The sequence below is a fragment of the Bos indicus genome, chromosome 8 (genome assembly GCF_029378745.1).
Source record: "Bos indicus isolate NIAB-ARS_2022 breed Sahiwal x Tharparkar chromosome 8, NIAB-ARS_B.indTharparkar_mat_pri_1.0, whole genome shotgun sequence".
NCBI lineage: Eukaryota > Metazoa > Chordata > Mammalia > Artiodactyla > Bovidae > Bos > Bos indicus.
Window position 1 is genome coordinate 110,418,092 of NC_091767.1, and position 121,896 is coordinate 110,539,987.

Sequence of the window (121,896 nt, forward strand, 5' to 3'; positions counted from 1 at the left end):
CAGCCATTTTGCTTTTTTGCATTTCTTTTCCATGGGGATGGTCTTGATCCCTGTCCTGTGTACAATGTCATGAACCTGCATCCATAGTTCATCAGGCACTCTATCTATCAGATCTAGTCCCTTAAATCTATTTCTCACTTCCACTGTATAATCATAAGGAATTTGATTTAGGTCATACCTGAATGGTCTAGTGGTTTTCCCTACTTTCTTCAATTTCAGTCTGAATTTGGCAATAAGGAGTTCATGATCTGAGCCACAGTCAGCTCCCAATCTTGTTTTTGCTGACTATATAGAGCTTCTCCCTCTTTGGCTGCAAAGAATATAATCAATTTGATTTCTGTGTTGACCATCTGGTGATGTCCATCTGGTGATGTCCATGTGACATCTTGTGTTGTTGGAAGAGGGTGTTTGCTATGACCAGTGGATTCTCTTGGCAAAACTCTATTAGCCTTTGCCCTGCTTCATTCTGTATTCCAAGGCTAAATTTGCCTGTTACTCCAGGTGTTTCTTGACTTCCTACTTTTGCATTCCAGTCCCCTATAATGAAAAGGACATCTTTTTTGAGTGTTAGTTCTAAAAGGTCTTGGAGGTCTTCATAGAACCGTTCAACTTCAGCTTCTTCAGTGTTACTGGTTGGGGCATAGACTTGGATTACTGTGATATTGAATGGTTTGCCTTGGAAACGAACAGAGATCATTCTGTCATTTTTGATATTGTGTCCAAGTACTGCATTTCAGACTCTTTTGTTGACCATGATGACTACTCCATTTCTTCTGAGGGATTCCTGCCCACAGTAGTAGATATAGTGGTCACCCGAGTTAAATTCACCCATTCCAGTCCATTTTAGTTCACTGATTCCTAGAATGTCGACATTCACTCTTGCCATCTCCTGTTTGACCACTTCCAATTTGCCTTGATTCATGGACCTAACAATCCAGGTTCCTATGCAATATTGCTCTTTACAGCATCCGACCTTGTTTCTATCACCAGTCACATTCCAACTGGGTATTGTTTTTGCTTTGGCTCCATCCCTTCATTCTTTCTGGAGTTATTTCTCCACTGATCTCCAGTAGCATATTGGGCACCTACCGACCTGGGGAGTTCCTCTTTCAGCATCCTATCATTTTGCCTTTTCATACTGTTCATAGGGTTCTCAAGGCTAGAATACTGAAGTGGTTTGCCATTCCCTTCTCCAGTGGACCACATTCTGTCAGATGTGACCCATCAGTGACCAGGATATGGGCAAGGAAACTGTGAAGCTATTGTTTTCCTCAAGGCTGCATTCAATTACCTATACAGATTCATCCTGAACTACAAGTTTTCAGTAGTTGCTTCTTCACTTGTCTGTTTTCCCTTCTAGATTACAGCTGTATGATGACAGGTACTGAGTCTAACATATACAATAGGGATACACACAGAACTTTTCACAGCACCTAAAAGGTACTTAGCTACTTAACAAACTGCTGCTAAACGAATGAACAAATAAACACACCATCAGGTGTGTCCAAAGAAGATGATGCTGAAAGGGCAGTTGAGGGCCGGATTGTATATGGCCATGAATGTCACAGTAAGGTGGGTAGAATGGAAATTAAGCACATTTCGAACTTGCTGCTCTGACACGGAAGATGTAGCCATCTTTTTTTGATGTACTAATATTCTTTATAGGCTTCCTTGGTGGCTCAGACAGTAAAGCGTCTGCCTGCAATGCAGGAGACCCGAGTTCGATCCCTGGGTTGGGAAGATCCCCTGGAGAAGGAAATGGCAACCCACCCCAGTATTCTGGCCTGGAAAACCCCATGGACAGAGGGGCCTGGTAGGCTACAGTCCAAGGTGTCGCAGAGAGTTGGACACGACTGAGCAACTACACTTGGACTTTCAAGTATTCTTTATTTTATGAAAAGAATAGACAGGTAGTACATGCTACACAAAGAATTAAGAAGATTGTTCTCTAAGGTAAAACACAAGCAGAAACTATTGACAGTGTGAGGTGTCAAACATTAATCCACAACAGCAACTTTAAAAAATGATCTACCATAAAAGCATAAGTTTGATAGTGTTTGTTAAGTAGGAACCTCATTGCTGTAAAGTGAGACTTCATTTTGTTGGTAATTGTAATAATAATGGAATTGTATGAGTAGTGAAAGGACATTCTCATGGAATTGATGCCACTGACATGTATGCTGTTGCAAGACCATCTTCTAAACTGCGACCAGTAGGCTAATATTTGAACCACTGAGGTCTGAACCATATCAAGCAGGAACAATGATAAGACAATTACTAAGCAAAAGTATACTAAAAAGATTTAATGTAAAAAGATTTTTAGATTGCAACTGGTGCAACTGATAAGTCTGGCATCAATTCAGTCCAGAACATTTTCATACCGAGAGTCAGAAAAACTCTCAGCTCTGGTGAGAGTGACTGTAGCTGTGTTTTAATTTTTGGCCATTTCGTTCTGTAACTGAAGCCATGCAAAGGGAAAAACATTTTATTTCAAGGTCATATTTAATATATGCCAACTCTTCTCACACAAGCTTCAAAACTTTGATCACAAGAAGACAATGTGTTTTTCTTGTTTTGTATGCAGGCCCATGCATGGACTTAAACTATAACTAAGAAAAAACAAAGACAGTGACACAGACATGGAGCCAAAAGAGCTTCTGATCAAATTTCATACCGTTTTCAGTTCTATTTACACAGTACTGAAATAGGCCACAAACATTTGTCATTCCCTAATACTGAGGAGGGAGATTCCCCTCCTCCCCACTTGTGACAAATAAACAAAACTATGATAATAACAATGAACAAAAAAATGATAACAACTGAGGTTATCTCAAACTTCCTCAATCATAGCACTACTGACATCTGAGGCTGAATTACGTATTGTAGTGGTTGCCCTGTGCATTGCAGGCTATTTAGCAGCATGCCTGATACCATTAGGTGTCAGTAGAACCTTCCCAGTCATGAAACAAAATGTCCCAGACATTAACAATGTCCCGTGGGCAAAATAACCCTTGGTTGAGAATCAGTGGGTTGCTGCTGTATGGTTTAGCATTTAAAGGGAGAATGAGGAAAATACTTACTTAGGCTCCTATCAAAGATATAGACTTTAGCAGGCTCTTCACTTGAGCTATTTGACTATTTTAAGTTAACACTGCAAACTGTAATTCCCTCGACTTCCCTCATAAAGCTATTACCTCAAATACCATCTCTCTAATGATGACTTCGGAGAAGGCAATGGCATCCCACTCCAGTACTCTTGCCTGGAAAATCCCATGGACAGAGGAGCCTGATAGGCTGCGGTACATGGGGTCACTAGAAGTCGGACACGACTGAGCGACTTCACTTTCACTTTTCACTTTCATGCATTGGAGAAGGAAATGGCAACCCACTCCAGTGTTCTTGCCTGGAGAATACCAGGGATGGGGGAGCCTGGTGGGCTGCCGTCTCTGAGATCGCACACAGTTGGATATGACTGAAGTGACTTAGCAGCAGCAGCAGCAGCAGCAATGATGACTTCCAAATTGATATCTCCAGTGAGAAACTCTCCTTCTAAATGTTGGTTTGCTCCAGGGTTCTGGTCTTTTTAAAAATCTTTTTCTACATACATTTACTGGCAGGCAATCTCATTTAATGGCATGGATTTCAATACCATCTCTGTATACCAATACATCTAAATTTCACTCCCTGGAGCTCTCTTCTACCTGTCTTACTCAAAACCTCCACTTGAATATCTACTGCCTCACTTAAAATCTCTACTTGGCAATCTAATTAGCATCTTAAATTTAATACATCCCAACTCCGACTCAATGGACATGCGTTTGAGTGAACTACGGGAGTTGGTGATGGACAGGGAGGCCTGGCGTGCTGTGATTCATGGGGTCGCAAAGAATCGGACACGACTGAGCGACTGAACTGAACTGAACTGAACTTCTAAAGATCTCCTCCACCACAACAGAGCAAACAATGAAAAGTTGTCAGATGTCTGAAAAAAGCCTCTAACGTAAATTTGTTAACATAAACTTTCCCCCTAAAATTAAGGAGGGGAAAATCTTGGAGGACATATAGCTTATACAAAGTGAAGAAGACTATTACCCTTTCCACAAAACAAACAAACAAGACGCAACGTTCTTGTAAAGATATATTACATCCATGCAGCAAGAATAGGATACTATTAAAAGGAACATTCAGAAACAAAATGAGCTCTCGGATATGAAAAACATGACAGCATAAGCAGAAAACTTTGGAAGATAAAGTAGAGTAAATCTTCAAAGAAAAAATTAAAGCAAAAAGACAAAGGGATGGAGGATAAGATGATTAGAGGACCAGCATGAATAATGGGAGCTCCAGAAAGAGGGGACAGAAAAGAATGGAGGGAACTTTCATCAATGAAATAATAAGAAAAAAATTTAACAACAGAAGGACATAGTTATTAGATTAGAAAAACCTTCCAAGTGCCAAGCAAAAAGATGAATATATATTGACACCAAAGCATGTCATTTGAAACTTTTGAGACACTAAGAACAGAAAAATAGATCCTACTAGTTTCCAGAGAGAGAAGGAAAGAGGTGACATATAAAGGAGTAGGAGTCGAAAGGATTAGGAGTTAGAATGGAGAAAGATTTGGGCTTTTCAGCATGGGAAGAAGACAACGAAGAAGTAATATCTTCAAAGTTCTAAAGGAAAATTATTTCTAATGTAGAACTCTATATACAACCAAATTACCCATCAACTGTAACAACAAAGACATTTTTTTAAATGCAAGATTTAGAAAAAAGTTTTTTCCTTCTGTAACCCTATGCAAATGTGTCACTACCAAAGAGTGGTAGAGAAAAAAACCAACAGAATAGAGATACGGGATACATGTAATAGAAGATCCAATGCAAGAGGGAGGCAAAAGGATTTCTCAATAGGATAATGAAGGGAAAATCCTTGATGACAGCAGTACGCAAGATTTACAGGAAAACCCAAACACTTGGAGCAGCTGGGACTCAAAGGACCTAGATTTATGTTGCTCTTCTATCATTTTTCTAACTTGAGGTAAGAATGCCCACGTGAGTCTGATCTAGGTTCCTATTTGTATTGGCTGGTTGTAATCACATTCTCTGGAGAAGGGCATGGCAACCCACTCCAGTATTCTTGCCTGGAAAATCCCATGGACAGAGGAGCCTGGTGGGCTACAGTCCATAGGGGTCGCAAGAGTTGGACATGACTCAGCAACTACACCACCACCACCACCACCAATCACATTCTGTTGAAATTCCTGCTTTTTGCTCCTGACCCACACTACTTCCTATCAGAAGCCTAGTTGCCATGATTTCTGTTCTTACTCACTATGTGACCATGTACACTGACATCCTAAGAAGCAGTTCCTGTATACTCTCAAGAGATAAAACAAGGTTGTGATCCAGAAAATAATCACCTATCTACTTTAGGGATCCTAATAATGGCAATCTTGACCTTTCCTTAAGTAGACTTTCTACTTTTGGCTTTCTACTTAGTTATTCAAAGCTAAATATTATATTTGTTGTTGTTGTTAAGTCAGTATGTCATGTCTGACTCTTTTGCGACCCCATGGACTGTAGCTTGCCAGCCAGGCTCTTCTGTCCATGGGATTTCCCAGGCAAGAATACTGGAGTGGATTGCCATTTCCTTCTACAGGGGATCTTCTTGACCCAAGGACTGAACACACATCTCCTGCATTGGCAGGCAGATTCTTTACCATTCAACCGCCAGGGAAGTCCAAACATTATATTAATTAAGGACAAATATATACTTGAAAAAACTATAGAGAAAAGCAAGAAGATTATTAAAATAAAATTCAGAATTTTTAATATAAGAGTCATTTTCCTTTGGGAAAAAGGGTGGGAAATGATACAGGGGATGGGTACATTAGGGTTACAAAGAGAGCATTTGTTTCTTAATGTGGGTGGTAGATATGCAAGTATTCATTATGTTATTATTCTTTAAGCTGTATTTAAATTTTTATAACCTCTTCTATATATGTGATAAATAATAAATGCCATGTAAAAGATTAAATAACACATTTTAAGAGTGATGAGTACTTTTTACAAAAAAATCAAACCTAAGTGGAAGGTAAACACAATATATTCTACAAATATTTATGTGCTCTCCTTTCTTTTGTCAGCTTCTTTAATAAAGTTAAATTATATAAGGTAATAATAACAAATTACTGGGTGTGTTAGTAACATATATGCAGGTTGTAAGTACTATAATAATAGCACAAAAATGGGGAAAGAGGAAATAAAGCTATTTCTGTGGAGTAGCATTTTTATGTTTAACTGGCATTAGATTAGTACAAATATGAAGGAGACTTGTATAAGTTAAGGTATATATGGTAAGCCATAGAGTAATCATTAAAAAAAGTTTTTTTTAAGTTAATTAAAATACTAAAACTAGAAAATTCTTAGTCAAAATATTTATTTAAAGTAAAAGAAAGCTGAAGGAGGAATAAAGAAAAAAAGAAATGAAACATAAAAAAAAATAAAATGGCAGCTATAAATCAAGGTATATAAATTATAACAATAAAAGAATAAATTAAATTGTACAATTAAAAGCTAGAAACTTTCAGGCAAATAAAAAATAAGATTCAACTACATGCTATCTACAGAATATACAGTTTTGGTTCAAAGATAAAAATAGGTTGAAAGTAAAAGGACAGGAAAAGATATATCATGCAAACAGCAACTATTAATATAAGAAAAGAGGAGTGGCTATACTATGTTAGACAAAACAGACTTTGAAATTTTAAAAATTGCTAGAGATAAAGAGGGATTTTTATAAGAACAGAAGAGTCAACCCATCAGGAGGATATAACAATTATAAACATATATACTTGCCACCAGAGCTCCAAAATATGTGAAGCAAAAATGGACAGTTGAAGGGAGAAACAGAAAATTTCAACAATAATCGTTTCAGTTATGGATAGAACAGATATGTAAAAGATCAACAAGGAAAAAGACTAGAACAACACCACAAATCAACTAGACCTGGTAGACAAACGTTTTATTCTGAAAGAACAGAATATACATTTTTCTCAAGTGCACGTGAAGCATTATCCAGGACAGATCATATGCTAGGCTATAAAACAAGCCTCAATTAGTATAAAAGGACTGAAAAAACATATTTTTCTGATCACAATTGAGCAAAATTAAATATTAATGACAAAATAAATTTGAGGAACTTCCAAATCTGTGAAAATTAAACAAAGCATTCATTAAAAACAAAAAAACAATGAGTCTAAGAAGAAATTACAAGGGAAATTAGAAAACAGTTTTAGAAGAATGACAATGAAACATACAACACACCAAAACAAAAGGGATACAGCTAAAGCAGCACTTAGCAGAAAATCTTTTGCTATAAATGCCTACATTATAAAGGAAAAAAGATCTCAAATCAAAAACCTAATCTCCACTTTAAGACAGTGAAAAGAGTAAACCAATACAAAGCAAGCAGAAGGAAATAAATGATAAGGATTAGCGTGGAAATTAATGAAATAAAGAGTAGAGCAACTCCCTTGGAGTCAGTGGTTAATACTCCATGCTTCCACTGCAGGGGGTGTGGATTGGATCCCTGGTCGGGGAACTAAGATCCTGCGTGCCAATTGGCAAAAAAAAAAAAAAAAAGAAGAAGAAGAAGAAGAAAGAAAAGAAAATTTATTGAACTGAATAAAAATGAACATGCAGCATATCAACTTGAATTATAACAAAAGAGTAGAAAAACAATAGAGAAAATCAACCTAACCAAAGCTGGTTCTTTGAAAAGAGCAACAAAATTAACAAAGTTTTAGTTAAGCTCTTTCCAAAAAAGAGAAGTCTCAAATTGCTAAAATCACAAATGAAACAGGAGACATTACTTCCAACATTCAATAAGTGGACGGGAATACTAAGGGATCATCTCCTAAGATTCAGTTTGGTCTCTCACTTTATCCTTAAACCTACCAGCCAGAACCTAAGTGTCACTCTAAGTGAAGGCCATCAAAGGCCTAATTACTAAGGAGGTCTTCAGAAATCATTATGAGAGAGAATTAGGAATTCAAGCTCCTGCATTGAGTTACAGAGTCGCTCAGTCATGTCTGACTCTTTGTGACCCATGGACTGCAGCACACCAGGCTTCCCTGTCTGTCACAAACTCCCAGAGCTTGCTCAAACTCATGTCCATTGAGTCAGTGATGCTATCCAACCATCTCATCCTCTGTCGTCCCCTTCTCCTCCTGCCTTCAACTTTTCCCAACATCAGGGTCTTTTCCAATGAGTCAGTTCTTCGAATCAGGTGGCCAAAGTATTGCAGGTTCAGCTTCAGCCTCAGTCCTTCCAGTGAATATTCAGGACTGATTTCCTTTAGGATTGACTGGTTTGATCTCCTTGCAGTCCAAGGGACTTTTAAGAGTCTTCTCCAACACCACAGTTCAAAAGCATCAATTCTTCAGCACTCAGTTTTCTTTATGGTCCAACTCTCACATCCATACATGAATACTAGAAAAACTATAGCTTTGACTAGACAGACCTTTGTCAGCAAAGTAATGTCTCTGCTTTTTAATATACTGTCTAGGTTGGTCATAGCTTTTCTTCCAAGGAGCAAGTGTTTTTTAATTTCATGATTGCAGTCACCACCTGCAGTGATTTTGGAGCCCAAGAAAATAAAGTCTCTCACTGTTTCTATTGTTTCTCCATATACTTGCCACGATGGGACCAGAAGCCACGATCTTAGTTGTTTGTTTGTTAAGTTTTAAGCCAGCTTGTTCACTCTCCTCTTTCACTTTCATCAAGAGGCTCTTTAGTTCTTCTTTACTTTCTGCCATAAGGGTGGTGTCATCTGCATATCTGAGGTTATTGTTATTTCTCCTGGCAATCTTGATTCCAGTTTGTGCTTCATCCAGCCCGGCATTTTGCATGATGCACTTTGCATATAAGTTAAACAAGCAGGGTGACAATATAAAGCCTTGATGTACTCCTTTCCCAATTTGGAACCAGTCCATGTCTGGTTCTAACTGTTGCTTCTTGACCTGCATACAGATTTCTCAGGAGGCAGGAAAGATGGTCTGGTATTCCCGTCTCTTGAAGAATTTCCCACAGTTTGTAATGATCCACACAGTCAAGGGCTTTAGCATAGCCAATGAAGCAGATGTTTTTCTGGAACTCTCTTGCTTTTTCCATGATCCAGTGGATGTTGGCAATTTGTTCTCTGGTTCCTCTGACTTTATAAATCCAGCTTGAACATCTAGAAGTTCTCAGTTCACATACTGTTGAAGCCTGGCTTGGAGAATTTTGAGCATTACTTTGCCAGCATGTGAGATGAGTGCAATTGTGTGATAGTTTGAACTTTCTTTGGGATTGGAATGAAAACTGACCTTTTCCAGACCTGTGGCCACTGCTGAGTTTTCCAAATTTGCTGGCATATTGAGTGCAACACTTTCACAGCATCATCTTTTAGGATTTGAAATAGTTCAACTGGAATTCTATCACCTCCACTAGCTTTGTTTGTAGTGATGCTTCCTAAGGCCCACTTGACTTCATATTCCAGGATGTCTGGCTCTAGGTGAGTGATCATACCACTATGGTTATCTGGGTCATGAAGATCTTTTTTGTATAGTTCTTCTGTGTATTCTTGCTACCTCTTGTTAATATCTTCTGCTTCTGTTAGGTCCATACCATTTCTGTCTTTCATTGAGCCCATCTTTGCATGAAATGTTCCCTTGGTATCTCTAATTTTCTTGAAGAGATTTTTAGTCTTTCCCATTTTATTGTTTTCCTTTATTTCTTTGCACTGATCACTGAGGAAGGCTTTCTTATCTCTCCTTGTGATTCTTTGGAACTATGCATTCAGATGGGTATATCTTTCTTTTTCTCCTTTGCCTTTTGTTTCTCTTCTTTTTTCATCTATTTGTAAGGCCTCCTCAGACAACCATTTTGCCTTTCTGCATTTCTTTTTGGGGGGGATGGTCTTGATTACCGCCTCCTGTACAACGTCATGAACCTCCACCCATAGTTCTTTAGGCACTCTGTTTATCAGATCTAATCCCTTGAATCTATTTGTCACTCTGGGATTTGATTTAGGTCATACTTGAATGATCTAGTGATGGTGATTGCAGCCATGAAATTAAAAGACGCTTGCTCCTTGGAAGGAAAGTTATGACCAACCTAGACAGCATATTAAAAAGCAGAGCCATTATTTTGCCAACAAAGGTCTATCTAGTCAAGGCTATGGTTTTTCCAGTAGTCATGTATGGATGTGAGAGTTGGACTATAAAGAAAGCTGAGTGCAGAAGAATTGATGGTTTTGAACTGTGGTGTTGGAGAAGACTCTTGAGAGTCCCTTGGACTGCAAGGAGATCCAACCAGTCCATCCTAAAGGAGATCAGTCCTGGGTGTTCATTGGAAGGACTGATGTTGAAGCTGAAACTCCAATATTTTGGCCACCTGATGCAAAGAACTGACTCATTTGAAAAGACCCTGATGCTGGGAAAGACTGAAGGCAGGAGGAGAAGGGGACAACAGAGAATGAGATGGTTGGATGGCATCACTGACTCAATGGACATGAGTTTGAGTAAACTCTGGGAGTTGGTGATGGACAGGGAGGCATGGTGTGCTACAGTCCAAGGGGTCACAAAGAGTCAGACATGACTGAGCAACTGAATTGACTGAGTGACCAGTCTAAGGATTTTGTGTATATTTTCGACAGCTACTTATTAGATTGATAATGAACTATACCAGCATACCATGTTTTGATAATGGATCCTACCTGAATATCATTACAGACTTTAAGGGGTATAGCAGTGAGGTGACACAATAAATCTAATTCTCTGTGGGAAAAGAGAAGAAAAAAAAACAACCACCAAGTGTCAGAACAAAACAACAAAAAATAATAGAACTGAAAGTCAGCAATGTACACATTCCAAACTAATAAATATCATCTGAGCTTAGAATTTTTTTTAAGAAAGGATAGATCGTCCTTTCAATTTAAAATGTGGGGCTTTTCATGAATTTTGACTTTTCTAGAGCTCAAAGGGTCTCGTGCTGCTGCTAAGTCGCTTCAGTCGTGTCCAACTCTGTGGGACCCCATAGACTGCAGCCCACTAGGCTCCTCAGGCCCTGGGATTCTCCAGGCAAGAACACTGGAGTGGGTTGCCATTTCCTTCTCCAATGCATGAAAGTGCAAAGTGAAAGAGAAGTCGCTCAGTCGTGTCCGACTCTTAGCGACCCCATGGACTGCAGCCCACCAGGCTCCTCCGTCCATGGGATTTTCCAGGCTACAGTACTGGAGTGGGGTGACATTGCCTTCGCTGCAAAGGGTCTCCTGTGTTGCTTAAATACTAGTTGGGGAGAGAGAAGCATTCACTTAAATGTGAACGTGAAAGGCGCCCCCTGTTGAAAACTACCCGAACTTCTGATTCCTGAATCCATCTCTGCCTTTGAGAAAAATTACAAGTGCTTAAGATGGTTCAAGGGCAACCCACTCCAGTACTCTTGCCTTGAAAATCCCATGGGCGGAGGAGCCTGGTAGGCTGCAGTACAGGGGGTTTCGAAGAGTCGGACACGGCTGAGCGACTTCACTTTCACTCTTCAGTTTCATGCATTGGAGAAGGAAATGGCAACCCACTCCAGTATTCTTGCCTGGAGAATCCCAGGGACGCGGGAGCCTAGTGGGAAGCCATCTTGGGGTCGCACAGAGTCGGACACGACTGAAGTGACTTAGCAGCAGAGCAGCAGCAAGATGGTTCATAATAAGGCCTCTCTTCTTGCTTTAGCTTCTGCACGCCAGATTTTTGGCTGCCATCCTGATTTATTTAACATCAGCTCACTGTCAAGCTCCTTCTCCCCATTCCTCCTGGGGTTTGCACAAGTTGCTCCCTTTGCCAAGCAGATTTTTCCCCACTCCCATACTCCCTTGACTAAGTTCTTTGGTTCTTATAAGACTTAAGGAAGGATGAGGCGTCATTAGGCAAAGGTCATTTGCCTAATGACCTTTGCCTAATACTGTCCAGGGTACCAGCTGGAAAATGGGAAGCTGGAATGGAGGACCGGTGTCCTTAGAGACCACGTTTTTAAAAAGAATTCACCGTATTTCCCTAGTATTCAGCACAGTAAGTGCTAAATTCTCTTAAACTATGTGTTAAAAATATGTGGTGAAATGCAGCCCTTTCAGGCAGGCCACAGCCGAAGTTTCTTCAGCTGCTTTGGCTTTCCTGTCACAACCTGAGGACTATTCTCAGCCAGGACTCCCAGGCTGCTCTCATTCCCGTAACCTCGGGTGCATGTGAAGCCTAAACTGCGTTCCCTCAGAGGTTCATCTACGTCTGACCTGTCTGGCCCCTGAAGAAGAGAATTCGCCTCAGAAACGGGCCGTGCGAAGGAGGAGCGTGCGAGGCACACTAGTTCAAAGCCAGACGGCCAGCAATGGAAATGCCGGGGCTTGGTGACAGCTACATGGGTCTCTCAGGTCGTCCTCAGGCCCAGCCCACGCGGAGTGTGTCAAGGCCTGAGCATGAGGAGTCGGCCGCTTCGCCTCAGAGAAAAGAGCAGGGCCTCTCGCCGCCGGCAGCGGGAAATCTCGCCTCGCGCGGGCTCCTGCGGGCTCCCACGCGCCTTTGCGCGCCCGCGGCCCTGGCCGACTAAGAGGCGGGAAGCCTGGTCCCGCCCCCAAGCTCCGGGGAGGGGCGTGACCGCTGCAGGCTCCGCCCACGCGGCGCGCACGGCCCCACGGCAACCGGCACAACACAACAAAATGGCTGCTGCGCCGCTGGGCGCCTGAGGGGAACTGCCGGCACCTCTCCGCCCGGCCTCGTCCGGCGGGCTTGCTCGGCCTCGCTGTTTCGTGGTGAGTGCCAGGCCTGGTCTAGGCCGTTCTCCGGCCTCCAGGCGGAGCGGGTGGGGACCAGCGGCGAAGGCGGGAAGGCCTGGACCCAGCGAGGGATGGATTCGGGGCGGGGGCGTGTGCCTGGGAGTTGGGATTGGATGGGAAGGAGGGAGGGCCCGGAACCGGCGTGGGGCGGGGGAGGAGGATGGAGGGAGGTTTGGATTAGAAGTGAGGAGGTCACGGGGTGGGGGCTTTGGGATGAAGGGCCGGAGTGTGGGGAGGTGTGGACGCGGGGGTTCGGCGAGTGAAAGGTAGGGTCCCGCTGCCGAGCGGAGCGGGGTGGAGGTGTGCCAGGTGTCTGCGGGGAATGGCTGGGATACAGGATGGTGTGGGTACCCTGACGGGCGTCCTGAAATCGACCGGAACACAGTACATGGAGAAAAAAGAGAGTTGGGATATGGGGAAGAAAAAGAAGGGGAAGAGCAAATACTTTGTCGTATAACGGTTAAGGGACAGGTGCATTTTCAAGTCAAAGCTTGGCTTCACGTCTTGATTCTGCTACTGTGCTACTGACCGTCTGTGAGATTTGGGCTTGCTAATGTTTTCTCGTTTGTGAAAATGCTCGCTGACTGCTTTTGAGTGTACCTTGTGTGCCAGATTCGGTTCTACATCCTTTAGTCCTTCCCATTAACTGATTTAGAATTTAAAATAACTTGAACGAGGTCATCATTCCCATCTTAAAAGTGATGAAACTGGATCAGAGAAGTTAAATAATTTGTCTATGTCACACAGAAAGTGGAAAATTAACCTTTGAACTCAGACTTAATTGTAGAACCCAAGCTCTTAGTTCTTAAGGATACATTGTCACTTATAAATGAGGTTAATAATTATCATAATATACATTATCTGCAAGAATTTGTTTGGTAATGTCTTTAGAGTGCTTAGCACAGGCCTTTCTTCACTCATTCAACAAATATTTATTGTGCACCAAATCATACAGCCTCTACTGTATTGTAGCCTAAACTCTAGAAGGAGAAACAAGCAATAATCAAGTTGTTTCACAAATAATCATTTAATTCTACTTGTAAGGTGTTGGGAAGGATGCTATTTGGGGCAGAGACCTGATCCTCTTGTGTGTTTTGAGTGTGGAAGTCCTGCCTTCCCAGCCCTGTATTCTTAGAGCCTCACAGTTCTTGGTGCCTTAAAGTTGTGGAATAGAATTGAATGACTGAAAAAAAATAAACTAATGAAAAGGTTTGGGAAGCTTTTTTTCTCCCATACTTGAGTAGCATGGAGAGAGATGTGAGAGGAGAGCTCCGGATGTTAATAGGATACGGAGGGACACAGATGTCAGGGTGTTAGAAGAGAGAGGCACGTAGATAGCCAGTTGGGTTGAGATGAAGTGGAATGGATGGAGACTGGAGTGTTTTGTTTGAAGAGGGGATAATTAGAAGCCAGAGTATTTGAATGAATTAGGATGTCAGAATATTTGCTGTGATGAGCAGTTTGGGAAATCAGGATGAATACAGAAATGTGGAGGCAGGGCACTGGAGAGAATTGTAGAGAAATGGAGAAGACTAGTACAGTGTTAGGGAAGAGACTTTGTGGGAGAACTTGGCAGTCAGAATGGGATGAAGGGTGGGAGGCAAAGGTTGATGAGCACAGGATGGGAGAATTGCCCTTGGTGAGAAATAGGAGTCAGGGTATTTGAAAGGACTAGTTGGAGAAAAAGAGTGTTTAAATGTGTCAGAGGGTATGGGATGAAGTCGAATTATAGGGAAAGTACTGAGATGTGATTAAAGGGCTAAGGGGTGCCATGGAGAGGGATATGGAGGTCAAGAAATGGGGATGGATATTTGCTTATTGGAGTAGCTGGGAAGAGAGATGGAAGGTTTGGGAATTATAGAGATCTGCTTCATTTGGATGGAGAAGGCAATGGTATGCCGCTCCAGTACTCTTGCCTGGAAAATCCCATGGATGGAGGAGCCTGGTAGGCTGCAGTCCATGGGGTTGCAGAGTTGGACATGACTGAGCAACTTCACTTTCACTTTTCACTCTCATGCATTGGAGAAGGAAATGGCAACCCACTCCAGTGTTCTTGCCTGGAGAATCCCAGGGACGGGGGAGCCTGGCAGGCTGCTGTCTTTGGGGTCGCACAGAGTCAGACACCACTGAAGTGACTTAGCAGCAGCAGCAGCCTAATTTGGAAAAGATAAGAGATGATGGAATCTTAGAAAGGCTGGATAGAGGTGAAGGTGTAGACTCTACTAAGCTGTGGTGGAGGGGATTGTTAGATCAAGGCCAGTTTCTGAATCTGAGGACAGGATGCTCAATCATATGACTTTGATTATCACATCATTCCAGTGGCTTTCTTTTATTCTGCAGACTTACCTTCTGGGTTTTCAAAATGTATCTCCAGCTCTGGACTTGTTTTGATTTCAGTTTATCCTGCCCCTTCACACACACCAGCCCTGCCTCTCGTCTCTGTCTTCTCTTTTCTATTGCTCGGCCTTTCTGTTGTTTATGTAATTGCAGACCGCAGCCTTGGTCAAGCAGCATCGCTTGCTCTCTCTCTTAAACTCGTGGTTCAAGGTTTTACTGCTGCCAGGTGTCCTTCCTCAAGTATAGTAAATCCTTAAGCCCATATTACTGAGTTAGCTCTTCTGTGAGATCGTATGTCCAGGCTTTACAGGGGCTATGGCGACCCAGGGAGGAGGTCTGGGAATGCACTGTGACTTCAAAGCCATCATTTAATCTTTCAGGTTACAATTCATTAAAGGAAGGAGTTGATTTTGATTTCTGGAATCCATTCTAATATATTTATTTAACTCTATTATTGAGTAGGGCAGAGTTTTTCTAATCAAGAGAGATCTCATGATATTCTAGTGAGGCCCAAAGAGTCTTGGTCATTAGGATGTTGTGAGAGGAATTTGGGATGGTTCAATATTTTAAGAAGTTAGAGATAAGACTAAAGTGCAGGGTATAAAATAATTGTGTTGCATAAAAATGTAGGATGTACATGCATTTTTAAACCAAGAAACTAAAAATGTGTATAAAGCATATCTCTGGAGCATGTAGCATGCTGTCATTCTAATCTTATCATTTTCTGTCATGCTATGAGATAGAGAAGGACATACAGAAGTGGGAACTGGGCGCTGTACCACTCCTCTTTTATTTTTTAAGTCCTTTGCCCTTATGAAAATTGTATTTAACTCAGGAATGAATAAAATTGTGTTATTAAAGCACATGCCTCTTAGCTCTTTCAAGCTTGAGTATATCATTATTTAGAAAGAGAGCACCAGTACAATCTAACACAGAATGAGGCGTATTACAAAGAGACTTTTTGCCTTGGCAGAATGTTAAGATAGAAATTGTTTGCCACACTTGTGAAATTAGGTCCTAAAGCTTTGTGGTTAAGACATCAATAGCAGTTGTGTGAATTGAGGGAAGCTTTTCTGACCTTTGTGGATGATTTGACATGAAAAAAACTAAAGAGAAAGTAAAGACATAGATTTGCAGTTTAAAGTGATCTAGATTGTAGAACAAGGCAGTTGTCCTTGTTGTACTATATACCTGTGAAACAATAATCACTTTTTAAAAAAATTTAGCAGGTTTTTGCTACCCTCAAACTAGTCTCCAAGACGCTAGATCGTGAGTTCAGTGGTGCTTTCGTTGTATTAAATTTTCTGTTTTTCCTTCAAAAAAATTAAAATGTTTTAAAAAGCTACCATTTATTTTTATTTATTTTCCTTCCTTCCTGTTTTTATTTTATTATTTCTTTTGGCCATGCCTCACACAGCCTGTGGGGCTTAGTTCCCTGACCAGGGATCGAACCCACAGCCCCTGAATTGGAAGCATGGAAACTTAACCACTGGACAGCTGGGAAAGTCCCTGGCATTAGGATTTGAGCTATCCAAAAACTTTGGGTTGCAGATTACTTTTCTAAAAATAGTTTGTGTTTTGTCTCCACACTTTAGGGCTTCCCTGGTGGCTCGGTAGAGAGTCTGCCTGCAGTGCAGGAGACCCAGGTTCAACCCCTGAGTCGGGAAGACCCTCTGGACGAGGGAATGGCTACCCACTCCGGTATTCTTGCCTGGAGAATCCCATGGACAGAGGAGGCTGGTGGGCTGCAGTCCATGGGATTGCAAAGAGTTGGACCCAACTGGGTGACTAACATCTACACATACACACACTGCATTTTCAGTAGTGAGGGTATGGGAGATTATGGATACTGAGCAAAGTAGAAGCATTGTTAATGCAGCTTGTTCAAGACCTATACATCTTATAACATTTTTTGGTCTAAAAGTTTGGCAGATTTATAATTTTTGCAGTGTGCTTATAAGAGCAGTTGTATATCATGAAAATCTTTTTTGCATAAACCTGACTTGTAAGTTAGGACTCTTGGTATTGAGGACTGATACTGCTCATGAAGATAGCCTTTTGTTGAAGTATTGAATAGCATTTTATTGTTTCTAGGTTCTTTATGAATAATGCATTCTATAAATAGTAATTATCTGCCATCTTCTAAGCTCTGTTCTTGGCCTGGAATACATCAGTGAATAATATCGCTACTTTCATGGAACTTAAATTCTACTAGATTAATTGTGTGATTTGACTTACAAGTTAATTTGAGAGAAGAACTGATTCTCATCATTACTCCAGCTAGCGTTCTATCTGAGTTTGGACTTTTACCTAATACCACTGGATTTGGCAGTGATTTCTTGGATATGAAATCAAAGGCACAGGCGGCAAAAGGAAAAATAGACCAGTTGGATTTCTTTAAAAATTTTAAATGAGTATCAAATGACAATATCTCAGGGACCTCCCTGGTGGCTCAGAGGTAAAGAATCGCCTGCCAGTGCAGGAGACACGGGTCTGATCCCTAGGCCAGGAAGATCCCACATGCCACAGAGCAGCCAAGCCTGTGTGCCACAACTACTGAGCCTGTGCTCTAGAGCAGAGGAGCCCCGGTGAGTGAAGCCGGCGCACCCTAGAGCCCATGCTTCGCAACAAGAGAAGCCGCCACAAGAAGAAGTCCCCGCACTGCAACTAGAGAAAAGCCCAGGCAGCAGCGGAAGACCCAGCACACTAAAATAAACAGTTTTATTTTTTAAGACAGTATCAATTAGTAGAAAGGAAACCACAGGGTGGGAGAAAACTTTTACAAATGATTTATTTGACTAAAGTTAATATGCAGACTATATAGTGAGAACTCCTGAAAAGGTTAAAAAAAAGAAAGACCAAAGGCAAGCATTTGCACCAGAAATTAGATATAGAGGGCAGTGCGGCTCCAGCCCACAGAGTCTGGGAAAGTAGTGACAGATGTGAGGCTAGAGAGACAGGGCCACATCCCGCGGGCTCTCATAGATCGTGATAAATATTTCATTTATTACAGACCCATAGATTAACCTTTTAAATAGATCACTCTGGCCACAATGTAGTGATGGAAGAGGAAGGGAAGAGAGCTTATAGACAAATCAGCTAGAAGCTGTTATAGTAGTCTGATGAGTGTGTGAATTAGAGTAGACGAGAGGGGAGATGGAAAGAAGGGGACTAATTTGAGGGATACTTAGGAAGTAGAATTGACAAAACTTGGTGACTGATTGGTTTTGGGAAGAAGGAAGTGACTCCCAGTTTCTGGCTTATTCCCAAGAGCACTGTCCACTAGTAAGGGAACGCTGGGGGAGGAACAGGATGGGAAGAAAATGAGGGCGGGATGAGGGAAATGATACGTTCAGTCTGGACATGTTGATTCAGGATGCCAATGAGATGTCAGGTAGACAGTTGAGAATAGGTGTCTGGACTCAGAAGAGTTGGATTGGAAATATAAACATCAGTAAAAAGGTGGCATTGGGAATCATGGGTGTACATTAGGTTGTCTCAATTAAGTTTAGAGAGAGATCAGAGGAGACCTGAGGAGCTCTGACATTTAAAGAGTGAATGGACGCGCCTTGGCCAGGAAAGGAGGCTGAGGAGTGGCCAGGGAGACGGGAGGAGAGTGTGGTGTCCCAGAAGCCAGAGGAAGAAACTGTTGCAGGAACGAGAGAGCACTGATCAGCGTGAAATGCTGCTGGTTGTCAAGTATTTCCAGCTTTATGCACTCTAGAACTCTTTGTAAGTAGAAGAGGCACTGTGACTAGTTTGGTCCCATAAACTGAGAACGAAAGTGACAGATGAGGCTTCTGGCTGGAGTACATGTCAGTACAAGACCTTCTGGAGGTCTCTCTTCCCTCTGGTAAGGTAATCAGCAGTGTCTGAAATGATGTCTGCTTCCATCAGCTTGGAGTAGTGTGGGTTCTAGCATCTATAACTTCTGAATTTAAAATTTTGTAGGCTTGAAAATTTTAGAAATAGACTAATAGTTTTGATAGCTCTAAAAATTAACATTGTTAAATATACTGGAAACTCTTACAGGTTTTGATGGATACCTGGCTTTATTCTTGCAATGAAGAAAGGTGCTCAGCAAAAAATTTCCAAAACAAAGATGCCATCATCATCTCACTCTCCTAGTCCATCATCTCTTACGTCCAATATGAGATCTAGGTCACTTTCACCTTTAAACGGATCTGAGACTCTGCCTTTTCATTCTGGAAGACAGTGGTATGAGCAAGTCGAGATTATAGGTGAAAACACTATGCTTTTGGACCACCATGACCAGAAAGGTAATGCTTTTTAATCTACAAATTTCACCAAATACTCTTCTAAGTACAGATGGAAAATATTGAACTTACATTTTTGGTCCAACTATAACATGTATCCATCCTACTAGTAACTTGACCCATTGTTTTTGACAGAAATTGTCTAAGGACAGTGGAGGATGGAGGCTTCCGGTTGAGGGCGAAGGGTTAGAAGAAGGGTTTCCGGAAAGAGGAAGCTTTATCTCCTGTGGCAGGAGAGTACTTTAAAGTTCATGTGCCAGTTTACCATCGTCCTTGGTTGAGGGGAAGGCATATCTGCTCACTTCAGAATGGAGTGCCTTAATTCAGTATAAACATGTTGTCCACCCCTGGGCTGTTCCAGGCTGCTTATCGGCAAGCTACCAATCTGTGAATGGACTGATTCTCACATCAGGGACACATATGAATGTTCACCAAGGTTTTTATGTTTTTCTTAAAAGCATTCTGTCAGTCTAGGAATCTGTTTTCAAAAATGGGTTCTTTTCTTAAGAAATTTACTTACTGTGATTAAATACAAAGAAAACTTTTTTGTGATTTCTTTGCTATGTCATGAAATCATGGTCATCAAATTCTATTGATGAATACTGCTGCTGCTGCTGCTAAGTTGTTAGTTTAAAAAACTAACATTAAAATACTGCTAAAAACCTCAGTGCTGCCCATACTTAAAAGTATAAATTTTAGATTCATCTGCTAGGTTCAAGTCCTAGATTTGCACATTTTTAGCTGTAAGAGTTGAACAAATTGTTTTTCTAATTTTTTTTATAAAGGAGAATAGTAATTTCTATCCCAAAGGTTTGTTGTACAAATTGCATTTTTTAATGTAAAGCATTTAATACAAAGCTTACACACAGTTAATATTTATGAAGTATAACTTATTGTCATCATTATGAAATGCTACATAAAGTAAAATATTAGTTAAATATTCCAGTTAGAACTAGCCAGCTGTTTTTACAATTGCGTGGTCTAAATTTTTGTTGTTGTTGTTTAACATTAAGACAGTTTGTTTCTCAAAGTATTCATGTCTTCCTCTTTTGATAATGATCTGTTTGCATAACTTCAGAAGCTGATTCACATGCAGGAGTTCGATATATTACAGAAGCCCTTGTTAAAAAACTTACTAAACAGGAAAATTTGGCCTTGGTAAAATCTCTGAACCTTTCACTTTCCAAAGATGGTGGCAAGAAATTTAAGGTAGGTTACCAACATTTCTGAATACAGACATTATTTTAATTTTTGTGCTTTAAAATGAAAAAATAAATATATATGGGATTTACAGTACTATTTCATCCTAATGTCGCTGGATTTGTTGCAGATCTTTTACTGTTTCTAGTGACAGTTCTCCATCAGAAGTGTGAAGTGTGACTTCTTCAAATTCATAACCTCCTGTTATTCTACATGTTAGTGATTCTCTCTAGAAAGCGTCAGCAAACTACAGTCTAAATGCCAGGTTAGGCCTACTGCTTGTTTTTGTTAATAAAGCTTTATTGGAGCACAGCTACACTCATTTATTTCCATATTGCCTGTGGCTGTTTTTGTGTTACAATATCAGAAGTAAGTGATTGTCAAAGAAACTATATATGCCTCACAAAGCCAAAAAATATTTACTACCTGGCCTTTTGCAGAAAAAGATTACTGATCTCTGCTCCAAACTGTTTACTACTTTATTCTATTCATAAACTATACACCATGAGTACACTGGAATTTAATTTTTATTTTTTTAATAAAAATAATTTCTTATTTATTTTATTATTATTTTATTATTTTGTTTATTATTTTTTTTATTATTTATAACTTAATATTTTTGGTTGGAAAAATATGAACTTAGATGCCTCCAGTCACAAAAATTAATTCCAGGAGATTGACAATCTTAATGAAAACAAAACAAAAATCAACCAACAAAAGCGCTATCAAAGTATTAGGAAAGAGTGTGTTTTTAATCTTAGAGTTGGGAAGGCCCTCTAATCGAACACTAACCCTAGTACCACAAAGAAAAATACTGACAGATTTAGCTTACATAAAGATTAAAAAGTGGTGTTTAACGAATTATTATCTTTTAAAAAGTTAAAGAAAAACAACAAGCTGGCAGGTAGTGTCTTCAGCATGTGTAACAGTATCCGCATAATATAAAGAGCACCTGTGATTCAATAGAAAGAGACACCAAATGGTAAATGTGCAGAGGATAAGTCTGTTCACAAAAGTATTATAAATGGCTGTTAACATGAAAGTATATTCAGTTTCATTACTGTCAAAGAGATGAGAAATAGAACAGTGGTTTGATGCCATTTCTCATCTTGTATGTCTAATAGATAAGAATTAAAAAGATTATTTCAGCATTCAGAAAGATGTGAGAAATGGATCTTCTCATTTGGTCTTAGTGGATGTATAGATGGGTACAGCATTTTAGGAAAACAGTTTGATAGTATTTATCAAAATTTCAAATGTACTTATTTGATCCAGCAATTAAGTTTATACTTACTGAGTTTATACTCACCAACATAGCAGTTCTATTTCTTGATGTCTGTTAATATTTACACATGTATCCAAAAGTATCTGAAAAGTAATGTTTATTAGGCATTATTTAAAATAGAAAAATTGGAAATAACCAGTTGTCTGTCAGTAGGGAATTGCTTAAAAATTATAGTGCAGTATACCATGAAATGGGCTTCTCTGGTGGCTCAGTGGTTAAGAATCCATCTGCAGTGCAGGAGTTGCAGGAGACATAGGTTTAATCCCTGGTCAGGAAGATCCCCTGAAGGAGGGCATGGCAGCCCACTCTAGTATTCTTGCCTGGAGAATCCCATGGACAGAGGAGCCTGGTGGGCTATAGTCCATAGGGTCACAAAGAGTTGGATACAACTGAAGTGACTTAGCATGCACGCACACCATGAAAAACTTTCAAGTGTCTTGGAAAACAAGAACAGAAACAAACTCCCAGAACTCTTACGTATTAATGTGGGGAATGGTCCAGTATATTTAATGGAAAAAACAAATTCTGAAGTATTTTTAGTAAGGTCTCAAAATACTTTTTTAATTCATTAAAAATACTTTTTTAATATATTAAAAATGCTTTTTTAATGAATAGAAAGGTCTGTGTGTATATACGTTGGTCTGTTAACAAGGGTTACCTTTGAGCAGTGAGATTTTTTGGTGGGGAAGCTGAACTGGAGACCTGATGAAGAGAGCTTTTTATGTTTTGTTTTAAATTTTAATTAGAATATATTTATGTTTTATGTAATTAAATAGGAAAAAAGGAGACATCCTGGAGTTTAAAGATTGTAAAAATAAAATATCAAGTTAGTAAATCCTTACTGTGTGGTTTCTATATACGCCAGGTATTACATTAGGCTGTAGGAATAAATATAGAAGTGAATAAGCTTAGTTTCTGATTTTGGGAACTTAGTGTGAAAAATGCCTATTCTGATTTTGGGAACTTAGTGTGGAAAATGCCTAGAATTAAGAGGAGAAATATTGAGGAGGAGTCAAAGGAAGTGAGTGGGTCTGGGAGAGACAGACCCAGTGAAAAAGTCTGAAGGCGCTGTTGGAATAGAAGATCCAAGAGTGTGATGGATGGAGACCAGAGGAGGAAGAACTTAGGAGAAACATATGTGCTGTAAAATGTCAGAGCAACATCTAACAGCATGAAAACTGGGAAAAAGTTGTTTGATTTGGCAGTGTAAAAAGCCATCTCCATTCTTGAAGCCCACCAGCTTCATTCTTTTAGGGTCTTTGCTGTTTGTTTTTTTTTTCTGCCTGGTATTCTCTGTCTCAAGAGAAGACTCTACACATGGACATCACCAGATGGTCAACACAGAAATCAGATTGATTATATTCTTTGCAGCCAAAGACGGAGGAGCTCTATACAGTCAACAAAAATAAGACCAGGAGCTGACTGTGGCTCAGATCATGAACTCCTTATTGCCAAATTCAGACTGAAATTGAAGAAAGTAGGGAAAACCACTAGACCATTCAGGTATGACCTAAATCAAATTCCTTATTATACAGTGGAAGTGAGAAATAGATTTAAGGGACTAGATCTGATAGAGTGCCTGATGAACTATGGACGGAGGTTCGTGATATTGTACAGGAGACAGGAATCAAGACCATCCCCATGGAAAAGAAATGCAAAAAAGCAAAATGGCTCTCTGGGAAGGCCTTACAAATAGCTGTGAAAGAAGACAAGCGAAAAGCAAAGGAGAAAAGGAAAGATATAAGCATCTGAATATAGAATTCCAAAGAATGGCAAGGAGAGATAAGAAAGCCTTCCTCAGCGATCAATGCAAAGAAATAAGATGAAAACAACGGAAGGGGAAAGGCTAGAGATCTCTTCAAGAAAATTAGAGATACCAAGGGAACTTTTCATGCAAAGATGGGCTCGATAAAGGACAGAAATGGTATGGACCTAACAGAAGCAGAAGATATTAAGAAGAGGTGGCAAGAATGCACAGAAGAACAGTACAAAAATGATCTTCACGACCAAGATAATCATGATGGTGTGATCACTCACCTAGAGCCAGACATCCTGGAATGTGAAGTCAAGTGGGCCTTAGAAAGCATCACTATGAACAAAGCTAGTGGAGGTGATGGAATTCCAGTTGAGCTATTTCAAATCCTGAAAGATGATGCTGTGAAAGTGCTTCACTCAATATGCCAGCAAATTTGGAAAACTCAGCAGTGGCCACAGGACTGCAAAAGGTCAGTTTTCATTCCAATTCCAAAGAAAGGCAATGCCAAAGAATGCTCAAACTACCGCACAATTGCACTCATCTCACACACTAGTAAAGTAATGCTCAAAATTCTCCAAGCCAGGCTTCAGCAATACGTGAACCGTGAACTTCCAGTTGTTCAAGCTGGTTTTAGAAAAGGCAGAGGAACCAGAGACCAAATTGCCAACATCCGCTGGATCATGGAAAAAGCAAGAGAGTTCCAGAAAAACATCTATTTCTGCTTTATTGACTATGCCAAAGCCTTTGACTCTGTGGATCACAATAAACTGTGGAAAATTCTGAAAGAGATGGGGATACCAGACCACCTGACCTGCCTCTTGAGAAATTTGTATGCAGGTCAGGAAGCAACAGTTAGAACTGGACATGGAACAACAGACTGGTTCCAAATAGGAAAAGGAGTACGTCAAGGCTGTGTATTGTCACCCTGTTTATTTAACTTATATGCAGAGTGCATTATGAGAAATGCTGGGCTGGAAGAAGCACAAGCTGGAATCAAGATTGCCAGGAGAAATATCAATAACCTCAGATATGCAGATGACACCACCCTATGGCAGAAAGTGAAGAGGAACTAAAAAGCCTCTTGATGAAGGTGAAAGAGGAGAGTGAAAAAGTTGGCTTAAAGCTCAACATTCAGAAATCGAAGATCATGGCATCCGGTCCCATCACTTCATGGGAAATAGATGGGGAAACAGTGGAAACAGTGTCAGACTTTATTTTTTGGGGCTCCAAAATCACTGCAGATGGTGACTGCAGCCATGAAATTACAAGATGCTTACTCCTTGGAAGAAAAGTTATGACCAACCTAGATAGCATATTGAAAAGCAGAGACATTACTTTGCCAACAAAGGTCCGTGTAGCCAAGGCTATGGTTTTTCCAGTGGTCATGTATGGATGTGAGAGTCGGACTGTGAAGAAAGCTGAACTCCGAAGAATTGATGCTTTTGAAGTGTGGTGTTGGAGAAGATTCTTGAGAGTCCCTTGGACTGCAGGGAGATCCAACCAGTCCATTCTGAAGGAGATCAGCCCTGGGATTTCTTTGGAAGGACTGATGCTAAAGCTGAAACTCCAGTATTTTGGCCACCTCATGCAAAGAGTTGGCTGACTGGAAAATACTCTGATGCTGGGAGGGATTGGGGGCAGGAGGAGAAGGGGACGACAGAGGATGAGATGGCTGGATGGCATCACGGACTCGATGGACGTGAGTTTGGGTGAACTCTGGGAGTTGGTGATGGACAGGGAGGCCTGGCGTGCTGCGATTCATGGGGTTACAAAGAGTTGGACACAACTGAGCGACTGAACTGAACTGAGTGGCAAATAAGGGTGGTAACGTGAAAGCTGAGTAGGAAACAGGTGTTGTGTGAGGTGATTTGTATCATATAAAGGAGACTGAGCTTGTTTCCAATGGAAACAATGAAAACAGTGACAGACTTTAATTTCCTGGGCTCCAGAATCACTGCAGATGGTGACTGGAGTCATGAAATTAAAAGACGCTTGCTCCTTGGAAGAAAAGCTATGACCAACCTAGACAGCATATTAAAAAGCAGAGATATCACCTTGCCAACAAAGCCCCGTCTAGTTAAGGCTATGGTTTTTCCAGTAGTCATGTATGGATGTGAGAGTTGGACTATAAAAAAGCTGAGCGCTGAAGAATTGATGCTTTTGAACTGTGGTGTTGGAGAAGACTCTTGAGAGTTCCTTGGACTGCAAGGAAATCCAGCCAGTCCATTCTAAAGAGATCAACACTGAATATTCATTGGAAGGACTGATGCTAAAGCTGAAACTCCAATACTTTGGCCACCTGATGTGAAGAACTGATTCATCTGAAAAGACCGTGATTCTGAGAAAGATTGAGGGCAGGAGGAGAAGGGGACAACAGAGGATGAGGTGGTTGGATGGCATCACCAACTTGATGGACATGAGTTTGAGCAAGCTCCGGGAGTTGGTGATGGACAGGGAAGCCTGGCGTGCTGTGGTCCATGGGGTTGCGAAGAGTTGGACACACTGAGCGACTGAACTGAACTGAGTGTGTTGAACGTAGATTCCAGTGGCAGGGAAACTGGTGCACTGGTATGTTGCCATTGCCTGGTGCCACATCTGGCATGTAGCAAGTGTGTAGTGAATATCTGTTGAATCGTGACTGTTTTTATTCTTTTTTTTTTTTATCTTTTGGCCATACCACACGTGGCATGTGGGATCTTAGTTCCCCAACCAGGGATCAAACCCATGCCCATTGCATTGGCAGCTCGGAGTCCTAACTGCTGGACCATCAGGGAAGTTCCAAATAGTGACTGTTTCTAAACTTGAGGGAAGACCCAGGAGAGAGAAAGGTTGAGGATCCAAGAACACAAGGAGAGGAGATGGGGAACATTATGGCAGAGCATGAGTACCTTAGCTGAACTTTGAAGAAAGGAAGGGAGAGAGGGAGAGGCATAGAAAAGTGGAGAAGGAGGAAAGGACTGATGGAGAAATTTCTCGCTGAACAGTCTTCAGTTTCTTAGTATGGAGGAAGTGGCATCTCCTGTAGGGCAAGAAAAGTTTGGCAGGTTGGGGAGAGTGGCCCCTCCTGACCAAAGAGAGCCACACCAGGGTACTGTCCAGGGGAGCAGTAATGGCTTAATCTCCGGTGACTGATCAGAACAGCCCCTGATGCATATGCTTATATGTCGAGCTTATGTCAAGGCATCTGTTGTATAAAGCATTTATTCATTTGTTTCCAATTAGTATATCGAAAATTTGGAAAAATGTACTAAGCTTGAAATACTGAATCTCAGCCATAATCTAATAGGGAAGATTGAGAAGGTGGACAAGCTGTTAAAGTTACGTGAACTCAACCTATCATATAACAAAATCTGGTGAGTAAAGCCTCCTCCGGGTGGCACTGCACGGTCTTTGTCTTTGGTAATGAGGTGGGTCCACACTGCCCGTGTTACTGCAAGAAGCCTTTGGAAGAGCCAGCACTTTGGTTACTCACTTGTAGTCTAGCCCTTCACGTAGGATAATTGTCATGTTTTGGCATTTCTAAAGTACAGAATAATACCTAGTATTACCAAAGAAGGAGCTACACTTTTTGATTACCAAATTTTATCTTTGTTCCATTTTTGACAGGAAGTTTTCCCAGCTGCAGTCTGTGATGAACTGCCTTATTCATTAATAAAGTTGGCATGAAGCAGAGTGTTTTAACCCTGTCATTTTGATCCTAAAGATATTTTGACCTGTTTTGAGCCTATGCATTTTATCCTGATGTTCTTTGCTCATTTCTGTAGTAAATATGCCTTCAGTCTTGTTTCTACTTCATAATATATATTACTCTGAGAAATAAACATAATAAAACTGACAGAGGCTAAAAGTACACATAGAAAACTCGTTTTAGGCAAAATGATACAATTATCAAGTGTTGAAAATCTTTACATCTGTATATTTTCCCTCCACATAAGACTTGGTATATATAATGGCCAAAGAACAAAACAGCCTAACTGTAGCAGAAGCTCTAATATGGAAAAAATGAAATGGTGGGAAAATATGATTAATGGATTAAATCCTTAATGTAAAGTTTGTATAAAAAAAAATTGATCCTGATGAAAATATTTTCAACAAAACAAAACTGTAAGTAAGTTTGCCCAGTATAGAGAATTGACAAACGAATTAAATTGCAATCAACTCAGGAAAATATTTCATCAATGAAAATTCACCAATGCAGGTGATAAATGTTTTCTTAAATATTGACTAAAACATCTTTATTCATAAATACAGTACATTCTGGGGTTCCACCCGCTCACAATGGCAGCCGTATCTCATGGCTGGCATAGCTGATCTTTGGTGGTGACTTAAGGTCGTAGTTGAGGACCTCTTCTCGAGTGCAGGGCTGTGGAAGCCTGTAGAAGGCTGCATAGCAGGGTGTGCTGCTGAGCTTCCTGGCTCTCCCCTTGCTGTCCACTGGCAGTCTTCACAGTGTTTGGGGAGACTTTCCCAGGCGGCCTCTTCTTTTCTGTGTTGTGGGACACTAAAGTCCAATAGGTAAGATAGTTGGGATTCCTGGGCAGGAAAGTAATGAAGAGTTTACTGGAGCTGTTCTGCTAAATTTGTTTTTAGCCAGTATTTTAAAATTCTCATTTGTAAATTATAGTTATGAAAAGCAACTCCACATAAAACCAAGCCTGTTTATTTTTAAAATACAATGAAGGGACACTATCATTGTACTTACTAAGTTTGATTTTACCCTTTGGTTTCTAGCAAAATTGAAGGCATAGAAAATCTGCACAATCTACAAAAGCTGAACCTTGCAGGAAATGAAATTGAGCATATTCCAGCGTGGTTAGGGAAGAAGTTAAAATGTTTGCGAGTCCTCAATCTGAAAGCCAACAAGATATCATCAGTAAGTTGTTCAAAGTAGCAAGAATATTTACATTTTTTGGACTTGTTGAGGTAAAAAGATTAAAATCTAAGTGTTTTTTTTTTTTAATGGGACTTCTTCTGATGTCCTTGACCAAATATCAAATATAACTTAGTATTCTCTATGGTAATTAAATATACACAGACCTGGTTTTGCATGATTACATGGTAACTGGGAGTTGATCCCATAGCATTTTCCCATCTTTCATTTCACTTGAGCCTCTGAGTACTTTTCTTACAGAGACAGTGCAAGGGTTATTTTTATAATTCTGTGAATTAGGCACCATTTTTTTATTCCCATTTTTAAGTAAAGTCTTGGAGAGGTTAACTCTCAAGTTAACCCAAAGTCTTTCAGCTTGTGCCGGAATCCATGTCACTGAATGCCTGGAGCAGAGTTCTTTTTTTTTTTTAATTTATGAGTTAATCTGAATTAACCTTGATTATAGTATTAAGTGTTACAGGAATTGTTAATCACTAGCTTTTTGTAGTAAAGCAACTTTATCACGGTTCATATAAGCTGATGGTGACATGTATTTTTCTCTGTCATAAAATATATGAGTATATTTTATAATTTTCTTTTAACATTTATACAGTTAGATATTCAATAAACATTGCAAAGTGAAAGCATTAATTTATTTAAATCTGTATTAAAATGGAAACAATCCTCCTGTAATTTAAAGAACTTAAGCCTTAGAATAGAAAATAAAAGAGGTGACTTCTAGTATGGGTCTAGATTTGCCTTCTGTGATCTTTGGATAAATTTTCATCTGTCTAAAACTCACTGTTTAAATTGGAAAAAAATAGTTTCTCCCCTGCCTTCTTTATGGAAGTGGTATAGGGCTCAGATGGAATGATAAAATGTGAAAATAAAAACTTTAAGGAATATAGCCTCAGAGTTATTTAGTATTTTACACTTTTACCGGCATAAGGTAGTAATAATAAGTAACTTTTGTTTAAGGCTGTGCAGTGTCTCTGCTTTCCTGTTTCATCTTTATGAAGGTCTGATAAGGTGACTCTGCCATTTCACTGTGGCAGCCCAAAAGACTCAGACCTGAGCTCCATGCCACGTTACACGGCATCACCGTGGAGATCTCGCAGTTTAGCGGGTGATGGGAGGAGGTAGCCAGGAATTCATCTAACATGGCCACACACGTTCCTAAAGTAGTTGATCCCTAGATAGTACTGTTAGCTATCAGGAAGCTCATTCAGTAAATGCTTATCTATTATTATGTCTAGTTTTGTCCACTCTCTCGTCTGTTCGTGTTTGAATTGGCTTCAACGAGAGCCTCCGTTCAGGGAGATTTGTCTGCACGGGCTATTAGTAGTAGTATTCTCAACCTTTTAAAATCCCTCTCTGGATAAATGTAAAACCTCACTTCAGAACTGTGAATGTTTCTATGTATCCTTATTTCTTTTAAATCAACTATAACAGTTATCTGAAGATTTACAAAACTTCTTTTTTATAGCCATTTATGTTTTTGATTTGTTCATTCAGTGTAATGAAAAGATAATAGGATTAGAGTTACCCAGTCTTGAATTCAAATCCTATTTCATTCACATATGCTCTTTGAGCTTTGAGCAAGTCACCTAAACTCTTTGAACCTCAGTTTCATGATCTATAAAATTCAGATGCTATGTCATAGGTTTCTGTGAGGAGTCACAGATGACATGGCATGTGGAAAATGCCAAATATTGCTCTTGATACATTCTAGATCCTCACATATTCCTTTATGTTCTCCCTTCAAACTACCATTGGATAATGGGTGTTATGAATAGGTTCCTTGTCATGATAATAGCAATTTCCTTGACTTATTACTTTCCTTATGTATGTTTATGATGTTTAAATTCAATTATGCCAATAATATTATTAATATCATTTTAGCTCCAAGATGTAAGCAAGTTGAAACCACTTCAAGATTTGACTTCTCTGATCCTAGCTGAAAATCCAGTTGTGACCCTTCCCCATTACCTTCAGTTCACCATTTTTCACCTCCGATCACTGGAAAGTTTGGAAGGTCGGCCAGTAACCACTCAGGACAGGCAAGAAGCTTTTGAGAGATTCAGTTTAGGTAAAGTGACATATTTTTTAAAAAACTAAATTCGGATGGGAGAGGAATTTATTTTCAGAAATGATCCAGAAAAGATATATTTGTTATTAACTTTATAATGCTATTAAAATTTGCATAGAAAATGGCACCACAGATCAGTGAACTCAGCGAATACTCATCAGGCGTGTGCTGTGAGCCAGGCTCTGTATGTGGCACTAAAGATAGGGCTAGCAAGATGTAAGGCACTGGCCTTCAGGCAGCTTCTGTTTCAGTGGAGAAGACAGACAAAAGACAACTAAACCCAGATAAAGTAACAGAGCTGAACCCCTTTTATGGAAAGTGGTGTAAAGGAATGGCTGTCTGAGGAAATGACATATAAGCTGAAGGCAAAGGCGGGAGAGGATGAGGGAGAGGGAAAAGCTTGTACTTTGCCATTGGGAAGATGCTGGTGAGTTAAGAGACAGAAAGAAGATCAGTCTGACAGGAGGATAGCGCAAGTTGATGGAGAGATGGGGGCGAGATGACACGGGGCCTGGGCTTTGGGTGTGTTCCAGGCGCTGCAGAAAGTACTGACAGCATTTAAGCAGGTGTTATATGTTAAGATTATTTCTGATGCAGGATGGAGAATGACTTAAAGCAGGGCAAAATGGTGATAAAGGGGCATGTTGGAAGGCTATTGGCTTAGGAATGTTGGTGGCCTGTATTTAGATGATAGATGTGGAACAGACAGATCCACTTTGGAAGTGGAGTCAGCAACACTTTCTAATGGATTAGATAATCCTCAGGCTTCTGGCTTAAGTAAGTAGTTTGCTGGTAATATTGTTTTGAAAAATGGGAGAACTTAGAACTCTGAGTTTGAATGTCTGTGAGGCAGTCAAGAAGAGAATCAGAAATGTGTGTCTGGGGTTCAAAGAGATCTGTCCTAGAGATGTAAATTTGGGAGTCGTCAGCATAAAAATGATACTTAATTCCATCTGAATCAACTAGCTCTCTCGGGCAGGGCAGCCGTTGGGGAGAGCAAAAAGGGGAGCCAGCTTAGAAAACAGAAAGAGAGGCCATCAAGGGAGGACAAAACCAGGAAGTAGTGGGTTGCAAAAGTCTGAAGTTTTCAGAAGAGGAAGTGGTCAACTATGTTGAATGTCACTGAGACGAGAAGAAGAAAGATGAGCGCAGAGAAGGGCTTTAGACTGGCAACATAATGATGAGCTCAACAAAAGCAGTTAAGTAGTGGTTGGAACAAATGCTAGATTATAGATTGAAGAATGAATTGGGAGGAAGACATTTAGATAAAGATTTGAAATTTCCTCCCACAGTTTCTCTCCCCTAGTACCTAATAAATGAGTTTTAAAAAGTTTAAAAAATTTTCGCCAATCACTTCCACACCAGGAAATTGTCAGAAGCATCAGAGCTGGTAATCAAAGACACAGAACATTCGAGAGCGAAGTGGAGAGAGAGATCGTGGCTTAGTTTCTTTGGTCCTTGGGAGGCCAAGGAGATGAGACCAGAGGAGAAGCATAAAGACTGTCTCTTGATAAGTGCAGTGGGACACTTTCTCCATCAGAAGGAAGAGAAGATGTGTGTAGGTGTTAGTTTTGTTGCTTTGGTGGTAAGAAAATGAGGAGTTTCTTCTGGTGGGGTCTGTCTAAAGTATGAGATCATCAACTGAAAAAAGAAAATAGAAGTATGGGAGTTTAGAAGGGAAGAGGAGGTATGAAATAGCCTAACACAATAGTTATGTAATAGTTACAGGCTATGAACCTATATGTTCAACCACTTGAAACTGACATTAGTCCTTGTTTATTGATAAAAACAGCAGTTTCATGTGGTTTGATCCAACACTTGAGAAATGTGGTAAACTTTGATTAGTTTGGGATCCCCCTAACTCAACATTTGTTTCCCAGAAGGTGATGTTTTGGAATCATTAAAAAACATAAATGATGCAAAGGGAAGTCATGTTGGGGGAAGTGTTTAAAGTACTTATGATTCATTCTCAACTCTGAATGTTAATTAGGAGCTTTTAGTGATGCTGAGCTCTTGGGATCCAGTGGTAACACAGACAGATGCAGTTTCTGCTTTCATAAAACTATAGTGGGCAAGGCAGACACCAACTCCCCCTGTGACGAGGGCCACGGCAGAGGTGCAGGGTGGCATCATAGCATTCCTGAGAAGCATCTTATCTGGGGAGGGTAGAGTCGGGGCTGGGTTCTCATAGTGTTTTATTTTAAAAAACCAAACCTAGAAGATGCAAAAGAGGCCAGTAGGAGATGGAGGAAGACAGTTCCAGGCAGAAGGTGTAGATGAGAACAGGCATCAGAAAACTGAAGAAGTGGAATCATTTCAGAAATGTGTGCTTGAAAACAGGACTGGAGAGGGGATTTGGGACCAAATCATGAAAAGCCTTGTCAGTTCTTGATGTAAACCTTTTGGATCCTATCCCAAGCATCATAGGAAGCCTTAGAAGGATTCTTAAGATGTCTTCCCTGGTAGCTCAGCTGGTAAAGAATCCACCTGTCATGAAGGATAACATGGTATTTTATTTTGTAAGCATGCTTGCAGCATCCTTTAAAGTGTAATCACTAATATCAAATAAAATTTTGCATGTTTTTTTCTAAGAGACTTGAAAAAAGCCGCCTCATTTATCAACACTAGTTAAATGCTAGGAATTAAAATGTTATCTTTTAAAATCGTTATCCAGATGATTACGCCTTCCTTCCTCTTAGTATAAACCACTTTCTAGCTCAAAATAGTCTTTTTTTTCCTAAACCATAGTGAATAATTTAAAAAGTAGAATTGTATTTTTACTGTTCTAAGACTTCTTTTGCTGTTATTTAAGAAATAGTCCTGCCTTTCTTCAAGTAGAAAATATAATGATTCATAAACTATTCAATTTGTACTGGTAGAAGAGGTAGAAAGACTGGAAAGAGACCTGGAGAAGAAGATGATGGAAACTGAAGAGCTTAAAAGCAAACAAGCACAGTTCCTTGAAGAAATTAAAAATCAAGATAAATTGAACAGATCATTAAAAGAGGAGGCTATGCTACAAAAGCAGAGCTGTGAGGAGCTCGAGAGTAACCTTACCACGAAAAATGAACTGGTACGTCCGTGTTTTACATTGCTGTGACTGTATTCTCTTGAAATAGAAAATTCTCTGTTCTTAGGGCTGAAAACACAACTTCCTGGCCGTAGAATGGGGAGGATGTGGTTTAACGGAAACAGCGTGCTGCAGTCCTGACGCGTCGCAGTTGGCTGCGCGCTGCGTGGTACGGCTGCCCAGAAGACGCGTGCTGTCTGCGACTGTGCCCGGAGCCTGGTAGTCAAAGGGCTGTTTCATGGAAGAGGGGCTGGAGTTACTGATGAAGCTCCCACGAGATAAAATTAAATGGCAAATAGTATTATAGGGAAGCAGGTTTTCATTTGGTAACGAAGAGGAAATCTAATAGCTGTCTTGAGATAAAATGTGATGACTCTGGATTGTGTTCCTCTCATTGAAACAGACATGTACTCAGGGTTTAGGAAAAAGATTAAAAAAAAAGTTAGGGAGATGACTAAAATCACCTTACAAGACTTTTTCAACCTAGAGAATCTGATCCTGTAAAATTATTAGGCTACTTTCCTTGAAGGAAAAAATAGCTGATGGTACTCTTTTTTCTTTTTTTTTCATTTGACAGTTCTTTCTCTGATCTAAGCATAACTTTAGAGAACTATATTTCTCATATAATTAATAGAATCCTTTATACAGTTAATTTTTTTTTTTTTTTTGGCATCCCTCTTTCAAAATTAGCATTCTGGCTTAATTACTTGGTTTGTTGACAAGAATTCTGCCTAAACACTTGTATTTTTAAACAAGGGGGCGGAAAAAGCATTCCCTTCTCTGTGTGGAGAGAGAAACTGTTGCTTGAAGTCTACACACCTCTTTCTTGAGCGCTTCTTTATCAGTGGGGACATGGTAAAAATCAGGACAGCTTCCCCAGCTCTGTTAGCCAAACATTCATAACGTTTGTGGCTTTCTTCACATGCCTTTTATTCGAAGGTAGTTTCAGGTATGCCTACCGTATTCTGAAGGCACATTATATATGATGTTAATAATTCAGTGATTGTCAATGGTCTTATACATACATCTGTTGCACTCCTTTCCAGAATAGAATGGATTGATAATTAAGTCGTTGAAGACGTATTACAGTCAGTTTTATTTTAGCAGTGAACTCTTTGTGCCGTCACTTAATGTTTGTATTTAAAATACAAAAAACAGTACTTACTGTGGTAAGGTTTTGATATCACATTACATTGGTGAACATTTAATGAATTTTCCTGAGTTACTGATCTTTTTTGGTAATATAAAATTCACTTTTATTACTAAGATAAAGGAAGATTTTAATTTCCATATGCTGAGATTTTCCATGCATGTTAGTCAACCTGTTGGAAACCTTGGCAAAGTATTGTATGTATTTATTTATTTGTTTTTAATTGAAGGATAATTGCTTTCCATGCTGTGTTGGTCTCTGCCAAGCATCAACATGAGCCAGCCACGGGTCTACCCATGTCCCTCCCGTTTGTGCTCTGTATCTGTGTGCTATCCCAAATTATGAGTTCTTGCACTTACCTAGTTTTCTCTTTTGTTTGTTTATAATGTTGCTATGTTTGTGCTGTAAATAAATGTTTTGTAAGTCATCAACAGTTTTTGCTGTTTCTTTTCTGTAACTGTTTTTGGTTAGAAGGCAGACTGTGCTGTTCTTTAAGTCTTTATGTTATTTTTATCATTAACTATTTAAAATACATTATACACAAAGTTAATATGTTTATTATAACAAATTCAGACAACACAAATGTATACAGTGGAAAATGAAGATTTCATTCTTTCCTATCCCATTCTTTGGAGGTGAATATATATCCATTTTGTTTTCTATGCTTATGCAATATATATTAATTATACATGTAATTGAATATATATACACATATATATATATATACCTTTGATGTTTTCTGATTTAAAAAGGATCTTACTGTATATTTTTTAAAATTCTGCCTCTTATTTTTTATAAAAATAAGAGTATATCATTGGACAGCTCTCCCAAACTACATGCACATGTACTTGTGTGCACACATACACGCACACACGGCAGTTCTCTTTCTGTTCAGTCTGTATTGTGTTCCGTTATGTGGATTTTGCGTAATTTATTCAGTCTACTGAATATTTAGGTTGCTGCCACTTTTTTGTTATTAGGAACAGAACTGTAGATAAAATCTTATTTAAAAAAAAATCTTTATGCCTTATACATTCATACTAGTAATTCCTTAGCATAATCTCTGTAAGTTTAAAATTTTTTAATTTTGATAAATATTAATGCACCCCTCAAAAAGCTTATAATTGCTTCACACTTCTATAGGAATGGGTAAAGGAACCCAATCAGTTGATATTATTCAGTTGATATAATTCAGTTGATATTATTTTGAACTTGTAAATAGGGTAGAAAAAAAATAGAATCTCACTGCTTTAATTTCACAATGTTTTTAGTTATTGAAGTACTGCATATATGTTTATTAGCTATTTTATATTTCTTCTTTAAATTCATCTTGTTTTACTTGTTATTTTATGATTCCAAAGAACTGTTCTATGTTTTAAAAAAAGAATTCTGTGTCTTATTTTAAGAACCTACATTTGAAAAACAGTTTCCATTATCTTATGCAGAATGTCTGGTGGTAATATCATCTATAGTTGTAAAATATTCTAGTTTCATAAAGTAATTCCTCATGTAGTATGCAGATTAACTTCTAAGTGAAACATCATAGCGTTGAAGGAAAACTTGGTGGTCATTTAACCTGTAATGGTCCTTCTCTCCTGCCACCAACAAATAATTAACTTTAATATTAATATTTCTCATTGTCTTTTTCAAGTTATTTAAGTTATTTAACTCTTGTTGTTTCCTCAGTTTTAAAATGAGGACTATTTACCTGCCCTATGACTAAGTGAGGTTATGAGTCTGAAAATGATTTAAAAGGAACTAAATTAAGTAATATGGTAGTAAATTTGAAACTCATAGGTAGGATAATGATAAAATGCGTCCATATAAAAATAATGCAGGTGTTAGTAAACATATCTTCCTAAGGTAAGCTGTCAGTAAAGAGCAACTTACGTTGTCACAGCCTCATTCTCGAGAATTCTCCAGGTGACGCTGTCTGTCTGCTTCTTCCTCCTTTTAGCCCTTGTCTCGGTTTCTTGCAGACCCTTGTCTGCCGATTCTTTATTCTTCCTTAAAGGTAGTTTGTTCAGGGCTGAATTGTACACTGTTTTTCATGGTTTGCATGATAACTTGTGTTAATATACTTACGTCCATTTTAAGTTTTGAAACTGGCTTGCCTTTTGAGAAATGTGCTTGTGTGTGTACATATTTTTTTTTAATGAATGTATACATAGGAGAGTGAGTATGAATGTGGGGGAAAGAATTTGTATTATTTTTCCTACTGGTAAATACGTTAACTTCAGTCAACTCTTGATTATCCACAACTGATACTGTGACTAGCCTACTTTCCAGGGCCTTAGACTCCCAGCTGTTCTCATTTATGCATTTCTTCAATGGACATTTACTGAGTGCTTACTCTATGCTAAGCCTACTGCTGTAAAAGACACAGAGCACAGAGTATTTACTGGTAAAGTTGGCCCTCGAACAACATGGGGGCTAACCCACGTATAACTTTTAGTTGACCCTCAGTATCCTTAGTTTCTTGGTATCCGCGGATTCAGCCAACCACTAATTGTCTAGTCCTACAGTAAATACTATTGGAAAATACGTGTAAGTGGACCTGCTCAGTCAAACCCACATTGTTCAAAGGTCAGACTGTATTTGCCTACAGAGGCCAATTCATGTATCCTCCATGGTTCAGTCACATTTGTTTTTCCCCACTGCCACCAAAGAAGGCAATGGCAACCCACTGCAGTATTCTTGCCTGGAAAATCCCATGAACAGAGGAACCTAGCAGGCTACAGTTTATGGGGTCGCAGAATCGGACACAACTGGGCAACTCAGCACACTGCCGCTGATCTTTGAGGAGAAGAGCCCAAGAGTCGTTGACACTGTGGGTTGTGAGTTGCTTTCTTGAGACTAGGGACTCGTGAGCACTGGTGAAAGCATCTGTGTGGGTGATGTGCTTGGCACCCACAGCAGGACACGGAAGGCAGTGTAGTATAACAGAGTTAGATTTGAAATCAGGAGACTTGGAATTGAGCTCTGCCTCTTCCGCTACCAGCCGGGCAACTTATTTAACCTCTCTGTGCAGCTCCGTCATCTCATAGGGTGGTGGTGAAGATTTAGTGAGATAGCACATGCCAGATGCTTAGCACAGAGTCTCGCATACCGTGAGTTCTCAGTCAGGATGGCCTGTTATCCACAGTAGCCTTTCTTCCCCTCAGGTGGATAGTCAGGAGATGACTGAAAGCTAAATCATGCACGACTTTGATTTCGTGGGCCTTATAAAATGTTTTGTTTATGTTTTACTCTCTTCAGCTTGCGTTTTTGTATGAAAGAAATTTTTCTGCATGCATATTTTTTGTCTAGTGTCTACTATTGGATGCTGGGGGCAATGAAAAAGCAGAAATCACTTAGTGGACCTTTGAAATAAATCAAGAATTGGTTTAATAGAAAGGGAGCTGGTACTGGTAGTTAATAAAATATTTAATTTCTACCACTATTTAACGTCTGACAAGTCAGTTAACCAATCTGGGATTCAGTTTCTTTTTTAAATTTATTTATTTTAAATGAAACAAAGATGAGTGTTTTTAATGATAAAAGGTACAATTCACAAAGAAGATATCATAAACCATTGGACACCTTAACAGCAAAGAAACAAAGATATATAAAGCAAAAGTCAGAAGAAATATAAGGGAAAAGAAAAAATACATAATCATATTGATACATTTCTCTGAGAATATTTTATCAAGTGCAGAAAAAATAAGAATAGGAGCATCTTAAGTGATGTCATTAATAATTTAAATATAGTAGATTTATATTTAACTACTCTATATTAATCATATCCTACACAAATATATTTAAAATTTTTTATCTCATGCATTGTTATTAGATGTCCATAGGACATGTAGAAAAACTGGCAAAAAGATAAGCATTACTAAATTTCAAAAAGTAGAATTCTTTTTTTGTGTGTGTGATTCAGTTATATATATATGTGTGTGTGATTTTGTAACACACATATATATGTGTTATTTTAAAATTTATTTTCCATATTAGGTCATTACACGGTATTTACTGTAGTTCCCTGTGCTGTATAGTAAACCTTTGTCGCTTGTTGCATATTGTTTTAAATTAGAAATATAGCATTCTATTCATACTGTCAAACGTGGAATCAAAATGTCATAAATTTTTTAGTTAGGCAAGAATTCATAAGTTTTCTAAAATATATATATTATTCATATATTTATATATATGTATGTACAAAAGCTTTTCTATTATGCTTGATAAAGTCTGCTACTGCTAAGTCACTTCAGTCGTGTCCGACTCTGTGTGACCCCATAGACGGCAGCCCACCAGACTCCCCCGTCCCTGGGATTCTCCAGGCAAGAACACTGGAGTGGGTTGCCACTTCCTTCTCCAGTGCAGGAAAGTGAAAAGTGAAAGTGAAGTCGCTCAGTCGTGTCCGACTCCTAGCGACCCCATGGACTGCAGCCCACTAGGCTCCTCCGTCCGTGGGATTTGCCAGGCAAGAGTACTGGAGTGGGGTGCCATTGCCTTCTCCCTTGATAAAGTCTTGAGAACATCAAAAAAAAAAAAAAAAGATGGAGAAATTGAAAAACATAAACTAAATGAAATGGGAACACTGAATATGAAATAGAAAGAGTGAAACAAACTAGATAAAAGTAAAAGATCCTCATGTAGTCCAGTTGTTTTTAAACATGGCTGGCATTAGAAACAAATCTGGAGCTCTGGCAAAAAAAAAAAAAAAAAGGCCATACTTGGGCATTTGTAGTTTATTTATAAATTCAGAAGATTAGATGATTTGTTTTCTTTTAGCTCCTAAAATTTCCAAGAATAACTAAAAAGTTGTAGTAGAGTAGGATTACTTTATTAAAAATTTAATAATATCACATATTTGGATCTGATTGAGCTTATTTATATCCCTTATCCTCTATTACAAAAATAATGTTCTGAACACTTAAAACCAAGATGTTGTTAGCCAAAATATGACAGCAAGAGCAGCACAACAGTTAAAACCAATTTCCTATTTTCATCCTTCTCACTCCTTCTAATTTCTTTTTAATTAATGTCTAATATCACGCCTATCCATGAGGCTATCGTAAATAAATTAAGTGAATTAGTACCAATTATTGGAAAAATCAGGAAGCAGATCCTTGGTAGACTAGTTACTTAAAAATAATTGATAAGAATTATTTTCACATTTGGATTAAACAAATTTAAATGATTTTTTAAAAAACTTTTCATTGTATCCTAAAATAACATAATGAACTTCAAAGGTCTCTTATGTGATCTCTTATGAAATGATAGTTTTGTATTTCATTTTTTATAATACTTTAGAATTAAGATAAAATGCTCTTAGTGTTCTGTGTGCTGTGGGATTTTTTGAAATCAAATAATCAGTTATGATCAGAACTTGCCACACCAGTCTACCTTTATACTAACTTATTGAATCTGTGTGTTGTTTCTTATCAAATTGGGCCAACAGCTAAGACAGAAGACCATGGAACTAACGCGAGCGTGTCAAAAACAGTATGAACTGGAACAGGAGTTGGCTTTTTATAAAATCGATGCTAAATTTGAGCCACTGAATTATTATCCCTCAGAGGTGAGTTATTTTAATTTTGTAGTAATCCAAATTAAAGTCAGGATAGAAGGGGGCAGGGGAGGGCAGGGTAGTGGTGATGTTTAAAAAAATTTATTGTTAATCACATTCTTGTTATGAGGATATCAGCAGAGTAAATGTATTTTGGTTCAATCTGTGAATGATCTAGCTCAGTGAGATAGAGCAGTGTCCATAAGAGTTTAAAAGCCCCAAAAGGATATTTGCCCACATCCATATTTGTAACCTGGAGCAACCTTCTAATCCTCAGTTACCTCACTCAAAAGTGTAGTTTGATCCGCTTCCTTAAATCCAAACTTCCAGGAAAACTGCACTGCCTGCTTCGGTGTCCATGGCACAGTCATCTCCCTGTACTGTTTGTTCAGGAGTCACTGGGTTCACTATTCATCGGTCATTATTTATACAAATATCGTGAATGTCACTGCAATCGACAGCCATTTAACTTCCAAGATCCAGTGATTCCAATCAATATCATGTATCATTTAGTAAAAGTTCAGTAATTAAAATTTATTAGACTGAGATTTTACTTATATGCCAGCCAAGAAACCAAAATACAACACCTAGACTTCTGATTTGAGAGATTCAGCAGTACTTTAAAAAAGCACATATCTGTAGGTACTTCCATAATCAATCAATCCAGCTCACTCTTCAGGGATAGGAAGAGGAATCTTTTTGAGACCATTTTTTTTGTTCTAGTTCCTTTTTAGTATTAAGAATACGATACAAGAATTTTATATATAATTATATGTATTTTTTTAACTTCTGTATATGCAAGATTAGTATTTAAACAATCCTGGGCTGTATTCTTCACTAATAACACGAAAAATGTCACTTGACTGCATAGCGGTTACTTACTAAAGCATAAGCTCTGTTCATCTTGTTTTTAGTATGTTGACGTTGATAAAGCCCCAGATGAAAGCCCTTACATTGGCAAGTCCAGATACAAGAGAAATATGTTCGCCACAGAGAGTTACATTGTGGATAATGCCCAGCCAGTTGAGATCAAGAGGATGGAGCCAGAGGAAGGGGAGCAACTTAGAAACGAGCGTGTGAGCTTGAAAGCCCATATGCCACTGGACACGGAGCTGGAAGACAAAGAGAGCAAAATAAGTGCAGGTGAAGACGAGTCACTCTGAATACTTTAGATATGTAAAAAGACTGAATATATGTGCTGGTTGTTTAAACTCTTCTAGTTAAACATGATGAAGATATTTATTATGATGGCGTTTACACGAGAAGTTTAAAACAAAAGTAGTGATTCATTGAGCAGGTTATTTTTTAATCATTCCTGTTACAAGGGAGAATTATAATCTGACTGTAATTTGGCAACATGTCCAGGGGCTCCAAGAATGCTTAAATCTGGTTGTCGTGACAACAGATTCTTCTTACCATTGGACCTGCACATTCAAAGGCACGTTTAGTAATGACTGAAGCAAGTACGGTTATTGATTCCTATACATGTTGCTAAAACCTGAAGCAGTGCTTTGGGTAAGCCAGATTAGTGTACTCTTCCTAGGCTTGGGTCTAAGGCTGACTTCTGACTCTTCCTGACCTGTCCCACACTCCACCTCCTCAGTTGCCTCCCAAATCATGTTATTCAAGGAATCTTAGCACTTCCTGGCAAGTCATAAAGAGAAAGAAATCAACCCAAGGGGACACTTAGAGACCTTCCAAATGGCAGACTTTGAATGCACTTACCCACTTAGCTGTATGCATATGAAGGAATTAGAAAGCAGTCTTGAGTTCATGCATCTATCTCACTGGTAATCATGGCCCATTGTGAGATTAGTGGTCCATCTTCTCTTGGTTGGCAGCTAAATGGAAAAACTCAGAAGGCCTATAGAAGTTGACCTGGAGACAGGAAAAAAGGGCTGGCTGTCTATGTCTGCATATACTATATTCAAGGCTCTGGAAGGGAAAAGCAAAACTAAATCAGATATATGTACTGACTAGCTTCAAGGGGCTCATAGTTTTACAGGAGATGGGGAAGGAGGAAGGGAGAGATAAATTAGAAATATGAGGTAGAAAATCATTGATTTGTAAGTGCATACTTTCAAGTAAAATCCTTAGTCTCTCAAAAGTTCCTTAATTTTGGGACTATCAAGTAATGCCCCTTTTATGTTAATAATTTTACAGGTAAATGGATCAGTTATAGCTCTATGTCATATTATGAAACTATTCTATAGATTAATAGAGAGGAAAACCATCATAAGCAATTACTTTTTTATTCATGTGATGTATAATTACAGAATTGGGGTAGGGGAAGTTATTGCTAAGAAAAAGGTAGAAATTTGAGAATTAAATATTTTTCTTGTGTGTGTCTGTGTGCATGGTTTTTAAATTTGTAGCACAAGCTCGATTATCAGAACTGCATGATGAAATAGAAAAGGCAGAACAACAAATTTTAAGAGCCACTGAAGAATTTAAACAACTGGAAGAAGCCGTACAACTTAAAAAGGTAGGGAAAAGTAAAGCTGCATTGCTAAGAGGAAAGGCCAAGAATGGAATGTGCCTCCCTCGTCATAAATGTGTAAAGACTGTCTTCAAACAGTCCTGAAATCAGTGCTGCCTACTTAATTGTGGAATAACAAATTTCGAGTCAGACATGGTTCTAGCATTTTCCAGTTTCATTTCCTACCATTCAGGATGACATCCTATTAGCATTTTATAGAGTGTACAGGTTTACATTACTTTTACATAAAAAAGATACATTCCATTTACTCTATTATGAAAGTGTCTAATTTATTAAGGGAAGCTGCTTCCTAATATCTTTCTTAATTTAATTAAACAGTCCCCACCGTTAAGATCCTGGGACCTAGATTAAGAGCCAGAAGACATCTCTGTAATAACATTATTAAACACAGGTGGCAAAAATATAAGTGATATAAAATGCAGTATATAAAAAGATGTTGTTTATAAAGAAGTAAACAGCTCAAAACCTGTGACGTAGTTGAATAGGAAGAAAGTTCAAAAAAGGAAGTATTCTGACATTTTAGTTTTTAAGTATGTAAAAGGTTTTAATTATTTGCAACCTCTAAAAATCAGTATTTCAAAATTATGTTGGTAACTGTATTCACACCATAGTAAGTAGAAAAGAACATGAAGTCCAAGTTATATATTCTTTTAAAAAGATGCCCTGTGTTGCTACTTCCAGACTGTTGAGTAACCAGAAACTGAGTCGGGTTTGTGTGGCAGTTGCTGACTGGCTGCGCCCTGAGTAATGAACAGCTGTGTTCCCCCCACAGGGACAGGAAGTAGGCAACAGATAGTAAAAATGAGTTTAGAAGACATGTGTAGATAAACAGCACAGGTTGTAGGGAGGGAAAAACGAAAATTAGGAGAAACGATAAAAAGTTGGTAGAGTGTGGCAGCCCACAGAGGCCTCACTGAGGGGGCGACACTTAGGCTGAGAAAGGATGACAGGGAGCCAGTGAGGCCTTCCAGGCAGAGGTGACAGAGTGTGCAAAAGGCTTCAGACTGAAGAGTCCTCTGCAGAGTGAGGGAGAGTGCAGTGGCAGATGAGGTTAAAGCTCATGCCAGGCATCATAGACCACTTTAAGGGGTACAAGTTTTATCCTGAATGGAATAGGAAACCTGTGAGGGACTTTAGGTGGTAGAGTGGCTGATCTTATTTGTATTTTTATAAGGTCACTCTCCTACTTGATGAGAGTGAAGCGGGCTGAGAGAGGTGGGAAGAATGGAGGTGTGTACATTGGTTTGGAGGCTGTTGTCTAGTACAGGCAAGATACGATAACGGCTTGGACTACAAAGGTGATGGTAGTCATGGAGAGAAAGGAGATTAGGTGAAAATCTGGCAGGAGAAATGATGGGATGAGGCGGACAGAGCTGTCAAGAATAGTTTATAAGAATTTACAATTTATAAGAATAATTAAATAAGAATGTTTTAAAACAGCACTGGCCAAAGCTTTATATAGATAAATTGATAGAAGTAAAAAATGTACAAAATACTTAATAGATCCTTATAAAATGTACTTAGGGAAAAAAATAGCTATTTTGTGAGTTATTTAAATATTTTTAAAATATTTATATTTTTAAATATAATAAAGCCTTATAATAAAGGCTTTTCATTACACTGTCAGTTAGTTTTATATTCTAATACAAGGGTAAGTGTTGTATAAAGTCAACTACCATTAAGGCTATGGTTATTATTATTAATAATTTATGTTATTTGTACTAGAATGAAAAATTTCATTACTACCTGCATTTATTTTTTCATATGCTCTTATAAAATGCTCTTATAAAATAAACATTTTTACATGTAATAAAGATAAAAGTATACGATATCGTGGATTGCCTAGATAACTCTTACATTTTACTTTTACTAAAAAAATCTGGCAGAGCATACGATTATACTTTTTAAAATTGTACTAGTTGTTTTCTGTAAATTTGAAAATCAGCGTTTCTGTCCTTTGCTAATTGTGTATTGGGGTGTGGGGGGAACTAGATTTCAGAAGCAGAGAAAGACTTTCTTCTCAAGCAGCTGAGTGGCAGGATACAGCTTCTAAATAAATTACGCCAGGAAGCTCTTGATCTAGAAGTGCAGATGGAAAAGCAAAGAGGAGAAATTGCTGAAAAGCAGGAGGAGATCAAGGACCTCCAAAGAGTTATTGATAGTCTGGATTCCAAAGACCCAAAACATGTAAGTAAATGAAGAGAGCTCTGGCTTGTTCTGTGGGAGTGAGAATATCATTTTTCTATTAATAGATATTATGTCTCATCATTTTTGGCCTCAGAGTCCTTTCTGAAGACCTCTTGCTTTGGTGCACAAATGTGAGCGACGTGTTTATGTGTGTGTGTATATAACGTGTGTATATACATATTGTTTGTTGTTTGTATTTAGTCACTAAGTCATATCCGACTGCTGCGCGACCCAGCTGTAACCTGCCAGGCTCCTCTGGGATTTCCCAGGCAAGAATACTGGAATGGGTTGCCATTTTCTTCTCCGGGGAATCTTCCCAATGCAGAGATCGAACCTGATCTCCTGCACTGCAAACGGATATTTTACCACTGAGACACTGGGAAGCCCACATGATAAATTAGAGACTTTAAATAATATATAATATGGCCTATAATATCTTCCCTTATCACATTTATTTGCTCAAAAGTCGACCACCCCATGTAAGGCCCCTGAGGACAGGAACTGTATCCCCGGGGCCAATCCTATGTTTAGAATGATTGCATTAAGGAAAATAGCCTCGAACAGGCGTATAGGTACTACCCAAAGCTCCTTTTCTCCCTGTTTGACTTCTGTGACCTATGAGTATAATTAGACCCTGCTGCTGCTAAGTCGCTTCAGTCATGTCCGACACTGTGCGACCCCATAGACGGCAGCCCACCAGGCTCCCCCGTCTCTGGGATTCTCCAGGCAAGAGCACTGGAGTGGGGTGCCATCACCTTCTCCGAATTAGACCCTAGATTGTCTATTGCTTTCAACAGACACCTGAGATGGTCTTGGCATACAGGGAGTCTAATACACACTGGATGTCTGTAAAGCATTACATATAGAAAGAGGTTAAATGACAAGTAGGAAAGGCATGCAAGTTTGGAAGGTAGTCAAGATCAATGTGTTAGTGGAGATGAAGCCTGCAGGCCGGATTTTAAGACTCCTGAAGTTTAGTTCTAGGGTTGTAGCTTTAGTCTGAGTACCAGAGGATGTCTCTTTTTAATTCATTTATCCAGAAGGAGCATCTTTTTTCTAGTTTGCACAAAGTTACCTTATTGGCTAGTGTCTGGCACCCCATTTTATTGCTGCAGAATGTGAACATTTTAGCAAGAGGGAAAGAATCAAGCATGGTATTGTGCATATTTTTCTGCAGATATAGACTAACTTTTATTATCTAATCAGATGAAGTATTTTTCTGAATTGCAAATAGAATTTAAAAGTAAAAGCTTGAGACATCAGAAAGCAGTAAGTGAGATATAATGAGAAACATGTATTAAGTGACAATGATGTGTCTTGCATTGGACTTGGGTTTAGGCATACACTGTGAGGAACTTTATTTTATTACAGCATCCAAATGAGATTGGTGACTTTTTAACTTGCATAAGATTAAGAAAAGGGGGGGGGGGGGACTTCCCTAGCTGCTCAGTGAATAAAAAAAAATCTGCCTGCTAATGCAGGCAATGTGGGTTCCATGCCTGGGTCGGGAAGATCCCCTAGAGAAGGAAATGGCAACCCACTCCAGTATTCTTGCCTGGAAAATTCCACGGACAGAGGAGTCTGGCAGGCTACATACAGTCCATGGGGTCACAAAAGAATCAGACTCAACTTAGTGACTGAATAACAACAAATAAGATAAAAATATGATTTAGAAAGATTAAATGATTTCCCAAGTCTCCCTTTTAGGAAGAGGCAGAGCCCATGCTTATGCTGTTAGATGACTTTCTGCTCACAAAGGAGTTACAAATCTAAAGAGATTAATTACTTTTAAAATTAGCTCAGTGCCAAGCCTAATCAAGTTTTCAACAAACGTAAGCATTTAACTAGTTTTCAGAAACAAAAGATACTATGTGAAAATCAAATCCCCTTTTAGTTAGAGAAAACGCTTCACAGCTAGCTAGAAGCTGAAGTATCAGAGGAACAAGGGACAAACGGAATGAGGGGAGATTTGTATCCCTGTTCACTATCTAGCTATGCCCTGTGGAAGCAAAAGGTACCGGTACCCCTAGAGGGAATCCGCCTGTAGTAATCTGTTGCAGAGGTTTTCGTGATTGGCCTGGGGCAGCTTCCTGTGTTGTGATTTAAAGCGTGGAGGGTGGGGCCTGCTTGCAGAGGCTGCTTGCGATTGGACGGGCTGGGTTGCCGCTCAGTCTCCGCCAGGAATGTGGTTTGAAGTGCTGGGAGGTTAGAGGCTCCGAGGCGCTTACAAAAATGTGGCTGTCAGAGAGGGAAGTGCACATGAGTTTCAAGGCAACATTAGAAAGCGTTCCGCTCACAGCTTCTCTGTTCTCAACGGCTCAGTTTTAACAGGACACATTCTAAGTTAAGGTATGATCATTTTCTCTCTCTCTGTACAAAGGACTTAGGAGGAGGAGTCAGAGATGTAAGTTCCTGTTTTTACAATACCTCTATTGTGAGCTCCACCATAGTGAAAATCGCTGAATATACTTTTGCTCCCAGGTGTTTAATGCAGATCATTGACGTATTGAACTAATTTTTTGTCCTGCATGTAGAGATTTCAGTAGAAGTTTTAATGGTGAATTTTTAAGATTTGTTGATACAGATATGAGGGCAGAAGATTTTAAAAATTCACTCTGAGCCACAAAAATCCTAAATTTACTTAGAATTTAAGCTTTTATCTTTAGTTACCTTTTGAGAAAGATTTCAGGGAGAGTAGGAGGAGTTTTGAAAATCCCACTGAGTCAAGCTGGCTCTCATCTGTGCTTCAGAAATGAGGGGAGTTTCTTGTCTTTGGAGGCAACAGCGTGTAAAATTGGGGACTGTTGTTTTGTAGTCAGATTACAGTCTTAGACTTGAGAAGAATGGAGTTTGTTACTCGGATGGACATAGTTCTTTCTCCTGATAACTTTCTCTTGAGTTATTTTTGTTCTGTTCCTCTGGTCCTGTGGGGGCAAGCTAGAGCTGTGCGGGTGTGAGTGGGAGGACACAGGTTCTCTGGGGAATTGTTTTGTCTCCACATGAACAGTTGCCTGAGGAGACCTGGGCGAGTCATGTGGTGGACCTGAGACTCAGTTCTCATGCGTGAAAGAGAGTTAGACTAGATCATTGGTTCTCAGTTTTTTATCCCAGCACACCTGAGAAATACAATCCAATCCTTTCAGTTAACAGTAGCTCCCTAAAGCAATGACTGTCAAGGTACATGTGGGTGTGTGAAAGCTCTTTTTGTACCAGGAATATATGTAGTGGATGGAGGAGAAGGGAGTGCCTCCATAGGGCCCTCCATCTTGAGGATCACTGGCCTAAATGGTCTTTGAGGCCTCTCTCAACTCCCAATTTATAGAACTTAAAAGCAAAATGTTTCTTTGTATAAAGAATTGAAAATAAAATTGAATTCTAAGGAAGTATTTATTCCATGTCTCTATCTCCCCCAAAATATTATAAAAACATTACTTTGCCGACAAAGATCCATCTGGTCAAAGCTATGGTTTTTCCTGTAGTCATGTATGGATGTGAGAGTTGGACCATAAAGAACACTGAGTGCCAAAGAATTGATGCTTTTGAACTATGGAGTTGGAGAAGACTCTTGAGAGTCCCTTCAACTTCAAGGAGATCAAACCAGTCACTCCTAAAGGAAATCAGTCCTGAATATTCATTGGAAGAACTGATGCTGAAGCTGAAGCTCCAGTACTTTGGCCACCTGATGCAAAGAGCTGATTCGTTGGAAAAGACCTTTATGCTGGGAAAGATTAAAGACAGGAGGAGAAGGGACGACAGAGAACAAGATGGTTGGCATCACTGACTCAATGGACATGAGTCTGAGCAAGCTCCAGGGGTTGGTGATGGACAGGGAGGCCTGGCGTGCTGCAGTCCACGGGGTCGCAAAGAAAACTGCTCATGTGGAAACAACACAGTGTCTGACACAAAACAGATGCAAATTGTTACATTTTCTTTGCCATTCTTCCTTAGAAATGTTATTAAGGATTATTATCTTTATAAACATTAAAAGAATTTTGATTTTTTTTTTTTCAATTTAGTGCCATATGAAGGCTCAGAAAAGGGGTAAAGAACAACAATTTGACATTATGAACAAGCAGTACAAACAGCTTGAGAGCCGTTTGGACGAGATACTTTCTAGAATTGCTAAAGAAACTGAAGAGATTAAGGACCTTGAACAACAGCTTACTGAAGGTGAGAATTCTAAGCATGATTTGAGGTGTACCGGTTTCAGTGTTAGTAAAAGACAAATGACAGGCGTTAATCCACATATTAGCTGAATATGCTTCAGCTGTTAGTGCTAGTATTTAATAGGGAAATACTTACAGAGTTCTCAAAAATGTTTAATAAAGGTAAACATTTTTATTTTGGTTTTCTTGGGTTGATGTCCTGCTGAGTCAGGTCACTATGGCAGGAAGTCCGTACGTGATCATGATAAACACTGGCACGTGATTGTCTTCTTCTAAGGCATAAAATCCTTGTCACTTATCCCTGCTATCAAGCACTCAGTGTCTGGTTATAAGGAGAGTGCAGAAAGAATTTTTGAATCTATTTTTGCAATGCAAATTTAAATTGTGACATTGCCAAAATAGAGGAAGAGGAAGATACTAGACTGTAGTGATAAGAACCTTGGCTTGGTGTAAAAAGATCCCAGTCCTTGTTTTGCCGTTATCAGCTGTGTGACCTGGGACAAGTTATTTTTGTCATGATCATTAGTTTTGGAGAGGATTATATGAGAAAGTGTTCATAAAGTGCCTGGACATAGTAGGTACCCAGTATGTGACTGGTGGTTGTTTTCTGAAGTCTTCAGGTTATAGGTTAATGTTGCTCATCTTGGATTTGACTTGGTTTTGTTTCATGTGTCCAGTAGTAAGATCTCAGTTTTGTTGCACATTCTTCATTATTGTATTTGGAAATTACTACTTTAAACTTTTTACAGCATGCATTAAGCATTTCATAAGCAATGCCAATGACTACACTATTTTTATTGTATACATGCTTGATGGTCCTGTTCCATGGGTAATAGGGGAAGCTGTTACTGTATCTTAAATATGAAAACTAAGATAGTAGGCAATAATTGGAAGCTTAGAATTTCATTCTTAGCTAGTAACAAATAGCTAAGGAGTCTAAATGCAGTAATAATATATCCTGAAAGCATTTTCTTGTGTACATCATCACCTTCCCTTTCTCTATCTTGCTTAGGCCAGATAGCAGCAAATGAAGCCCTGAAGAAGGACTTAGAAGGCGTCATCAGTGGGCTGCAGGAATACCTGGGGACTGTGAAGGGCCAGGCCGCGCAGGCCCAGAACGAGTGCAGAAGGCTGCAGGATGAGAAAGAAGCGCTGCTGCAGAGCTTGGCCCAGGTCCAGCAGGAAAGGGACCAGCTGGAAATAGTCGCCTTAGATGCAGAAAATATGAGGAAGGTGTGCTTCGTTTCTTCTTGTCTGTTCTTAGCCTCAGAAGTAGGCGGTGTCCAGATGAGGCTAGTTAAGGGCGTTAGCGACGCTGCAGTTGTGAGTGACAGAGGTGGCAGTGGCTGTGCAGGGCTTTGGGCTTTTCCCCTTGTGATATGCTTGGAGTCATTTTTTTTTTTACTTTACTAAGAAAAGGAAGATTATTTTAGCAGAATTTCTATCCCTGCAAAGTACTGTGTTCAAATAACTTGAAAGGATAAGAAAGTGTAGCTTTTATAATTACTATATTAGATGTTCATATTTTATTATTTGTGCAGCAAAATTAAGTACAACGTAATTTTTCTTATCCTTGTTGTTATTGCTTCGTAATGTTAGTGTTGTTTTACAGATAACGAGGTGGGCACAGCGTTGTAAATTAAACCCCTCCACGCTTGGTTTGCTGACATTCATCCAGAGATTTCGTTTGCTTTGTCTTAGTTGCTTGGCAGACTTCATACTGCAAGAGAAACCAGGTTCCCAGACCTCACCCCAGTAGGGATGTCTTTGGAAATTTGAATTAATGTGTTTTAATGTTATGAAATTTATCAGGCATATAAGAATATCAAAAATATTTAGCACCATGTACCAACAACTCAGCTTAAAAAATAAAACATACAGACATCCTTGAAGCCCTCTGTGTACTGCCTCCTAGAAGTAGTGAAACCCTGAGTATGGTTATTATTTCCCTCTATATCTCTTCTTTTATTTTATGTGTGGCCATCTATAAAAATATGTAGTATTGTTTTGCATAGTTTTAGGATTTATATAAAAAGCACATCGTGTATTCTTTGGCCACTTCCTTTCTTCCTTCATGTTTATGTTTTTGAGAATTGTGCACATTGATGCATTTAGAGCTCTACTTTATTTTTTTTGATATATGTAACATCCCATTGTCTGTGCATACCGCAGAATTTATTGCTTATTCATCCTCTTCTTGGGGGATATTGAGATGGTTTCTAGTCTTTCGCTATTATGATACTGAGAGTGACATTCTTACATATATCCGGAGCATGGGGACTGTGCTCACAGGGGGCTGTGGGTCAAAGTGTGTGTGCCTCCCCCAGTTCACTAGACATTATCATGTTACTGTCTGCAGTCATTCTGTGAACTTCTGTTCCCACCAGCAGTGTGAAGGCTACCATTACACCACATCCTTGCCATGACCTTACAGTTATCTAACTTTTATTTTGTAAGCCTTAATTTTGAAATAATTTCAAGCATACAGGAGAGTTGCAAGAATCACTCAGTGTAATTTCCATTCAGAGTCACCGATGAATACTTTACCACATTTGCTTTATCTCATATTTAATTTTACATGATTTTATGTACATTTTTATATTAATTTTTTTCCTAATCATGTTAGAATTAGTTGTAGGCAATCATGGTCTTTAGCTTTGAAATACTTCAGGATGTCTTTCCTAAGAACAAGGACATTTTCTAACGTAAGCACAGAATAAGGATCAAATTCAGGAAATATAATATTTTGCCAGACTTAGTGTTTGCCAATCTGCTAGGTTTGAAATGATCTTTGTGTTTTTTTACATTTACAGGACAGTTGAAAGAAGAGTTCATTGAGCTTCTGTGTGTTTTCCTAAATTAAACAAATAGTTTACCATATCTATATATATATATATATATATATATTTTGCTGGGTCATTTGAAAGTTGCAGGTGTTAAGACATCATCCCTTTAGTCCACATCTCTTTAAAACGAGGCTATTTTCTTCCATCACTATGATACCATTATTACACCTAGAAAATCAGCAGCAGTTCCTTAATACTGTTTAATATCTGAGCCATTTTTTCTGTTGTTTATAGCTTGTGTGTGTGTGTGTAGAATCCAGCTAGTGGTTCTGAATGGCACCCCAGCGTCTAGATTCGTCTGATTGTTTCCTCACGCGTGGTTCAGCTTGTTCCTCTATGTTCTGTGCAAAATACTGTCTTGTTTTAACTACACTTCCCCCGAATTACTGCAGAAGTTAAGTACTTTTCATCTGTTTATTTGCCATTCAGTTTTTGTCTTCAGTGAATTCCCTCTTCGTATTCCTTGCCCATTTTTTTCTGTTGGATTGTCTGTCTTTTTCTTAATGATTTGTAGAAACTCTTTATATATTCTGGATATGAATTCTCTGTTGGTTGTGTGTAGCATCTGCATCCCAGACAAGCGACCCCGGTGATTCAGATGCAGGGTGGTCTTTAATCACCCGCTGAGAAACTCTTCTAAGAAGTTCTCATCACAGGGTTCTCCTTTGTAATCCAGAGTAGTTTGGTCTAATTCTTCAAGATCCCAAATAAATAGATGAAAATTATAATGTTTAATCATAAAAAAATGGCCTAAAGTGGTCAGAACTGTGGCGTGCTAATCAGTGTGTACTATACGTGTCGACATGGGTTTACATTTCTCCATCATCCTTAATATTAGAGCGTGCTCGTCCCATTTCGCTCTCTGGTAAGTGAACATACTATGGTTTAATAGAAAGCCTGGGCTTTGGAGTCAGAATCCCAGTGCGTATTCTGACTCATCGTTTTTTTAGCTGCACAGCCCGGTGCTGTTTACCTCGATGTTCATTCTCCACTTCCTCATCTGTGAATCGGGGATAATACCTTGCCTTACATAGTTACTCTGAGGGTATAGTGAAATAACGAATGTGAAAACGTTTATTCCCGTGTCTGAAGGAAAATAGGCCTTAAATTTTATCCTCTTTTTTTTTTCTTCTTATGAATACATAAGACTCGTTTAAAGGATCACACAACTGGTTACTCTGAAAAACACGTTGTAGCTTGCTGATTTTTCTGATGACAGTCAGGGTTTTGTTTTCCAACCTGGATTCACACAGCCTGCGGCCTCCTCATATGGCTGGTGAATGCTCTCTGCGCCTGGGCAGCAGTGGCTGGCCAGCATTTGGTTTAAGTGCTCGGGTTACTTATAATGACTTGCAGATGCTTCAGCAGCACAATGAGGGTTCTGTACTTAAACATACACTGAATCTTTGCAGGAGCTTGCAGAGCTAGAAAGCGCCCTTGCAGAGCAGCATGAGGTGAACGCGTCCCTGCAGCAGACCCACGGAGACCTCAGTGCCTATGAGGCTGAGTTAGAGGCGCAGCTGAGGATGAGGGATGCCGAAGCCAGCCAGCTCAAAAAAGAGCTGGGAGAACTAGCAAGGCTCAGCCAGGTGAGTAAGAGCAGAAGCCGTGTAGAAACCAAGTAGCCTGGGCCTTAACATAACAGCTTTCCTTCATTTACTCTAATATTAAACACTTTTTAAGCCCATGTGGACTGATGGGCTTCCCCAGTGGCTCAGTGGTAAAGTATCCACCCACAATGCAGGAGATGCAGGTTTGATCAAGCCCTGGGTTGAGAAGATCCCCTGGAGATGGAAGTGGCAACCCACTCCAGTGTTCTTGCCTGAGAAATCCTATAGACAGAGGACCCTGGCAGGCTACAGTCCATGGGGTCGCAGAAGAGTCAAACACAACTTAGCAACTGAACAACAGTGTGAAGTGATGAGAAGAGCACATGTTTGGAGTCAGACGGTCCAAGCCTAAGTATGACCTCTTTGAACATGGGCAAGTCACTTCATGGCTCTGCGCTTCTGACAGATACTGACCTCTTCTGTCATGTGGGTTATGGTGAGGATAAGTGAGACAATGGACAGGAAGCACTGACAGTTGGTGATCAGTAAATTCTAGTTTTTCTTTCTCAAACCAGCTCCAAGAGACCTCTTTTAAGTTGATATTACATTTTACTGTGCTGCTTTCTGTTTTGTTTGGGTGAAACATCCGCTAGTTTAAATTATACCTTGAAAATTAGATAAATATTTATTCATCCAATAAACACTTATCGATTGGCCATTAAAGACCAGATGCCCTGGTTGCTGCAGAGAGCAGCACAGCCGTGCTTACACTGTCCTTGTGAAGCTGACAGTCCGGTAGGTGAAACAGGTGTTAGAGGGAGAAAGGGGCAGGGCCCTGTGCTAGGGGAGCGGTGGTCAGGGAAAACTGCCTGTGGTAATGGCGTTTCAGCCGAGACTTGGAAGGTGACTGGGTTTGGCCCTGCAGAGAGTGCAGGGGTGAGATGAGCAGAGGTTAGGGGTGTGCTCTCGGCAGAGAGGCGAGGAGCGAGCGCATAGTGCATTTGAAACGCTGAAAGTATGCCTCCAGTATGCCAGGGACGAGGAGACGAGTAGGGAGTGAGAGTGAGAAATCAGGGCAGAGAGGCAGACGGTGACCAGTTATAGTATATTCTTGATCTCATTAAAATACAATTTTGTTTAGCTTTTAGACAAATGGGTTGCATTTTCCACCAGGAGGCCCACTCAGACCTTCCACTGTATCTGCTGAAAATCTGGGTTCAGGACTCTGATTTTCCTTTAACTTGTGCTCAAAGCATTTTATCCTGCGTGTGAAAGCATCTGTTTAGACCGTCCGTCTCTCCTGCTAGACTCAGCACAGTGAATGCCCAGACTGTAGGTGCCTGTCCAGCACCCGCACCCGAGCAGGCTGATAGCTTCTCACTGGGTGAGAGTTAGGGAAGATAGTTGGAAACGGGCACAGGAAGAGATGCTCAACACTGCTAATTATTAGAGAAATATGAATCAAAACTACAGTGAGGTACCACGTCACACTAGTCAGAATGCCCATCATCTACAAACAGTAAATGCTGGAGAGGGTGTGGAGAAAAGGGAGCCCTCCTACACTGCTGTGGGGAGTGTAAGTTGGTACAGCCACTGTGGAGAACAGTATGGAGGTTTCTTAAAAACCTGAAAACAGTTACTCTATGATCCAGCAGTCCCACTCCTGGATCTATATCTGGGAAAGAGGAAAACTATTTGAAAAGATACATGCGTGCCAGTGTTCACAGCAGCACTATTTATTGGTACAGTAACCAAGACTTGGGAGCGACTTAAATGTCTGTAAATAGATGAATGGATAAAGAAGATGCAGTGTGTGTGTGTAATATTACTTAGTCATAAAAGGGAATGAAATACCATTTGCAGTCAAGTGGAGAGGCCGAGAGATGATCATACTAAGTGAAGTAAATCAGAGAAAAGCAATTAGCATATATCACTTACATGAAGAATCTAAAAAAAATGATACAAATGAACTTATTTACAAAACAGAAATAGACTCATAGACATAGAAGACAAATTTATGTCTACCAAAGGGGAAAGGGAAGAGGAGAGCTAAATTGGGAATTAGGTATTAATATGTACATGCTACTGCATTTAAAATAGGCAAGCAAGGACCCACCCTGTAGCACAGGGAACTGTGTGCAGTGTCTTACAATAACCTGTAATGGAGAAGAATCTGAAAAGAACAGGTGTACGCTGAAACATAAATCAGTTATATGTCAGTTAAAAATAAGGTAGTTAGTTAAAAAATGAAGTAGTTTGAATCCCAGGAATTCATGTAAAATTGCTTTCATATGATTAGAAAAGGAAATAAAAATAGGTTGGCTTATTATAGTAATTGTGTTACTTTCCACTCGTTTACTTATTAAATACTAAATGACCATTTACCGGTTGACAGCATTATATTTCTTAAGAGTACCAAGTTTTATAAAACTGTAGTTGACCTGATCAGAGTGTGGAAAAGAGGAGATTGGGAAGAAAAACAATTAAAATGGCAATAAATATTAATATATTTTGTAACTAATAGTAAATACAATTTCTAGATGGTATCTCCTTTGAAATAAAATTTAAATGTTTAAGCCAGCCCTTACTAACTTAAAAATCTTTTGTACTTCCCTTGTCCTTCTTTAATTTTTCTTATAAGTCTTGACAAAAATAGGCCTTTTCACAAATTCATGTGCCATTTAAAAGGGCATTCCCTTCCTTGGCATCAAGACTACCAGCACTGGTCTTCCAGCCGTACGCTGAGAGCACGGGCGTGCCAGACCTTCTCGCTCGGCTTTACAGGTCTCTGATTGGCACCTTTTAGTTATTGAAGTCACTTGTTAAATGCAGGTTCCTGGGCCTTGTCCTAGAGACTCTGGCCCATCAAGTCTGAGATGGAGACCAGGCCTCTGCGTGTTTAACAAGCGTGCCCAGTGATTCTGATGCAGATGGTTGAGGACCACGGTGTAAGAAATGTTGGTCTAAGGGAAGGGAGAGTGGTAATTGTTGACTCCCTCACAGAGCTCCCTCCTGTATCTGGTATCTGGGCTCCCTCCTGGAGATTCTGATGCTTACCCTTCCTTATGTATTAATAGTTGAAGGAGGCCTGTGGAAAACCTACCTTGGGCCTTTTAATTTGGAGGTACAAACATAAAACTGAATTATAAAACCAAAGCTCCCAAGGGATTGTATGTGTATGTGCGTTTATGCATGCGTGCTAAGTCCCTTCAGTTTATTTATGCCTTATTAGATCATAAATCATTGCTATTTTACTTTTTTGTATCATTGCTTCCTATGGCAATAGCTAGAACAATCAACTCTACAAACAGAACTTGAGAAAGAAAAACAAGCCCTCAAGAACGCCCTGGGAAAAGCCCAGCTCTCGGAAGAAAAAGAACAAGAAAACAGTGAGCTCCGCACCCAGCTTAAACAGCTGCAGGTAGGGACTTGCTGGCTCCAGATACATTCTGACTTGGGACGCCCACAGATGTTGCCATCCATTAGTCAGACACCCTACAACCTGCTCTTACATGCAGGAAGTTATTTGGAAAAAGGAATTTGAGCTAGGACAGCGCCGTAGCTTCTGTTGCTTGTGACCCAGCGTTCTGAGATGACTGCTGTGCACGTCCTTTGTGTTATTACGATGGTGCTAAGCGGAGAAGGCAATGGCACCCCACTCCAGCACTCTCGCCTGGAAAATTCCACGGACGGGGAGCCTGGTGGGCTGCAGGCCATGGGGTCGCTAAGCGTCAGACACGACTGAGCGACTTCACTTTCACTTTTCACTTTCATGCATTGGAGAAGGAAATGGCAGCCCACTCCAGTGTCCTTGCCTGGAGAATCCCAGGGACAGGGGAGCCTGGTGGGCTGCCGTCTTTGGGGTCGCACAGAGTCGGACACAACTGAAGCGACTTAGCAGCAGCAGATGGTGCTAAGAAATGGAGGCTGTGTTGATCATAAACAGAGAATACTGTAAACTGATGGATCACAGCAATACCCTGCATTTCCCCTAATAATACCATTATTACCGGACTGGGCTAAAGTAAGCAGTTGGATGCATTCTTCCTCCACTGAAATATTTTTGTAATTATCCAGGAATATAACTAGAATGGGTTGCAGTAGAACTTAATTGTAAAGGTTTCACAGTCCCCTTCTCAGAAGTGATGTCATTAAAAATGCAGTCATTTTACAGTTATGGGAGTTTTCTTGGGCAAATTAATTTTACAGCTATTTTCACAATAACCTGCCCCATAAACTGCAGGAGAAGCAGGTGGACAGGATTTTCCAGGTAATTAAACATTCTCAAAGAGGACAGATGTCTGAAAAAATGAGTACCTGGACCAACACACAGGTTTCCAGGTCTGTGAGGTCGGGGGCCTCACAGCTGAGGCGCCAGCTGTTCCACGTCACCAGAAACCAAGGGGCAGAGTTGTGTTTATTTGTGAGGAGGGCTCCAAAAATTCATGTAGGGGGTTTGTGACAAGTAAGACTATATAAACTCACCTGAATTCTTTCTCTTTTCTCCCAGTGCATAGAATATTTTTTTCTTGAAGTTTAAGGAAATCTAGTTACCTAGAATCTGCTATCATTTCAGCTTCTGAAGTGAATATCATAAAAGATATACATGCTTTCTATTCTTGTGTGAGTTCTGTTTGTTAGGTATTCATTGTATTATTTTTTATTTTTACTATGGAAATTTGCAAATCATTACAAAATCAGAGAAAAAATAGCCTCATGCCCTTTTGTTTACTCAGCTCAAACAGTCTTCAGCATTCTGCCATTCTTGTTTCAGTTAGTCCACTTTTTTTTTTTTATTGCTGGGATACTTTAAAGAAAATATCATACCTCTTTATTTCAGCCCTAAGTACTTCAGTATATATCTCTTAAAGAAAAGGACTTCAGGAGCCTTCTCTGCAAAGGAGAAACTGAGAGCAGCTTTCCAGAGTGCTGGTCCACGCTATGAGATTCTCTTAGTTGGAACTGGGTCGTTTGGTTGCTTGGCCTTCTAAACTCCTGATACGGAGTTCAAGTTAAACTCACTGCATTTATCTTTGTCAGAAATGGTTTCGCTGCCGTGAGCCAAAACCTCCTAGTGCTGGCTCGAGGAAGGAGACAGGCAGCTCACCGGTGACCAGGGCTGCGCTGCCAACTCCCGTCCAGGTGGCTCTCGCTTCTCCCGCTCTGTCTCCCTGGACCCAGCATCGACTCCAGCCCTGCGCCAGTGTGGCTTTACAGGACTAGCTCTCCTGCAGACTTGCTGGACTGGATTTTGGTTCTAATGCTGGAGGGAGTGAGAACTCGTCTTCTGTCTAGTCAGTGGGTTGGCTTTCCCTGGGTCAGGTCACCTGTGACCAGGATTAGATAGTAGTGCAAATATGGGTGCCTCGGGGCAAAGGGCAGGGACAGTTAACAGATAAGAGAGTCCAGGTGGACAGACCTGTTCATTGTAATGCTGAATTCACCATTTGAGTTAACAGTGTTGAAACAAAAAACCCAGTATTATACCAGGTTTGAAGAAGATTAATCACTGAAATAGCATGTAGGTATTCGGGGGAACTTAGGAGGTAGAACTGTTTTTCTGTCTAATTTAGGGAAATTTTATCAGTTTTTTTTTTCACTTGAAAGAGACTTTTTGTGGATTTAATTCTGGGGTCTAGATATGTTCACTAGTTTGTTCGTGAAAGTATGCTCGCAGATAACGAATACTCCCACAGAGCATTGTAAGCTGCTAGAGAAGCTTCGGTGTTACGCGGAGCTGGTTCTGTTTCTGTTTTTTCTAACTCTGAATTGTGTGCGTTCTCCAGTGTATACCAAAGTAGAGTACCAAAGTGAGCCCGAATGCATATATCACTCATCTTCAACAGTTGCCACACGTGGCCTATCTTACTTCATCTGTAACACACATCCAGTCTTATTTAATCTGTAACGTCCTCCACCTTGAGAGCTTGTTTGGAGGTTCTAGAATGATGCTGTGAAAGTGCTGCACTCAATATGCCAGCAAATTTGGAAAACTCAGCAGTGGCCACAGGACTGGAAAAGGTCGGTTTTCATTCCAATCCCAAAGAAAGGCAATGCCAAAGAATGCTCAAACTACCGCACAATTGCACTCATCTCACACGCTAGTAAAGTAATGCTCAAAATTTTCCAAGCCAGGCTTTAGCAATACATAAACTGTGAACTTCCAGTTGCTCAAGCTGGTTTTAGAAAAGGCAGAGGAACCAGAGACCAAATTGCCAACATCGGCTGGATCATGGAAAAAGCAAGAGAGTTCCAGAAAAACATCTATTTCTGCTTTATTGACTATGCCAAAGCCTTTGACTGTGTGGATCACAATAAACTGTGGAAAATTCTGAAAGAGATGGGAATACCAGACCACCTGACCTGCCTCTTGAAAAACCTATATGCAGGTCAGGAAGCAACAGTTAGAACTGGACATGGAACAACAGACTGGTTCCAAATAGGAAAAGGAGTACATCAAGGCTGTATATTGTCACCCTACTTATTTAACTTCTATGCAGAGTACATCATGAGAAACGCTGGGCTGGAGGAAGCACAAGCTGGAATCAAGATTGCCGGGAGAAATATCAATAACCTCAGATATGCAGATGACACCACCCTTATGGCAGAAAGTGAAGAAGAACTAAAGAGCCTCTTGATGAAAGTGAAAGAGGAGAGTGAAAAAGTTGGCTTAAAGCTCAACATTCAGAAATCGAAGATCATGGCATCTGGTCCCATCACTTCATGGGAAATAGATGGGGAAACAGTGTCAGACTTTATTTTTTGGGGCTCCAAAATCACTGCAGATGGTGACTGCAGCCATGAAATTAAAAGATGCTTACTCCTTGGAAGGAAAGTTATGATCAACCTAGATAGCATATTGAAAAGCAGAGACATTACTTTGCCAGCAAAGGTCCGTCTAGTCAAGGCTATGGTTTTTCCAGTGGTCATGTATGGATGTGAGAGTTGGACTGTGAAGAAAGCTGAGCGCCGAAGAACTGATGTTTTTGAACTATGGTGCTGGAGAAAACTGTTGTGAGTCCCTTGGACTGCAGGGAGATCCAACCAGTCCTAAAGGAGACCAGTCCTGGGTGTTCATTGGAAGGACTGATGCTGAAGCTGAAACTCCAGTACTTTGGCCACCTCATATGAAGAGTTGACTCATTGGAAAAGACTCTGATGCTGGGAGGGACTGAGGGCAGGAGGAGAAGGGGATGACAGAGGACGAGATGGCTGGATGGCATCACCAACTCGATGGACATGAGTTTGAGTGAACTCCGGGAGTTGGTGATGGACAGGGAGGCCTGGCGTGCTGTGATTCATGGGGTCACAAAGAATCGGACACGACTGAGCGACTGAACTGAACATCCTCCACACCCCGACCCCACATGTGTTCACACTGAATTATTTTGAAGTAAATCCAAAACATCTGATTTTATCTGTAAATAACATACTACTGTATGTGCCTCTGAAAAATAAGGGCTTTAGCAAGAAGCGTAAAGGAGTTCCCTGAAGGCCTTGTGGTTAGGCTTCTGGGCTTTCACTGCCGTGGTCAGGGTTTAGTTCCTGGTTGGGGAGCTGAGATGCCACAAGCTGCGTGGCATGGACAGGAAAAAAAAAAAAAAGCGTAAACATGGATGCCATTGTGATACCTTAAAATTATAGTCACCCCCTAATATCGCCAAATACCTTAAGAATATTCAAATTGTCTCATAAGTTTTTAGAAGTGCTTTTTGGAATCCAAACGATGTGTACACAGTGCATTTAGTTGACTTGAGTCTTAAGCCTCTTGTAATCGATGGCTGTGCTCTTCTTTGACCTTTGTTCCATACTGAAGAAAACCAGGTCTTTGTCTTGTAGAGTTTCCCGTGGTCTAGATTTTGCTGGCTGCATCCCCGCGGGGTTGATTGACATGTTCTTAGTCTAGATTTTGCTGGCTGCATCCCCGTGGCGTTGATTGACGTGTTCTTATACAGAGGTTCATTTAGATTCACAGTATTTAGTTTTTGGCAAGAAGAAGGTAGTGTCCATAGGCACTTCCTTTTGCGTCACCAAGACACACATCATCATGCCTGTTTGTGTCTTTTGTGACTTTGGGTTAATCAGTAGATTCAGATATTGTCAGCCATAGTGGAAAAGGTTTTTAAAAAATTGGTAAAAGAAGTTGACGAGAACTATTATATGGTAAATAATATAGGCTGTGTGTGTGTGTGTGACTGTATTTTTTAATTTTGTTTTGGTAACTTTTACCCCTCTTCATTTTGCCTCCTTCCATAGGATGACAATAACCTGTTAAAACAGCAACTTAAAGATTTCCAGAATCACCTTAATCATGTAGCTGATGGTCTGATTCGTCCAGAAGAAGTGGCAGCTCGTGTAGATGAAGTAAGGAGAAAATTGAAATCAGGAGCTGGAGAGATGAGGTAATGGAAGGTCAGGACCGCCAGGTGTAGAGTGGGCTGAGTTGTGAATGTGGGCTTCAGTGACAAAATCCCCTTTCTGCAACTGTGCATGGCTGATTTCTTTTGTAAGGTTTTCTCCTTATCGTATGACCATGATTGAGACACAGATTACTTAATTCAAGTTGTCCATCACTGATTTTTTTAATCTTTTATATGTTTTGTTATTATTTAATTTAAAAAACATAAAGGTTTTATGAGTAATGCATTCTTGCAAGCTTACTGCAGATGGTCAGGAAGTAGAGTTACATTATACACTTTAAGTAGAAAACAAATAGCTAAAGAAAAACAGGCTAATTTGAAAATGTGAAATGGGCGTTTATTCTTTGAACATACATTGTTAGCCTGAAGGTAGCCTGTGCTCTCAGAGTGGCAGCAGTCAGTTGATAAAACAAAGCTTTGCACTCCAGAGGTGCACAGTGATTTGCCGTGGATTGACAACAGCTGCCGTCCCACACAGCCCTTCTTACTCGTGTACTAATGTCACTGGCATGCCTGCGTCCAGCGTCAAAAATAAAATGTCACATTTATAACATCTTTCCTCTCCCCCCTTAGCAGAATCCACAGTCCTTCAGATGTCTTAGGGAAAAGTCTTGCTGACTTGCAGATACAATTCAGTGAAATGCTGACACGTTCTCAGTGGGAGAAAGAGGAAGCCCAAGGGAGGGAAAGAAAACTCCAAGAAGAAATGGCTCTGCATCAGGAGAAGCTGGCGGACGGACAGGAAGCATTCAGGCAGGCCTGTGAGAGAGCACTAGAAGCTAGGGTAAGAGGTGGGCAGGAGGCAGCCGGAGGGGAGCGTTTAGGAAACATGCGCGCTTTTCAGCAAGTCACAGTGCTTCCCTTTCGTGTAAATACAGAGTCAGGCGTTCCCTGGTGGCCCAGGGTTAAGACTCCTCACTTTCGTGGCCCAGAAAGTGGGGTTGGGTCCCTGGGCGGGAAACTGATTCCACAAGCAGCACAGCATGGCCACACACACACAGTGTTTGCTCTATTCATTATACCTTAATAAGGGGGTTATACCTTTACGGTGTAATTCATAAAGCTGTAATTTTTAAAAATACAGTAATTGCTGTTAAGTTTCACTTCTAGTAAGTCAGACTGTGTGTGACTGAAATGTAGCCCTGAGTGTGGTGACCGATGTCAAAGTCAGGCTTTGGCATGACACTGTGTTTTCCTTATTTTGGAAGCAAGTGAGCTGTTTCTTAATGTGCAGGTCAGTAACACCACATTGCTGGAGCATAGTATAGTGCAGGAATCTGAGTTCTTGATGTAACTATTCTAAGGATGAGGCACATGTTAAAGTGGATCCTAGAGAACAGTTGTGACTAACCCATCCCCAGTAAGCCATTAATACTCTTTAGTAAAATGAAATACAATTCTCCAGAAGGTGTTTATTTTGCTCAAAAAATATTTTGCTTAAAAATCATTTTTGAAACTTGATTTCCTCACAGATTAATTTTGACAAGAGGCAACATGAAGCAAGAATTCAGCAGTTAGAGAATGAGATTCACTATTTACAAGAAAATCTGAAAAGTATGGAGGAAATCCAAGGGCTTACAGATCTGCAACTGCAGGAAGCTGATGAAGAGAAGGAGAGAATTCTAGCCCAACTCCAGGAGTTAGAGAAGAAGGTGGGCAAGACCAGGAAAAAGACACACGAGTCCCTGCTGCCAGGGTCCTGCTCTCAACGAGGGGGCAGCTGAGAGGGCTGTGGTCCACGGTCACCTCTGGCTGCACTGGTGGCTCAGAGGGGGCCTGCCCTAGAGAGAGTTGGATGCAGATCACTGGATCTGGAGCCTGAGATGAGGGAGCGTGGTAGATGGAAACAAGGGAATTGGGATGTAAGGAGCAAGTGAAGAGTCTGCTGGGTGGTACTTAAATGCTTTTGGGATAATTTGCCTCCTTCTACACCCCTTTCCAAACTGGACATGTCTGTGGAACATTACTTTCCAACTCCTCACTTTTCCTTCTGATTTCCTGCTCTCTTTTTAAGCTTCTCTTTTCTTTCTGATTCCCTGCTCTCTTTTTAAGCTTCTCTTTTCTTTCTGATTCCCTGCTCTCTTTTTAAGCTTCTCTTTTCCTTCTGATTCCCTGCTCTCTCTTTAAGCTTCTCTTTTCCTTCTGATTCCCTGTCCTCTTTTTAAGCTTCTCCAAAGCTACCCCAGCCACTACTCCCCTTGTCACACAGTGTCCGATCCAGAAGCTGCAGCCAGCGTCTCTGAGGTCATGAGCTGGAGCACCCTGCTCTGACCACAGCCTCCTCTCCTGTCAGCACCCTCGCGCTGGACGATCCCAGTGCCTGAGCCCCGGCTTTCCTGGTGTACGGCCTTCCTGTCTTTACTTTCTTCCTCGTCCAACTTAAGTTCCACGGCCTCCCACTATCACCATTGTTTGCAAATATCCTCAAATTCCTAGCTCCTTTCTCCTATCTTCTGTGACAAAACAGCAGCTGTCTGCTTTCTTTAGCCCTACACTCGTGGCTGACTATTCCTGAATTAAAAACCACCCATCCGGGCATAGTGGTGGCACTGAGTGTCTGCAGCCTCGGTTGGCAGCCGCTTCACTGCTCTCTGGAAGCGTGCTCTCAGGCTGCACTGTTCTGTACCTTCTCCCAGCCCCAGCGAGTGGCCTGCTTCATGCTTCAGTGAGAACACACCAGTTCCCTAGTCTTACGAGTCTGCCTCCAAAATCTCTCTGGAATATCTGCACGGTGTCCTTCTCCAGGGCCGCCACCCTCATCCATCCTGACGCGTCGTCTCTTCTGGACAACGGCTGCGGCCACGGGACAGCCCCCATTTCCACTTACACCGGCTCCTCGGAGCAGCCAGCACAAAACACAAATAGACCCCTGTCAGTCCCTGCCATCTTCCCTTCTCTCCAGCAGCCTCTGTTGTTTCTAGGATAAAGACAAAAGCGCTTTCGCCTCTGAGGCGCTGTGCGGTTGGCCTCCGTTAGCGCTCTCCTCTTCTCACTGTGCTGCTGCTTGCAGTTCCCCAGACCCCGAGTTCTGGCTTGCCCCCTGCACCGTGTCTCCCCCTCTCTTCTCCCTGTTCTGGCTTCCCCTGCACCGTGTCCCCCCCTCTCTCCTCCCTGTTCTGGCTTGCCCCCTGCACCATGTCTCCCCTCTCTCCTCCCTGACTCCCTCTCCCACCAGTCTAGGTCTCTCCTGCCAGCCTCTCACAGAGGTGGGTGCCTTGTTCTCTCCCTTGAGAGCAGCAGTCACAGTTTCAGTTACACGTTTGCTCAGCATTTGTTTAATATGTGCGTCTCGTAAGCCCCTCGAGGGCAGCAGGCAAGTCTGTTTGGTTTACCACCACATGCCCCAGTGATCACAGGGGCTGGTCCATCGCTTGGCAGTGGTGCCAAGAAATGTTTTTCCAACAGATGAATGGGTTTAGGAGCACAAAGCCTCCAGACTAAGTGTACTGATTTCATTCTTAGTTACTGTACAATGTGGAGGCGTTTTTATTTTTCACTCGGAGCCCCTGCTGTGTACCTGGCATTGTTCTAGGCTTGGGGCTTGTGAACCGAGTCCCTGCTCGCGTGGGGCTTGTGAACAGAGTCCCTGCTCGCGTGGGGCTTGCATCTTAGTTCATTGCTACCAAATGAGTCATCTCTCTGTCTTTTTTTTTTTATCTCAGAAGAAACTTGAAGATGCTAAATCTCAGGCGCAGGTTCTGGGTTTAGATAAAGAATTGAAGAAACTAAAGAAGGCTGTGGCCGCCTCTGATAAGATAGCCACGGCTGAGCTCACCATCGCCAAAGACCAGCTCAAGTCCCTTCATGGAACTGTTATGAAAATTAACCAGGAGCGTGCAGAGGTGAGTCCCATGCACAGAGCAAGTGCCCACCAAGGCTGCCCTGCCGAGATACCTAGCCACTTGTGTTTTTGAGCTCTCATTAGAGACTCTGGCTCTTGCATAAAGTTGTCTGCTTCTCTTCAGACCTGATGGGTGCAGTTCCCCATCACAGCCCTGCCATGGGTGTGGTGCTCTAGGGAGTCCCCAAAGAACCATAAATGAAGCGTACCGTCTTCACCTCAGAGTGCAGGGGTCCGCTGAGGGAGGCAGCTGTCAACGCACAGCTAAGCAGAAGTCTTCAGGCCTGCGGTGTCATCCTTCTGAACCTCAGCCCTTTCATCATGTATAGAGGATCGTATATCTCTTCACAGTGTTATTATGAGTCCTGCCCGAGATAAGTCTGTCACAGCCTGTATAGGATGAAAATGCTGATGCGATTAAGACCACAGGTCGAAGGAGGGAGAAGCCTCACCAAGGGAGCCCAGAGTCCCCCCCCAGTCATGGGAGACTGTGGGACAGGGGAGGAAAAGCTGGTCTGTGCTTTTCTGATGTAGCACCCTGCCTACTTGGAGGGGTTGTGGGGGCTGCCAAGTGATGGGTAGGCGAGGTGGGGCCGGGCGCCTCCTGTGCAGGGGGTAGCCAGGCATGCGAGCTGATGAGAGCAGAGACTGAGTCTGGGAGGGAGAGAGAAGAAGAGCACAGCCCACAGTGCCGTGCTGCCTTCCCCGCGCCTCCGTCCCAGCAGGACCTGCAGGAAGCAGAGCGGTTCAGCAGAAAGGCAGCACAGGCCGCAAGGGATCTGACCCGAGCGGAAGCGGAGATCGAACTCCTGCAGAACCTCCTCAGGGAGAGAGAGGAGCAGGTCAGTGCCGGCTCCCCATGAGACCACCTCCTTCTTGGGTCCATCTCAGTTCCTAAGCAACTGAATTGCGGTAGGGGCCCTCTCCAAGGGTTCTGAGGTCCCGTCGGCAGTCAGTACTCGATCCTCTGCTGGGTGCCAGGCATTGCAGGGTTTAAATGTCTGGAGTAATGGGGTTCCTCATTAGTAAAGTAGAAGTAAAAAATCAGGGGATTATAAATCATACTGCAAGGAGAAATGCATCTGGAAAAGAACATTCACTGGCAACTTCTCATATGTGATTTTTTTAATATCTTCGAATTGAGATGGAGAAAGTAGAGGCAGGCACCCAAGGAGCAAGCTCACAGGCGCTGGAAATCGAGAGGTGGAATGAGACCATGGAGAGACAGAGGAGAGAGATCGCAAGGCTGCGGGACTCACTAGACCGCACTGGGGCGGGTAAAGTACTGGGCTTTGGTTTTAAAATCAGATCATTCTGTTGGTTTTTTCCCTTTAGCAGATTTATTTGTTACCAGTCAAGCCCATGCTTGATTTATAGAGCTGTGATAATTAGCTTAATAAATAAAGAACTTTTTCCAATGTATGTAAGTGCAATATCCAGGGACTTGATTACAGAGGAGAAGAGATTCATTTTTGTATTTTCAAAAAAAGGAATGTTTACAAATCTGTTTCTTTCTCTGGCTCGCTTTCTAAGTGAATAGCAGCAGGATATGTCTGTCCTCTTTAAGTGTCAGCAAACACTTATTACCAAAGGACAGCTGTGAGGAACTAAGAATCATTGGCTCTCATGGAATCACATTTGAGAGCGAAAGGAAGTAGATGATTTCATGCCCAACTCATGGAATAACTTTCCTTTACAGATAACAGAGGAGGCATTGAAAATATTTTGGAAGAAATTGCTGAACTCCGATGTGAAGTTTCTTACCAGAATGATTACATCAGCAGCATGGCAGATCCTTTCAAAAGACGAGGCTATTGGTACTTTATGCCACCACCATCATCATCAAAAGTAGGAAGTCTGTGTTGTTGGGAATATATACTAAGTTTTCTTTAAGAAAATGTAACAAAGTTGCCTTCCGTAAATCTGTGATCAGGTGTCAAGAACAACCTATCTAGGCTAAGCCATGCGTTGAGGTTCTTAAGTGTTTATACTGAGATGGAAATGGGGCATTCCCAGGAAACGTGGCACTTGCCCACTCGTGCTCAGGTGTATGTGGTGGGGTCCTGGAATAAGGATCCTGTAAGGGAGATTAAGTGACTTGAGCCCAGAGAGCCTGTTGAAACTGTTGAAAATGGCAGTAGAATTACACAGAGGCTGAGACAGAAACACAGGCACCTGCATTTCATTTCCGTTTAACGGACATTCACTCAGCGCTTATGAGGTCTAGGTCAAGTGCAGGACTTGGTGGGAAGCCGTGATGAGCAATAGAGCCCCTGCCCTCCAAGAGTTGATGAGCTGGGGAGGAGCAGTTACACCCGTGCAGTTACGAAGCAGTGACAGGCACGTCGCAGAGAGTTACAGATTCATCTCATGGGGATGTCTAGGGAAGACGCCTTCACAAGCAGGGGCGTGAAGTGAGCGCTAAGCAGCCCTCACGGGATGTGCTCTCAGGAGTGAGGGGACAGCCCACGAGGACGAGGAGCGTTGGGTCAGCCATGGCAGGTAACCTTGCGGGGCTTGAGGGTGGGATGGGAACAGTGAAAGGCAAAGTAGATTGGGGCCATGAATTTTTTTTTAAAGGGACTTCAAAATCCCTTACCCTTAATTACGTAGGCCTTGGGAAACTGCGGCTGTGTGTGCTATGATCAGAGCTCTAGTTTCGGAGGAGTAGTCTGGCAGAGTGTGAAGGCTAGACTTGCAGTGCGTGAGCTGCTCTGGTGGGGCTGTTTGAACTCATTCGGGTGCAGGATGGAGGAGGCTAGAGCAGAGGAGCTGGAGGAGAGGAGGGTTAAGGGGTGTCAGTGGGCACAGAGTGAAGGTTTGGCCTGAATGTGGGAAGGAAGGAGAGGCTCTCCTCCAGAGCTGAGAGCGACATCCTGCTGGAATCTGCTGACAGCCACAGTCAGGAGAAGCAGCCCTCACCCGCTGGGATCCCAGGGCCGTGTGGACTTCCTCAAAACCCCAAGAGCGGAATCTAAGATCCTCCTCCCAGACCTCTGAGGAAGCCAGACATCTTGGCACAGCCAGGGCCACAGGGGGAAGCAGCGCAAGTTAGAGCAGAGCCCGAGTCGGCTGAGGGCTTGGAGGGCCAACCTGCAACTGGGAAGGAGAAGGAGCGCAACGGTAGAGCTCTAAGGCCAGGCCTGGCCCCCAGCACCACAGGAGACGGAGCACAGGCAGCCTGGAAGGCACCTGCTTTCCATGATCTTACCAAAGGAAGAGAGACCACTAGGAAGGATGAGTACGGGAGCCAGGAGGCTGGCACACATGCAGGTTATATGACCATGTGACCACGTCTCACTTTTCCCTGTGAGAACGAGAATTATGATGTGGGAAGAGAAACCAGCTCTTTGTCGGCCTTGCTGTAGACTCTGATCTTTCTCCACATCAGCCTTTATTTCTAAGAGACGCTGTGCTCCTCTGTCATTTGTCTAGGTTTCCAGCCACAGCTCCCAGGCCACGAAGGACTCTGGTGTCGGGCTGAAGTACGCAGCCTCGACTCCTATTAGAAAACCACAGCAGGACGGGAGGGAAGACGGCGCCCCTCAAGCTGCCTCCGGATACTGGGTGTATTCTCCCATCAGGAGCGGCTTACATAAATCGTTTTCAAATAAAGGTAAGTCAGATCACATCCCGGAAGTTGCATTTCTCTTGCCTGGTTAATGACTTTTGGTCCCCTGAAATCCATAAAGTACAGTCCAGTCTCTCAGCCTGCTCGGGAGCCCTCTGTGACCTGGCCGTGGCCAGTGGCCCCTTGCCTCCCTTCCTGTCCCTCTCCCGCCTGTCAGCCACACCCAGCTGCATGCTGTGTTTCTCACACCTCCATGTTTGAAGCCCTCTGTTCGGAACATTCTACTTCCTTTCTCTCCCAAACTGTTCCTCCGTGCCCACTGACACCCCGTGACTTCAGCAAGACGCAGGTCCTCGAGCAGCACTCTTCTGCTGGACCTTCGTCCTCTCTGCCTTACCCAGGCGTGCTGAGCAGCTCACCTGTGCTCCTGGAGCGTGGCAGTTTACACCCTCGTCTCGGGGCGTTAATTACCAACTGAAGTGAAGTGTTGCGAGTCTGTCTTCCAGAGCCCCAGAGGAAAGAGTCTGACCTGGGGTAAATCCCGGCTCTTTCACTAAGTAGCTGTGTCATTCTAGGCAAATTATTTAGCTGCTCTCGGAGAAGGCAGTGGCACCCCACTCCAGTACTCTTGCCTGGGAAATCCCAGGGACGGAGGAGCCTGGTGGGCTGCAGTCCATGGGGTCGCTGAGGGTGGAACATGACTGGGCGACTTCACTTTCGCTTTTCACTTTTGTGCATTGGAGAAGGAAATGGCAACCCACTCCAGTGTTCTTGCCTGGAGAATCCCAGGGACGGCGGGGCCTGGTGGGCTGCCGTCTATGGGGTCGCACAGAGTCAGACACGACTGAAGCGACTTGGCAGCAGTAGCAGCAGCAGTAGAGTGTTAATCTGTAAAATGGGAATATTGCATTCTGCGAATTTGTTCATTCAGGAAGTGGAGTGCCGGCTGTGTGCTCGGTCATCAGTGGCACACACAGCTAGTTCTTGCTTCCTGGAGAGATGAGTGAGCAAAGCCCCGAGAGAGGCTGTGCCCGGATGTTGGAGCTGTGGGTCTCGTAGTGCTTCTCTGCTGGCCTCCATGTAACACGGAGCAGGCACCCAAGTGTTGCTGAGTGATGAGTGAATGAAGACGGGAAAAAAGCAAACCAATGGATAGGTGTTGGAGAAACTCGGGTTCACCTGGTGGAAAGAATTGGAATCTCTGTCTTGATCTACTTTTCAAAACTGCTTTTGATGTTTTTTACAAAATTTTATTTTTGCATCTCTGATATCTCGGCCTGAATGCTGCTGTTCTCTGCTAAGTGTGTTTACCTAGTAAGCCACGGGAATAACACACGCTCCTGTGTTTCTGTTTGAAGATGCAGACAGTGGAGGAGAGAGCCGGGAGGAGAGCGAGCTGGATGACCACGATGACCGCCCATTTGTCCCTCCTCCTGGATACATGATGTACACCGTGTTCCCTGACGGCTCTCCTGTGCCACAGGGCATGGCCCTCTACGCACCGCCGCCTCCCTTGCCCAACAATAGCCGACCTCTTAGCCCTGGCACTGTTGTGTATGGCCCGCCCCCTGCTGGTGCCCCCATTGTGTACGGGCCCCCACCGCCCAGCTTCTCCGTCCCCCTCATCCCAGTGGGCGTGCTGCACTGCAACGTCCCGGAGCACCATGCCTTAGTAAGTGGGGAGGTGCGCGAACCCGGTCCACACGGCCTCCCTGGAGCCACCCCAGAGCCCGCGTCCCAGAAGTGTGCTTGTAAGGCGGATGGTCAGAACCCAGCGAACGTTCTCTTATTAAAATACTGTTCTGGTCAGAAGTTAGGTGCCAGATCACTTTGTGGACCTAATTTAACCATTTTATAACAAAAATGCTTTCAGCCCAGAAATTAGCCATTTTTAAAGAAGGCTTCTTATGCCTGTTCTTGTTGACAAGCACTGTGTGAGTGTGTGTGTAGGCGTGTGCTTGCTCAGTCACCGTGGTTGTGTACGTACCTGCCTGTACGTGGGCGCACACGTGTAGACGTGTGTTCACGTGTAAACACGTGTAACAGCAGCACACAGTGAGGCTTTGCTGGGGATCACCCCTTGGTGGTGAGATTAATGATGATTCTTTCTTTCTCTTCACAGTTCTCTTCTTCTTGCGCCCATAATTTTGTGTTCTGTTTTTCCTACTTCATGTTACAAGCATTTTTCCCATGGTTTTCATAGACATTTTTAAGCAGTATTTTAATGACTGCATAACACTTCTTTATTTGCAGGCAGTGTAGTTCATTTAACTTAGTATAAATTTTACCGTATTTCATATTTTTCCTCTAGGCTAAATTCTAGAAATGAATCCTTCCTAGTCCCTAGCTTACTTTTCAAGATTTTGGCACTAAAGAAATAAAATGCATTACAAGTACCTCCTTCTAACTCAGGATACCTGGATCCTGATGTTTTCCGAGCTCTTGATTTTTTTCCTTTTCCTCTCAGCAAACTGAGAGGAAGGTAAAGGATTCTAGTACCTGGGTGTGAAGCCACCAGTCCAATTTTAATCGGTCAACCTAGTTTCAGAGCTGTAGCTGTTTACATGGTTACAAATGGTCGTTACTCCTGTTAGCCTGCGGTGCCTCAGCGCATGCTGGCTTTGTAACAGTTCTGTTGGCTCAGCATCTGTTGATCTCGTAACTGGCTCTTCTACCCTCAGCTAGTACCCAGCTGTCATATGGCTCCCAGGTGTGCCTTTATATCTCCTGTGTTTGTACATTACTTCTTCGGCTTAGATTTTTCCTATTTCATTTGTTCTTCAAAACCAAGCAAAGCACCCCTTCCTCTAAGTAGCCTTCTCAGCCCACTGCCCTCCCATGTGTCCAGAGGAGGGGGTGACGTGTACGTCTGTGTCTCTGTCAGATGCTGAACTCTGGGACCAGACAGTACCCGCAGGAGGTGCCTGCTGACTGTTTATCAGGCAGCCATAGCTGGACTGGTGGAAGAGTCGTAGAATCTCTTGGTCCATCCATTTCATCTATGATTTGTGAAGACATTGGCTTGACTTAATTTTTCTTTTCAAACTGAAGTCTTAGGAAGCTGCCACTATTTTCAGGGCATAGATATCACTTTAACCACAGTTCATTTCAGTTTGGAGCAGGAAAAAGGGGAAATGACCTCGTGATATTTCAGTATTGCGTTTTTTTCTTTATTAGGAGAATGAGGTTTCTAGATTGGAAGACATAATACAGCATTTAAAATCAAAGAAGCAGGAACAGAGGATGAGAGTATCCAAGCGGCAGTCTGAGAAAGAAATAGAAGAACTGCATCATAATATTGATGAACTTTTGCAAGAGAAGAAAGGCTTAGAGCATGAAGTAGAAGAATTACATAGAACCATCCAGAAACATCAACAGCGAAAGTAATTATTAGCCATTTTATTTTTATGATTCAGATGAATTAGTTCATTAAGGTAACCAAAATCAGTGTTGTCCCGTAGCACTTTCTGTGTTCTTGGGAATGTTCTAGATCTGTCCCGTCCGGAACAGTAGCCTTAGCCATGTGTGGTTATTGAGCACTTGAAATGTGGCTGATGAAACTGGGAAACAGAACTGAATTTAAATTAATTTAATAGCCACATGGTGATTTCTAAGTTCTCGTGGCCGATAATCCACATCAGCGTCTCCTGTGGTCGCTCTTGGAGAATGGCCATCCCTCCCCGTTATCCTGGCTGCAGGCTTGCTGGTGTCCTCACCACTCCCCTTTCCCTCCACTCCCCTAGGCGTCCAGCTGCTCTCCCAGCCCGCTGACGCTGTGCACGAAGGGCGGTTCCGCTGGCGCCCTTCCTTCATCTTCGCTGCCCTGGCCTTGAGGCACTCTTATCCTGTCAGGTTCTCCAGGTCTAGTCTCTTCCGCTCTGCCCCTCCCTCGACGTGGCTGCACACCTGGCCGTGCGTGCTCCCACCAGCGGACATGCTGCTCTCCAGGGCCTGAACCCTGCCTCTCTCTCATCTTTCTCTCCCCATACAGTGTTTGTTCTGGCCCTGCGCCCTGCGTACTTGGTTGCAGTTTCCCTGAGCACCACCTTTTCTCCTGCCTCCCCAGCTTTGCATGCACTGTTCTTTGCCTGCAGTGGCTTCCCAACCTGCCCCGCACAATTCCAGTGTGTCTCTCCAGGTGAAGGTCAGGGATCCCCTCTGATATAAGAGGCTTCTCATCTCAGGCTCCCACAATTAAGAGTTGGCAGCATGGGGCGTAGTGCTGCTCATACTGTGTTGTAAGGTACCCAGGCGGGCAGGCGGGCAGGCACAGGGCCTCCCTCTCTGTGCCCCAGTGTCTGGCATAGCGCTCATTAGCCAATGCAGTATCTGCTGCACGGGTCAGTTACACAGAAGCCCATCTTCTGCACTAGACCATGAATTACGACAGTTCCTCAGTTTTTGTCCATTTAGCCAGACTGGCCCGTGTGCCAGGGATGGAGGAAGACCTGTGGAGGACCTTGAGGTGGGTAAGATACGGTCCCTGCCTTCTAGGAGCAAATGCAAGAGTGACTTAGAGACCTGGCCGGAAAGAGCGAGGGCTGCCAAGAGAAGGGTGGGCCTAGGTGTTTGAAGGCTTACAGGATGGTTGTTTCATTTTTGTAGGTGTACATGAGGGGGTGAAGTTTTTGAGGGGGATGTAGGCCAGTGGGACAGCCACTTCTTTTCCTAGTTATAAAAATAAATTATCATTTGGGGGAATTTGGATAACACAAAAATGGTCAAAGAAAAAAGTAAGAATTGTCTGTATTCATTTAAAGACAAACTGTTAACATGTTAAGTTTATTTTCATGTTTTTCTGTATAGATAGTCCCATTTTCAAGCAATTTTGACTTTAGCCTTGTGTTACTAAGTCCTGTGTTATGCTTTTTGATTTGTCAGATATCATCACCATAATTTTACTCTGGCAGAAATGTAGAATAATTTTGAGGGAAATGGATGGTTGTCTTGGGAGTGGCTTGCTTTATTTTTATACCACAGAAGAGGTGAAGTTATCAGCATTGTCTTGACTAAGTGCTGATTAAAAAAAAAATCTTTATATTTAAAAGGACAAAACAGCAGCATCATACATTATACATATTATTCACTGATTGTCAGCAATATGCCACGTCGAGTAAAAATATGGTAACATAACCTTAAACTTAGGTATACTTAGACCTTGAACCAAGGTAAACATAGAGCTTGAGCTTAATCAGATGTAGCTGTCTGTCCCATCCCTTCTCGTATTAGAAAGTCACCGTGCATCTTTTTATCACTAGGCTATAGGTGTTAATATGGTCACATTTAAAATCTCTGTGTGTGTGTGTGAATTTTTTTAGAGACTTCATTGATGGAAATGTTGAGAGTCTTATGAATGAGCTAGAAATAGAAAAATCACTCAAGCACCATGAAGATATTGTAGATGAAATTGAGTGCATCGAGAAGACTCTCCTGAAACGTCGAGCAGAGCTCAGGGAGGCTGACCGACTGCTGGCGGAAGCCGAGAGTGAACTTTCATGCACAACAGAGAAAGTATGTGCTGTGTGCTTGGATGGAGGTGGCTTACTGTCATCAGCAGGATGGGTTAGAAAGAGAACGTGTAAGAGCGCAGTCTTCAGAGTCAGGCTGCACTCTGCTGGTTAAGGAGCTTCGAGGATTTGGGCAAGTCACTTACGTCTCCGAGCTTTGCTTTCCTCAACTGTAAACTCAGGCTACGAAAATCTAAGCTGGGGAGCTTCCCTGGTGGTCCATTGGTTAAGAATCCGCCTTCCAGGGCAGGGAACACAGGTTCGATCCTGATCAGGGAACTAAGATCCAACATGCTGCGTGGCAACTAAGCCCGCACGCTGCGACTGCTGAACCTCTGAAGACCCAGCACAGCAAAAACAGCCAGCCTAGGCCGTCCAGTGTGAGTGAGATGAAGTAGGATACTTAAAGCTCCTGAAAGTCGTTTAGTTCCTAACAGACCCCACCTCCTTATCCTGTGTGTTTTAAAAGTTACTTGGGCTGTAATGTTTATTAAACGGGTTACTCTTATAGTCTTAGAAAATAACAGTGCACCTCACAGTCAGACTCTTAGTTTATTCTCCAAGTTGATAGTTGATACAAAATCAAGTATTTTTTGGCCTGAAGTAATATTCTTGAGACTTAAATACAGAGTAATTTGGGGAGGGAAAGGAACTGCCTCTTATTGAGCCTGTTAGGCCACATGTTGCCTGTTTTATAAATACCTCTTCGTTTAACTTTCCTGGCAACCCTGTTAGATGGTCACAGATGTAACTCACAGAGCCTGGTCTAGCCTGTGGTCACACAGCTGAAGTCCTGCCTCACCAAAAGAGCTTTTTAGCTAGATGGGAATTCCAGGATTAAAAAAAAAGTCCCTTTTCCATATGGGGCACCTCAGGAACTACTATTTTTATATTATTGTTTCAACATGAACCAATTTGAATGAATAGAAATCTGTTACCCAGGAGCTGAAACGAAGGATTTATGTAAGTAATTCTGAGTGGTGGCTTTATAAGAATGGAAAAATGTCCCCATCTTCTTGGGGGACATTTTTCCATTCTTCTGTCATATGGTAGATCACTGGGAGAGCAAATAGGTGTGAGCAGGACCAGAGAAAAATCTGTTGGTGGTGTATAAAAGATTACTGAGACCGGTAGTTGGCAGAGAGAGGAAGTGAACCTAGGTTCAGGCTAATAAGCTTCTCCTCCTTCATCCTCCCGAAATGACTCAGGGAGGCAGCTTGCTCCAGAGGAAGAGGAAGGAGAAAGTGCTGCAAGGAATGTGCCAGACTTGTTAAAACCTGACATACACGGAGATAAAAAACTGCTGGAGACATGCTGGCTTTCCGTAGTGGGTCACGAGTTTTGTCCAGTGGTTTGCTGATGAATCTGGTCGAAACTGGCCGTCCAAAGTGGAAAGAAGTGTGGTGAAATATTTAGCACTTCGGGAGCCAGCCAAACCCTGTTGCATCCACACAGAGTATTTACTAGATGAGTGTCACATATAGACATCTCTGACTTGAGTGCAACGGCAATACAAAGTGTTTCCGCTCAACAGTGAGTCACTGCTCAACCAAGTTCTAACGATACTCTGCTTTTGGATTTCTCATGACATTGTTTTTAAGCCTCTTATTTTAGACAGAAAAAGAAACCAAGCTGATAGGGAAAAAAAAAATGCTATTTTTGCCAAATCTTGTATAGGAAGGTTTTGAAATACTTCAGAAGTATTAAATATTTGATTCCCGGTCATAATTAAATTATCCTTAGAGTAATGGAATTTTACTTAAGATAATATCGAGAGCAAAGGCAGAGTCTCTAGGGACTCCCACGGTCTGGTGGTTAAGAATCCACCTGCCAGTGTGTGAGACTCCGGCGCAGTCCATGGCCCGGGAGGCTTCCACGTGCCGCAAAGCAACCAGCCTGTGCGCCACAGCTGCTGAGCCCGAGCTCCGGTGCCCGTGCTTCGAAACAAGAGAAGCCACTGCAGTGAGAAGCCTGCAGCTGCGACTGGAGAGCAGCCCCCCTCACCGTGACTAGAGAAAGCTCACGTGCAGCAGGGAACACCAGCTCAGCCAGAAATAAACTAGTAAATGTATTGAAAGAAAAATCTCTGTGGAGGGAATCTTGGTAAAATAACGTCTTTGCCACTTAAATGGGTAGCTATTTGTTCACTTTTTTCTTCTCTTTTTAAATTTTTTTTTGGGGGGGGTGGTTGTTTTGGTTTAGATAATTTTTAATTGAAAAAAATAACAATACTACTGATTATTTTTAAATAGAAGATCATCTACCATCTCACCACCCTCAAATTACAATGTTTAAGTTTGCAAAGCCTTTCTCTTTGTTGACAAGATACAGCTTTGTATGGTCACTCTTAGAGTGCTTGTACCCCTTTGAATTTATTTTTTTCAGCTAACATTTTATCATTAACGTTCTTCCATGTTACTACCTTGTCATCTTATTTTAAAGACTACACAGTATTGCATTGTGTTGATGCATTATCAGTTAATTCAGTTATTTGTCAAGTCTTACGTTATCTCAGTATGCAATGAGCAGTTTTATATAGCAGTTCTTCTGAATTCTTTTCTGAGAACTGGCGGGTCCAAGTGAATGAACATTTTTATCACTCTTTCTGTATTGCTGCTTTCCAAGAGTTGTGCCAATTTACAGTAGCAACAGTTGTAAGAGAATATTGCAGCTGACTTGCTTTTAATGACAGTTTCTTTTCTAGACGAAAAATGCTGTTGAAAAGTTCACTGATGCCAAGAGGAATTTGTTGCAAACTGAGAAAGATGCTGAGGAGTTAGAAAGGAGAGCTCAGGAAACAGCTGTTAGCCTTGTCAAGGCTGATCAGCAGCTCAGGTAGGCAGACGCACTCGGCCACCGATATACCCAGTGAGATGAATGGGAGGCTTGAGTCTAAGAGGATGGTAATTGCTTTAGGATAAATAACACGTCAAGTCTAAGGAGTCTGGGGGAAATAAAGCGATGTGTTTCAGATTGTTGCAGGCGGACACAAAGGATTTGGAGCAGCACAGAACCGAGCAAGAAGAAATCTTGAAAGAGATAAACAAAGTTGTTGCAGCAAAAGACTCAGACTTCCAGTGTTTAAACACGAAGAAGGAAAAACTAACAGAAGAGTAAGTACGGCCTCTGCCCGGCTTCGCAGGCTTGCGCTGGGTGGGGGCTCCTGGGGCTCGGTCTCCCTGCCGATTTGCTCTGGTACTGCTGGCGCTTTGTAGGCTGCAGAAGCTGCAGAAAGACATCGAGACGGCAGTGCGCACTGAGGATCACCACCTGCAGGTCCTGAGAGAGTCGGAGGCCCTCCTGCAGGCCAAGAGAGCGGAGCTGGACAAGCTGAGGAGCCAGGTATGCAGCAGCCGCCTTGAAAACCAGTTCATGCTGCTGGGAAGCCTCCATTCATGTTGCGATTATAAAAATGATATGTGTCTGATTGTAGAAGAGACTGGCAAATACATAGTAAAGTACGAATGAGGCCATATATCTTAGCGGATAAGAATAGAGCCCAACCCGAATTTGAATCTCCTCAATACAATATCTTATTGAATGAGTGAGTCTCAAAACATGATCTGTTCTGAGATCATTTATGTTAAATGTGTGTATAAATATTTGTGTTTGAATTTTTAGTCTCTGCCAAAGTACAAACATGGTCATCTGATGAAGGAGGGTAGTGAATGTTGTCTGTTTTCTTCCTTTCACGTGTCTGCATTTTCTGCTTTTCTGTAACTGAATATGTATTGCCCTTAAAATTGTAAGTTTTAAATTTACAAAACGAGTAAATTTCTTACATCCCTGCCTAACTCTCATTGCCAGGGTGGTGTCAGTTGGAATGGAGTACAGGTAGGGCAGTGCCAGGGTGCTGTCAGTTGGAATGAAGTACATGTAGGGCAGTGCCAGGGTGGTGTCAGTTGGAATGAAGGATAGGTAGGGAGGTTCTTTGAAAACCGTAACTCGAGGGATGGTCGAGGGACGGTTCTCATGTTCCTGTTTTGCTGTGATTTGAGTGAGCTCAGGGCCTTTATCAGGCGTTTCATGCCTGCGTTCCCCAGCCCGGCCCCCTGACTCTTGCAGCTAAGATAACTAAAGTTAGAGTACCACCTCCGCACAGCATTCGGCTGGACGAAGTGTTCTCCATCTCAGCACTTTTGTCAAGCTACGTATTCCTTCCCTCTCTTTAATGCAGGTAACGGGTCAGCAGCAGGAGATGGCTGTCTTGGACAGACAGCTGGGGCATAAGAAGGAGGAGCTGCATCTACTCCAGGGAAGCATGGTCCAGGCCAGAGCTGACCTCCAGGAAGCGCTGAGGCTGGGAGAAACTGAAGTAACTGAGAAGTGCAACCACATCAGGGTATGTCTCGCAGTAGTGTTTAAGAGTCCTGTAGTTCTGTAGCTTTATTTTGAGATATTTTCGTTGGTTCCCCCCAAGATGCAAATATGAATCCCCGAATCTCACCGCCCCTGTCCCGTCAGCTTGGTGGTCTCTAGCCGCGTTGGGGCTGCTGTGTGCAGCTGGCCTTCCATGTTTTCTGGACGTGCCGAGGTTTTCTGTTTTCTGCCTCTGTGTTTCCCATGCTGTTTCTTCAGGAATCCCTTCCTGGGAATGCCCGGATCTGACCTAGTTGCATAGTTCAGCTTCACGCCACTAAGGGGCTTCCCCAGCTTTTCCTGGAAGTGATTTATCTTGCTTCTGAGTTTGGTGACGCTCTACACTTTTCCTACAGAACCTTAGCCTTTCTTGATCATGTTTCTGTTCCCGGCCTTACTTCCCCAAAAGGTGCTAACAGCCCCTTGAGGGCAGGAGATGGATCTGAATCAGCCTTTTCTCTCTGTAACATACAGCCTTGCCCATAGTAATAACTGCATATACATTTTAAATGTAGATATTATATTACTTTTTTACTTGTATTATACTAGAATATGTTAGTGTAAATACAGTGCTATTCTTAATGTAAAACACAAAGATGAGCTTGTTTTCAAATGATAATTTATATGCGGGACAGTTAATAACAGAATTGATTTTATTTTATTTTATTTTTTTTTTTAATGGCCATCACTTTTATTTTTTATTTGTTCAATATTTTTTGTTTATTCTTACTTAATGTATTTGTGGGAAGTGGGGGGATTGCTTTTATTTTTTTATTGGCAAAACTAATACAATTATGTAAAGTTTAAAAATAAAATTAACAGAATTGATTTTAAAGTATTTTCTATTCATAACTTGGTAGAGGTGGGTTGACTTTTTTCTGTTTTTTTTTTTCTTTGCATAGGAACTAAAAGGTCTTCTGGAAGAACTGAGTTTTCAGAAAGGAGAACTGAATGTCCAGATTAGTGAGAAAAAAAATCAACTTTCACTTTTAAAGCAAGAAATTGAAAAAGAGGAAGAAAATCTTCAGGTAGTTTTAGGGCAGATGTCTAAACATAAAACTGGTAAGTTTAAAGTTTAACCTTATTTCTAATCAAAGGAAAGCAGATTATAAATGAAATATTTAAATTGACTGAAAGCAGAATTTTCATTGCTACCAGAGTGTGATGAAAGAAGACCACTTATAGGCTATTGATTGAATTATAAAATGAAACAACCTCCCAGTGTCTTAAACTCTTAAAATACACAGCTGTTAAACTTACTAGGTAGCTATTTCTATTTATCTAGAGAGGGCAAGCTCCAGTACTCTTGCCAGGAAAATCCCATGGATGGAGGAGCCTGGTAGGCAGCAGTCCATGGGGTCGCTAAGAGTCGGACACCACTGAGCAAATTCACTTTCACTTTTCACTTCCATGCATGGGAGAAGGAAATGGCAACCCACTCCAGTGTTCTTGCCTGGAGAATCCCAGGGACGGGGGAGCTGGTGGGCTTCTGTCTACGGGGTCGCACAGAGTCAGACACAACTGAAGCGACTTAGCAGCAGCAGAGAGGGCAAGCATTTATGCACATCACAGCAATATTTATTTCTCTTTTTCAATTTTATTAAGAAATAAGCCTTAATTTCCTTGTTTTACAAATTAAGCTGAGTTACTTACAGTAGAATTTATAATGACAAAATTTGGAAACGACCAATTTAAAAACCATAGTTTAACATTTAATGGCATGCAAAAATACTGATAAAAGAAGAGTGAAAAAAATAGATAAAAACTAAGCATTGAATGTCGTCTTAATCTGTTTTAAAATATGTGCGTATGGGGACCCCTGGCAGTCAGTGACTAAGCCTCGTCTCCCAGTGCAGAGGCTGCACGTTTGGTCCTGGTCGGGGAGCTAAGGTGCCTCACAGCTGAAAAACCAAAACATAAACTAGAAGCAATGTTGCAGCAAATTCAATAAAGACTTTAAAAATGGTCCACATCAAAAAAAACTTAAAAAAAAGAAGGCTGTTGAAGTCTCAAGTGAACTGAAAGTCACTCAGTCGCGTCCGACTCTGCGACCCCATACACTGTGTAGCCTGCCAGTTTCCTCTGTTGATGGAACTCTCCAAGCAAGAATATTAGAGTGGGTTGCCATTCCCTTCTCCAGGGGATCTTCCTGACCCAGGGATTGAGCCTAGGTCTCCCACAATGCAGGCAGATTTTTTTACAGTCTGAGCCACCAAAATATTAAAAAATTAAAGTATGTGTGTGGGGTGTGTATATGCCCGCACAAAAGCTTCTGGAAGGAAATTATCAAAGTGCTATTGCAGTAGTGATCATCTTTGGATGGTAGGATAATGATGGGTTTTAATTTTTTTCTTTTATACTTTTTTCAAAATTTCTGTAATGAACAAATATTCTTATAATCAGAAAAATAGTTAATATTTAGAAATCTATATTTCAGAGGACAAAAGAATTGATATGTAAATTTCAGCTGATACAGTTTGAAGTTTTTGTTTGATTTAAATTCTTTTAGGTAGGGTAAGTTCTTTTAGAACTAGATCTTTTTTGAATATGTGTTTAAATTTTTCCAGCAATTTAATGTTTAGCAGTACTTTTAAAGGATTTTTTTCGCTCAAAATGCAATTAATTAGTTCCATTAATTCAGCACAACAAATATGTATTTTATTACCTATTTTTATATCAGCCAATAGCATTATTTTCTGTTTATTTTGTAAATGTTTCCGCATTCAATTAATAGCCTGGACCATGCTTTGTTTCTCTTAGAACTTAAGAATATTCTGGACATGTTGCAACTTGAAAACAATGAGCTGCAAGCTTTGAAGCTACAGCATGAGCAAAAGATGTCTGAGTTAGAGAAGACTCAGGTTGACGTGCTGGAGGTAATACACACAGGCATTTTACTGGGAGCAAACCACTCGGTCTCCATTTGTACAGCTGAGTCCTCTTTTCTCTTCTTTAGGAGAAACTGCAGTTGGAGAATTTGCAGCAGACAGCCCTGCGACAGAAAGGGGAGATGGAGTGGCAGAAGCAGGTCTTAGAGAGGGACAAGCGCGAGACTGAGCGGGTAACTGCTGAGGCCCGAGCGTCGCGGCTGTGTGTTGAATCTTTGTGCAAACAAAAGGAAGATCTCGAGGAGAAATGTGACAGCTGGGAGAGGAAGCTGGCACAGACCAAACGGTGAGAGCAGGAGCAAATAAGCTTGCAAGGCCCCTTCTGGAAGGCTAAAGCATTATAAACACACTATTTTAAAAATTGGAAAAGACAAAAAAAAATACAAAATACACCACAAACTCAATATCACAGTACAATTCACCAGTAGCATTTTGGGATGAATTTTCCTTTTAGGCTTTTTTTCCCTCCCTTAAAGCACTTTTTTTTAATAACTTGTGATTTAAGTAAAATAATGTATGCTTGGAATATGTAAGTCAGTAGAGAAATATACCTTGTTGTGGGTAGGAAGGCCCAGTATTAACCCATTGTTAAGATTCAGTTCTCCTCAGATTGATCTGTAGATTCAAAACAATCACAATTAAAATCCCAACAGACTTTTTAAATAGAAAGTGGCCATCTGATTCTGAAATTCATATTGAAATGCAGAGGACCTAGAATATAAAGCTTTTTAGATATGACACCAAAGCAACTTTAACAAAGAATAAAAGTTCAGAGCTAACACTATGTGATGTTAACACAGTATACAACCGTGATGATCAAAACACTGTGGTCTTGGTGTAAAGACAGGTGGGTGCTGATACGTCACTTCAGTCGAGTCCGACTCTGTTCGACCCCGTAGACGGCAGCCCACCAGGCTCCCCCGTCCCTGGGATTCTCCAGGCAAGAACACTGGAGTGGGTTGCCATTTCCTTCTCCAATGCATGAAAGTGAAAAGTGAAAATGAAGTCGCTTCAGTCGTGTCCGACTCTTAGTGACCCCATGGACTGCAGCCCACCAGGCGCCTCCGTCCATGGAATTTTCCAGGCAAGAGTACTGGAGTGGGGTGCCATTGCGTTCTCCAAAAGATATGTAGGTAGGTCAACACAATGGAACAGAAAGTCTGCAGGTGAACTCACAAATACATGTACAACTGATGCTGACAAAGATGCAAAACAGAGAAGAGATGGTTTTTCAAAATATGTTGCTAAAAGCACTGCAAAAAAATGAACTTTGTCTATACTCACACTAAGTATAAAAATTAACTCAAAATGGATCATTAACATAAATGTAAAACTTGTAAGAGAAAAAACATAGGTAAAAAAATCTTCGTGGCCTTGGAGTAGGCAAAAATTCCTTAGATAAGACACTGAAAGCATGATCCGTAAAAAAGTAAATTGATAAAATTGAACTTCATCAAAGTTTAAAATTTCTGTTTCTTGAGAATTCCCTGGTGATCCAGTGGTTAGGATTCCATGTTTTCACTGACAAGAAGGCAAGTTCAATCCCTTATTGTAGAACTAAGATCCCACAGGCTGTACAGTGTGGCTGGAAGAAAAAAAACTTGTTTCTCAAAAGACACTTGTTGAGACAATAAGAAGACATCTCAGACTGGGAGAGAAATCTTTGCGACTGTGTGTCTGATGCAGGACTTGTACCCAGGATGTATGTACATGTATAACAAACTCTCAAAACTCAGTAATTAGAAAATGAAGAAACCAATTTTCAAATAGGCAAAAATTTGAACATTTTATTTAAGAAAATAGATAAATGGCAGATAAGCACATGAAAAGATGCTCAGTGTCATTAATAATTAAGGAAATGCAAATTAAAACCACAACTAAATATCATTACATCCCTATTAGAATAGATTAAACACTGACCATACCAAATTCTATCAAGGAACTTTCATACACAATTGGTGGGAGTATAAAATGTCAGACCACCACTTTGGAAAATAGTTTGGCAGTTAGACTTAAAAATGCAAACATACACCTACCAGAAGATCTAGCTTTCCCACACCTAGAGGTGCAAACGAGTAGTGTGTGTGTGTGCGCGCGCACGCAAGCATGCTAAATTGCTTCGGTTGTGTCTCACTCTTCACGACCCTGTGGACTGTAGCCCACCAGGCTCCTCTGTCCATGGGATTCTCCGGACAAGAAGACTAGAGTGGGTTGGCATGCCCTCTCCCAGGGGATGTTCCCAACCCACGGATCAAACCCACGTCTCCTGTGTCTCCTGCGTTGGCAGGTGGGTTCTTTACCACTGGCACCGCCTGGGAAGCCCAGAGGTTAAAGCCGACGTCCATACAAAACTGTGCACTGACGCTCATAGCAGCTTGACTCGCAGTGGCCATAAACTGGAAACATGATAAATGCCCATCAGCTGATGAATGGGTCGGCAGATTGTAGTGTATCCATACCATCGAATGGACTTTCAGGTGGCACAGTGGTATAGAACCCACCTACCAATGCAGGAGACACAGGTTCAATCCCTGGGTTGGAAAGATTTCCTGGAGTAGGAAATGGCAATCCCCTCCAGTATTATGCCTGGAAGATTCCATGGACAGAGGAGGCTCGCAGGCTGCAGTCCATGAGGTCACGAAGAGTTGGACATGACAGAGCACACACACAGGCATACCATAGAATGGGCTTCCCTGGTGGCTCAATGGTAAAGAATCTGCCGGCCGATGCAGGAGACGTGGGTTTGATCTCCGGGTTGGGAAGATGCCCTGGAGAAGGAAAGGGCAGCCCACTCCAGTATCCTTGCTTAGGAAACCCATGGACAGAGGAGCCTGGCGGGCTACAGTCCATGGGGTCACAAAAGAGTCGGACATGACTTAGGGACTGTACAGTAGCAACATGCCATAGAGTACTACAGGGCAATAAAAAGCAATGGGTATTAACAACACGCAACTCCGTGGGTGCGTCTCAAAGTGACTGCTCAGTGAGAGAAGCCAGACCAAAGCCAGTCCATAGTGTGTGATTCCTGTTCACGTAAAGGAACACATGCTCATACATACATTTTTTTTTTTGACAAATCTTAAACAGAGAAGGCAGTGGCACCCCACTCCAGTACTCTTGCCTGGAAAATCCCATGGATGGAGGAGCTTGGTAGGCTGCAGTCCATGGGGTCACTAAGAGTCGGATACGACTGAGTGACTTCACTTTCACTTTTTACTTTCATGTATTGGAGAAGACAATGGCAACCCACTCCAGTGTTCTTGCCTGGAGAATCCCAGGGACGGGGGAGCCTGGTGGGCTGCCATCTATGGGGTCACAGAGAGTTGGACACGACTGAAGTGACTTAGCAGCTTAGCAGCATTATACATAAAATTGTGTTTTTTGCTTTTTCACTTATAGTTAAGTCCATTTTAATCACGTTTGGAATTATAAGTGCTATCCATGTTATCCCTGATTTTTATAAAACTTCAATTTTAGCAAGTCACTTTTTGAAATGACAAACATTTCCAAATGTTCTATTTGGAAAGCTGAAAATAAGGGGTTTTTTTGAGAATGAGTTGAAGAGCCGTACAGTTTGTTAATACTTATTAATGTTTGTTATTTTAGTAAATTATTAATATTATTAACTTATTAATGTCATCCAGACTCCACAGCTGTGCTGTGACACATAACACTGCTTGTTAGTTGTCTGGTATTTGTGCTTGGACATTTTGTGTTTGATGGTCTCACTTGTATCGTAGGGTCTTAGCAGCCACAGAAGAGAATAGCAAAGCAAAGCAGTCAGACTTAGAAAAGTTGGAATTGGATATCAGAAAACTGGAACAGGAGCTAGACCAGCTAAACAGAAGCAAACTCTCCCTGCACAGAGACATCACGGCCATGCAGCAGCAGCTCCAAGGTAAGAGAGGGCGCGGCGGGGGAGGCGGCCGTCTTCCTTCTGCTGGAGTCTTTGTTTAATGGTTTGCTTTCTTATTACAGAAACAGAAGTGAGAAATTGTCCTAATATTAGGTATGGTGATGGTTGAACAACTCTGAATTTAGCAAAAGCTGTGAAATTGCATACTTTAAATGGGTGAAATGCATTATATGTGAATTATATCTCAATAAAGCTGGCTTTTTTTTTTTTTAATGAATTCATATTCCTTAGAGAACAATTTTAAAAACATAGCAAAGTGACAAAAATCACTATTGACCACACTCTTCAGAGATAATTTCTACTAGCAATGTGGTAAATATCCTTCCAGATTTTTCCTTGAGGGGTGGTGTGTGTGTATAGATTTAAAAACAAAAATGGAAGTGACGTATTTATGACCAAATCTTTATGAATCTGCATGATTGTTTACTTATAAGTTACTAAGTAATTCCAGCCAACAGTATACTTGTTGAACACTTCCTGTGTACTGGGCATGATTGTAGATGTTTCCTATGCATTTTATCGTTTAATTCTTATAACATTTTTATGAGGTAGAAACTATTGTTTCACCCATTTAAAGAAGCCAACGTAAGCCTAGTTTCCTTGGGACTTGCTTAAGCGAGAAGGGACTTGCTTGGTCTCACCCAGTTAGTAAGGGACAAAACCAGTACAGATAATAAAATTTACTTTCAAATTGTCTTCCTGAAGCGTTGTACCAAATTTACATTTTTATCAGCAGTGTGGAAGGCACCTGTTTTTAAACCACACACCTCATCAACAGTAGGTATTGTGTGTGAGTTTTTTTTTATCATGAGGTTTTGAACATGTTAATCTTTTTTTTTTTTTTAATATGTTAAGTCTTTAAAAAACATAAGGCTCCAAGCCCAGATCTGGCTTGCGCATGTACCTCTCTCTTGGCCTTGAATAAGGTAGGGTGGCATAGTCACCTGTTATACCCTAACAGAAGGAAGTATAAATTCACTTTCAGTCTACATTTTTAAGGGGACTGATGGGAAACTGGAAAATGTATACATATGTATTTCTTAGTCTATGTAAATGTTATTTCTGTAGAAAAACGAGAAGCAGTAAACTCATTACAGGAGGAACTAGCTGATGTCCAAGACCATTTGAACCTAGCGAAACAGGTAAGCCTAACAGATGTCATCTTCCGGTAATGTCCTGCAGGTGTGCAGATAGCTGCTTGAAGTAACAAATCAAAGAGGCTGGTTCCTTCTGATATGAGCAGGTCCTCTAGAGCCATTTATCTAACACAAATGTAATATATACAAAACCTTTGATGCAGAGCAGTAATTTTCTAGTTTATTTTAGCCCTAGAATTCTCCATTCAAACAGTGTTCTGCTCAAAGCTAGTAAGTCAGGGGTGTTGGCTAGAAGAGCCCCATAGTTGGTCAGCCGCCACTCTGAGGGCTTCAGGGACCCGACGGACCTCTCTTCCCCGTGGCACAAATGAGGCCTTGATGCTTCTCAGCGTCTTCCTGCAGTGATTCAGTGTTGTCCTGTGAGAGTACTGCTGTGAGCTGAGTTCCAAAGAACCTCAAGCAAGTTTTAGACCTTAGTTCTACTCTGTACGTTACGGGTTAGACATCTAAATTCTCTTCCTTCTACCTTGAAGATTCTGTTTCTAAGATGTATAAAGCTTATTCTGTCCTCTAAAAAGTCTTAACACGGGTTCTTATGAACATTTTCTATGTTACTAGAAATATGGTAACTTTTCCAAAAGTGTTTAATTAGGGTTCTTTGAAGAAGGAAGTATTTATTGTTTTGTGAATTTTTTAACCTGTATAAATATTTCAGATGGTAACAAAACCATGACTTTAGGCTCATTTTCAGTCCGAGTTAAGGCTTGTTCACAGCTTTTCTTAATCTTGGCAATCCTTTGAGGTGGGTGCTGTTTATTCCCACCTCAGTGACAAGATGGCTAAATTTCGGAGGAACTGAGTCTCTTGCTGAGGGTCTGCCATCTTAGATACTAGGCAGAGGGATCAGTGGTCACACTGAGCTCCGGGCGCCTTCGCCTGTTTACTGCGATGATGGAGGCTGTGGAGCTCTCAGGCTGTGTCCGCCGGGCTCAGGCGGTGCGGCAGTGCCACTAGCCCGGTAGAGAGGGTGGCTCTGTCCCTGGCTGGAGCTTGTTCTTTGACCTGAAGGACCTGCTCCACACCACCAAGCGCCAGGATGTCCTGCTTGGCGAGCAGACCAGGCTGCAGGAGGACCTCCAGGAACGCAGAAAGAAGTTGGAAGTCTGCCAAAGAGAAGAGGCAACAAAGCGGCAGCACCTGCAAGCGCTTCAGACGGAGGTGGAGGCGAAGGAGGCCGAGCTGGCCCGGCAGGACACGGTACCGCACCCGCGGGCACGCAAGGGGGGCGCTGCCGCGTGCGGAGCGCTCTTCCCCTGGGGTCTGAGGTCTGAGGTGGAGGCGAACGAGGCCGAGCTGGCCACGCGCGGAGCGCTCTTCCCCTGGGGTCTGAGGTGGAGGCAGACGAGACCGAGCTGGCCCAGCAGGAGACGGTACCGCACCCGCGCGGCAGGCAAGGGGGCACTGCCACTCGGGGAGCGCTCTTCCCCTGGCGCGGCGCTGCTGAGAAGCTCCCGCTTGGGGTCTTGCTCACCCGAACCTGCCCTGTGTGACCTGAGGGGCATTTCACACCAACTCTCTGACTCCCTTGGTATTAATATTATGGACCATTAAGACTGTAGAACAGGCCCCATAAAGAACCGTGGTGGCCATGTGTTGGTTCCTGCATATCCCCTCCTCACATGCTAGCCAAATCATTTTCCGTCCCCACCTGACCCCAGGAGAACTCCCTCTCTATCACCGTGGGCTGCTCGCTACTTTCTGTTTGAACTGGAATCCGACTAGTGCCCATGAAGATTCCTGCGGGACACAGTTAGTTGATGACTAACAGGTTGTTCTCTAATAAGACGTTTCAGAGACTCCAGAAAGAGAGAGAAAGTGAAGAAAAAAAGTTAGAAGCCAGTCGAGCGACCCTGCAGGAGCAGCAGCAGCAGCTGGAAAAGGAAATAGCAGACCAGAAGAACGCCCTGGACCAGGTGCTCAGCCAGGTGCTGGGGGCCGAGGAGCGCGCCAGGACTCTGCAGCAGGAGGAGAGATGGGGTGAGACCCTGGAGAAGACGCTGTCCCAGACCCGTATGTATCCCGGAGCGCTGCCAGGGGTGGGGCGCTGGGGGACCCGCTGACTGTCAAAGGCGTAGAGGAGGCCCGGCCTCGGCCGTGGCCCAGGCAGGAGGCAGGAGCGGCATGGGGGCCGCCCTCACTCGGTCCTCCGGGTCCTGCGAAAGCTGAGGAGGCGGGCCCAGAGGGAGCAGACTCTCTTTATGGAGATGGAATTCGATCTCGACACAGTCAGGTGTTTGTCCTTGACTGTGTCACTGTCTTTGAGAACGCTTTTTCAAGGAAGTGGAATATTAAGGCAAAGAAGTGCCACAAGGCGCCCTAAAGGCTTTCTATAAAAGTGCATTAATTCCGAGCTTTGGAGCAGTGATCCATTTCATCTCAACCTGTTACAAAAAGCAATATTAACAGTTCTGTGATACAGTTGTTGGCCATTCGGTCTGTTTATTCTTTTGAGCCGTATATTAATGAACTTGACTCAAGGGCAAAAGATGGTTCTTACGTCAGTAAATGAATTTTTTTCCCTTAGACTTCAGGTTTTAATAATGCTCAGAAAATGTTGTTGTCCCCTGCGGAAACTTTGAGGACTTGGGTTTTGAAAGGATTATTACTCCTTTTTCCCTGGGAACTCTTGATTCAGACCCAACCCTTTTCATTTTGAAACAAACCTAAATATGCCGAGTCTGACCGTGCCAGAGGCGTGAGAAGTGATATCTGGGCAGGGTGTTGCTTTACACAGGTGGATTAGAAAAATCTGTGTTAAATATCACTGTTGTGTATGAGCATCGTTTATTGAGTGTACTCACCATGCACTGGGTGTCTGCATGCACGATTCCCATTAAATACCAGGAAATGGGTTCCTCTATAGAAAATAAGACTCATGCCATTCCAAATCCTCTGTTCTTTTCCTGCACGGCCTCCCATGGAGGAAGAAATACTATGTACCTCCCTTTATTTAAAAGTAGGTTTATAAAAAAGCGTTCCAGGGACTTCCTTAGCTGTGCAGTGATAAAGACTCTGCACCTCCAATGCAGGGGGCACGGGTTCAATCCCTGGTTGGGGAACTAAGATCCCACGTGCCTCATGGAGCAGCCAAAAATTTTAAAAGTGGAGGAAGGACTTGAATAGATGTTTAAATAAGCAAGTGAATAAATAAATAGCATCTCAGTAGTCTCCTCCGTGTTCCTTGCACCTCACAGAATTGGTGCTCTCCAGTCTCAAAGACTCAGAAAATGGTGGCCGCCTGTCACTTTGGAATCAGGTCCTTCAATAACAAACTACATCAAAAGGCACCCTTCTCTGAACCTTTTTCTGGGCCGCCGCTGTGGGTCAGGGGAGAGTTAGACAACTGGCTGGTGGAAGAAAGTGCCTGAGTGAGCGTCTCGTCCTTGTGCAGTCTGCCCTTAGCCAGCCCAGGGACTCGGGCTAAACTGCCTGAAATGCTGTTTCAGAACAACAGCTCTCAGAACGGGAGCAGCAGTTGTTGGAAAAGTCAGCTGAGCTGCTGGCTCTTCAGAAAGAGGCGGACTCGATGAGGGCAGACTTCAGCCTCTTGCGAAACCAGTTCTTGACGGAGAGGAAGAAAGCTGAGAAGCAGGTAGCCAGCCTCAGGGAAGCGCTCAAGACCCAGCGCAGCCAGCTGGAGAAGACCCTTCTCGTGAGTGCCCCCGCCCCACCCCGCCGGCTTGTGCCCCCCGCCCTGCCCCGGTGGCTTGTGCGGTGACGTACCCCCTGCCCCACCCCGGCGGCTTGTGCCTTGACGCCTTCCATGAGAAGACCCTTCTCGTGAGTGCCCCCGCCCCGCCCTGGCGGCTTGTGCCCCCTGCCCCACCCCGGTGGCTTGTGCCATGACGCCTTCCATGTAGAGAAAATAAATGACCGGGCAACCCAGTCCCTAACCCAACTGTTGTTTTGGGTACATTTGTGCATAGTTTGTGCCTGAAGCTAATGGGAGATTTTGCCTGCGTCTGGGCTCAGCCCTAGCGGAGTTGGCTGTCTGGCTGGAACGCTGATCACAGGCTCAGACAGCACCCTCGGCGAGCCAGCCTCTGCGCACCTCTCCAGCGGGGGTGCAGGGGTTTGGGGGCGGGCGAGCTTCTGAAGAGCCTCTTCCCCAGCTGCAGTCTGTGCTCACAGGTTTTCTCATCATGCCCTTTTTGGTCAGCATCAGCTTTAATTAATCATTATCCTAAAACTAGGAGGTTCAATCTGTCATGCTCTTATCCCTGAGATGAATTGTGGGTGGTGGCACTCAGGTGCCTCCAGACCAACAGGCAGCGACAGGTACTGTCCCAGAAGAGGATTTTCTAACCCCCTTTGGAGGGGTTCATGTCGCCCTGCAGTGTGAATGTGGCTTTGCATCCGGATGTATCTCCCAGAGGGCGATACCACGCACAGCCAGTGACGTGCAACAGGACTGTGACGGGAGTGGGCAGATGTCTAGGTTTTAACCCTCCCAGGAACCCTGTGATGGTGGCTGCTGTTCACGTCTCCCAGACAGGGGAGGGTCGCCTGATCTGTGCTGACACGGCACACCCAGGGTTCAGGCTTTCTGCTCCAGCTCTGCCGCCGCTGCTGCAGGAGGCCGGCCGATCATCCCTTTATAGCTGGAGGCCAGACAGGAAACGAAGGCTCAGAGATGGCGAGTGCCAGGCAGCAGCGCCCACCTCCAGAGTCGTTCTCCTCCTCCCTTGCTAGGAGCAGAAGCAGGAGAACAGCTCCATGCAGAAGGAGATGGCGACTATCGAGCAGGTGGCGCAGGACAACCACGAGCGGGCCCGGCGCCTGATGCGGGAGCTCAGCCAGATGCAGCAGGAGTACGCGGAGCTCAAGAAGCAGGTGCGCCCGCAGCCCCGGGCGCGGGGCGCGTCTCAGCCGCGCTCGTGCAAGGAGCGCGGCTCTGTGAAAACTGTCAGACTAGTGATCAGATTGTTCTTCTAGTCTTGAAATTTAGAACTTTCCACAAGAAGAAAGTATTTGTTCAAGATACACTTTTAAAATGCCCCCAAGATACACGTTTGAAATGCGTTAAGTTCACCAAACTTGTTAGTTTTTGAAAGAAAAATGACACTTCTTCAGCATAAAATTTTATCAAGTCCCAAAGTGCTGTGTTGAAATACTAGATTTTATGCCAGAAACAAGTCTGTAAGAGACAAACTCCCAAGGAAACCTCTGATCGCCTGTTGTGTAGCCAGGCCGAGGAGAGGAGAACGGTTCGTCCTCGACAGAGGGTCTCACCCTAGACCCCGCCGTGTCCCTCAGCCCGTGTCAGGGGCTGGCCCACTCCAGAGCTGTCTCGTCAGGCTGCTCAGGCCCCTCGAGTGACCCTGCTACACTCTGTCCTTTGGATGACCCCACGTGGCCATTTAGTCTCATCTGTTCCTATAACCACGCCCCCAACACACACACACGCGCGCGCGCACACACACACACCCCTTTGGCTCAAGAAAAAATTACTTGAAAGGCCCCCTGGCCTCTGTAAATTTGGGAGGGCAGTTAGCAGTGAGTATGACTGTGGTATCTTCACTAAGCTCTTTATGGACAGAGCCATATAGAGTGATCTCTCCCACACCACCAGATTCTTCATGTGTAAAATAAAAACATTCAAGCAGACCTTTTCTAAGCCCCTTTAAGTGCTAACATTTATAACCTAGACCACTTAAAACTTGTTTCAGTAAATGCCCCTTTTCTCCTTTGAGGACCGCTAAGGTGCCTCATATAAATTCTCACGTAGCTCTCACGTTGCAGGATACAGGAGGTTTAGAAGTTAGCTAGCTTGCCCTAACTCGCACTGGTAATGACTGTTGGAAGTGAGCCTGGAGCCCAGCGCTGCCCCGCTGCAGCGAGACGGACTGCAATAGTGTGGGCCATCTGCAAGCAGCGCTGCCCTGGGCTTCTCCAAACAGGCATGGCTCCAGTTGGAAGGCCAGGAAATCCTTGACTCGGTAGCTTAGACATACTTGGGTAGCTGGAAAAATCACAAGTTTTTACGGTTCTAATCATAATAAGTAACATTTGTAGGTCTTTCGGTGTATTATACCTGTATTTAAAATATTAAATCATTAAATAATAATGCTTCAGTTCTAGTACTTGGTGGTATTTGACTCTCACTCGCTCTGTAGATGGTAAACCAGAAAGACCTGGAAAGAAGACAAGTAGAAATCAGTGAAGCGATGAGGACACTTAAGTCTGAAGTGAAAGACGAGATCAGAGCCAGCCTGAAGAACCTCAACCAGTTTCTACCGGAGCTGCCAGCAGACCTGGAGGCCATTCTGGAAAGGAGCGAACACCTAGATGGAGGGCTGGAAAGCTTGAAGGAGAACTTTCCATTCGCCCTGAGTGAGAAGCCATCACCTTTTGAAGAGAAACTACATTTTTCTCGCGTTCACATAATGGTAAGGGCTTGTTTATCCTGCTGTTCCCTGGACTTCCTAAAATGGCCCTTTGGTCCCCACCGCCCCAGATGAGTTCTGACATGGACTGGAGGGTGGGAGGAGGGAAAGGCGGGCTGGTTGTGACGGTGCTGCTCACTCTCTGATGGCTCCCTTTTCCTCTGAAAAGGATGAGCACTGGCGTGGAGAAGCGCTCCGGGAGAAGCTGCGGCACCGTGAGGACCGACTCAAGGTGGCCCTTTTGAAAGAAAAAAAAGTATAAGATGCTTGGCCTGTTGAGAGCGGGGAAAGTGCTCTGTCGCAGCCGTCACAACAGATTTATAGGTTACATGTTCGAAGCTCAGAGAGGTTGGCATCACAGTTAGTCAGCACCAAGGTCAGGGTTCAGACCCACGAGCTCTGGTGCTCAGCGCAGGGTTCCTAACCCTGGGTAACGCTGCTTTGCCTCAGTTGAAACTCACAGGACCTGCAGACAGAAAATACAGATGCGCTGATCAAAACACAGCTCACAGGCCAGTGATCGGGGGAGGGATTGGGGAAACCAGAAAAGTAGGCTTGGGTGTCAAATGAGAAGCTGTTTGGCTCAGGATATGTTGAGCTTGAAGGCTTCATGAGACACAGGGAAGGGTGTCTGTCTGTAGGCAGCTGAAAATAGGTGTCTAGGATTTAGTCGTAAGTTCAGTTCAGTTCACTCGCTCAGTCGTCCGACTCTTTGCAACCCCATGCACCGCAGCACACCAGGCCTCCCTGTCCATCACCAGCTCCTGGAGTCCACCCAAACCCATGTCCATCGAGTCAGTGATCCCATCCAACCATCTCATCCTCTGTCGTCCTCTTCTCCTCCTGCCCTCAATCTTTCCCAGCATCAGGGTCTTTTCAAATGACTCCACTCTCTGCATCAGGTGGCCAAAGTATTGGAGTTTCAGCTTCAACATCAGTCCCTCCAATGAACACCCAGGACTGATCTCCTTTAGGATGGACTGGTTGGATCTCCTTGCAGTCCAAGGGACTCTCAAGAGTCTTCTCCAACACCACAGTTCAAAAGCATCAATTCTTCTGTACTCAGCTTTCTTTATAGTCCAACTCTCACATTCGTACATGACTACTGGAAAAACCATAGCCTTGACTAGATAGACCTTTGTTGGCAAAATAATGGCTCTGCTTTTTAATATGCTGTCTAGGTTGGTCATAACTTTCCTTCCAAGGAGCAAGCGTCTTTTAATTTCATGGCTGCAATCACCATCCTCAGTGATTTTGGAGCCCAGAAAAATAAAGTCAGCCACTGTTTCCCCATCTATTTCCCATGAAGTGATGGGACCGGATGCCATGATCTTAATTTTCTGAATGTTGAGCTTTAAGCCAACTTTTTCACTCTCCACTTTCACTTTCAAGAGGCTCTTTAGTTCCTGTTCCCTTTCTGCCATAAGGGTGGTGTCATCTGCATATCTGAGGTTATTGATATTTCTCCCGGCAGTCTTGATTCCAGCTTGTGATTCCTCTAGCCCAGTGTTTCTCATGATGTACTCTGCATAGAAGTTAAATAAGCAGGGTGACAATATACAGCCTTGACGTACTCCTTTTCCTATTTGGAACCAGTCTGTTGTTCCCTGTCCAGTTCTAACTGTTGCTTCCTGACCTGCATACAAATTTCTCAAGAGGCAGGTCAGGTGGTCTGGTATTCCCATCTCTTTCAGAATTTTCCACAGTTTATTGTGATCCACGCAGTCAAAGGCTTTGGCATAGTCAATAAAGCAGAAATAGATGTTTTTTCTGGAACACTCTTGCTTTTTTGAGGATCCATCAGATGTTGGCAATTTGATCTCTGGTTCCTCTGCCTTTTCTAAAACCAGCTTGAACATCTGGAAGTTCAGTGGTTCATGTATTGCTGAAGCCTGGCTTGGAGAATTTTAAGCATTACTTTACTAGCGTGTGAGAGGAGTGCAATTGTGGGGTAGTTTGAGCATTCTTTGGCATTGCCTTTCTTTAGGATTGGAATGAAAACTGACCTTTTCCAGTCCTGTGGCCACTGCTGAGTTTTCCACATTTGCTGGCATACTGAGTGCAGCACTTTCACAGCATCATCTTTCAGGATTTGAAATAGCTCAACTGGAATCCCATCACCTCCACTAGCTTTGTTCGTAGTGATGCTTCCTGAGGCCTGACTTAAAATGTAGGAGTGAAGAGTATAGTGGAGAGCTGGGAATGAGTGAGGCGGTTAGAACCAGAGAGGACAGCGTGCATCGCTGGGGAGCAGCCACTCGCCTCGAGGGCTGAGAGGGAGCCACGTGCAGTCCCGAGTGAGAGAAGGCGCTTTATATCAGATAGCCTCTGGCCACACGTGGCTGTTTAAATGGAAATTCACTGTCATTAAACCAGGTTAAAAATTCAGGTACCACATTTCACGTGCTTGGCAGCCACACGATTAGCGGTTACCATAGAAGGCAGCAGATGTAGACCAGGGAACATTCCTGTCGTCACAGAGCGTTCTGTGGGACAGTGCTTGCTAGCAGCGTTAATTAGAGGATCATTTCAGAGGTGCCGTGGGGAAGCCAGGAAGCAGTGTGGGGTTGAGGATTCCAAGCACTGGGAGACACTGACGATAGCAGTGTAAACCCATCGTCTGAGTCTGAGCAGGCGTCCAGCGAGGAGGGTGCGGAAACCCCGCGTGTTGTGACAGTGGAGCACACAGGCTGAGTTTAAGGTGCAGTGACGACACGCGGAAGAGCCGTCTGGCACCTGCCCGCCTGCTCCGCCTTTTTAACTTTTGAAGACAAGGGTTTTCAGCAGCCACTTCTGTGTTCTGACAGATTTGCCTTTCAAATGTTAAACGTGAGGAAGCTACTCAGTACTAGTTCTGGCACATTCCCCCTGTAAAGCCCTAAGTCCTCCTGTAACGCTTCCAGGCCCAGCTCCGACACTGTATGTCCAAGCAGGCAGAGGTGTTAAGCAAAGGGAAGCGGCAGACCGAGGGCACGTTACACAGCCTGAGGAGGCAGGTCGACGCCTTAGGGGAGCTGGTCACCAGCACGTCTGTGGAGTCCACGTCGTCAGCCACTCTGTCTCAGCTCGAATCTTCCCTTGCAGAGGACTCCCATCTTGGACCAAGTCAGGTAGGAGGAGGCTCTTCACAAGTGGTCTGGCTTGTACATGGAAAGTCCCTGAAAGCTTTGAGGCCCACAGCCTAGAGTTAGACTCAGAAGGACACGAAAAAGTGAAAAGTGAAATTCGCTCAGTCCTGTGCAACTCTGTGGTGCTGTTGACCACACAGTCCATGGTTTTTCTCCAGGCCAGAATACTGGAGTAGGTAGCTGTTCCTTTCTCCAGGGGATCTTCCCAACCAAGGGACTGAAGCCAGGTCTCCCACATTGCAGGTGGATTCTTTACCAGCTCAGCCACCAAGGAAGCCCAAGAATACTGGAGTGGGTAGCCTATCCTTTCTCCAGCAGATCTTCCTAACCCAGGAATCAAACCAGGGTCTCCTGCATTGCAGGCAGATTCTTTACCAGCTGAGCTACTAGGGAAGCCCAAAGGGCATGAGTTTCCCCAAGATTTGAAGGTGGAAGGACACGACTGTCACCTTCAAATCTCAGGGAAACTTGTCTTAGGGAAGACTCGCAAAAGTTGTCATGGTCCCTGGGAAACTGGAATCAACTGGTTGGTAGTAAATGCGTAAAGAGGACAAGCTGCTGATTTAGGAAATCAACTAGGAAACAGGGACAAAGTTAACTCTCCCATGAAGGCTCTCCACTTTGGATTTCCTTATTGTCTATTTGGTAAATACGAGTTTAGGGAATTCCCTGGTGGTCCAGTGGTTAAGGATTCTGTGTTTTCACCACCGAGGGCCCGGGTTCAGCCTCTCATTGGGGAGCTAAAATCCCATAAGCCATGTGGCACAGTAAAAAATAGAAGAGTTTGGACCTCTGAAGCCAACTTGTGTCCCAGTTTAGTCTGTCCACTTGGGAAAGGTGACTGTGCCAATTGTTAGTCCTAAGCGAAGTTTGAACTCTTAATTCAGAGTCTATAAAAAAAAAAGCACAACACAAGATTTCACAGGTTTTCTGTGTGAGACCTAGATGAGGTTAGTAATTATTTAGGAGGAACGTAAAATATATTCATGGAGTCCCTAAATAGTAAGACAATATTCCTGTCAGACAGATAATAGCTACCATTTTGCATGCCTAGTGTGTGGGTGTGGTGGCTCAGCGGTAAAGAATCTGCCTGCGATGTGGGTTCAATCCCCGGGTTGGGAAGATTCCCTGGAGGAAAGCATGGCAACCCAGTCCAGTATTCTTGCCTGGAGAGTCCCACGGACAGGCGCCTGGGCAGGCTGCAGTGCGTACGGCCGCAGAGTCAGACGAAGTGCCTCTGCACGCCTGTGTGTGCACCAGACTCTATGTGTACTGCCTCACTTACTCCTGGGAACTAGCATTCATCCTTCTATATGAAGAAACTGTAGAAAACAAGAAATGTCAAGGTCACAGCGAGACACAAAACGAGGATTTAGAGGCTGATCTCTCTCTACCACAGAGCAGTGTATTGTCTTTGAGCCCAAGAACATCCAAGGCCAGTCTGCATCTTTAATAGACCATAGCCTGCTCATTAGCAGCAGAGCCAAGATGTGAATATGATCACCTTAAATCTTCCACGGTAGGACCCAAGTCAGATAGAGGCCAAAACCGTCATGGGCCTCAGGGCTGGAAGAAGGTCAGAGGCAGAGAGCTTTGTAGAGATGACTTTGGAGGTGAGCCCGGAAGAGCGGGAGACGGGTGCGCAGGGGTGTGGGCGCCAGCTGAGTTCTTCAGCTCCAGTGGCAGCCGGAGACCTGAGGCGCCCCGGGTCCAGGAAGGGAACAGAGGTGGCGCGAGAGGCACAGCGCGTAGAGAGGGGTTTGTTAGAAGTACGTTGGGTCCCTGAGTCTTAATCTAGGGGTATGTGGGATGAAAATCTGAACTAGGTTGGAGTTAGGGGGCTGGCTTCTGAGCCTAACGTTTTATCTTCCTTCTTCCAGAGCTCCTTCCATCAAGTTCCACAAGGTCCATCACCATCAGCAGGCAGTTACCGACACTGATGCTGTCCTCAGCTTCCTGCTCACAGGGTACATGTTACAAAAAGTTCTTTTATTTATAAATAACTAGCACTTTCAATTGGCAGATGTTGAGTTGTAGCTTATCATAGTCTTAATCAAAGTAACCATCTAACTTTTATCCTGGGTAATTTTGTATGGTGGTTCATCTTAAAACATTTTTCCAAAGAAGTACTCAAATATTACCTGTTAGCCATGATGCTATCATCTAGTTCTGTGAATTTAGCTAAAACCTGTTTTTACTGTTGCAGAAATTCACCCTTAGTCCTTTCTCATCCTGTTGTAGGACGAGTGGCTCAGCCAGATGGAGGAAGACTGTCTTGCCTAAATATGAGGAAATAACTTTCTCCACTACCTCACTAACTTCATTAGAATGCCACTTGGTTTTTATCAAGATCCAGTCAATTCAGATGCTGAAAACTCCACTGTAGCTTATTCCACTTCTACAGCGACTCTCAGCATTTTTGTTAAGTCACCTGTACATATGGGAATATCGTATACTATTTAAACCAGGGTCTTACATGGCTGAGGGTTTTCTTTTTTTAACCTTTGAAATGCATTATTATAAAACCAGTGCTGATCTGAATCTATAAACTGGTAAAATCTATAGTTAGGTTAAAAACAACATGCTTAGGCTCCTCTTTATTTATAGTGCCAAAAGTTATTTTTGGATTTTGTTTAAAATCTATTTTCATATGAAAATAAAAGATAAAATAAATGTGGGTCTGACATCTGACTTTACATTTCACAGATCTACAGTAAAGCCATAAATTTTTTACCCTAATTTCAAGAGAACGTCAAGTCTTTCCGATGGCTTTCCGTCTCTGTCTGCAGGTTGAAGTATGTTGTATGTCAATGCTTTGAAAATACTTGTCATAAAACTGTAGTATATACTTCAGAAGCCTTTCTTCAACGAGAAACATTTCTTTGGTGGAAAATTAGAACTCTGGAAAATCCACACGCATTTTTAGTCGTTCAGTCACGTCTGACTCTTTGCGACCCCCATGGACTGCAACCCACCAGGCTCTTCTGTCTATGGGATTATTCAGACAAGAATACTGGAGTGGGTTGCCATTTCCTCTTCCTGGGGATCTTCCTAACCCAGGGATCGAACCCATGTCTCTTGCACTGGCAGCTAGATTCCTTACCACTGAGCCACCTGGGAAGCCCTTGGAGAATCTGACCCAGTGGTAAATTCAAACTGTGTTCAGACTTGGGAATATTTTAAAACAATCCTATTTTCTAGGTTCCTAGACAGCTTTTGAACCGAAACAGGTATTATATACCATGTTATACTTTATATAGTACAGCACTATTCTCTGACCACCTGCTGAGGTTTATATTCCTAAGAAGTTGTTTGCCTAGAGCTGGACCATTAAGATCTGGGCTAGGGACTGACATGGGATGAATATAAGACAGTGAAAATGTCATAAAACTAACAGCCAGTAAGTTCTAGAAAACATCTACTTCCGATGTAAACTTGATTTGATGGTGTCTTTTTTACTTACATTCTTTGTTTCATTTTCACAAGTCTTGGCAAAATGCTTAGAAGCCTGGCCTAATTCAACAATTATTGAAATCCTTCAAGGACAGTTTCCTGGTCTGTCCATGTGCTGAATGAGAGTAAAATATTTTCTTCCTAAACTGCCACGTGAACAGGAATCATTTGGTCTTCTGTTAAGGCTGTGAACTGAGCCACATGTTTATAAGAAAAGAGCACACTTAAAACAACAGATGTGGAGAAGTTCCCGAAACTACAGTCTTATTGACCTAGAAGGTGATTCGTGTATGAAGCCAAACACCTGGTCTCAAAAGACGTCTTTCCAAAGAAACTCTACTCCCTCCAACTAGGATTATGTAAAAATCACCAGCCACCCACCCCCCCGCCCCCAAAAAAATCAAAATCACTGCATCAAACACTTTATTGTCCATGAAAAATACTTGAACATCATCCCGGAATGTCTAACGCACAGAGTACCGAGCACCAAGTACTACTCAGGAGGGCCTCATAGGTGCAAGGGCAACGAGGAACCCAGAAAAGCAGGTGACCACACAAGTAATAAGCTCTCCATGGATTAAAAATTAAAAGAATTTCACATTCTCCCCAAGGTACTTGCCCAATGTCTGGCACACAGATGTTTACAACAGTCTGCCTCTCTCTGAGCACCCAGGTTTATTACAGGGGATCACACATGCAAATACCAGAATCTGGTCCTGAGCAGAGTCAAGGGAGAAGTGTCAGCCACCAGGCGTGCTGACCTCACACTGAAAAAGGCCAAAGAACACCGCGAGTGGGATCTGAATGCATGGGTCAGACCGGAGCTCCATTACCGAGTGCTGTGGATTTATATACTATTTACGCAGACGTCTCTTTTTAAACAACAATTAAGGGCAGTTCTGCAGTAAAAACTGGCAACTTAATGCCAAATAGCTATTTGCCTGAAGAAAATATGAAATCCTGTTATAATTTAGAAAATAAGGCAAACAATTTTAATCTAGATACAGGTACTTTATTTACAAATATTTAGATTAATAGCATTTTGTTACATCAAATGAAGAGTACAGCAGTCTGAGTAAATCTGTCACAGAACAATTAAGACCCACTGTAGCTGACTCTGGGAACCAGGGTACTGCACCTACACAAGCCACAGACTTCGGTCTGGGATGGCTGCCTTGTACCCGGGGGGTGGTTCGTTTGTTTTGATTTTGTAAATATACACACACACGCCAGCAGGTCATGGTCCCTGGGTGAGTCCCTCGTGATGCAACAGTGTAAGCAGAACAGATCACTGTGCGTCCTTACCAGAACATACCCGATACACTCCAGGTATCTTGCTCTTTAAAAAAGTTAAAGACAAAAATAAAGATGAGTCCACAAATTAACCAAATCCTGTTTTCTGCACATTCCAGTTGTGGCTTTTATTTAACATTGACTGTACAAGACTCTGGTACTACCACGCGTTTACAACCCAGAAAGCAGTATTTCTTACTTTAGTGTCTGTAAATAGGGATTTAAAATGTGTATTTTAAACACAGCAGTTGAGCTGAGGGTGCATTTTATATAATATACTGAGGTTTTACCTATCCTACTTCAAATAACTTCTCAATTCCCAGCCTGAACCATAAACTCAATTAGGAATCAATCAACAGAAGTAAAGAACTTGGTAAAACGTAAGTTTGCTGTCTACAGAAATGAGATTGTTTCCTTGCAGTACAGTATTCTTCAGTGGCCACACCGCCTAGTGCAAAGTAGTAACTTACTTTCTATCAGTACAAACACTGAAACAGGGTGAGAAACACCTTCCCCTTCACAGAACAACTTATGCCAACATGACATAAATACACTAAGAATACAAGCGGTATCTTAAATTATTTCACTGTAGTGTTAAAAATGCACTATTTAAAATCCCTTAACAGCAGACCTGCGGTTCTGGCTGTCTGGTTCAGAATCTTACCATTCTGAGATACAGGTATAAAAGCTTAAAATGTGCAATAAGAAACCAGCCTTTTTTCTTCTTCTATACAGTAAGGCAAGAAATGCAGCCTGTAATGCAAAATGTTTACAAAAAGAGAAAAGCAGGTTAGCACATTGCTGATTGCACGAGAACAGTTAAGAAAACCAGCAGGTAAGCCACAGCGCAGAGACGGAACAGAATCTGCTAGTGTGAATCGTCTCGCGCCGGGAACGCTCTCCAGCGTGATGTCCCCAAACCCTGCCAGCACCAAAGGGCGGAGCCAGTACATCGTGTGCACAGAAGCTGTGTCTGTTTCCTCGTGTGAAATGGAAGGGAGTAACATGGTCACATACAGGTCCTACTGTACAAACTGGTATTTTATACTGTTCCAAGGCCAGTAATCAATTTATTTTCTTCATTAAAATAATATACACAGAATGTATTGTTAGTTCGGTTCCTTCAAATTTTATACATATTTACTTTCTGCTAAAGAGAAAAAGATAAAATGGTGTAAAAAAAAAGGATAAAGCTATTAATTAAGCATAAGAAAAAAGATAAATGGATATTTTCCCTGCGCAAGGCTAAGACAGAAGCAAACCGCCTTAAGAAAAATGCCACCCACACAACAGGGAATTTATCCGACAAAAACAAAAGGCTTTGAAGAACCCTTTCTCTATCATCAGAAGTCATTTCACAGCAATAAATGTATGGGTTACAACAGACATACCTGAACAGTTAAAGATGGGAAGAAAGCTTAAGATACCATCAAATTAAACCGTACAATGAGACAAAGCCTTGCCAAAAGAGGGAGGGGCAAAAAAATCAAGTCCAGCATCAGTGCTCAGTCTAAATCGTGGACTGGTGACACACCTATCACGAGGACAATCGGGGGGAAAGTCTCGATTTGCCATGCAGGAGAGACGGATTACTCTACTTGCCTTTGATAACCTGATTACATCTAGTTGTTTAGCAGTTTAGTATTGTGTTAAACTGTTTTTACAACAGAGTTGTTTTTTTCTTTTTAATTAAACCCAGTAAGATGTACAGAAGACAGTGAGGCAGTAAAAAGTACTGCTTCCAACAGACAGAGGTGAAAGGTCGAGTGAGAGCCACGGCGAGGAGCTCACTAGCAGCCGCAGCCTTCCCTCTGGGGCTGGGGCTCGCTGGTTAGCCGGCCCCCCTGTGGGGCTGAAGGTTTGTGCTGTACACCCGACTCGGCGGCGTTCAGATCCAAGCTTCCATCCTGAATGTTCTGATAGATCTTCTTGGCAGCCTCAAGGAAAGCATCTTCTACGTTCTCTCCCCTAAGAGGCAATCAACAACTTTATTGGCAAACCATAGCTTTCTACAAAACATAAGACATTACACACTGACCTTTTGCTAACTTTTGCCATGATGTCTTCAACTTAGCCACTGTCATCTAATAAGGGATTACCAGAAGACTGAGCTAAAGAACAACATGGGAAAATATTTTCTTTGGAAAGCATATCAACAATACTAAGAGCTCTTTCTACAAACCCAATGTGAAACTGTACGTGCTCTAATCATTAAAATGCTATATAGTAATATATAACAATAATTAAGCAGGCCATAGTAGGGGGTGTTCTAAACCGAAATAAAATTATCTCCAATCAGTATTCCAGGATTTGTATGGTCTGATTAGCCAAGCATAAACTGTACTGTTCTTATCATGCTTAGCCATGTTCACGTTTGACATTGGCCCTTTTAGGACCAACAGTACAGATGAGGCTAAACAAAAAGGGGCCAGCTTCTCAGCACTGCAAGGAGTATTTGGCTTAATAAATGAAGAACTATGACAGGAGTGCTGGGGTTCAATAATGAACGTGGAATAACAATGAGAAATGTTACTTATGCTTCTAATTACTCTTAAGACATTGAATATTTCCTAAAGTCATGCTTTTACTAAAATGACAAGTATTAAATCAACAGGTTGAACAACCTTGAGTCCAAGATGCCCAATTCAGCCTTGGTTGTAAAGGTCACTTTTAGCCTTTACACAATTTGTGTTAACACAATTTCATTTATTAACCTGTATTACCAATGAGTATAATCAAGGTATAATATTTTAGGAAAAGTAACAAAAAACATGATTTTGAAATGTGAAACAAGCAAAGGATTTTTGCTCTTCTCCCTGCCGTAAGCATCACACATTTACATATTGTACACTGTACGTACATACACATTATACATTTATATATATATGTGGTCCATAAGCATCACGCATTTACATATTATACACTGTACGTACATACACATTATACATTTATATATATATGTGGTCCATAAGCATCACGCATTTACATATTATACACTGTACGTACATACACATTATACATTTATATATATATGTGGTTCATAAGCATCACACATTTACATATCATACACTGTACGTACATACACATTATACATTTATATATATATGTGGTTCTGCTTTGAGAAATTTGAATATAATTTTAAATGATCTACTGATTTTAGTCATACTTACGTTTTTGCACTTGCTTCAAGGAACAATAAACCTAAAAATAAAATTCAGACTATGAAACACATTTCAAATTAACTCACAAGGACATTCTCTTAAGTGACTTCTGAGTAAAACGTTCCCATCAGCTTTCAGTACTACCACCACAGTATTTTATGAAAGACTATGAGTCTGAAATGGAAGGAATCTTTATGTCATTAAATAATTCTATTGCCCTCAAAATGAATCCCAAATACAAACGCATTTTGTATTTCCTCATTCTTCGATTTGAGCAATTTGCACTTAAGAAAAGAAAAAACTGTCAAATCATCTGCATTGTCAAAACCCCACTTCTCCTTAGAAATCTCACATGTGTGACCGAACGCCATTAAACCTCACAAGAAACCCACCGTTTTCTTCAGCAAACTGTTTGGCTTCCTCATACGTCACATCCCGCTGAGCCTCCAGATCTGCTTTATTCCCTATGAGGATTATCACCTGGATTGTAACCGAAAGAGAGACGTCTTACACAAAAGCAACCTTTAAATCAGACATGAAAACTCTAAAATCCAAAAATCTGGAGGAAAAAACATGCAGGTCTACAAAGGAAACTAAATACTACCAATTACCCATCGGACGATGACCACAGAATCGTGAAGGTGTAACTATGAAGAGGCACAGAGGGTGTCTCCAGGACACTGCCTGGAAGAGAAGGGTTCTGCCTTTCATTAGATTTTCCTAAGTTCCTGGAATCCACAGAAAGCTTTAAAACTACTAGTTCAACTTCTGAGGCTACACGTAAGGAAACTGATACTCAAAGCAAACAAGGACTTGTTAGAAGATCACTCACGAGTCCGTGGTAGGCGGACATCAGAATTCAGGCAGAAAACCCGAACTGTGACCTTCCAATCCTGTCCTCCCCTACACTATCCCTCGGTTAGACGAGGTCTGTAGCAGCTGATAACAATGACTGCATCCAGGAGAGGGGACAGCAGGGGTGGGAGAAGTCTGTACAGCGACTTCATATTCAAAGCAAAATATGTTCCCCTTCAAAACTGATGTGGTAAATCCAGATACTTTAGAAATGGATGGTTTCAACTAAAAGGGTTGTCCATCACTAACTTTTTTTCACGTGAAATTTCAGCCCCTGGCTGTCCTTTCAAAACATGGTGTCCATGAACTGTAACTATTTTGACCCAAATGTCTACCTTTAGCGTTCTTCAATCAGTGTGGACAGGTGCCCACTGAGGATGGGAAAACATTTTCACATACGGTCAGTCCACCTATCCAGTAAAGAGTAAGGCAATTACACTTAAAAAATGAAATCAAGTTTTTTAAAAAGTCAAAGTTGGTAAAGTCACAATGGCTAAGTAGTACAGGGCCTTATAACACAGGCACTCAGTTTAAGAAATGTTTGCTTAATGGAGACAACACTGCCTGCTCTCCATTCCTTAAGCATTTCCAAACCACACTTCCCATCTTCGTGAGAGGGGAGGCACAAGGTGGCATGCTAACAAGACAGGTACAACAGCACTATCAACAAAAGTAGAAAGTATGCAACTTGCACATAGAAATCAAAGGCAAAGTTACAGAAAATGTAACAGATTTTTTTTCTTTCTTCTATAATGAGATCTGGTAAGATTTTAAGAGGCATAAATGAAACAAGAAGGACATGGCTAATTTTTTTTTATTATGCTCCTCTAATGACTCTCTACAATAAGTTGTTTTCTTGATGTTTTTAGTATTTTACTTACATAACAAAAGAATCACAAAAGTTTACAGAAGAGTAGAGCTCTTATATCCCTTTCACCAAGCGTCCCCAATACTAGGATCTTAACACACTCTCAACACCAGGGAACTGACACTGGCACAGTCTACAGTCCTCACTGAGAGTTCAGTTTTACTGTGTATAGCTCTATGCAGTTTTACTGCAGGTATAGATCTGTGTCCCCACGATCAGCTTCTTCACTACAAAGGAACTGGACTGTGCTGCCCTCTTTACAGTCAGCTCACACCTTTCACCCCCGTCACTAACCCCTGGCAACCACAAATCTGCTCTCCAACTCAGAACTTTTCTTTTTGAGAATGTTTTATATAAATGGAATCATACAGAATGTAATCTTTCGAGACTGACTTTTTTCATTCAGCACAACGCCCATGAGATCTATTTATCTACAGGTGATTCCCTTGTATGGCTGGAGAGTATTCCCAAGAACAGATGCACCAAATTGTTTCACCGTTTACCTACTGACAGCCATCTAGGTTGCTTTTTTGACTACTGCAAACAAAGCTGTATGACCATTCACCTATAGATTTGCATGTATACCTACAGTGGGTTTACTGTGATAATGGATAGGGAAGTCCCAGACACAGTCCCTGGCATAAAAGGCAAACCATGTTAACTGACTCTTAAAAATAATTAAGTTGCTGTTCCCTGATGAAAGCCAATCTTAGCACTGATTACGTATTTACTAAACCAGGCCACTGCCAGGCTCTGGGGCACAAAGCTAAGTGAGACCCAGGCCTTACTCTCACAAAGCTCAGTCTGTTCCTGCTCAGGGCCTTCCCTCACTTGTTCCTGGAATACCCTCTGCAGAATCTACCAAAACCTTCTACTCCTAAGTCCCAGATCAAACAACACCTCCTTTGTCAACCTGCTTTCTCCAGACGGCACTGTTCACACTGGCTGCCCCCAAACACACCACTAGCAAGCGCTACCCCGGCCACGCTGTGTCCAGCCTGTTTCACTCTGCTTCCCAGTAGTTATCTGTATCCCCACAGGTGATCTCCCTGCTGGACGATGACCTTGTATTGGCCAAAGACCCACATTCTTTTTTGTATACTGCCGAGCCTACCATAGTAGCTAGTCTTTAAAATCTCAAATAAATCTTTTCAGACTGGCTAGTTTTTTATAATACGCAGAACAGTTTTTATTTTTAATTGACATTAATAAAATTATGGAGACTCATGTAGTGAGAAATAATAGATCCCAGTACACTTTGCCCAGTTTCCTCTAATGGTAACGTTTTATGAAATTAATGCAGATTAAAGTGAAAGTTTCAGATTTCATAGTCTCCATGTGACATGAGATCACCACCCCACTAGTAACTTTCATTTTTCTTAAACCACAAACATGAACAAAAACCAACTGTAAGTGTGAAACCTGGCATAGTCCATATTCGAAAAAAGGTTTTACATTTTCTTCAATTTAAGAATAAAGACTCTCTCATTCTTAGTACCCAAATACAAAAAGTCCACTTAGCAAGTGGCTTTCCTTTCTGGGTCAACTTAGATCTTAAGCTTTTTGTACAATAGACATCATTTAACTTACAGTATTTGGATTGGTGAGATTCCTTGCATCTGTCAACCAGCTGCTTAAGTGATTATATGTACTTCTTCTGCAAAAATTAAAGTTTATTTTTGTGACTGCCACATACAGTTGCCATTTCAATAGGAAAAAAAGAAACTTCATCAAATATATTTTAAATATATACTTAAAAAATATTTTTGATTTGACTAGACTGCTGCCCTAGAGAATTGTGGAATGTAAACACACACTTTTCAAATATCTAGCCAAACCTTTTGTTTTAAATAACTCAATAGTCAACAACTTTGCTAATGACTTATACATCAGGAGTAAATTATTTACATTTAAAAACATAAACAGACCAATAAGCAAGCAAGAACAAGATAAAAAATTAATGGAAAATAATTCTGAACTCTGAATTTTAAAAATCGGCTTTAAGAAGATTAATACATTTGACTGGAAACTGAAGTCCCCAGGTATATCAGAGGGTGAGTTTATCCTAACTGTACACTCTCATTTACCAGCAGCTAAATCATTTGAGGATTCATAATGCCTTATTTCTTCATTTTCTCCAATCTGAGAATTTAAAAACTCCTGGCTCCTTTGCATTAGCCAAGTAGGACCTAAGACAGCAAACAAATCCAAATAATTTAAAATAATACAGAATATACTACCACTATTAGACTTTACCAAAAAGGTCAAAACATTTTTTTAATTTTGATGGTTAAAAATATTTCTAATTTATACAGACTCATAGAACATTAATCTATTAGGTGAGGCAACAGAGGCCCATAAAGAGGCAGAAATGATTTCAGAGCCAGGTGCAGGACCTTTTACAGACACTGTGTCCTTGAAGTGTTTCGAGTTCAGTCTAGTGAATATATTCCATCATCTCCAGCTGCCAGTGTTCATATAAAATCTGATATACCAAACAGAATCTGATATATTCCTTTCCCAGAGAGAACTGAAAAGAATTCCTTACTCAGAATTTCTTTTTACTGTACTATATCATGTTATACACAAACCACCACCTACATGTCAAAAAAGTCACATAAAAATTTTTTTCCCAGTGTTTTCAACTTGTCCAAGTAAACAGTGATCAAATATAAATTTTAAAAAGCACAAGCCTTATCACTCATATCTCAATAGGCTGGAATTAAAGAACACACAAAGAAAAGCAAAACAATCTACAATCTATAGATACACTTAAGTACACATCACCATAGTTAGATTTTAATAATGAATGCAGTCTTCAACTATGCAGAGCCTTCAGGAATGCATCCCACATAAAAGGATGTCCATACAAATGGCCAGGTTCTTTACCTGTCTTCCCACAAAACTATTTACCAGTTGCCTGGCTCCAGTGAAGAGCCTTAAGGCTGTTCCCTCTGTTTTGCCCTGAGACCACCCAATTCGAAAATTTAGTAAAACTACAAGACTATAATCATAACCATCCACTATCTTTATTCTAAATAAATAAAATAACCTTGTTGCTGCTGCTGCTGCTGCTAAGTCGCTTCAGTCATGTCCGACTCTGTGCGACCCCATAGATGGCAACCCACCAGGCTCCCCCGTCCCTGGGATTCTCCAGGCAAGAACACTGGAGTGGGTTGCCATTTCCTTTTCCAATGCATGAAAGTGAAAAGTGAAAGTGAAGTCATTTAGTCATGTCCGACTCTTCACGACCCCATGGACTGCAGCCTATCAGGCTCCTCCATCCGTGGGATTTTCCAGACAGGAGTACTGAAGTGGGGTGCCATTGCCTTCTCCGAAAATAACCTTAGGAAACACTAAATTAAACAAACTTACGACTGAAGCGACTTAGCAGCAGCAGTAGCAGCAGCAGAGTCCCTTTACTATAGAACTTCTCACTGTGACTCTTCAAAAGCAGGGCAAAGCATTATCCAAAAGGAAATACACGTGAAAGTCTATCACTTGGTCCCACTTACTGATTCCTACCCGCTCGAAGGTGAGACAAGAGTCACTCTGCTTTAGACACTCTGCATTAATATGAAAGGTGGTCTAGTTCATTTTCTAGCTTAGAGCAGACAAACAGCACAGCGTTTAATGAAGTGGCTCAATTTTCCCAAATCAAACATTTAAGGTCCAGTTTTGTTATTCCGTATCAATTACTTTTGAGTTTCCATAAATAGCAGAGTTGAAATAAATTTAATCTTGCAGCATGAAGTATCATGAGCTACTTCAATCCATTTTAGGACACAAAAAATTTTAATATTTCAGATTCAAGTATGAGAATTTTTTATAATCTACCACGTTGGATTAGCAAAACTACTTAATTCCTTTGCTTGGCCTTATTTTGAAAAGACATGAACTTTAACACTGCTGCTGCTGCTGCTAAGTCGCTTCAGTCGTGTCTGACTCTGTGCGACCCCATAGACAGCAGCCCACCAGGCTCCTCCATCCCTGGGATTCTCCAGGCAAGAACACTGGAGTGGGTTGCCATTTCCTTCTCCAATGCATGCATGCATGCAAAGTCGCTTCAGTCGTGTCCGACTCTGTGACCCTATGGACAGCAGCCCACCAGGCTCCTCCGTCCACAGGCAAGAGGCTGAACAGAGTAACTCTTAAAGATTTGCTTGCTTTCTACTGAAGTAAAAATATTTGGTGTGAAATATTTCACCTCAAATAATTCAACTGATACTGCTTTTCAGAAGAGTCTTCTTTCACTAGCTCCACCAGCATCTCCTAAAGTTTTCTTTAGTCTTACCCACTTTCAGATAATATATCTGAAAATCTCACACATAGCAATTTAGAGGAAAAAAAAACCATAAAACCCGAATAATAAGTCATTTAACAGATACACAATTACAAACTATAGAATGCCTAACAACTTTAAAAAAAACCCACTGCCTGAAGTAGATTTCCTTGCTCGAGTATGAAGGCTGGGAACCATGGGCCCCTCACCTAGTGATGTCGTACACCATCAGTGCTCCCGCGGCGCCTCTGTAGTAGCTTCGGGTGACAGCTCTGAACCTCTCCTGTCCTGCCGTATCCCAGATCTGCAGTTTGATTTTTTGGCCACTAACTTCAATTATTCTTGTACCAAATTCAACACCAATTGTGTGAGGACAGTCAGCCATAACTGTTAGGGAAGAAAAGAAATAACAATATTCCAACTTGCAGAAAGCTTCAAATTAAGATCAATGGGAAAATGATGTACTAGACAACCAAAAGACTCATTAATGCTTATAGGCTATAAACAGGTTAAAGCCTGCATGAAAAGAAAAAAATTAGCAAAAACCCTTAAGGAGTCACAGGGATGTGACTGGAACAAGGCTTAGAAATTTCTGCAAGGAACCAAATAATAAATATTTCACATTTTGCAGGCCAAAAGACCTCTGTTCCAAGGACTCCACGCTGCTAAAGCACAAGGGCAGCCACAGACAATACATAACATAGGCATGACAGCATTCCAGTAAAACCTTACTTCTAAAAACAAGCAGTGCCAGGACCTGGCCCACAGGTTACTATTTACTGACCTCTGGGCTACCTGCTAATTAAAAATAAGGATTTTAATAAACTCTTCGTAACAACATTATACTATTTAGCCTTCTGACAATTCTTACCTAATAACAAATTAACAGTTTTAAGACTCTAGGAGTTTTCAATCAAACAAGTATTTATTCTGTAAAACGTTATCAATACTTCAAAGACTGTCATGAAATTTAGTATTTATAATTATATATTTGCAAGTCTAATCCAATAGGACAAGTCTACTAATCCTTTCTTTACAACTAGGCCACTGAAAACCTATATCCACCATTACTCCTCTACCGTACACAGACTGCTAAACACTTCATAAAACGTTACATTAAGCTAAAAAATGCCACAGAAATAATCTTAACTATTGGAAACAATTTCAACTATATTTAGCCTATCGGTTACATAAAATAAAATGGCCCCTTCTCCTACCACACAAGACAGAGTAGCACTTTGAATCTAAAATGACCAGTCATGAATGCAGAAAGAATTCCATTTTAAATATTTCCAATCTATTATTATTTATTAGCAAATGATATATAAGCACATTCCCCCTAATAAGATAATTTCTACAATGGAAAGTCAGAGAACAAGAAAAAGATAATTTAAATTTGAAATTATATATTTTTATTTTTAATAGCATATATATTTAAAACCAAAGTTTGTATTATCAAAAATCTAGTCAATCAAACTATATATGGCATAAAAAACACCACCATACATACAAGTATATTTCATTTGTACCTATTTAAAAAAAAAATCACTTCCTAAAGACAAAAGTACATATACATAGGGAAAAGTTATATTCTATTGCATAGAGTGTACTGAAAAGAACACTTTTTAAAAGGCAGGAAAGTGACAGTAAGAATCCGCCAATGTTTTGTCTTACACACTGAACTTACACTTTTTCTCTGTAAACTGGTGAAGCAAGCAGGACTTTCCTACTCCCATGTCCCCTGTTAAAAAAAAGTTCCAATTTTATCCTCTTATAATTACATGCAATGATTGCTATACCTCTTTTACCATATTACATCACAAACCTCTGGGCACTTAAAAATTTTCATTTTCATCATTTATAATGAGTTCAAAAGATCCTAAAGGTAGGTTTTCACTGTGATATATAAATTGACTATTCCCAACATTCACTGGTGGTAGAATCTGGTTATGAATTATGTCAATAAATAGACACCAGCTGGGAAAAGCTTTTTAACAGAAAAACTGAACAGTGTTTTCTACTTTAAACTATTACAACTTTTTGTTTTTTCCCTTAACCCATGCATAAAAGCCAAAAACTCCTGGGAGTGACCAAAAGGGCAGCACAGAACAAGTAGAAATAATCAGCTTTGGAAATCTGATTCACTAGATCCCATTTTATCTCATATTTCTTATAGAATTCCACAAAAGAATGTGCATCACATGAAAATCCGAATGGAACAGGTATCATCTCTGACTGTACTGACAGCAATTTAACCTTTGGTGAAGGAAGCATTACAATATAGTCACATAAGCTCAATATTAAACCAAACTAACAGGAAGAATTAAAAGAAAAATACGTATATTTCAACTTACTCTTACATATGGATAAACAGCAAGAGAAAAACTACGATTTATTTCATGTATCTTACACAATTATTCTGAATTTTTATCAATTTTTGGAATCCAGGGGGCTCTGAGAAATTTCATGATATTTTTGGAATGTATCAACACTCCTAGGAAATTAATCTCATTCCCAGTATTAACTTTCAGGTAGCCCTCAAGTCACTTCAAAGGTAGCCAGCTTTGTACCCAGGGTCACAAAGTAACAGGTCACTGATAAAAAAATCCTACCAAAGGAGTTTTAACTTTGCAGTGAAAAAGACAAGTATTCACTTCCTCTGGGGCACTATGTTAAGTATTAGCATATAAACATTTTGCATTTTAACCTTTGGAGAACAAACAAGAGTATAAGTTAAACAAACTTACCAATAATAATATATTTAAAGATGTAGGAGTAGTTGTACGGGGCAGTTGCCATGGTGGCACTAGAAACAAAGAAAACTGAGTTACTTCAGGGAAAAAGTATGCTCAAGTTATCCAAGCCGTGTGTCCTGTAAAGATATATAAAATTAACCACAGTGATTATAAACAAAATGGAGGTTACAACAGCAGAGAAAACTGCATTTCCCAAATTAATCAGATACGCAGACTCTCTCGAATGAACACTTCCAGCACTCTCACGTATCACCCACAGAAAGAGAACATGTGTCAAAACAATTCCAATATTTCACTTTAGGAAATACCAGATAAGAAATGCTACTCTGGAAAACTTCAATCAAGGAAATCTTTATAAATTTAAGTTTAAATAGTATCATTATCAATAGTCCTCCTCCCCTGTTAAGGTCTCCGTTGCAGCCGTTAACTCAAGTCTAATGATCTATTTGTTTGGAACACTTTGATTTTACAATAGAATGTCGTAAAAAGTAACCACCAACTTATAAACACAAAAAACCCTTTCACTCTACTTGAAATAATCATAGCATCCAAAGAAAAAGTAATTATATTATTTCTAAGTGAAATGTCAGAAATAGAACCACATGAAACTGTTTTTGTTGTAGATTTTTTTTAAGTCAATTATTGATCATTTCATACAGTTCCTAATACAGTATTTGAAGGTTAACAATATGTCTGCTATATATTTTTCCAGGAGTTAAGAGAAATAATGACATATTGTAGTTGTAAAATTTGAAAGTTTATGTATTACAAGATATGTTTGAAGATCACAGCTCATTTCTCACCCCCACAGAAGACTTTAACCTAAAGAAATCTAATTTCTCTCCTACTTTTAATAACTTTAAAAAAACCTCTCCAATTTATTCAAATGAATGCCTTGACTGTGTCTGACACTGTGCTAGGTCCTAGAGAAATAAGAGGTGAATTCTAATACTGGTAATAACTTACAATAAACTTTATTCCCCAATAAAACTGAAAGAAAAAAAAATTTATTCTCAAAGCAGTTTTCAGCTGAAGATGAAAATTCTTTATAAATATGAAGGTTTAACCTCATTTTTACAAAAACTGATTTTCCAATATTTTTTTTAATCTGGTTTTTACTGTTCTAGCCAACTGTCACATACGCAAGCCAGATACTTAACAGGATTGGGGAAACTCATTTACTGTAATTAACAGCTTACTATATGTTATATTTCAAATAAAATTTCTAAGTAACTAATAAAATTTAACTTGCAGAAAGAGTACATATTTAAAATAAGTGAATTATTGTTATTAGGGAAGAGAAAGCTGTTAATTATGGTAAATTACCAGACAATCATTTCACACAATATAGTCTTCCTGCTTAGCTGTATGAAATACATTTAACAGAACTGGGACATGCTGTAACACATTTGTCATCAGTCACATCACAGAAAACTCCCTTGACCAGTTCATTCAGAAAAGAAAGTGTTTCTAGTTAAAGTAACTGTGATTCTGAACATCATACATGAGTATGATTGATTCCCTTTTTCCAGAAACAAGAATGACCTTGGTCCCGAGGTTCAAACTGATCTGTATTATTCACCAAATTTTGAAGACAAGGAAAAGAATCATCTCTCACAATAAGAATGATATTTAAAGGTTATTAATTTCTTCTTGGGCTGCATTCCCTTCAGGTTCCTCTCTTCTAACTCATTTTTAACTTCTCTTTTAAACTTCTTTTTCCCCATTCAAACTTGGGGGAAAGTAATTAGTCATCTTTAAATGACTGCTACTCTCGTGGGTCTCCTCTGATGTTGCTGTATCTTTTCTTTCTTCTAACTTAGTTATAGCTGTACATACTATGCTTCCTTTCATTTTATTATGTTAAAACTGTGGACTCTTAACAATCCCAGTTTCTATTTGAAAGGCTCTAAAGGCTAATCATGAAATTATAAACCAGTTCTAGTTGTACTAATTTGTGTACTTGCTAATTAATCATACAAGCATTTGTTAATATTTGAGATGACTGATTTTGAAATTTTATTTCCAACCATTAATTAGTAAGCTATTTACAAATAAAAGAATTATCACTATTTCAGACTGAAAGCCAGCACCCTGTTCTCCACCTCCTCACCCAATTTTCTGGTTAAGTTTCTTAAAAATTACAATAAAAATCCTAAAAAGCAGAGTTAAAGGAGAACTAGTCAAACTAACTAATTGCAGTAGACAGGCAGGCAAAAACTACCAAGCACTGTAGCCACCAACAGAAGGTTTAAAAAGGTTCCCAGAGTTAACTGACAGAGGTCACTCAGAATTTCGTATTTGCAACAACCATGTTCAAGGGGCCCCCTGTAACTATGCTTGGGGCTTCCCTGGTGGCTAAGGTGGTAAACAATCTGCCCGCAATGCAGGACCCCTGGGTTCCATCCCTGGGTTGGGAAGATCCCCTGGAGAATGGCATGGCTACCCACTCTAGTATTCTTGCCTGGAGAATTCCACGGACAGAGGAGCCTGGTAAGCTACAGTCCATGGGGTCGCAAAGAGCTGGACAGGACTGAACACTTGCCCTTATTAATACTGTTTTAGCAAAGGACTTCTCAACCTCATCTTGTGAACATGAAACATACACCACTATTAAGGTAAGAAATATATTTAAATGGAGTATGCTACTGAATGAAACTCTACAACGGGTGCTTTTTTTTTTTCACTTCATAACAGCATGGATCTATTTCCAGGCCAATACATATAGACCTAATGGTTACTAAACGCATGTTAAACACTAATCACTGTTGTGCCAAAACAGAATCACATTGTCTCCATCTACTGAATCAGACAGTGTTCCAAATAGAACTATACATATAAATGACTAGTTCTGAAATGTACAAATAGAGAGGAAGGTAGGTACTTTCAAATACTGCGCTTGTGGGAATCTGAAGTGCCAAAATATTTTGATTAAATAAAGTACGTCAGTCCTATGAAATGATACACATCTAATTGAAAAACCATTTAGATACATGCATTAACCCGGAAGCATGTTCATGATTTTAAGTGAAAAAAAAAAACCATGCTGCAGAGTTCCATGAGATAACATATACCCATTTTTAAAGACATACACACACTCAATCCTACATGGATACAATATAGAAGGATACACACCAAACTAAAAAATTAACACATGGAATTAAAGAGAAAAAAGGAAGGGGAAAACTATTAACTTTTTTTTACATATCACTAAGAAAGAAAGAAAGTGAAGTCGCTCAGTCGTGTCCGACTCTTTGCAACCCTATGGACTGTAGCCTTCCAGGCTCCTCTGTCCATGGGACTCTCCAGGCAAGAATACTGGAGTGGGTTGCCATTTCCTTCTCCAGGGGATCTTCCCAACCCAGGGATCGAACCTGGGTCTCCCACACTGCAGGCAGACCCCCTGAGCCACCAGGGAAGCCCTTACATATCACTGGGAGAACACTATAAACATCTACTATATACTCTAAAATATTAAAAGTAAAAAAAAAAGGACTGTTAAAATATTTTAAGCATTTTACATATAATTCTAATGTGAAACAAGAACAAAAAAACCCCAGCCATATTTCCAACATTACTTCCACATTTACCAATAACGTGGGGAACAGCATATGAAGTGTCTCGTGATCAGAGTCAAAACAAATAAAAGGGGGGGGTCCCCCTGGCCGTCGGCGGCCATGACTCTGCTTTCACTGCTGAGGGCCCAGGGTCAGTCCCTGGTCGGGGGAACTGAGACCCTAGAAGCCCCCTGGTGCTGCCAAAAATAAAAACAAAGCAAAAAACAACAAAATACATAAAAACTAGAAACAGCTCTAATTCCCAATAATGGAGTCCATTTTCTCATTTTCTTATGGTTTGACTCCTTGCTGTATTAACTTACAGGCTTGTCTAATCCTTTCACAGCTGTTACACAGCTATTTTATTCCACTCTTAGGACATAAGGTGTTACTGTGTAATTTCTATGTAACCGATTCAAGACAACAAAGGAAAAAAGCAACCCCTAAATAAATATATTCTGGGTGACTTAAATTCTGACCCTTATAGTTTAAGTGAGGCTTTTTTATACATGAAAAATGCTGTTAAAAACACCTCAACCAAGATAAACTGCTTTTGTGATTCCAATATAAAAATTTTTAAATTATGTTAGGTTTTGACAATACAGTAATGATCAAAAAATACACATATAGAATCCCAGGGATGGGGGAGAGCCTGGTGGGCTGCCGTCTATGGGGTCGCACAGAGTCAGACACGACTGAAGTGACTTAGCATAGCATGGGCCCTCACTTCATACAACTCAAGAAGAGAAGCCCTTTGGTGTGCTTCCGAAACCACTGCAGGTCTCTACTTGATCTGTCAGTCGAGTGGACACAGAACTTTGGGAGGTAAGCTATTAAACTAATCAAAATCTGTGGTCAATTTCCTGTCCTCAACCTTAAAGCAACCTCTGAAAATAACCCACTCATTTCCGAGACCCACCTAAAAATCACCTCAGTTTTGACAAGATATTTAATGTCACACTTTTTTATAAATTAATGTGGTAAGAAAAGAGTTGATTTCTCCATGTGTCAAGAGAAAGACAAAATTTTTCTGCTAATTATGATGGCACGCTGTGAATAGGAAATAAAGTAATACTGTACCTCTGTCCACAGAAGGAAAGTATTCACGAGAAAAAACAAAACTAAAACCCTGCACTTAGAATTAAAAGGATCAGAAACAGTGAAAAATTTACTGAGGAAAGGATGTCTGAGATTTGCTTCAAAATAATTTGGTAGATGGAAAAGAATCTAAAGTCGAGTGGAAGGACTTTCCCCGTGGCGCAATGGATAAGAATCCACCTGCCAACGCAGGGGACATTGGTTCGATCCCTGTTCCGGGATGATCCCACATACTTGGGAGCAACTAAGCCCACACACCACAACTACTGAAGCCCGAGTGCCCCAGAGACTGTGCCTCACAACAAGAGAAGCCACTGCAATGAGAAGTCTGTGCACGCCAACGAACACCCACTCAGTCAAAAATAAAAATAGAATTTTTAAAAGTAAATAAAAAATAAAAATAAGAGACTGGATGTATGTGTATGTATAACAGATTCACTTTTCTGTACAGCAGAAACTAATACAACATTGTAAACCAACTATACTCCAATGAAAAGTTTTTTAAAAATAACAATTTGGTGGAGAGGGTGCAAGTATATATAGATGAAATAAGACTGAGCACTGCCGACACTGGATAATGGGTATATGAAAGCTCAATATACTACTCTATTCTGCATACGTTTAAAACTATCTAGGAGAAAAAGTTTCTTAAAAGTATAGTATCTTTGATACTTCGACTTGTATGTACACTGCTGTCTCCGGTAATGCACAGCATCCTTAATCACAAAAAAATGTTTCAAGTTTTAAAAAAATGAAACATATCTCAGTAGACCTAGTTTTAAAGTAACTTATTTGCCTTACACAAAGTTTCCTCTAATTGTATAATATTTTACTAAAATTACGCAAAGATTTTTAATACTGATAAAAATCAGTTGTAAAAACACTCCACATTCTGGTGTAAGGTTGCAGTATGCACAACAATGAAGTTTACCATGAAATGTAAAAAAAAAAGTTTTTAAGTGTAGCTTTAATTCCAAGGGAATTTGTTAGGTTATTAAAATTCTAAAAGTTTTACATCTTTACAGTAACTGCCATTTACTGAGTGCCTAATATATGTCAGCTACTTTATAAGCAATCTCTAATTCTAAAAACTCACTTTACAAATAAGGAAGCCAGCTCAAGAGAGGAGATACACCCATGGTCATATACCACTAAAGGGAAAGCTAAGATTAAGGCTCAGATCTAACTCTATAGCTCTCCAAAGCCATGTTCCTCTCACTCACTCAACAAACCTTAGACACTCACTACTAGCCTGGCACTGTCAGAGACAATGGAAGCTGACCAAACTTTAAGCCATGTGCTAAGGGTTTTAAACCCCACTTAAATCTTCACAACAACTCTAAAATGGAGGTACAGTTATCCCTTGAATGGATAAGGACCCTTAGTCTGAAGAGGTGAAGAATTTGCTTGAAGTCACTAGGAAGTGCACTACTGGAGCAGGAACCCTCCAAAACTCCTAACCACTACAAGTCTCAAAGGCATGACCAAGTAAATGGGTGTAAGCAAAAAACTGAAGAAAAATTCTGCAACGTCTTGAGGAATGGGGGAGTGGGAGCTGGGTTACTGCAAGGTCAAATTTGTCCTCGACCACCACACCGAAATACTAGGCAGTTCGGACAGTAATGAAGCGAGCAGGACTTTGCAAGACTTCAAATCTGGACTCTCGAGAATTGCTGTGGGACCACCATGAAAGCATGTGCTCTCTGGGAACTCGTTTCTTCTTCAAACTGAAAACGGAAATCTTGTCATCTATCCTCTGGGGTTGTAAGAATGTGAACCAGCAGTGTAGTGGCAGACAGACTGGGTCATAAAGGAGAAGTCAGCTGTTATCCAAACGCAAACATAGGAAAAAAGGAATTAGACTGTAGCTACATGTTCAATGGTCATGTGTGTACCCCTGGCCTAACCTGAGTGTGCATGTAACATCGTTAATCGGCCACATCGCACTTCCACACCTAAGCTTCCTCACCTGGAAGACGAAGATCCTGTACTCACCACCCAGAGCAACGTGAAGCAAGCTAAACCTGCGGGTCTAAACACCTGAAATCCGCGTCTAGCACGCGGCAAAGAGCAAACCACCGAAACCACTTAGCTCCGCCTTCTTTGCTTACATTCTAGAAAGGCCAAAAACTTTTTGTCCTCGTTATTTCCACACGCTACCGACGGACGAGGCCGCACAGAATTCCACAGACATTACAGAGCTTCCCCCGAACCAGAACCTCGCCGCACGGACCCCCAGACCCCCGCCCAGCCCGAGGCCACGCCGGTCTACCCCACCGGCAAGGCCGCCGGAGGCGGGCCAGGACGCCGGCGGGGCTCCGGGCGGCCGGCTTTTGTGCCCGGGGCCAGAGTGGCCCATGGGCCCGGGGCCGCCACGTCCGGGGCTCGCGGGCTGCGGGGCGGCGCGGCTGGAGCGGACAGATGCGGCGGCGGCAAGGAGACGCCGCACCCACCCTTCCCCACGCCGCGCCCGGAGCCCGCCGCTGGGCGGGGAGGCCCGGGGCTCCGGCGGGCGCCGCGCGGGGACACCCTCGCCCCCGCACGGACGCCTGTCAGGCCCTGCGCCGCGGAGCCCACAGCCGACCCCGGGCTCGCTGCGGCCTGACACCGGCCGCCCCGCGGCGCCTCGCGCCCGCGCCCCCAGCCCGCCGTCGCCCCCACCGCTGACCCCGGGAGAGCCCGGCGAGGAGACCGGCCGGCCGGCCCCTGCGGAAGGCCGGGGTTACCTGGGGGGTTGCTGGTGGCTGGGCAGCTTTCCGGGCGGGAGGGGGGCGTCAGGACGAGGAAGAGGAGGGCGGGCGCAGCGGGACAGGGGCGGGGGCGGCCGGCCGGGGCCCGGGCAGGCAGCGGGCAGGCCGAGGAGCTGCAGACGCGCCGGCGGCAGTGGCGGTGGCAGCGGCGACTGCTCCCGCGGCTCCCTCAGGATCTTCCTCGGGCTGGTCCAAGATGGCGGCGCTCCCTGCACAGGGTTTCCTGTCACCCTCGCGATGGGTCGGACCACAAAAGAAGGGGGGGAGGAGGATGCGCGCGCAGCTGGGGGAGCCCGGAAGAGGGTAGCCGGGGCCCGGCCTGTTGGCCACGCCCCTTCCTCAGTCCTGCCCTCTGCACTCGTCGCGACGCCGCCGAGCCCGCCCCACTGGTCCTCGCGCCAAAAGGGGCGGAGGAGAGCACTCACGCGCAAGCGCAGTCTCGTGTCCTCGCCTCTTGGGGGAGCTACTGCGCAGGTTCGCGTAGGACCTGCTGAAGTACGTCTGGTTCTTGCGTGTCTAGGATTGTTGTGCTGGGGACTTTTTACTATTTTTACTGTCACTTAATGGACGCTTGCCGTACACCGGCCACTATGCTAAGCACACATTTACTGCACTCATTCAACATGTATGTATTGAGCGATTCGTACCTAACGGTGAACACGCTAGGTCCCTGTCCAACAGCCCCAGAATGTGCATATCCCGATTTTACTGATGGTAAAACTGAGGCTCAGACTGAGCAAGTCGCTTGTCCAAGATCATGCAGCTAGGAAATTACACTTTGTGCTCAGTTTCACCTCTGTCCCTTACAGCCTCCCTTTGAGGGGTACTTTTAATGAAAGAGAACTTGTGATATTTTCCAGAATTTGTCCACCACCTACCCTCTTCCAGCTTAGTCTTCTGTATCACCTCACTAGAAAGTTCAGTGCACACCCGTGCAAGACCGCATTCTGACTTT

The 121,896-nt window shown here is 41.9% G+C and overlaps 2 protein-coding genes and 1 long non-coding RNA gene across 11 annotated transcripts; 1 reads left to right on the forward strand and 2 right to left on the reverse strand.

Moving 5' to 3' along the window:
- Positions 1-12,687: 12,687 nt before the first annotated feature.
- Positions 12,688-102,806, forward strand: CNTRL (centriolin). 9 transcript variants are annotated; one of them, XM_070795400.1, is made up of 44 exons: positions 12,688-12,834; positions 19,228-19,475; positions 20,551-20,681; positions 26,936-27,066; positions 28,445-28,586; positions 30,486-30,672; positions 33,552-33,745; positions 40,339-40,458; positions 41,361-41,589; positions 42,822-42,931; positions 44,939-45,133; positions 49,150-49,303; positions 50,312-50,532; positions 53,558-53,734; positions 56,982-57,116; positions 61,952-62,097; positions 62,689-62,899; positions 63,588-63,767; positions 65,778-65,957; positions 66,682-66,798; positions 67,101-67,233; positions 67,656-67,804; positions 69,392-69,572; positions 70,886-71,199; positions 72,705-72,910; positions 74,846-75,038; positions 77,739-77,869; positions 78,007-78,147; positions 78,250-78,376; positions 79,212-79,376; positions 80,296-80,455; positions 82,154-82,269; positions 82,350-82,567; positions 86,022-86,179; positions 87,266-87,339; positions 88,363-88,551; positions 89,139-89,364; positions 90,801-91,006; positions 92,047-92,187; positions 93,471-93,743; positions 93,910-93,972; positions 96,644-96,850; positions 98,749-98,835; positions 99,575-102,806. In XM_070795400.1, exons 2-43 carry the CDS (start codon positions 19,259-19,261, stop codon positions 98,806-98,808), a joined length of 7,008 nt encoding a protein of 2,335 aa, XP_070651501.1. In that variant the 5' UTR covers positions 12,688-12,834; positions 19,228-19,258; the 3' UTR covers positions 98,809-98,835; positions 99,575-102,806. The 9 variants fall into 9 exon arrangements, with proteins under 9 accessions (XP_070651501.1, XP_070651500.1, XP_070651503.1 ...); XM_070795399.1 differs by lacking the exon at positions 99,575-102,806 and adding an exon at positions 99,110-99,552; XM_070795402.1 differs by lacking the exon at positions 99,575-102,806 and adding an exon at positions 99,110-99,552 and having other exon boundaries at positions 92,053-92,187.
- On the reverse strand, positions 27,922-34,061 carry LOC109563415 (uncharacterized). The gene is made up of 3 exons (XR_011568240.1): positions 33,730-34,061; positions 28,416-33,159; positions 27,922-28,246 (listed from the first exon to the last, which is right to left on the reverse strand). It is a non-coding gene; the product is annotated as an uncharacterized lncRNA (long non-coding RNA).
- RAB14 (RAB14, member RAS oncogene family) lies at positions 100,732-121,188 on the reverse strand. Its single transcript, XM_070795407.1, has 8 exons — positions 120,918-121,188; positions 113,528-113,586; positions 112,468-112,521; positions 110,990-111,167; positions 108,089-108,155; positions 105,168-105,255; positions 104,785-104,815; positions 100,732-103,582 (listed from the first exon to the last, which is right to left on the reverse strand). Exons 2-8 carry the CDS (start codon positions 113,577-113,579, stop codon positions 103,405-103,407), a joined length of 648 nt encoding a protein of 215 aa, XP_070651508.1. The 5' UTR covers positions 113,580-113,586; positions 120,918-121,188; the 3' UTR covers positions 100,732-103,404.
- Between the last annotated feature and the right edge of the window lie 708 nt (positions 121,189-121,896).

Bases quoted from the DNA above. Each gene is read 5' to 3' on its own strand.
- CNTRL (XM_070795400.1), top strand. From the start codon at position 19,259: ATGAAGAAAGGTGCTCAGCAAAAAATTTCCAAAACAAAGATGCCATCA. The intron at 77,870-78,006 runs GTAGGCAGACGC...GATGTGTTTCAG, and splicing joins AAGGCTGATCAGCAGCTCAG to ATTGTTGCAGGCGGACACAA. The intron at 93,744-93,909 runs GTAAGGGCTTGT...TCCTCTGAAAAG, and splicing joins TTTCTCGCGTTCACATAATG to GATGAGCACTGGCGTGGAGA.
- RAB14 (XM_070795407.1), bottom strand. From the start codon at position 113,579: ATGGCAACTGCCCCGTACAACTACTCCTACATCTTTAAATATATTATT. The intron at 112,522-113,527 runs GTAAGTTTGTTT...TTTTTTTAACAG, and splicing joins CTTTAAATATATTATTATTG to GGGACATGGGAGTAGGAAAG. The intron at 111,168-112,467 runs GTAAGTTCAGTG...CTTCCCTAACAG, and splicing joins CCAGTTTACAGAGAAAAAGT to TTATGGCTGACTGTCCTCAC.